The sequence below is a fragment of the Lactuca saligna genome, chromosome 5 (assembly GCF_052625555.1).
Source record: "Lactuca saligna cultivar CGN05327 chromosome 5, ASM5262555v1, whole genome shotgun sequence".
Classification (NCBI taxonomy): domain Eukaryota; kingdom Viridiplantae; phylum Streptophyta; class Magnoliopsida; order Asterales; family Asteraceae; genus Lactuca; species Lactuca saligna.
This window is the reverse complement of record NC_136421.1, coordinates 204,035,703-204,179,881: the sequence shown is the minus strand read 5'-3', so window position 1 is coordinate 204,179,881 and position 144,179 is coordinate 204,035,703. Positions and strand designations below refer to the sequence as shown.

The 144,179-nt window shown below is 40.6% G+C and overlaps 1 protein-coding gene across 1 annotated transcript; it reads left to right on the top strand.

Annotated features, from left to right (window-relative positions):
* Window positions 1-18,007: 18,007 nt before the first annotated feature.
* LOC145046153 (uncharacterized) lies at window positions 18,008-18,754 on the top strand. Its single transcript, XM_078994453.1, has 2 exons — window positions 18,008-18,322; window positions 18,398-18,754. The coding sequence occupies exons 1-2, from the start codon at window positions 18,008-18,010 to the stop codon at window positions 18,752-18,754; spliced, it is 672 nt and encodes a 223-aa protein (XP_078850579.1).
* The last annotated feature ends 125,425 nt before the right edge of the window (window positions 18,755-144,179 follow it).

The window sequence follows — 144,179 nt, the reverse complement described above, 5'->3', positions numbered from 1 at the left end:
ACTAGTGAGGTGTCCCTAGAAGCATGCTGCTACATGTAGACCGAAGCCTTCAAGACTCTGAGTGAAGCCTTAATGATTCGATCCATACCAATCATTTCTTCCCAATCAGGCTGCTAAATTCACTCAGATCATGAGCTGCCTTATTCTTCTCATATGAGTCAAGAGTTTTCTGCTTTCTCATACTTATATAGTAGAGGTACTTTCGGTTCTTTAACCACCTCCTCTACTTTCTCCTTTACGTTTCGTTCCACCAACGTAACCCTTGAGACTCTCAGCATTACCACTGAGGTTTATAATTACACAAAATCTGTGTTTATAATCTTAGATACGTACACCACATGCTAAGTGAGACCCAAAATCCAACACGAATAATGAATTGACGGTGAATATTTACTATTCAAGCTCTTACTTTTTACCCTACGAAATGTCATTTTATTTTTGAGTGATATTTATGAAATTGTTCAACATCAATGCATTTCTACCCAAAAGAACCAATTTTTTTTTTTTTTTTTTTTTTTTTTTTTTTTTTTTTTTTTTTTGAGATTTAAAATTAATATCCTATCACTGCATACTATTTCCTACCTACTTATTCAACAGACCACATTGCTCTCACAAGTACTTCGCCCAACTTTTGGTCTTATTTTGAGTATCGATATTCGATTGAAGGTAACCTACCCTGTAAAGCCATATTTGAAAATAAGCCTTTCAATGTTTCTTGTCAAACATTTGATCGTATTTTATCGAGGTACCACACAAGCACTTCAAGTCTATCTTGACTTTGAAGGAAGAGATTCGTGCCCAGAATCTTCTGCTTCGTGTCTTGATAAGACATCACTCACATCTCAAACACACTTTTTCTTTATTTCTTTTCTTTTGGCACACTCTTGCACGAGAATCCACACGATTTTCCCAAGTCTGGTTCTATTTTCTAATGGCAATTTTCCGGATCTCTAATTCGGAGAGAAATGATGAGTCATCAACGGATTTGAAAAGAATTCCCAATTGGAGAGGCAGTATCTGGATAAGAATTTAATGCTAGTCATGGGGTAAAATTTGGGCGCGTGAATTTGAAACGTCAAGAATCACTTACGCCGCCTGATAGCTTTTTGGGGAATAGTAGTCAATCCCCGCTTTTTATGGCGACTTTTTAGAGATTCAGTCATCATCATCCCAAATTTTTCTCTCTCCATGAAACGGTATAAAAGGTTTTTTGTCTTCAAGGGGTATCTTTACCACTTCCAAATTCTCTCAGAGTATACCGGAAATTTATCTTTCTCTACTATTCATCATCTTCTTGTGAGCCAATAATGGCGGGTTCTTCATCAGTTCAAGATCAAACAGCTTGCTCCTCACTACTGAAGATCAAGCCTAGTTAGAATCTCATTATCGATCTTGATCCTCATCTCTATGATGCCTACATGCTCCAGGTGGTTGAATGCATTAAATATTCACCATTCGTCATGGCATTGATGAAAGCTAAAACAGTGCCAATGTCCCTACTATCTCAAGTCTACACTACAACAATGTACGACAAAAAACAAGAGAGGATTTTCTTCAAGATATTTACTCACAAGACCTCTGTGTCTAAGGTCAGGTTTTCTTCTTTGCTAGGGATTGCTTATGAAGATACAATGGCGAACCCTGATTCGATTACTTTTCCACCTCTTTTCTCAATAATCTATGATCTTGGCTACATGGATATTTTGACCACAATCACCAAGTTCAAAAAGTCATGCCTTCCTCCTTAATGGAATGGTCTTTTTACTCTTCTTGTCAAAAGTTTTGCTGAAATAGTTGCAGGTTATGACGGGTCTAGAAAAGGTTTTCTGGTTCTATTCTATGGGCTTTTCACTCGTATGAATCTGGATTTTGGTTCTATCCTGCGGTTACAACTTGTACAGAGTTTGAACTCTTCTTCTTCACGTTACTATGAGGTTTCTTGTGCACATTTTTGGTCGATTGTCACTCGTTCGGCCATGGAAAAGTTTAATGTTTCTGTAATGGCGGACTTGTTAATGTCCTCGATTGCCACGCTTCTGTAACAGCTCAAATTTTCAAATAAATTTTTCATTTAAAACAAAACATCATTATTCGACAAAAGGGTTTATTCCAAGTTTATTTCAAAAGTATAAATAATAAATCTCCAGGATCTTCAACAGTGGCAGTGTGTACGTGTCACGCCGGCGCCTTCCCACGGTCATCACTAGTACCTGAAAAACATAAAAACAACTAGTAAGCATAAATGCTTAGTGAGTTCCCCAGTATACGACTTACCCACATACGCCTTCCGGCCCGGACCTTTCGGTCCACATAACATTGCCTTCCGGCCCGTAACATAATCGCCTTCCGGCCCGTTACATATCGCCTTCCGGCCCTTATTAATTTGCCTTCCGGCCCATAGTATTTTGCCTTCCGGCCCATAGTAGTATAAAACATATCACCTGTAACATAACGCACATAACACATAAGTCATACATCATACCGTTCTTTCTATCACATTAAGTCTCGCCTTCCGGCCCATATAAGCATACATCACATATAAGCATTCATCACATATAAAGCATCTACCTCTCTAGACATAGCATAAATATAACACATACGACCTTCCGGTCTCGCAGTCAAACCCATCCGGGTGAAGTATAGTGAGAAGACTCACCTCGTAGTATGCAAGCTATAAACCCTTCGAGCTACTCGCACTCGATCCGCTAATCCGCAGGTTCCCTATAACACCACATACCTTTATTAATGATCTTATCAAACAAGACAACTGACCCTACTAAGTTACATACAGGTCAACGGTCAATCTTGACCGGACTCGTCGAGTAAAAAGGGCAACTCGGCGAGTATAGACACCCTGGCTCCACTCGCCGAGTTTGAAGAACGACTCGACGAGTCCTAGTAGATCTTCAAGCTACTCGCCGAGTCTGAAGAACAACTCGGCGAGTCCTAGTGAATCTTCAAGCCACTCGCCGAGTCTGAAGAACAACTCGGCGAGTCCTAGTGAAACTTCAAGCTACTCGCCGAGTCTGATCATTGGACTCGGCGAGTCCTCGCCATGCAGTCAATCCGCTGCCTCCTGTATTTCGCATGATTTCGAAGTATATAGATATGGGGCTTCCTGGACTTTCACATATACTATTACAGGGGTTTTTAAACACTTATAACAACAGGATAATCTAACAATTCCTTAAATGGGTTTCCTAAACCCTAGATTCGCATACAACGTAAAAGCTACAGATTTTGATCCGAAGATTACCTGGAAACGTGTTCCCTGTGCCCCAAACTTCTAGTACTCGATTCCTTTGATCACCACCTTGCCCCTCCTTGTCTAACAATCTCTTCAAGCTTCCTCTAGCCCTCACTCTTGCTCCAGATGCCCACAAACTCCCAAGGTATCTTCAATCGGCCAAAAGACGCGACATGACGGCCATAAGATCATTATATACGATTCAGAAATGAAACGGCTAGGGTTCAGCGGAATCAGCGTCGACTCGCCGAGTCCCTATTTGGACTCGTCGAGTCCAGTCGCGTATCTGCGACTGCGACCAAGACCATGGCCCTACTCGGCGAGTCATGCACCAACTCGCCGAGTCCCCTCCTAAATGTGCCCCAAAAATAATTTAAAGAAATACCTGAAATTTCGGGCTGTTACAACTCTCCCCCACTAGAACTAGACTTCGCCCTCGAAGTCTCATTCTGCGAATAACTCCGGATGTTGCTCCCGCATTTCTCTTTCCGGCTCCCAAGTCATCTCCGATCCCTTCCGATGTTGCCACTGAACCAACACCAGAGGTATCTCCTTGTTCCGTAGAACCTTGATCTTCCGATCCCTGATAGCTACCGGTCTTTCGGCGTAATTCAGGCTCGCATCCACCTGAATATCTTCTAACGGAACCACTGCTGCCTGATCGGCTATACACTTCCTCAACTGTGATACGTGGAAGGTATTGTGAATCTGACTCAGCTCCACTGGCAACTCCAACCGATAAGCTACCCGCCTTACCCTTGCAATTACCCGAAATGGACCTATGAACCGGGGCCCCAATTTGCCCCTCTTCCTGAACCGAATTACCCCTTTCCAAGGAGAAACCTTTAGGAGAACGAAGTCGCCGACCTGGAATTCGAGCTCGGACCGGCGTCTGTCCGCATAACTCTTCTGTCGGCTCTGGGCGGTCAATAACCTCTGCCTCACTCGTTGAATCTGTTCGGTCGTCTGAAGTACAATCTCTGTACTGCCCATCACTCTCTGTCCCACTTCTCCCCAGCAAATGGGAGTTCGACACCTCCTACCATACAACAACTCAAAAGGTGGCATACCAATGCTCGAATGATGGCTGTTGTTGTAGGAAAACTCAGCCAACGGCAGATGCGCATCCCAGCTACCCCCGAAGTCTAACACACACGCTCTAAGCATGTCTTCCAATGTCTGAATCGTCCGCTCGCTCTGACCGTCGGTCTGGGGATGGTATGCGGTACTAAAATGCAGCTTAGTACCCAACTCCTCATGGAATTTCTTCCAGAACCTGGAAGTGAAACGTACATCGCGGTCCGAAACAATCGAGGTCGGCACTCCATGCCGAGATACTATCTCTCTCACGTATAACTCTGCCAACTTCTCTGCTGATGAACTTTCGCTAATGGCAAGGAAGTGTGCACTCTTTGTTAGCCTATCCACAATCACCCAAATCGCATCGACTCCCCTGGCAGTTTTCGGCAATTTGGTGATGAAATCCATCGTGATCTGATCCCACTTCCACTCAGGAATCTCCAAGGGTTGCAACTTACCGTGCGGTCTCTGGTGCTCGGCCTTAACCCTACGGCAGGTCAAACACCTCTCAACGAACCAGGCAACGTCTCTCTTCATACAAGGCCACTAGTACTCCTTTTTCAAATCCAGATACATTTTCGTAGCACCGGGATGGATCGAGAATTTCGATCTGTGTGCCTCCTCCATCAAAGTAACACGCGTACCGCCCACGAATGGCACCCAGATCCGACCCTGAAATGTCAGAAGTCCCCGCCCATCCGTAACGAACTCTGAAATCAACCCGACGACCCGCTCCTGTTTCTGCATCTCAGACTTCACAACCTCGGCCTGTGCCCCACGAATAGCATCTAATACCGGAGTCATCACCGTCAATCTCAAACATACGTCCCGCAACGGAGTACTCTCCGCCCTACGACTCAATGCATCAGCTACCACATTAGCCTTGCCTGGGTGGTATAGGATCTCACAGTCATAATCCTTAACCACGTCTAACCATCTCCTCTGATGCATGTTTAGGTTGGGTTGATCCATCAAATACTTCAAACTCTTATGGTCCGTGTATATGGTACAACGAACCCCGTACAGGTAGTGACGCCAAATTTTGAGGGCGAACACTACTGCCCCCAACTCTAAGTCATGCGTGGGATATCTCGCTTCGTGAGGCTTCAGCTGCCTCAATGCATAGGCTATCACATGGCCCCTCTGCATCAACACTGCACCCAGTCCTGAAATCGATGCGTCGCAATATACGACAAAGTCCTCCATCCCTTCCGGAAGAGCTAACACTGGTGCTTCGCACAGTCTCTGACGAAGTGTCTCGAAGGAAGTCTGCTGTTCGGGTCCCCATGAAAATGTAACACCCTTTCGGGTCAATTTGGTAAGCGGCACCGCGATCTTGGAGAAGTCCCTAATGAACCTTCGATAGTACCCCGCCAACCCAAGGAAACTCCTGATCTCCGAAGGTGACTTCGGTGCCTCCCAACTCATCACCGCTTCCACCTTGGCCGGATCGACCAATATTCCTGCCTGATTTACAACGTGCCCCAGAAATTGAACCTCCCGTAACCAGAAGTCACATTTGGAGAATTTTGCATATAGCTTCTCCGACCTCAGTACCTCAAGGACCTCCCTCAAATGTCCCTCATGCTGCTCCCTAGACCGCGAATACACCAGAATGTCGTCGATGAACACAATCACAGACCGATCCAGCATCGGCCTGCATACCCTGTTCATGAGATCCATGAACACTGCTGGGGCATTGGTGAGCCCAAAAGGCATCACCACGAACTCGTAATGCCCATACCGCGTCCTAAAGGCTGTCTTCTGGACGTCCTCATCCCGCACTCTTACCTGATGGTACCCTGATCTCAAATCAATCTTGGAAAACCAAGATGCCCCTTGCAACTGATCGAATAGATCATCGATCCTCGGTAACGGATAGCGGTACTTGACTGTCACCTTATTCAGCTCCCGGTAATCGATACACATCCGGTGTGAACCATCCTTCTTCTTGACGAACAGAATCGGTGCTCCCTACGGCGAGCTACTCGGCCGAATAAATCCCTTCCCCAACAACTCTTGGAGTTGCGAGGACAATTCTTGCATCTCTGGAGGTGCAAGACGATAAGGCACCTTTGCAATAGGCGCAGCCCCTGGAACTAGATCGATACCAAACTCCACTTGCCTCGTAGGAGGTATTCCCGACAAATCCTCGGGAAAAACATCTGGGAACTCGCGCACCACTAGAACCTCCTTCAATGTCTTCGGTCTCTCGGAACTCTCCCGCGTATCCATCACATACGCCACAAAACCGTTACATCCCCGCTGTAGGCATTGTCTCACCCTAGCGGCCGAACAAAAAGCTGATCCCGAACGGGTACCCTCGCCGTATACCGTAAGAACTCCCCCACTAGGGTCTCGTATAGTCACCAGTTGACGCTCGCAGTCGATAACAGCGCTGAATCGGCTCAACCAGTCCATGCCTACAATGACACAGACATCCCCCATCGCAATAGGAATGAGGTCAATCAGAAACGCGACCCCGAAGATCTCTAGCACACATCCCCTAAGAACCTCCGTAGCACAAATCACCCTCTCAGCCGCAATAGAAACGCTCAAAGGCCGACTTAACGGCTCACGACTAATGCCGATGTGCTGACTAAAAGCTAACGATAAAAACGATCTACTCGCACCCGAATCAAATAATACTAGAGCAGGCATAGAGTTCACAAGGAAAGTACCTACACATACATTAACATAAGCATAACATTTCGACCTTTAATTAAATACATGAATGATAACATACCTGCCACAACATCGGGCGCAGCGCGGACCTCCTCCGCAGTCAGCTGAAAGGCTCTCCCGCGAGCCCTTGGGGCCTCGACCTTCGCCGGTCGGGTCTCAGTAGTCCGGGTAGTAGGTGTAGCTCCCTGACGAAGTTGCGGACACTCGGCCTTCCGATGGCCTGTCTGGTTGCAGTGAAAGCAAACCATAAACCCCTTAGGGCAATCCCTGGCAATATGTCCCTCCTTGCCACACTTGTAGCAACCACCAGCTCGACACGCCCCCTCGTGACTCTTGCCGCACTTCGCGCAAGTGCGACCCTTCGAACCTCCCATCCTCGAATCAGCGAACTTAGTCCGCTTGGCTACTGGCTGAGACTGGGCCGGTCGTCGATCCACCTGTCGAGACTCAGCCTCCTCCCTCGCTTGAGTCTCCAACTCGATCTCGCGCTTCCTGGCGTTCGCCTGAAGCTCAGTGAAAGTACGATAGGTGGAGTTTGACACAAACTCCCTGATCTCCCTCTTCAAAACACCCAAATAGCGGCTCATCCGCGACTGCTCCGTAGATACCAGCTCGGGGCAGAACATTGCCCTCTCATGAAACTTCCGTGTGATCACTGCCACGGAATCAGTACCCTGCTTAAGGGTCAAGAACTCCTGAATCAATCGCTCCCTCTCTACCGGGGGAACGTACTCGTCCCTGAACATCTCCGTAAACCTCTCCCATGTCACCGCCGTAATCTCTGCCTGAGTGAAGTTTGCCGTCACGAACTTCCACCAATCCTTCGCTCCCAGACGGAGTTGGTTCAAGGCGAATCGTACCCTTAAGTGCTCCGGGCATGAGCAAGTATAGAAGCACCCCTCGATGTCGGCGATCCACCTCATAGCTGCAATCGAATCCTGAGTCCCATCAAATTCAGGGGGTTTCGTGTTGCTGAATTCCCTGAATAGTAATGAATCACCCCCTTGCGGCCTGGCAGCAGCCACAACTGCGGTAGCGGCAGCAACTGCAGCTTCAGTAAGTGCGGCGTACCGCTCCTCAAACTCCTCCATCAGCGTGGTCTTAATAGACCCAAACATCTCCGGGATCTCAGCCCGGACCGCCGCAGCTACCTCTTCCTGAATAATCTGACGAATCTCCTCGTCACTCGCACCGCTCGAACTCGCCCCATTGCGTGTGATAACCATGATGTCTCTGAAATACAACATAAAATCATCAAAGACTCCATCAAGTACAATTGTACTCGATACGCGCCCTACCCAGTCTTCGATTTCCAGGGATTCTTACTTGAGTCTTCCACCGATCCGGTGCCTTCGGTAGTACGGGCCCAATACTACCGACCACACCGTATCAGTATTCGTCCCAAATCTTCCTCCCCAAATCCCGAATAATGAGTACTCTACCTCTAGTATGCACTATCTACTTGCACGCTACCAAATATCTCATATAAGCAATCTCCCTAGACTAAGGCATCACAAAACAGGCAATTGTAGTCCTATCATGTATACCTAGTCTTCTAGCATGCATAACAATTCATAATTCAGTGCATAACATAACATCGTAAGGTATTCTGGGGATCTTTACCGTTCGGACGCTGGCTGCACGTACACACTGTTCCATCCTTGTTTTACCGCCTTACCATTTATAAAATGTTGTGTCCCTATTATTTAAAAAGGTTTTTCCTCAAATCCCCGGTCTGAGTTCAGTTGCACCCAAAAGTACACCCGAATCCCTCAAACCTGGGCTCTGATACCAATTGTAACAGCTCAAATTTTCAAATAAAATTTTCATTTAAAACAAAACATCATTATTCGACAAAAGGGTTTATTCCAAGTTTATTTCAAAAGTATAAATAATAAATCTCCAGGATCTTCAACAGTGGCAGTGTGTACGTGTCACGCCGGCGCCTTCCCACGGTCATCACTAGTACCTGAAAAACATAAAAACAACTAGTAAGCATAAATGCTTAGTGAGTTCCCCAGTATACGACTTACCCACATACGCCTTCCGGCCCGGACCTTTCGGTCCACATAACATTGCCTTCCGGCCCGTAACATAATCGCCTTCCGGCCCGTTACATATCGCCTTCCGGCCCTTATTAATTTGCCTTCCGGCCCATAGTATTTTGCCTTCCGGCCCATAGTAGTATAAAACATATCACCTGTAACATAACGCACATAACACATAAGTCATACATCATACCGTTCTTTCTATCACATTAAGTCTCGCCTTCCGGCCCGTATAAGCATACATCACATATAAGCATTCATCACATATAAAGCATCTACCTCTCTAGACATAGCATAAATATAACACATACGACCTTCCGGTCTCGCAGTCAAACCCATCCGGGTGAAGTATAGTGAGAAGACTCACCTCGTAGTATGCAAGCTATAAACCCTTCGAGCTACTCGCACTCGATCCGCTAATCCGCAGGTTCCCTATAACACCACATACCTTTATTAATGATCTTATCAAACAAGACAACTGACCCTACTAAGTTACATACAGGTCAACGGTCAATCTTGACCGGACTCGTCGAGTAAAAAGGGCAACTCGGCGAGTATAGACACCCTGGCTCCACTCGCCGAGTCTGAAGAACGACTCGACGAGTCCTAGTAGATCTTCAAGCTACTCGCCGAGTCTGAAGAACAACTCGGCGAGTCCTAGTGAATCTTCAAGCCACTCACCGAGTCTGAAGAACAACTCGGCGAGTCCTAGTGAAACTTCAAGCTACTCGCCGAGTCTGATCATTGGACTCGGCGAGTCCTCGCCATGCAGTCAATCCGCTGCCTCCTGTATTTCGCATGATTTCGAAGTATATAGATATGGGGCTTCCTGGACTTTCACATATACTATTACAGGGGTTTTTAAACACTTATAACAACAGGATAATCTAACAATTCCTTAAATGGGTTTCCTAAACCCTAGATTCGCATACAACGTAAAAGCTACAGATTTTGATCCGAAGATTACCTGGAAACGTGTTCCCTGTGCCCCAAACTTCCAGTACTCGATTCCTTTGATCACCACCTTGCCCCTCCTTGTCTAACAATCTCTTCAAGCTTCCTCTAGCCCTCACTCTTGCTCCAGATGCCCACAAACTCCCAAGGTATCTTCAATCGGCCAAAAGACGCGACATGACGGCCATAAGATCATTATATACGATTCAGAAATGAAACGGCTAGGGTTCAGCTGAATCAGCGTCGACTCGCCGAGTCCCTATTTGGACTCGTCGAGTCCAGTCGCGTATCTGCGACTGCGACCAAGACCATGGCCCTACTCGGTGAGTCATGCACCAACTCGCCGAGTCCCCTCCTAAATGTGCCCCAAAAATAATTTAAAGAAATACCTGAAATTTCGGGCTGTTACAGCTTCATACAACGAAGATCATCGTGGCTGATCCTTCGAGATTTTCCTATGTGGGTTCAATTCCTGAATCCATGTATGGATCTGTTCCTGCTTCAAGCTCGATTATTACTGCCTACAAGAAAATTCCTCCATCTGGTCCAAGGGTTTATACTCCGGAGATGCAGCAATCACTTGATGATGCTGATAAACCAGCAAAACAGGGTAAACACAGTGACCCAAAGAAAGCTACTAAGGAAGGTCCATCCTCTAAGTCTGCTACTTCGAAGAAGAGGAATTCTGAGAAAGCTGCAACACTTGTTTAGAAAAAATGCATGGTTAAGAAGGCAACAAGGAAACCAGTCACTCCATCAACCAGTGATTCTGATTACAATCCTTTTGATCATCCCCGTGATGACTCCGATGATGATGGGACTGAGGAAGTTCATTATGATGCTGAGTGAGGTCATTCGCCTCCTCCTTCTCCTACTTATGAGGTACCATTAAATGATTCGGTTCCATCTCCTCCTCCATCTCCTCAGACTTCGGTTCCAGTTACTATTGCCCCATGTCCACCACCTGTATCTACTACTTCACCAGTTAATGCTCCCATTCCATCGTCAATCTTTTCCTATGCAACAGCCGAACCTCATGTCAATGTATCTGATACGGGGTCACCTACCTTTCAAAACGAACCTCCATTGTCATCATCACCATCAACCGAGTCAGACACTGTCTTGGGCGGAGAAGATCTCAACTTTGAATCCACATATTACAGTCCCTATCGCGTCCAGAGCGATGACGATGATGATGCTCCTGTGAGAAAGTGACATCTGAAAGATTTGAATGATAAGCTTGATACCATTATTGCCTCATCCTCTACTTCTTCATCGGGTTATTCTGAGGCTGCTGTTAAAGCCATTTTGGAAACGCTGCTCAAACGACATGAATCTTCGATTCAGAATGTGAAAGACGTTGTTGATGCTTCTACTCTATCGAGCAAGAAGGCTGCCGATGAAGTTAAATCTTTGGTTAATGATGCGATGATTTTTCTAGAATCTCTTCAAGGGGTAGCCGAAACTAACTCCGAAAAGGTAAATACTACAATTGAGTCTCTTTCCAAGAATTTTCAGGATGAACAAGCAAAGTTCGACCAAGTTCGTTCTGGTTTACAAGCCGATCAAGCATCTTTTCAGTCATCGGTTGCTTCTCCTCTTGACAAACTCCAAGAACAGTTGGCGTTTGAAAATAGAGTGATGGATGAACTTGCCTGTCAGAATACGATGATCAAGACTCAGAATGTTCAGTTGAATCAAGCATGAAGGGATATTGATGAGCTTAAGTCTGAGCGAACTGTTATGAAAAGTTGTGTTTCTGATGTCCACGATCTTCTTTCCAATATTTTGGATGCTCATGAATTGGTCCTTACAATCACTATTCTGCGGAATCTTGTTGAAAAACTATGTCCCGGTCTTGCTTTGTTGAGCCGACTGGTGGGTGTTCTGGAGTCGGTTGTTACTCCGCAACAAAGGGGAGATAAAAATGAAGAGCAACAGAAATAATCTCATCAGCAATCACCGAAATCAAAAGAACCGAAGGGTAATGAAGCTTCAGGTTCTGGTAAAAACGACAAAGGTAAAGGGATCATGGAAGAAGTAGAAGAAGAAGAGAATGATGACGTTGCTCTCAAAAGAAGAAATCAAGACAGAGAGCTGGATGAAAACTCTCGTATTGCTAAAGAAGCTGAAGAGAGGGAGCGAAAGCAAATGGAGGCTCACGACCTATTGGAAAGTCGCAAACTACTTTTTCGTTTATGGATTGGAGGGAATGATAAAAGAAGCTATAGATTCTCCAAGCACGCATTGTCTTGAACCAGTCATTTCGTTTGACTACGAGAATTCTAAAGACTCCCAATTTGATATGCCCATCACAAGGAAATCTTTTGTTTGTCACTGTTTTGTTCCAACAATCGCTATTCCCTCACCAGATCCGATAGCAGACAAGGATTTGGTTGATTACTACATGGAATTTGCTCAGCCTCAGCGTCTAACTTGGAGTGCTTAAAAGATTACAACTGTGAAGGTTATGAAGCCGACTTCTTTTAGGAAATTCATCAACATGAAGTTCTAAGTAACAAGATCATCAGAGAGTTCGGTTCATTTCATTTCTTTAGCTCATCTTCCAAATATGAATCCACATGATTGGATCTTGCTAAACAACATCCTGCTTACCAGTCAGGAACAATATGAATCGATCATTCATCATATCAAGCGAATGATCGCATGTTATAATCATGAAGTCGCTTTGATGGATCAATAGTTCTCTTCTGTTTTGCGAAAAAAACCATCTATTAAACCGATTGGGAAAGCTCAAAATCCAAACAAAATGAAGCTGGGAGTGATTGATTCGAAGTACCGAATGGTGATGTTCACAAGGAAAGAAGGAGAAAAGTTTGTGTTTGCCCTCAATAATAGCTTCCACATCCTATTTAGGACATATCATTGATTTGGTGAACAGGTGTAAGCAAAATAGCGATGCTGACAAGAAGTACTTCACAGACATGCTTCGGTGGTATATCACTTTCCGACAAACAATTTTGGCTATTGTACCAAAGGTGTTCAAAATGGTCAAGAAGTCTTCTGTTGCAAAACCGAATTGAAGTCTCGCCCTTTAATGACGTAAAGGGGGAGATTGTTGGGACAGTATTTGTTGCATCTAGGGCTCGTTCCTTGGCCCAGTTTTGTTACCGATTTGGGCATCCAACTGTGTTTGTTTTATTTAGGGTTTTAGTATTTAAATGTGCATGCATGTATTCTTTGTAACCACCGCTTTCATTTATTATTCTCAGTATTGTACTACAAACCCTAGTATGCCTCTATAGTGGAAGTTCTTCGTCGAGCTCTACTGCGGGGTGGCTATTCATGAATCATTAAGCTATATTTTGATTCTGTCATGTATTGACAATATTTATTTGTTTGTCTTATTGTTTAACCTGTTGAATATCTAATCGATCTAAGTGTTTTCAACTCATCACAAAGCTTAGTGGGTTCTTCAAAATACCATACCACATATAACCATAGATTATCGTGCACATACATATAGTTGCCATGGGCTCCCCCCATAGTCAATACCTGGAATGCCATGGGCTTTCTCCCAATGGTCTGACATCTAATTGGTATGGGCTCCCTCCGGGGTCTTCCATGCAAGTATCACAGAGACAACTAGCATACCACATAATACGTAACAAACCAACATTCTTGCCTTCTACCCATGGATATAGTGAGAAGACTCACCTCGAATGCAGAAGCTCACTAAAAGAAATCCCTAACTGCTTCCCCGAAGACATCCCCGAGCTGTCAGATCAAAATAACACCTAATTAGCAATTGGCTTCCATTCTAAAGCCCACCAACTATACTTGCGGTAAAATGATCATTTTACCCTTGACCCAGCATGAACCCAAAACTAAGGCCAAATCCAAAAGGTCCACAAAGACCTACTAATGGCCTAATTTTCAAAATTAGGCCCAACCCCATATGATCCTTATCGAAAGCCCATAATTTCCTTAGCTACAATTCAGATTACCTCAAGTTCCCCTTTAGGATAAACTTGGTCAAGGATAAAATTCGAAAGTCAAGATCAACAATCCATGTTTACCCAACACACCGAGTTGTCCTTTAATTCGCTATGTTTCTCCACCCACTTTGAAGCAGGGAAAACTAAACCAACACGCGGAGTTGACCAACAAACTCGTCGAGTTCGCCCCAGACCCAACATCTTAATACATTAAGCTGTCTTCATCGAATCCAAGAGCTCCAAAGCTCAGATCTGACTAAACTAAGATCTAGAAGGGTAAAGTTTCCAACTTTACCCCTAGGAACCACCAAAATGGGTCCAAACCCAAATGCTAGACTTAAAAAGAGTGAGGGCTTAACCATTAAGCACTTAATCTCCAAAGACAAAACCCCAAAATGCATATTTGACAACCTAGAGCTGGAAAACCATGTAAAGTTGTCAAATTTACATTCATGCATGCCTAGGAAAATCCCAAATGCTCAAGAGGGGCTTAATGAATGCATTTAGCTCTTAAATCCATCAAGTTGGCACCTTTATGCTAAGAGAGTCCATGAAAACCCCAGATCTAAAAGACTAATGCTTTGGGATGTCCTAATCCTAACATCCATCGAACGTATCGATAAAACATAACAATTTAACCCAAAAGATAGATATAAGAATCTATCAATTAATATAAGAACTTGATACTCAAACTCCTTGCAAAATGGGTAGAGGTTCTAGATCCAATACTTCCTTCTCCAAGCATAGATACTTAAAGATCTTGTAGCCCCTTCACAATGCAAAAAATGAAAACCAAACTTCCTTCCAGGGCTCAAATGCTTAACAATGGAGGCTACAACTCGATTTAGGGTTTTGACTACATTGGAGGCTAATAAGGAGGTCAGCCAAAGGGCTTTAAGGCCTTTAAATAGGGTGCAACACCCTAAAAATTAGGGTTTCCTTCCTAGCTGCCAACACGTAGAGTTGACCAAAAAACTCGCCGTGTTGGTTGATTTAAATTCACGACCAAAAAGCATCTTGACACGCCATGTTGAGGCACCTCAACATGCGGTGTCCCAAGGAGAAATTTACACAACTTGGCAATAACCTCATATAAGATATTAAGCGTTACAACCGAAACGCCATTTGATTCCAAAACACTAACCAAATACCCGAAATATCCAAATTACTTTATCCATCTGTAACTGGGTCCAAAACTCAATTCCTCAGGGATCCAAAGCCTCCTATTACCCAATTTTCGATCACCATCCCTAACATGGGAACAATTCGAAACAAGGCGTTTCTAATTGGTGATAAAAATATATACAAATAAAGTTGAAGAGAAATTGGGAGAGAGCTAGAAATGCTAGTTTGATTGAGAAGCCATTTTATAATCCAAAGGAATAAAAGTGGAAAGAGTAGAAACATAATCATCTCCTTTGCCTAACAGACCTATGTTATTTCCTAGTTCAGTTTTTGAAATTCGATTGAACTAAAATCAAACACACTACCCACGATCAAAACGAACCACATATCTTCCATAGCTTTCCGAATTTAAGTTATTTCTTAGACTATTTCCTTTGCATGATGATATTAAGTTTAAATCAAACCCACCATGATGAACACGGTGGAGCAAATGATGTCGTCTCTTTACACGCCGATCTTGATTGACAGGAAAGAAGTGATGTGTTGGTCATAGATTTGGGTTTTAGTTTGTTGATTATTCATTTGGGTTCGCTTGGTTTTGAATATCGACAGAGAGAGAGAGAGAGAGAGAGAGAGAGAGAGAGAGAGAGAGAGAGAGAGAGAGAGAGAGAGAAAGAGAGAGAGAGAGAGAAAGAGGGTGTGGGTGTGGAGCAACTATGCTTTCTTTTTACTTTCTTTTATCCTTTCATTTAAATTTATATATAATTTTTTTAAAAAAAGATAAAAGAAATTCAGAAGGGAATAAAAGTCATTTTATAGGATTAAGGAGCATCTATGCAAATTTTGGAGACCACATAGACCATTCGTATCAAAAATATTAGTAGGGATTGATTTTGTGACATTTGATAAACCACAAAGATTATTTATATAATTTTGCCAATTTTTTTATTTTATACTTGATCACGTACAGTCAGATATTTTGGTTGTTTTATAACTTACACTTACAAATAAAAAAACAAATAATCGGAATATACATGGGAATATACTTACTAAATCAAGAGGTTGAGATTATGCATGTTTAATGCTAACATAACAATGTTAAGTGAGTTTTGTTCTAATGATATCGTATAAAATTATTGTTATTTATGAAGTTATACTACTAATGTTGAAAAACACTTCTAAATTTAAAAACCAGTTTATATATATTTGAGTTTAATTTAGTAGTTTACAGACGTTAAAAAATAGTTAGTATTCTTCTTGCAGATTGCGGTTGTTGATATTGCATATGTTTTCCACATATTATAGAAATTTTGTTTCTTAGAAGATAAAAAAAACCGAAATTTTCTTATTAAAAAAATGTATTTATATATGTTCTAATTATATTTAAAACAATAATTACTTGTGTAAAAATAAAATGGAAAGATATTGGGTTCATTCAAGGGAAAATGACTTGTTAAGGTAACTAACTATTTCAGTTGTCCATATATAGGTAATATTTTTACTTGTGTAAAAATAAAACCGAAACTAACTTGTTTTATTTGTTCACATTTAGGTAATATGACCAGCTATGACATGCTTTCACCTGCTTTTCCCGGTAGCATCAATTAACCTTAGTTAAAGTGAAATACATGGATTCTTACGTGGACATTACACCCGTTTCTCATTTAATTAGGGTTCACCAAGTTCATTTTGTCATAAATCACATCCTAATTAGTATAGATTCATCAAATTAAAGATTAGAGTTTTGAGTTGAAGCAACGTGTTGAAGTCGACTGTAAGATGGCGTCCCCATCATCTACAGGTAAGTATCTAACCGTAGATGTTCATTACAGGGGACTATTTTCCCCAAATCCATTGAAATACTTAGATCACAAAACAATAATAGTGTGTGATGTTGATTTTGGAGGATTTGCATATTAAGAGTTTCTTTTTTGGCTTAGGGATTTAACTAAAGGAAGTTGTAATGATGTGTATTACTGTAGTTGAAAGGAAACCTTAGCTAACGGTATTATAAGAATCGACAGTGATGTTGATTATTGGGAGTTTGTTGAAGCTACTTATACTCCTGAAGTTGAGTTGCATGTCTACATTGACCACCAAAAATAACTAATCCTTGATTGGGCTGACAATAATGTGTTATCATATGGTAAGGAGTATGATTTGGATGACAAGGAAGAAGAGGATGACAATGATGAAGATGATAAATTGGATGATATTATGGCATATGAACATGAAGTTGATGAAGAAGTCCATACCTTTAGCAAAACTATTAGTGATGATTTTTTAAACAAACTTTCAGGTATTGGTAACCTCAGTGATGATGATGAACCTAATGATGAGATAGATGATAAGGTTGTATTCCCTGTCCATGATGAGCAACAAGAATAGGATAAGATGGTGCTAGTAATAGGTATGAAGTTTGCTAACCCAATGCAATTGAAGCTATTTGTAACCAATTATGCAGTGAAGAATGGGTATGATTTATGGTATGAAAAAAGTTATCATAATAGGTTACTGACGAAATGTTGCAAAGGTAAGAAGAATAAGAAGAATAAAGGTTATCCCTTTAGGTTGTGGGCAACCTGGATGACCAATGAAAGGTCATTCCAGATTAAATCTTTAATTTATAACCATCATTTCTCAAGAGTCTTCAAATTTGGGTCCATTGTTAGCTATAAATTAATAGGGAATCATTTCATGAATGAGATACTCCAGAAACTAAAGATGAGTGTGAGGAAATTAACGACTCAAGTTAACAAGAAATTTAATTTGATTGCAAGTGTGGATAGTGAAGAAATGCTAGGAGGTATGCATTTAAGGAGATAGAGGGTACTTTAAAGGAACACTATGCTAAAACTTGGAGCTATGGAGAGGATCTAAGAAGGACTAACCCTGGATCAATAGTGAAGATGGATGTCGATGTGATGCCTGATGGAACCACTTACTTCTCAAAGTTCTATGTATGTTTAAAGGGTGTGAAGGATGGATGGATTCAAGGTTGTAGGAGGGTAATTGGACTAGATGGCTGCTTCTTAAAAGGAATTTGTAGAGGTCAGTTGCTTGCATCTATAGGTAGGGATGAAAACAACCATATCTACCCTCTTGATTGGTCTGTGGTTGCAGTGGAGAGTAAAGAAACATGGAAGTGGTTTGTTGACCTTCTCCTTGATGACATTGAAATGGGAAATGGGCATGGATTGAAATTAATATCAGACCAACACAAAGTAATGATTTTATCTACTGTCTTTATTTAATACCTAATTTATATGAAGCTTATGTTTTGTTTATAATGCTTATAGGGATTACTTGAGGTTGTCAAGGAAAGGGTGCCTGCAGTAGAACATAGACAATGTGCCAGGCACATATGTGCTAACTTTTTGAAAAAAGCTAAGGGACAACAGTTCAGTAAACTTTTCTGGTATGTTGCTGCTTCTACTACCCAAGCTAAATTTGAGCAACATATTAATGAAATAAGGAAGCTAGAACCACTTCCATATGATCATCTGATGGAGAGGGACCCTAAAACTTGGAGTCTAGCATTCTTTGAGATTGATAGGGCATGTGATGCATATGAAAATGGTGTATCTGAGAGTTTTAACTCAGTCATTGATGATGCTAGGAAGAGACCTCTAATCATTATGTTAGAGGAAATTTGAATTTATGTCATGGAGAGATTTTGTATACAGAAAAGTAAGGGAAGTTATTGGGGAGACGTACATATATGTCCTTCCATTAGACAAAAATTATCTAAGATTAAGTCCCTTCAAAGGTTAGTGGTTGTACCATATGGTTATCAATTGTTTATACTTATATATATATATATATATATATATATATATATATATATATATATATATGTGTGTGTGTGTGTGTGTATGTCATTCAATTGTTTATACTTACATTTATATGTGTGTGTCGATAGATTTTGGAGAGTTGTACCATCTGGTTATCAAGAATTTGAAGTGAGGCTTGGATATGATGCATATTGTAACAACGCAATTTTCAAACAAAATTTTCATTTCAAATAAAGTGATTTTATTCAAACTAAATATAATTATTCCAAGTTTTTATGTCAAATACAAATCATAAAAATTCCCAAGATCTCAAAATATCAAATAGTGTGTATACATCACGCCGGCGCCTTCCCACGATCCTCGCTAGTACCTGAAACACATACATAACAACTGTAAGCATAAATGCTTAGTGAGTTCCCCAGTATACTACTTACACATATACGCCTTTCCAGGCCCTGACCTTCCGGTCCACAACACAACGCCTTCTGGCCCGTAACATAATCGCCTTCCGGCCCATAACGTATTGCCTTCCGGCCCATAACATATTGCCTTCCGGCCCATAACATATTGCCTTCCGGCCCATAACACATTGCCTTCCGGCCCATATAAACATACACAACACATAATACATTTATCTTACCACATATAGCACATATATCACATATCATATCCGACCTTCCGGTCACACAGTCAAACCCTTCCGGGTACAGTATAGTGAGAAGACTTACCTCGTGGATACTGAAAGCTAGCAACTCCTGAAACCACTCGTACTCGATTCGCCGAGCTACAAACTCCCTATAACATCATATATCTCTTATTAACACTTTTATCTTCCAAGTTAACTGATTCTAAGAAATCACATGTAGGTCAACTCTGTCAACGGTCAACGGTCAACGGTCAACTTGACCAGACTCGGCGAGTCTAGACGTCCTCAACAATTCTCTGAAGTTCCCTTTCTACTTGTCGAGTATCCCTCTTGACTCGACGAGTTCCTCGTGGAAGAATCGCAGGGCCACCCCGACTCCACTCGCCGAGTCTGAAGAACAGCTCAACGAGTCCCAGTTATTCTCCAATCTACTCGCCGAGTCTGTTCATTGAACTCGGCGAGTCCATGCCATGCAGTCGATCAAACTGCTTCCTAAGATCAGAATTGTCCCGACCATTCATAGGTCTGGTCCTCCTAAGCTGGTCCATCACGTAAGGCCTTCATTTAGGTGCTCATGCTACACCCCAAGACTTATAATTTACATTTTGACTTAAGGCATAAGGATTCCAATCCAAAACCTCTCTTAATTCCCGAATGCATAGGCATGGGACATTCTGGACCTCTAAAGGTCCTAATACAGGGTTATAATCGTTTGGGGGACTAGGGTAACATTCAATCTATCCACAAAAAGGGTTCCATAAACCCTAATCCTCTAAACACATCACCATAGCAGAGCATACTCGAATTCTTACCTGGATGATGTACTCTCTGTGTCCCCAATCCTCAGAACGTGACTCCCTTGCTGTTCCTTTAGCCAAACCCTTCTCTTCCTTGCACAACAACTCCTTCACAATCACCAATGGCCTTTAACCTTGCTCTAGATGCACACAATCGATTTAGGGTTCTTCTCAGAAGGCTAAAACGAACAATGACGGCCTGTAAGCCCTTTTTATACGTCCCAAAACTGAACAGCTAGGGTTTCCGCTGAACAGCGCAGACTCGCCGAGTCCATATCTGGACTCGTCGAGTCCAGTCGCGAACCCGCGACCAAGTCTGCGGTCCTACTCGGCGAGTCTGGCTCCAACTCGCCGAGTCCCCTCTTAAAACACCCCAAAAACGTAATTATAACAATACCTGAAATTCTGAGCTGTTACACATATTATGTAGACCTTGGTAAGAAGACATGTGCATGTAGAGCTTGGCAATTAACTGGTTACCCTTGTGTGTATGCATATGTTGCCATTTCAAACCTCGATAGGGATCCCGAGGATTATGTATCACCATGGTTGACCGCAACAATGTTTGGTAATGCATATATGTACATCATTAAGCCATTCAATGGTAGTGATATGTGGCCTGATGTTCATTACATCATGCCATTGCCTCCCAAAAAGAGAAGGATGCGAGGAAGACCATCAACAAAAAGGAAAAGGGATCAAATTGAAAGAAACTAAAGGGCAATAAGCATATAATATCAAAAAGGGATATGGTCATGAGATGCATCATATGTAGGCAAACAGGGCATAATAAAACCAAATGTCCTCAAAAACCAATTGGGGATTCATCTAATCCATAGCCAAACTCAAATAAAAAACCAAGGTTAAAAAAATAAGCCAAAAAAGAAGGTACATGTTCTTCTTTATATTTGATTACAATATAACAATTTGTAATGCTAACATTTAAATTATTTCATAACAATTAAAGTGAAGGTTGAATTGCTCAAGATGTTGATGTAGCAAGTGATGGTGATAGTGAAGTTCAAATGGAGCCTGATAGTGAGGTGGAGTCTTATGAAGTTTATTTTGAAGAGGATAGTCATAGATATGAAGATGTAGACCAACCTGAGGTTGCAGCTGAAGCTCAAGGGCATGATGAAGGTGTAGTTGGAGGGATTGAAGAAAAGGTAGAAGTTGAATTACAGGTTGAAGCACTGGTTGAAGTTGAAGTTCAAGATGGTGAAGACCAGGCTACAGTTGCTGTTTAATGACAAGGTGAAGGTCAAGAAGGTGAAGAACTTGCTGCACTTCAAGATCCAGTGGAAGAGGATCATACGAAAGAAGCACCAGCACTTCAAATTCTATAGGGAATGAGAAGATGGAAATCTTTAGAAAGAATCACGAAAATTCAGATAAGAAAGAAGTGGGAAGGGAAAGAGGGGAGTAGTGGTGAAAATCCAATGGAATTGGAATAGAATTTGGCATCATTGACTGGGAATCTTTTGTTTAGTTATATGTGTAGCTTTTGGACTTTTGTTTAGTCATATGTGTTTTGGAATCTTGTGTGTACCTTTTGGCGGTATTGCATGTGTAATCGTGTTAAAACTAACGTATGGCACATCTTTTGTAAACAATGTTTCCTGGGAATCCAATGTTTGCTTTAATTACATACCAATGTTTGATTATATTACATTCCCATGTTTGATTATATTACATTCCCATGTTTCATTATATACCATTAAAGTGTTTAATTATATACTGTTCCAGTGTTTATATTTCATTCTAATACAAAAGCTCCATTCATTACATCAGAAGCAAAAACAGATAACACAAGTTTGTTGCTTTAATTACATACATAAGCATACACAAGAACATGTGGACTACATCATTCTAATACTAATCAAGTTTCAATCATGAACTACATCATCCAACGATTATACATCATGAACAACATCATTCAACCCTAATACATCAAATCAACATTTTCACATATAATACAAATAACAAAATCAGTTCCATTTTGTGAGTAAACAAATTCCACTTCACTTTGTCCAATTCTCATCTATTAACCAAATTGGTATTGTTTTCTTGTTCAATCTTCATCCTACATATGCTAATTTCATTCTCCAAAGTGCAAATTTTCAAGGTTAGATTACAGCTTTCTTCTAGTTTCCTCCTGTAAGAACTTCTTCCATCTGTTCTCCCTTCATCCTCATCCAGCCATTGCCAGAATTTACAGCTCGGACTTTTTCCATTCTTGAACAAAAAAAATGTTAAATTGAAGGATGAAGAAGAAGAAAGTTGCAACATATTCAACAATATTGATTTACCATCGAGTTTTGACAAACTCTAAATTTTCTTCCAGGGTTGTTAGGAGTTCTTGAAATCTTCACACAAGATGGTAAGCCGCAATCACATGGATGATCAGCTTGAAATTTATCTTGTTGTTTTGAAGAATAAGATGAGGAAGAAGAATCCATTGTCGATCAATCTAGGGTTTAGATATAGGGGTGTAATCGTATGATACAACTCTTATAGTGTAATCGAATGACGATAATATATGCACAATGCCATGTAGGTGCAACGTATTCAAGTCATATGCTAGATAGATGCCACATAAGCAAAAACAGGTGATATCCGGTGATATTACCTAGATGTGAACAAAAAAACAAGTTAGTTTCATTAATATGTACAAAAAAAAGAACATTACCTATATATGGATAACTGAAATAGTTAGTTACCTTAATAAGTCATTTTCCCTTCATTCAACGAATCTGTTTCAATTTATACAAAAAAAACTTTTTTTGACATGTTACTAAACTATTTCACCCATGTATTTTGTGATATATAGTGTATGTTATAAAAATCACAAAGAAGAACAACAATTTTTCCAAACAAACAAGGTTCATGTTGGAAAGAGTGTCCAATGTGATTAACTATTGGTAATATTTTTAATAATAACAGGGTTTTTTTGTGTTCTCCTCAAGACGTAAGTTGAGTAGAACAAATAAATAAGACATTAATTTATTAATTATTATGATTAATAATTAATTAGAAACTAACTGAAAAATATTTTGATAATTAACTAATAGTTTAATTAATTAAAGGGTTGAATATTTATTAATCGATAGTTGGTTAATCAGGAATATTCCAGAATCCTTATGGAATGAGGGTTAGATGAAAATCACTCCATCCTACATGGGAAAATGAGTGAATTTCGTGGTTAGGCTCTCGTACCACGTGGGAAAGAGTACAAAACCTAGGAATGGATTCAATCCTATAAATAGAGCCTTAGGGATTTCATTCTTCCTTGCATCTTGGCTTGACATTTTGCCAACCCTTCTTCCTCCCCTTCTTAGGGACAATTTCTAACCCTCATAGGGTTCGTGAAATTGAACTTTCTCCTAGTTATTTTTATTCCACTCTTTGGTGTCATTGGGTACGATACCATTAGAGGGATTCTGGTTTGGATCCTCTCATCCAAGCAAATTCATAAAGCATCAAGATATCAAGCATGGAGATCAAGGACTACATAAGATGTATGTTTTTCTTCTTCATATTTTTGTTTTTTAATGTATATGTAATTAACATGAAACCATAGATCCATAGGTTGCATGTACACTTAGGTATTTCATAGTTTGATTTTTCGCACTTAAATTGCTTCCTCGCACTTAATTAGAATTAGTAATAGACAACAAAATTTAAAGAGTTTTAAATTTACCCTTTAAATATATTAGAACTGTATCTACTATATATATATATATACACACACACACACACATATATATATATATATATATATATATAAGATACTTACAATATGTGTCCTCACATGTTTAAATATTGACATTGTTAGTCTTATTGTGAATAGGCCTGCCCATTGTGATGTAGGCGTTTAAGGAGGTCTCTATGATTCCTAATGAGGTCGGTTTTTAATATGCTTCACGCTTACCACCCTCATCACCCTATTGCATTTTGAGAATGGAGTTATCGAAAGGGTTTAAAAGTGATAATGGTCAATCTAAAAGTATTCTAAATACAAACATAAAACAAAATCCCGTTTTATTAATAGAACGTGAGTCTCATATTATCCATTAAAAGTTCACAATCTCTTTATATTTTGTTGGTGTAGCTCATGTGGCTAACTGACACATCAATCTAGCATATAGTTGAGAATGATATGGAACTCGCGAATCTCAAGTGTAACTTGAGTTGTGGAGTATGAAATTTCGCAGGGTTAATTCACAATCTATTTAATGTGAATCTTATGTTATCCATGAAAGTTACACATTCTCTTTATAACTTGTTGATATAGCTCATGTGGTTAACAGACACGTCAATTTGAGAGCATAGGTAGAGAATGATGTGGAAATCATGAATCTCAAGCGTAACTTGAACCGAAAACCATGCGATTTTGTATAGTAGATTCACCGTTTGTTCAGTGATCCGCAATGACCCCGTCATTGAATTTTAGATGAACATAATCCGTGATTAACATGTCATTGATAGTCAATAAATATCAAAGATCTTGAAATTTTGTAGTGATCGAAATTGGCAAAGTGATTTGCCTACCTAAATAACTTTATGGTGTCATTATGACATCCCTTTACACATCATGGAGCCAAATATGGATCCTAGCATTATAAAATAATTTTATTTAGGGTGATTATTTTCTAAGGATAAGTAAAACAAACTATAATGGAATTTGATATTGAATGATATCTATAACCTTATCCACTAAAATCTACTACTATAAAACTTTTAAACGATTAGATATGAGGATGATCAATCTTATCTAAATTCGTAGTTTGGGAATAGTTCTCATAAACGAAAAGAAATATCATATCTTTGATAAAGCTCTTCCTAGGTTACTCTAAATACTACATTCTAAACTATTAGAAAGAGCAGTTATCAAGTGTACATTCTAAACTGATATTTTGAAGTAAAATGGAAATTCCTTGTGATAGGAGTTGACTAGGGTTAGTCGACTAGCTGACATATCTATATAATTAGTTCATTCTGATTTTGATATGAACAACTTGGAATATCCATAAAGGAGGTATGTAGCGTGTTGAGATTTCCTTTTGAAACTAGCATGGCCAGTCATAGAAACTCAAACTTCAAAACACCCCCATATTTTTACTATCATGAATAGAAGTGTCAATGTCACACCCCGAAAACCGAAGGCGGAAACATTTCCGGGGTTGACTCCACGTAGACTATCAAATCCAATGTACATAGTAAGTAAAGTAAATCAACCATTACATTACATATATGAAAGTTTTACATTTGTTTCAAAAGCATAAGTTATACAAGTGATACATAGTATATATGAACAATACAAAATGAGTCTTCTGAGAACTCCGTCTTCACACAAAAAGGATCCTCGGGTACCTGTCTAACATGGACCTGAGAATACACGCGGTTTGAAAATCAGCATAAAGCTGGTGAGTTCATAAGCGGTTAGTTTTTCTGAAAATGTACGAGTTCCTTTGTTTTCCTGAAAAGTGGTTATCCAAGAAAATCCCATATTTTCTTATGTAAAGTTAGTTTCCAAATCCGAAAGTAAAGTAAACGATGTCTAATTAAAACATGATTGTTCTTCTGAAATGTGATTCAATTGTTTAACTTGTTACACTTCTCTAATTTCGTACTACTATTACTCAGGAAGAACCCCATGTTCTCCTGACTGTGTGTGTGTGAACTGCTACTAGTGTCTAACTATGTTCGGTGTCCTTCCCAGGAAAACCCCATGTTTCCCTGACTGTGTGTATATCTTTACCGGTTTTGTTTATGTTCAGTGTTCTCCCCAGGAAAACCCCATGTTTCCCTGACTGTGTGTGTGTGTCTTTACTGGTTATGGTTATGTTCAATGTTCTCCCCAAGAAAACCCCATGTTTCCCTGACTATGTGTGTGTGTGCCTTTACTGGTTATGGTTATGTTCAGTGTTCTTCCCAGGAAAACCCCATGTTTTCCTGACTGTGTGTGTATCTGCAATCCCTAAATGTACATTAGCTTTACTACGTACATAAAGCTAGTAAATGAGTCTGAAACGTTAATAATCTAGATTGCGAGTCCTTAACCATACTTAGACTGGATATGACTCAGACCATGGTCAGTATCCTTTTTATGACTTTTGTCACCCTTGAACCATTCGGTTCGGCTGTAGCTAGCAGCCAGGTGTGGGATTGTCAGTCCTGTATAGATCTATACACTCAAGCCACGCTCTCCTACGAACGGAGATTCTGGTTACAGGGTTAGTCCCCCACTATCTCGTGCCATGGAAGTTTTACAAGGACGTGTCTCCAATCATTAAGATTACTCTTTACTTTTCGACTAGGAAAGTAGTATTTACAACTGACTATATTCTATGTACCTGTCCTTTACACTCGAGCCTAGGTGTTTTATTAAGGACATTACACTCGAGCCTAGGTGTTATTTAATGATGGTTGTCCTTTTACACTCGACCCTAGGTGTATTATTAAGGACATTACACTCGAACCTAGGTGTTATTTAATGATTATGGTCCTTTACACTCGATCCTAGGTGTATTATTAAGGACATTACAGTGATTTGTGTGTTATGATGGTATTTATCTATCACACTCGAGCCTAGGTGTATTGTTAAGGACATATAGATGTTTCATGTTTTCTAATGGAGTCTGTCTTTTACAATCGAACCTTAGTGTTTTATTACAGACATTACAATGGTTTGTGTATTCTATCAGTTTAAATGTGAACAATCAAATGCAAAGTACACAATATAACAGTGTATAATAAGAATTGAAAATTGGGTTAAAAACAAACAACTCTGCAAGTTAAAACAGTTTGTTTAAAAGGTTTTCAATTCTTAAATTGTACCATTATGAAACCATTCAACTGAAATCATGTGATTGAGTACAATTTATTCTTGTACTTTTGCTTGTATTCCCCCCTGAAAACATTGAAAAATCATTGAAAAAAAAAAGGGTAGGGGTATGAACTCACCGGATGCGGAAATGTGTCGATTTCGGATGCTAAACGTCGAATCGTGGCCTGATAGCACGCGAGGTTCCTATGTAAAATGAAATGGCATACAAATATGTCTAATTAGATTTACAATCTCTAATTAGATATGAAGATACACTCCAACGAACGAAAACACCTCAAAACGGGTGTTTGGAGTGACCCGGGTGACATCTACGGACGGGAATTGAAGCGTGGGACTTGGGATTTGAGTTTACTCCCCAATAGTAAACTTCCTAATTGAGTTTACGGCCTAAACACCCATTCCCCATGAGTTTACGGCCATAAACTCATAGAGGGGTGGTTTATGGTGTTTAATGGCTCACAAATGGGTATGGACACTTGGAAATGCTTGGAATAATTTTAACTAAGGCTTGGATTGAATTAAAATCATCAAATACAACACTTAAGGGAGTTTACGGCCTAGGCGTGGGATCTTTGGCCGTAAACTCTTAAATCCCCTTGATTTAGTGTTTTTAAGGTGTTAAAATTAATCACATGTGATTCTATAAATTCCCACAAGCCTAGAAATGAGTTTGGGGCACCAATTGACACCATTTTATGAGTTTACGGCCATGAGACATGTTCTATGGCCGTAAACTCTCATATGTGGGGTTTTGATGTTTTTAAAGCCCTAAAACTATTTTTGGTTGGTCCTTTGATTTATTTCAAGGCTTTTGGTGGTGTTGGATGGCTTTCTAACACCTTATAATTGAATCTATACCCATTTATAAGGAGTTTACGGCCCAAGCATATGCCTTGGCCGTAAACTCACATAAATGCCCCAAAAATTATGTTTAAGGTGTCCAAATGCTAAAACCAATATTCTATAATTCATATCTAAGCCTTGTTTGTGATTTGGAAGGGTTTAAGGGCATGATAACCCCATTTATATGAGTTTACGGCCCAAGCACATGCCTTGGCCGTAAACTCCTTCAAGCCTCACAAAATCCATGTTTTAAATGTTTAGAGTCCAAATCTTGAAGCCATTTAGCCATATCTAAGTCCCAAACTTGTCAAGGAGGGGTTTAAGGGCTCAAAACCCTTCATTTTTGGTGTTTACGGCCTAGGCACCTTCCTGGGCCGTAAACTCACATGTCATGTCCCATTTCATGATTTAATCTCGAATTTGGAAGTTAAATAAGCTATACAATGAGGTTAGGAAGTTACCTTAAGGATTTGAGACCTTAAAATTGAGTTTTGGACTCTAAATCTTGGATTTTAGGAGAGAGGTTAGAGAGAGAGTAGAGAGAGAAGGAAAAAGCTTCAAATGAAAGGTTTAACACGTTTATATTGTTCCCAAAACTTGGACGCGGTGGAATTCTACCCGATACCGGCATTAGACGGGGCTTTTGGTCGCACCCGGCCAATTTGCCGTAACCCGATATGGTTGGTTCTAAAAATGTTCCGATCATTAATATGAGATGTTAGAATGAGTTCTAAGGGTATTAAGACACTTATTAAGTCATAAAATAAAATTCACATTAACGACTAAATAAAAGGTCGGAAATGGAAACGAAATCGGAAACGGCGATTGGATGATCGAAACGAGTCGCAAAATGGGTTACAATTAAGGATATGAATTTCGGGTTGTTACATTATCCCCCCGTTAGAGGGAATTTCGTCCCGGAATTCAAAGATTCGAACACAGATCACGAAGTGGAAAGATATATGAGAATGAATTTACTGCATTCGGGTCTCCGCTTAACATTCTAGTGAACCCTCACTGTCAGGATGTGGCTTTGTTACGCATGATTAATCTCTCAATCTACGATCTCAATTGATTCATACATGAAAATTTGGATTTTTATTTCCTCAAAGGAATTTACTAGGGTTTCATCAGGTCGGCAAGCCTTACGAATAAAGATGCGGAATACCAGATGATTGCTACTGAGTCCTTAAGATAGCTCGGAGAGGGCTATGGAATCGATTCCTAACGAAGATCTCGAAGGGTCTAAGGTTCCACAAGTTATGTTTTCCGCACTTCCCAAGATGTACTATGTCTTTCCAGGGTAAAACCTTCAACAAGTGGGTACACTTTCACATGTCAGAGTAACTAAAGGTCCAATGGTTCTAAGGGGAACTTTTACGTGAGTCTATGATCGTAGCCAACGGGACCCAAAGATCGACAGCTTCCATGGGTGCTCCCGATGTTGACTAATTCTTTATTGCCTTAGCTTTTGAAAGGATCTACGAGTATGACTGCTTTGCTTATCTACATGAACAAGAGAATGGTTCGACCGAAGGGCGTCACTACCTCCTCGTAGTGATCGTATCATGCCCTGATTGTTGACTTGCACACATCGTGCTTACTGAGGTTTGGTTACGAGGAAATTCCCGGGATTAGGTCGATGCGAGACTAGACTACGTGTTCGGAAAGAATTCTCAAGAATTCTTTAGAAACAACATCGGGAAAGGATCGTAGACTTCTCGTTTCTCGATGATCACTTGGACGAGAGATACATGGGCAGACTTTTTAAGCTTTGATGTACGAAGATCATGGGAGTCAAGTCAGAGGAAGATTAGAACAAATGGCTTTCTCGAATCTAGGAAAGACAGTATGAATGAGGATCAGTCATTACATGTTAAGGGTGGCATCAAAGCATTTCATAAAAAGTTTACCAATAGATCGAATGGAAAAGAATAATCACTCGGATTGAGAAAACAATCTACGAATACGACACAAGCGTTCTCGTTTCTATGTGATAACCATCTCGAAGACATACATTTCCAGTTACTCGTAAACGACGGGGTTAGAAAAATGTTCAAATGGATGGTTAACGAATTTCTTTCGGTGCTAGAATCGAAAAGAATCATAGGCATATAAATTTAACGAGGGAAAATATACCTGTGACAATGGTGGGATTGGTCGCTGTCTCTTCTTGTCCTATCGTTAGAACTCTTCCAATGTTACCAAGTTTTACAGTCTTAGGACAGTTTCGCTTGAGATGTCCCACTTCTCCACAACCATAGCAGGCCCGACCGATGTCCGCTCCGGAAGTTTGACTCGTTGATTGAGTTGGCGTCTTACAGTTCTTCGCCATGTGACCCTTTATGCCACATTTGTTGCAAATTACCTCTATACATGGACCGGACGAAAGATGATGATAGTTGCACTTGCCACAACTAGGAAGGGTTCCAACATACCTATTAATAGATTTTCGGGTTGAGGACCCATCAACAGAAACAGTTGCAGAGGAAGTGACAGCGTGAATTGCCACCGTTTGCTGTCTCCTTGAAGACTCGTGTGATGTTTGGCTTTTCTCTTTCTTCCCAAGTTTTCTTTTCTCGCCACTCCTCACCGTCGGTTCAGTAGTGGTAACTGCCTCTTCAAGGTCATCACTGTGATCGATTAGGATTTGTGCTAAACATTTGGTGCTGTCGTACTTATCCGGCCTCGCAGCTATGACATTTCCTTTCGTTGGCTGAGTCAGTATCCAGATAAATCTCTCTATCTTTTTACTTTCCGGGGTAACCATTCCCGGACAAAGTAGTGCCAAGTCGTCAAACTTGGAAGTATAAGCAGTAATGTCGGAACCTTTCATCTTCAGGTTCCACAGTTCATGTTCTAACTTCTGCATTTCTCCTCGATAGCTGTACTCAGCCAGCAGAAGTTCCTTCATGGCTTCCCAACCCATGGCGTTGGCTACAGGTAAGGTTAGGGATTTGACTCGGCCATTCCACCAAGTCAAGGCTTTGTCAAGAAAGGTGCAGGCGGCAAACTTCACCTTGTCTGAATCTAAACAAGCGCAGATTTCAAAGATAGATTCGATCTTCTCGAACCATCGGGTAAGGGAAATGACACCTCCAGTGCCATCAAAAGACGTGGGTTTGGCGTTCATGAAATCCTTATAGGAACCCTCTTTCCGGCGTCCCTGGCTATCTTCTGGGTTTTGGGATTGAGGACCACCTCCTGAACCACTAGGGTTGATTTGTGACATGGCTGCCACCATTGCAGCTGTCATGACTGTCTGGAGTGATGCTAGGTCAAACTGAGGAGGAGGTGATGGCGGAGGAGGATTGTCGTTGTTCTTCGAGCTGGGTCTCTTTCTCGGAGGCATCTTGATCTAAAAAGATCAAGAAAGAGAGGATCATAAGTCCTCTGAATTGAATCAAGGAATATGGAATAGGGAATATCTCATCAAGACAAATATAGCATCATACTAAGCGATAAAGTAGGAAAGAGTTATCAAGTCAAAACATTTTATCGCTAGAGGAATGTTCAAGTAACATCGCATATACGAGGATATTCTACGAAGGATTGGCTCGAGAAATACTGCCATAGTATTTCATGGTTCACTGTAGCGACGATTCGTTGTTTGAGATATTAGGTAATTTTTAGGCATGCTGCGTACTACAGTCACTCCCAAACACATGTTGGCCGTGTCTCGAATGAATATAGTTGGCCAGGCTATATTGATCCTAGACACGACTACATAACTGCCCAGGTTTAACCGCAGTGTACAACATCCATTTACTTATGTTTTGTTCTACTTGTAGTTACGGATTTCGGCGGGTCGGTATACTTGTATACTTTTGAAAATACTTATAGTTTTGAAGATACTATCAATTCAAAGCACTGAGGCCCTTTAATGTTTATAGTTTTATACCATGTAAGGTTTGGTATACTTCATTCACTATAAACAAGGGCTCTGATACCAATCTGTCACACCCCGAAAACCGAAGGCGGAAACATTTCTGGGGTTGACTCCACGTAGAGTATCAAATCCAATGTACATAGTAAGTAAAGTAAATCAACCATTACATTACATATATGAAAGTTTTACATTTGTTTCAAAAGCATAAGTTATACAAGTGATACATAGTATATATGAACAATACAAAATGAGTCTTCTGAGAACTCCGTCTTCACACAAAAAGGATCCTCGGGTACCTGTCTAACATGGACCTGAGAATACAAGCGGTTTCAAAATCAGCATAAAGCTGGTGAGTTCATAAGCAATTAGTTTTTCTGAAAATGTACGAGTTCCTTTGTTTTCCTGAAAAGTGGTTATCCAAGAAAATCCCATATTTTCTTATGTAAAGTTAGTTTCCAAATCCGAAAGTAAAGTAAACGATGTCTAATTAAAACATGATTGTTCTTCTGAAATGTGATTCAATTGTTTAACTTGTTACACTTCTCTAATTTCGTACTACTATTACTCAGGAAGAACCCCATGTTCTCCTGACTGTGTGTGTGTGAACTGCTACTAGTGTCTTACTATGTTCGGTGTCCTTCCCAGGAAAACCCCATGTTTCCCTGACTGTGTGTATATCTTTACCGGTTTTGTTTATGTTCAGTGTTCTCCCCAGGAAAACCCCATGTTTCCCTGACTGTGTGTGTGTGTGTGTCTTTACTGGTTATGGTTATGTTCAGTGTTCTCCCCAGGAAAACCCCATGTTTCCCTGACTGTGTGTGTGTGTGCCTTTACTGGTTATGGTTATGTTCAGTGTTCTTCCCAGGAAAACCCCATGTTTTCCTGACTGTGTGTGTATCTGCAATCCCTAAATGTACATTAGCTTTACTACGTACATAAAGCTAGTAAATGAGTCTGAAACGTTAATAATCTAGATTGCGAGTCCTTAACCATACTTAGACTGGATATAACTCGGACCATGGTCAGTATCCTTTTTATGACTTTTGTCACCCTTGAACCATTCGGCTCGGCTGTAGCTAGCAGCCAGGTGTGGGATTGTCAGTCCTGTATAGATCTATACACTCAAGCCACGCTCTCCTACGAACGGAGATTCTGGTTACAGGGTTAGTCCCCCACTATCTCGTGCCATGGAAGTGTTACAAGGACGTGTCTCCAATCATTAAGATTACTCTTTACTTTTCGACTAGGAAAGTAGTATTTACAACTGACTATATTCTACGTACCTGTCCTTTACACTCGAGCCTAGGTGTTTTATTAAGGACATTACACTCGAGCCTAGGTGTTATTTAATGATGGCTGTCCTTTTACACTCGACCCTAGGTGTATTATTAAGGACATTACACTCGAACCTAGGTGTTATTTAATGATTATGGTCCTTTACACTCGATCCTAGGTGTATTATTAAGGACATTACAGTGATTTGTGTGTTATGATGGTATTTATCTATCACACTCGAGCCTAGGTGTATTGTTAAGGACATATAGATGTTTCATGTTTTCTAATGGAGTCTATCTTTTACACTTGAACCTTAGTGTTTTATTACAGACATTACAATGGTTTGTGTATTCTATCAGTTTAAATGTGAACAATCAAATGCAAAGTACACAATATAACAATGTATAATAAGAATTGAAAATCGGGTTAAAAACAAACAACTCTGCAAGTTAAAACAGTTTGTTTAAAAGGTTTTCAATTCTTAAATTGTACCATTATGAAACCATTCAACTGAAATCATGTGATTAAGTACAAGTTATTCTTGTATGTTTGCTTGTATTCCCCCCCTGAAACATTGAAAAATCATTGAAAAAAAAGGGTAGGGGTATGAACTCACCGGACGCGGAAATGTGTCGATTTCGGATGCTAAACGTCGAATCGAGGCCTGATAGCACACAAGGTTCCTATGTAAAATGAAATGGCATACAAACATATCTAATTAGATTTACAATCTCTAATTAGATATGAAGATACACTCCAACGAACGAAAACACCTCAAAACGGGTGTTTGGAGTGACCCGGGTGACATCTACAGACGGGAATTGAAGCGTGGGACTTGGGATTTGAGTTTACTCCCCAATAGTAAACTTCCTAATTGAGTTTACGGCCTAAACACCCATTCCCCATGAGTTTACGGCCGTAAACTCATAGAGGGGTGGTTTATGGTGTTTAATGGCTCACAAATGGGTATGGACACTTGGAAATGCTTGGAATAATTTTAACTAAGGCTTGGATTGAATTAAAATCATCAAATACAACACTTAAGGGAGTTTACGGCCTAGGCGTGGGATCTTTGGCCGTAAACTCTCAAATCCCCTTGATTTAGTGTTTTTAAGGTGTTAAAATTAATCACATGTGATTCTATAAATTCCCACAAGCCTAGAAATGAGTTTGGGGCACCAATTGACACCATTTTATGAGTTTACGGCCATGAGACATGTTCTATGGCCGTAAACTCTCATATGTGGGGTTTTGATGTTTTTAAAGCCCTAAAACTATTTTTGGTTGGTCCTTTGATTTATTTCAAGGCTTTTGGTGGTGTTGGATGGCTTTCTAACACCTTATAATTGAATTTATACCCATTTATAAGGAGTTTACGGCCCAAGCATATGCCTTGGCCGTAAACTCACATAAATCCCCCAAAAATTATGTTTAAGGTGTCCAAATGCTAAAACCAATATTCTATAATTCATATCTAAGCCTTGTTTGTGATTTGGAAGGGTTTAAGGGCATGATAACCCCATTTATATGAGTTTACGGCCCAAGCACATGCCTTGGCCGTAAACTCCTTCAAGCCTCACAAAATCCATGTTTTAAATGTTTAGAGTCCAAATCTTGAAGCCATTTAGCCATATCTAAGTCCCAAACTTGTCAAGGAGGGGTTTAAGGGCTCAAAACCCTTCATTTTTGGTGTTTACGGCCTAGGCACCTTCCTGGGCCGTAAACTCACATGTCATGTCCCATTTCATGATTTAATCTCGAATTTGGAAGTTAAATAAGCTATACAATGAGGTTAGGAAGTTACCTTAAGGATTTGAGGCCTTAAAATTGAGTTTTGGACTCTAAATCTTGGATTTTAGGAGAGAGGTTAGAGAGAGAGAAGGAAAAAGCGTCAAATGAAAGTTTTAACACGTTTATATAGTTCCCAAAACTTGGACGCGGTGGAATTCTACTCGATACCGGCATTAGACGGGGATTTTGGTCGCACCCGGCCAATTTGCCGTAACCCGATATGGTTGGTTCTAAAAATGTTTCGATCATTAATATGAGACGTTAGAATGAGTTCTAAGGGTATTAAGACACTTATTAAGTCATAAAATAAAATTCACATTAACGACTAAATAAAAGGTCGGAAATGGAAACGAAATCGGAAACGGCGATTGGATGATCGGAACGAGTCGCAAAATGGGTTACAATTAAGGATATGAATTTCGGGTTGTTACAGTCAAGAAGAAGAAAACCAATTGCCCATGGGTTAAAAGAAGATTAGTGTTTGTATACCTAATCTTGGCCCAAATACCAAGGACAAGGGAAGGCTTATTCTAAGACATGTCCTGTTAGCAATTCGTTTCCATAGCAAGGTAGGACTAAGAAATCATACATTCCATATATATATATATATATATATATATATATATATATATATATATATATATATATATATATATATATATATATATATATATATATATATCTGAAGTGTAAGCCCCTACTACTATCCATAGGATCAAAAGACAACTAGTTCTCCTATATGTAACATCCATAAAATTCATGAAAATTTAAAACTTTTTAATTCATTGAAAAACACCATTCAGTTACAAATTGTATTCAAAATAGTTTCATATCAGAGTATCCCAGAAATCAAAATCATAAAATGCAAGGAGGTGCATGATCAAGCCTTCGCCTTCCAGTGATCATCCGATCTACCTGAAACAAAATCCTAAACTTTAAGCCCTAAGCATAGTGAGTTTGAACAAAATATGAACGCCATACAAATAGAACAATATCATAACAAACCGCATGCATATAGAGTTTGCAGTATGACTAGACCACCCTCATCGGGCCTTCATCCTATCTGGCCTACTCTCAGAACCTTCAGCATCACTGGTTCGCCCTTCCAGGCCTTTAGCTTGTCTGGACCATTCTTTGGGCCTTCGGCCTGACTGATACACCCCGATGGGACTGCAGTCTATCCGGACCGCCTTGGGTCTGTTCGCCTTCAACACAAAGCAGGACAATATCAACCCAACCGCAAACATATAATCAACACAGATACACACACACACACACACAGATATATATATATATATATATATATATATATATATATATATACGCAACACTATAAATTTTCAAAACAATTTTTTTTCCTTTTTAAAACACATAAAACTCATAAATAACATTTCATAAAAACCATAAGTGTCTCAAATGTCAACATCATCCACAAATAATAGTCAAATCCTAGAATCCTTAACATAACCTCGAACAAGTGTTTACAATCATGTCGACGACTTCTCGCGGCCCTGAGAAGTACCTGAAACACATATCGCGCAACACGGTAAGCACAAAGCTTAGTGAGTTCCCCAAAATACCACATACACAAATAATATTAATCCTCTCATGGCTATAACTCGGCATGGAGGCTCCCGTCTCATGCTTCTCGGTGTGGACCCTCCATTCATGTGTCTCCGTGAGGGCCCTCCGGTCTCACAGCTCGGTTTGAACCCTTTGGTCATGTCTCAGTGGAAACCCTCCGGTCCCACAACTCGGGTTAGACCCTCCAGTCCGATCTCAGTAAAACACATAATATAACATATATATCACACATACAAAATGCGTAATATCATATAACTCAAATAAGAACAGAAGACCCTCCAGTCACACATAGATACCACTTATGGTAAGTATAGTGGGAAATCTCACCTCGTAAGCAAGCATGTAATAACCTCATACACAAATATCGAACTAGCCTTCGCCTAACACATAGGATAATCAACTCTAAGTAACACTCTATTCACAACTCTAAATAAACAAAGGGTCATTCTCTCTCTCTCTCTCTCTCTCTAACTCTTGGAATGGGTAAAAGACCATTATACCCCTCCATTGTCTCCATAATCCCTATCTTGACCAAACATTAAACTTAACATTAGTCAACACTCAAGTCAATAGTCTTTGTTGACCTAACTTGCCGAGTGCATCTATGTGAATCGTCGATTCCCCTTGCTTCTTATGAAATGTCACGAATATCGAATTTAACTCGTTGAGTTGTCTCGTCAACTCGCCGAGTTACCCATGTCCAGACTCATCGTGGAAAACCTTAGCCGACTCGTCGAGTCAGCTCATTAACTCGACGAGTTCTTTCTGTCTATATTCTCATTTAGACGTTTTAAGGCATATCTACCACTCCAAACCCTAGATCTAGGCTCCCAAGGCTCGATTTTCATGTCAAGTTTTGATCTTTACGTTCATGCATTGCATAGTTTGCTCCAAAATGCCAATACAACTCTAACAAGGGTGTTTAAGCACAATTACTCTTATATGGTTGAATAAAGATGGAACCTTTAGACTCTCTGGACCTTACAAGGTCCAAATATGAAGTCTAGATGTCCTAATAGACTACATGCACTCATTGTCCTAACAAAAGGTGGTAAATACCCTAACTTCCATACTCAAGAGATCCAAATAATAATATGAGAAAGATGTAAGCTTTTTACCTTCCACAGAAACTCCAAGTGAAAGAATGCTAGATCCCACAGCCTTTCCTTGTTCCTTGCTTGTATCTCACTCCTTTCCTTCTAATAGATCCACGAAGACACTTAATATTAGCTCTCTCTCTCTCTCTCTCTCTCTCTCTCTCTCTCTCTCTCGTAGCTTAATGTCCGATTAGGGTTTCACACAGGGGGAGTTGGGAAGCTAGTGAGGCGGAAATAAGGATATAAGTTTCCTTAAATAGGCCCTACACCCAAGGATTTAGGGTTTCATCTCGCAGCGCCTACTCGGCGAGTCAGCTCTCTGACTCGTCGAGTCGGTTTTTAGACCCACATGGTTAATCAGTCTTTATGCGACGAGTTGAGGCACCAACTCGTGGAGTTGCTCAATAGATCTCAAAATAAATAAATAAAAGGATAATATGTATATATATATATCAAACATTGGATAGCATGTACAAACTGTCAAACCGATCTAACAAATCACTAATCATAGCATCATCCTATATAGCAGGATACCAACCTAATAGGTCACTACACATATCATCATGCAATAACCAGGATAACAATCCAAAATGGGCCAACATTGGTGCCTTTGACCCTGTTAGTATAGTAAGGACAACTCACCTCGCATTGCCAAAACACTCAGACGATCCCTGATCGGTGACTGTGAGATCCCGAACCTATCATCAAGACAACAACCCCAATAATAGTTGATTCCATGAATACCCTCTAGCTGCAGATCCGCTAGTAGTTACCAAAATGATAGTCATCATCATCTAGCCAATGAACCATATAATGAGTCCAAAATAGGGTAAAAGACCATTTTACTCTTCCTTAGTTTTGGGCCAATGCCAAGGACCAAACTAGATGACTAAAAGGTCAAATATCAAAATGAACTCCTTAAGTCCGATTATGGCCCAATCTTCCAAATTGGGCCTAATGGCCTCCACCCAAGAAGATCTAATAAGCTAAAAACACAAACCATAAAATCCCAAACGATCCATCACAAGCCAAAGCAAGCCAAACCCAATTCTTGATCCAAAGGCCTAAACCACTTCAAGCCCACACTTGGCCCAATTTTCCAAATTGGCCTAACTCCTTATTGGGTCTTGTCCAAAGGTTCAATCCTCTAGTCAGCCTAAAACACATGTATCAAATTAGTCCATTAGGGACCAACTATCTGATGGGTTTTGTACAAACAATCCTATGTGTGCATGCAACCCTAGATTTGGATCTATGTTTTCACTATTAGATATACAACTTTATGAACACATGAATAAAACCCTAAAGTATGTTGTTATTTTCTAAATTCACATATAAGGTTAGATTACATACCTCTTGTTGTTATATTGTAATAACAACTTAAGTCTTCAAACCCTAAGTCTTGAAAGCAAGCACCACAAGTGTAGTGCCTCTAATGGCTGATAAACACCACAAGCAATTGGAGAGGCTATAGAGAGAGAATAGGAGAGGTAGAAATCGGCCTAGGGATCTCTTAGGAACAATTGGGATGATTTCTCAAGGCCAAGGGGTCTTTATATAGGGTTAGGATTAGGGTTTCAGTCCTTATCCTTATCTAGTTACTTGCCCACCAAACAACCATAAGATAAGCCTTGAAAAGCCCTTATCCCGTGGACCTTGGACGATTTCAAGGATATCCTTATCCTTGAATTCGTCCATACTTTAACAAGGATAACCATTGCCCTACTTTGCAACTATCACATAATTACAATTCAGCCCCTCTAGTTTAATTAATTACATTTGATCACAAAATTAATTGCTAATTAATTATTGACCAATATTAATTAAAAAAATATGATTTCTCCTTCAATATGTTATTCTTATAACATGTTAATCCATCATAATAACCTCTTTCTCTATTTATTTCTCCATTGAAGTTGCTTTGGTAAAGGCAACCCAAAAGGACCATGCATAACCGGGTTAAGGATTTACCAAATATGGTTACGGGCTTAGACACTAATCCAACAGTCTCCCACTTGGATAAGTCTAGTAACCACAAATATAACATACAACTCGATCAACAATTGTAGCTTTCAAAGATATTACCATACTCTGATCTTATAAAGTAATCTGTCCTTTTGATAAGGTATCATACAGTCGTCTGTTTAGATATTGTGCGGACAATTCCATGGAACTTATGGTCTAGCATTTAGTTTCTCGATCTCAGATTCATTTGACATAGAACTTAATTGAACACATCAATTCAGTCCTGACCGGGCCCAGCACATAAGTCAAATCAAATCATCGAGCGGCCGTAATATCGCTTTTAGCCTCTTAGGATAGAAGTAACAGATAAACTTCGACTTATATGCATTTACTATTTAATAATCAACTATACACAATAATGCATTTTATGACATCAATTTACTGATGCGGTTTCGCATTATCAATGTACAACCAATTAGTAAACAATAAACCATATATCTTGGTTTTAAGACCATATGATATTATCGTCTTGCGATCAGTTTTTGTCATATTCCATAAAATGATTCCAGCAAGCGCGGGTTTATTCGAATGCTCAAAACTTGTTCGTAAGCACTCATGAATGTTTCAGAAAACCTTTGCTATGTCTAATACCTTATAGACACTCTACATACCAATTCATGACAATCTTCATTCATACCTCATAGCGAAGCACTTCCCGAGCCAGGACTTAACCTCCTGCAGAGTCGGGATGTCGTTTCCTATGAGTAGTATGTCATCAACATACAAAACGAGGAAGCTAACTATACTCCCACTGGCCTTGACATATACACATGATTCATCTTCGCTTCGTACAAATCCAAACTCTTTGACTTTCTCATCAAAGCAAAGATTCCATCTGTGAGATGCTTGCTTAAGTCCATAAATGGACTTCTCAAGCTTGCACACTCTATTGGGATACTTTGTATCGACAAAACCCTCTGGCTGAGACATGTAAACATCCTCAGCCAACTTCCCATTAAGGAAAGCGGTCTTGACATCCATCTGCCAAATCTCATAATCATGAAATGCAGCAATGGATAGCATTACCCTAATAGATTTTATCTTGGCAACTGGTGAGAAGCTCTCATCATAGTCAACTTCGGGAGTTTGAGTAAACCCCTTCGCCACCAATCGCACTTTATACGTATGCACATTCCCATCCATGTCGGTCTTCTTCTTGAAGATCCATTTGCACCCAACCGTCCTACGTCCGGGCACATTGTCAACCAAATTCCAAACTTGATTGTCATACATAGACTGAATCTCGCTGTCCATCACCTCTTTCCATTTAGCAGACTCCGGGCTTGCCATGGCTTCCTTATAGCTGTTAGGTTCTTCTAGATTTACTAGTGTATTATCACTAATATACATGTCCCCTTCGGTAGTAATATGAAAACCATACAACTAGGGTTGAACTCTAACTCTTTCAGAATGTCTAAGAGGTAAGGATTGGTCAATTGGTTCAACCAGAGTTTCCTCCTCGGGTTGAGTGCCAGCGTTAGAGGTTCCTTCATCGGTTGATTCTAGAATCTCTTTGAGATTGATTTGCCTCCCACTATCTCCTTGGCTTATGAGTTCCCGCTCTCGGAAAACCCCTCTTCTCGCAACGAAGACAACATTATCACTCGGTCTATAGAAAAGATATCCAAAGGATGTCTACGGGTAGCCGATGAATATACATCGCTCACTACGAGGATCGAGCTTATCATGAGTATCTCGTCTTACGAAAACTTCACAACCCCAAACCTTGATATGTGTGAACGAGGGAACTTTCCCTGTCCACATCTCGTGAGGTGTTTTGGTAACCTTCTTTGTAGGGACTTGGTTAAGGATATGGGCGGCAGTCTCTAAGGCATACCCCCAGAATGCGATAGGTAGTGAAGCACGACTCATCATAGAACGAACCATGTCTAACAGGGTTCGATTACGCCTTTCTGCCACACCATTCAATTGTGGTGTCCTAGGTGACATCAATTGCGAAACTATTCCGCATTCCTTGAGATCGTCGTGGAATTCAAGACTTAGGTACTCTCCTCCTTGATCGGATTGAAGCATCTTGATTTTCCTGCCCAATTGATTCTCCACTTCTTGCTTGAATTCTTTGAACTTTTCAAACGTTTCTGAATTGTGCTTGATTAAGTAAATATACCCATATCTACTATAGTCATCGGTAAAAGTCACATAGAAGCGGTTTCCATCTTTTGTGGTGGATCTAAAGGGTCCACATACATCGGTATGTATGAGATCCAACAAACCCTCACCCCTCTCACAAGTGTCAGCGAAGGGTGACTTGGTAATCTTTACAAGTAAACAAGATTCGCACGTGTCATCTTCCCTAAGGTCGAATGACTCCAACACTCCATCCTTTTGGAGTTGGGCTATGCGCTTCTTGTTACCATGTCCTAGACGATAATGCCACAAAGATTCTTTATCCATACTATTTGTAAGAATCCATACACTACACATCATTTCCTAGGTTATCTACAACCATAACAGTTTCATAAATTCCATTACAAGGCATTGCTTCAAAATATAAAACACCATTTAGATAAGCATAAATAGAACCATTCTCATTATTAAATGAATATCTAAATCCTTGTTTAAACAAACCATGAAAATAAATGATGTTTCTTGCCATATCTGGCGAGTAGCAACAATTATTTAAATCTAAACCTAATCCATTACTAAGCACTAAAGAATACACTCCAATCTTGGTGACAGGCGACGATCTTCTGTTTCCCATGATTAGATTTATCCTTCCATGCTCCACATCCCTATTTCTTCTTAGCCCCTGCAAATCAGAACAAATGTGGTAACCACATCCTGTATCAAGAACCCAAGAAATAGCATGAGATGAATCATTAGATTTAATAGTTTATATACTTGCATAAGATGGCTTGATCTTTCCATCCTTGATGGCTGGAAGATATTCCAGACAGCTTCTCTTCCAATGCCCTATTTTGTGGCAATGATGGCACTTTGCCTCCTTTGGGTTAGATTTGGGCTTAGCAAGATCAACCTTGGTCCCACTAGAAGAGGAACCATCTTGGGAATTTCCCTTGTGGTGGCTCTTTGACGGAGCCTTCCTCTTCTTGCCCCTTCTTTGCCTAATTGCCAAAATAATAGCAGCAGGAGGATTAGGAGTTGGTGCAATAGACTTGTCCTTTAGCTTGCTCTCAGCAGTCCTTAGGAGCCCTTGGAGTTTGCTTAGGGTGACCTCTTCCTTGTTCATGTGGTAGGTCATCCTAAATTGGTTGTAGCACGAGGGAAAGGATTGAAGAACAATGTCGATAGCCAAATCTTCCCTAAAGTTGACATTCAACTTGCAAAGACAATCAACATACCTTTGCATCTTTTGCAAGTGCACGGTTAGAGACTCTCCACTTCCCATTTTAGCAGTGATCATGTTTGTAATGATTTCATAACGCTCTTGTCTCGCGCTTTGGTGATATCTCTCCATCAAGTCTATATGCATCTCGTAGGGATACATGTCCTCATATGATTTTTGGAATTCGGAGTTCATTTTGGCTATCATGATGCAATGGACTTTGGTTGCATCACGCTCATGGGTCTTAAAGACAGCCATCTCTTCGGGAGTAGCAGTTTCATAATTGATCTTCTCAAGCTTCTCATCAAGAACATACTCTTTGTCCTTGTAACGCGCGATAGTGCGAATGTATCTTATCCATTCGCTAAAGTTTGATCCATCGAAAGTCACTTTTTGACAAAGGCTCATTAGCGTGAATGAGCTAGCAGCAGCGTTGTTTGTGTTAGACATCTACAAATAGAAAGAACAAGGTTTGATTAGAATTGAATCCCTAATTAAACACCCAAAATGAAAAATTAGGGCTAGGATCCAACAACATTATTTACATATTAGAAAAGGGATGCCGTAATCTAACACGCAAATAATTTGGAGGTAAGTGAATGACGATTCACTAATTCTTCATCATGAAAAACATAGGCTTAAGTTTTAAATGTATTGAGAATTCCTAGATTTTCTTGGAGATTCATCGAACCTTTCAATGGCATGTTTAAATCCTGATATGCCCTTCTCGTTTGTGACTGGGATGCCGAGGATCACAAAGTCGGTGTGAATAACTATGAAAATATACTTAGTGCCTTCATTGTTACAATCACCTATTCAATGTGTCGGTAAACCACACACGCTCCATCGAACTATGACAAACAATGAATCACCCCTTACCATCTTCGCTTAGAACCAATTAGTGTGCCGGTAAACCACACACGCTCCACTAACTTCTTAGCAAGGGTGCAAAGTGTAATTTCAAGGGATTGCATCAATTTCACTTTTGCCAAAAGTAACTAGGATTGGGAATTTTTAAAAAATGTTTAGTTACTTTATTTATATTCATTATACTTACTAATGAAGAGAGGATTGCCCTATCCTATCCGTTCGGCTAACGACCCTCCACCAGTCAAGCAAGCAGTGGGTGTGAGTGTACACCCATTAAGCGCCATTTTATAGGGTGTATTTTAAACATTTCAAAATACTAGTGTTTTAATCTTCAATTTAAAAATTTTGAAATTTAATACCATTCAAATTAAAATTTTAAACATTAAAACTCTTGATTTAATGATTATCTCTAATTAAACTGTTAATTCAAATTATTAAATCATAAGGGATTATTAAATCTTAAAGGATAATTACCAATTAATAAATCAAATTATCCTAATCCCTTTTATTCCTCTAATTTTCGAAAATAATGGAAGGGGATAATTCAAAATCTTTAATTACCATATTTAACAATTAAGAGATAATTACAAGATATGGGATTATCCAAATCCCTCAAATTTAGGATCTTATCTTGGGGAAGGAGGCAAATCTCAAAATCCAAGGGCTTGCAAACCCTAGATCTTGAAATCTTGAGTTAAAAGGAAGGGATTCAAAAAACCCTTCAAGATTTTCGCAAATTAGGGTTAGGAAACGCTAATCTCGAAATATTTAGCCTCCTAGGGTTTATTGGCTATAAACCCTAATTTGTCAAGTTCATACAATTGAATAATACTAATTGAAAACAAGTTAACCAAAGTCTCTGATACCACTGATGGGTTTTTATACAAACAATCATATGTGTGCATGCAACCCTAGATTTGGATCTATGTTTTCACTATTAGCTATACAACTTTATGAACACATGATAAACCCTAAAGTATGTTGCTATTTTCGAAATTCACATATAAGGTTAGATTACATACTTCTTGTTGTTATATTGTAATAACAACTTAAATCTTTAAACCCGAAGTCTTGAAAGCAAGCACCACACGTGTAGTGCCTCTAATGGCTCAAAAACACCACAAGCAATTGGAGAGGCTATAGAGAGAGAAGAGGAGAGGTAGAAATCGGACTAGGGATCTCTTAGGAACAAGTGGGATGATTTCTCAAGGCCTAGGGGTCTTTATATAGGGTTAGGATTAGGGTTTCAGTACTTATCCTTATTTAGTTACTTGCCCACCAAGCAACCATAAGATAAGCCTTGAAAAGCCCTTATCCCTTGCACCTTGGACGATTTTAAGGATATACTTATCCTTGAATTCATCCATCCTTTAACAAGGATAACCATTTCCCTACTTTGCAACTATCACATAATTACAATTCAGCCCCTGTAGTTTAATTATTTACACTTGATCACAAAATTAATTCGTAATTAATTATGGACCAATATTAATTAAACAAATACAATTTCTCCTTTAATATATTATTCTTATAACATATTAATAAATCATAATAACCTCTTTCTCTATTTATTTCATCATTCAAGTTGCTTTGGTGAAGGCAACCCAAAAGGACCATGCATAATCGGGTCAAGTATTTACCAAGTATGGTTACGGGCTTAATCACTAATCCAACAGTATCAAATACCAAAAGATGGCCCAATACTCGAACCTAAAGTCCGAAAATCAAACAGGGGATGTACACAGGGCGAAACCCTTCGGTACACTAGGCGTACCTTGCTTTGCATTGACCCACATGTGATGGTATTCATGTAGTGGTTAATTGGCATCATGAAGAGTCTTTCAGAAACTGAGGACTGGGTGGGTTCGGGAACCTAGGGAAGTATAGGATGAGAGTTGCAGAGAGCAGTAGCAGTAGAAGGGACTTGGTAAAGTCGAAGCAATCCTTGAGAAAAGTACAAATATATGTGGAAGGTAGTATGGGCCCATACCACTAAAAACAGTGGATCCATACTCGAGTCAAGGAGGGTTGAGATAGAACCAAGGAGTTTATAGTATGTGAGACTTTCTGAGGTTACGTATGATCTTGACGATTATGGGTTTGTTTTAGAATGGTGATGATTACGTGACATGGAGAATGAGGTTCAGGGTCAGGATCAGCTTCGGGATCAGGTGTCGAGCCAGTTGATGAGGGACTACATGAGTTCATTTTTTCTGAGATCACTAAAGACATCCTTGCGGCGATCTCAGTGATTTTCGGGTTGTCACACCCCGAAAACCTGAGGCGGAAATATTTCCGGGGCGGACTCTACGTTGAGTATCAAATCCAATGTATATAGTAAGCAAAGTAAACAGCCATTACATTACATATTAGAATTTACATATGTTCCAAATGTAAAGTATTACAAGTGTTATACATATGTATATATGAACAAAAGTAGAGACGAGTTTTCTGTGTGCTCCGTCTTCTCCAAAAAGATTGTTGGGTACCAGTCTAATACGAACCTGAGAATACAAGCAGTTTGAAAATCAGCATAAAGCTGGTGAGTTCATAAGATGGTTGTTTTGTGAAAATGTACAAGTTTCCTTTGGTTTACCGAAAAGTTTGTTATCCAAGAAAATCCCATATTTTATTAAAAGTAATGTTTGATTAATTGTTAGGTTACACAGTTCTGGTTATGTTTAACTATGATCCCATAAAAGTCCCATACTTTCCTGAATGTTGGTTATCAATGTAAAAGATGTATTTTGTAAAACGTGGTTATGTCCAATGTTTCCCCAGGAAAATCCTATATTTTCCTAAAAGTAAGTTTAGATATTAAATTTTGTCGTAATGATTGATTACCATTCGTACTTATTGTATTAACTAGATATTCTGATATCCTAATGGTGTTTCACTGGAGTGTACCTAAATAAATGTCATTGTATTCATAAATGAAAGAAAATGAACTGTAAAGGGTTAAAATGAAAGAAAATGAATTGTAAAGGGATTGATGAATTACCAGAAAAAAGGAACAAAATAAAGCACCACTTTATAGAAATCAATTGTGATTATGCTTGCAATTTGAACCGCTAATATTTGTGAGGAGGCAAAAATCGAAAGGTGGTCTCATAAAGTCAGTAATGGAATGAAAAAATAAAATTAGAGGCACACCTGAATGAAAAATATGTGAGGGATTTAGGGTTTCCTACGGTTACTCCCTTCACATATCCCACAATCATCATATATAGAGGAGAGAGATGAGAGAAAACCTGGTGGATGGGGAGAAACGAGAAGGTAGAAGTGTCGGTTATGGAGAAACAAACTAAGGGCGTGAATAGTAAAGTTGGATTTAAGAGAGTCTATACCATGTTTTAGAGAGAAATTGAACTAGTTATTTGTCGTTGTTGATCTTCTTCGCCATCATTATTGGCTCGTGAATAAAGATAAAGGGTAGGGTTTAGGGAGATTTGAGAAGAGGCTCTCTTTTTATGGAAGGAGGTAGAAGAAGGGCATAGGCTTAAAAGTTTTGAGCGATTTTGTTTACCCCCTCCCCCCCCCCCCCCCCCCCCAACTATTAAGTTGACTATAAAGGTGGAAGGACGCTGGTTCTTCAAAAAAAATTAAAATGGTTGTAATTTTAGGTAACATAAAAATGTGTGTCCTAAATGCTTCAAATTTTGAGAGAGATGAAATTATTTGTAGGACACATACTTTTACGTATCACAAATCAGTATGTCTTATAGTTCGCGTGTCATTAAAGGCCTATATTCTAGTAGTGTGGATTGAAATGAGTAGCAGTAGTACAAGTTTCTATATTATTTTACCACTTGCTATTTGCTCTATATTTGTTATTTTCCTCCTAGATTGAAGTTTATTTACTTACTTGGAGTTGGATTTCATATATGATTCCTTTTTTGATACCATATTATATAAATTAGTTTGAGTTTATTTACTTACTTTGAGTTGGATTTCATATATGATTCGTTTTTTGATACCATATTATATAAATTAGTTTGAGTTTATTTACTTACTTTGAGATGGATTTCATATATGATTCCTTTTTTTATACCATATTATATAAATTATTTAACATGTATGTACCAATAGTGTTTATTTGTACTTATGAAATATATTTTCTATAAAATCTATAGATAGTTGTTAAATAATAAGATTTTCTGTTGAGAGAAAAACTTGTGGCACACTTGAACAAACATTAGAACAAGTATAGTTGCAGAATTAGTTAATCTCAAAGGATCTAAAAGCTCAACAATAATAAGTTAATATGTTAGATAGTTAGATAGTTAGTTGTAGAAAAGTGTGGAAACATAAATGACAATAGGTAATATATCAAGTAAACACATAAGTTAATTCATAACATGGAATGCATTCAAACCAAGTTAGTGAGTGAGATAAATCTTAGTAATAAAGTAACGAATGACTTGCTCTAAAGAGAAGTATTAATCGGTTATGTTCGAGAGGATTTTATAGAGTAAGAAAGATATGAGATGTGTAAGGAAAACTCGAAGATAATTCAGATTTTGAGATGAGTAAAGTGAGATCTGTATTGATTGATAAAGCGTGGTCTCTATTTATAGAGACTCAAGAAATACAAGTGATTCACTCTCTAAGAGTAGCCATGCAAGGCATACTGGACAATAGAGAGTATTACAGAAAGATATATAAAAGTAAACTTAGTACAGAAAGATGACGGTGGTCATCTAGAAGACTTCGAATGTAGTTACTGATGGAGGCTTGACTGCGGATGCTTATAGACTGCGGTAGGAAAAATTAAGAGGGTCACTTCATGTATCAACAATTTCCCCTAAGTGACCCTCTAATTTTCTTTACTTATCATGTTTAAGAAACTTGATCAGGATCCACCAAAACTTCTTGACATTTTCCAACCAAGTGATCCTCCTTAAAATCTCGAACTTGACTTCGGCAGTTGTAACAGCTCAAATTTTCAAATAAATTTTTCATTTAAAATAAACATCATTATTCGACAAAAGAGTTTATTCCAAGTTTATTGCAAAAATATGAATAACGAATCCTCAAGATCTTCAACAATGGCAGTGTGTACGTGTCACGCCGGCGCCTTCCCACGGTCATCACTAGTACCTGAAAAACATAACACAACTAGTAAGCATAAATGCTTAGTGAGTTCCCCAGTATACAACTTACCCACATACGCCTTCCGGCCCGGACCTTTCGGTCCACATAACATTGCCTTCCGGCCCGTAACATAATCACCTTCCGGCCCATAACATATCGCCTTCCGGCCCATAATAGTATAAAACATAACACATATAACATATCACACATAACACATAAGTCATACATCATACCGTTCTTTCTATCACATAAAGTCTCGCCTTCCGGCCCGTATAAGCATACATCACATATAAAGCATCTACCTCTATAGACATAGCATAAAAATAACACATACGACCTTCCGGTCACGCAGCCAAACCCTTCCGGGTGAAGTACAGTGAGAAGACTCACCTCGTAGTATGCAAGCTATAAACCCTTCGAGCCACTCGCACTCGATCCGCTAATCTGCAGGCTCCCTATAATACCACATACCTTCATTAATGATCTTATCAAACAAGACAACTGACCCTACTAAATTACATACAGGTCAACGGTCAACTTGACCGGACTCGTCGAGTGCAAAGGCAACTCGGCGAGTCTAGACACCCCGACTCCACTCGCCGAGTCTAAAGAACGACTCGGCGAGTCCCAGTAAGTCTTCAAGCTACTCGCCGAGTCTGAAGAACAACTCGGCGAGTCCTAGTGAATCTTCAAGCTACTCGCCGAGTCTGATCATTGGACTCGGCGAGTCCTTGCCATGCAGTCAAACAACTGTCTCCTGTAATTCGCATGATTCCGTAATATATAAATATGGGGCTTCCTGGACCTTTACACATTCTATTACTGGGATTTAAACACTTATAACAACACTATAATCTATCAAATCCTTAAATGGGTTTCCTAAACCCTAGATTCGTGTACAATACCAAAACTACAGAAATGATCCGAGGATTACCTGGAAAACGTGTTCCCTGTGTCCCCAACCTTCAGAGCTCGACCCCTTGATCCTCCTTTGATCACCACCTTGCCTCTCCTTGCCTAACAACCTCTTCAAGCTTCCACTAGCCTTCACCCTTGTTCCAGACGCCCACAGACTTTTTGGTTATCTTCAATCGGCCAAAAGACGAGACATGACGGCCCTAAAGGCATTATATACGATCCATAATCAAAACGGCTAGGGTTTCAGCTGAACAGCGTCGACTCGCCGAGTCCCTAATGGACTCGTCGAGTCCAGTCGCGAATCTGTGACCAAAACCGTGGTCCTACTCGGCGAGTCAGGCACCAACTCGCCGAGTCCCCTCCTAAATATGCCCCAAAAATAATTTAAAGAAATACCTGAAATTCCGGGCTGTTACAACTCTCCCCCACTAGAACTAGACTTCGCCCTCGAAGTCTCACTCTGTGAATAACTCCGGATGTTGCTCCCGCATTTCACTCTCCGGCTCCCAAGTCATCTCCGATCCCTTCCGATGTTGCCACTGAACCAACACCAGAGGTATCTCCTTGTTCCGTAGAACCTTAATCTTCCGATCCCTGATAGCTACTGGTCTCTCGGCGTAATTCAGGCTTGCATCCACCTGAATATCCTCTAACGGAACCACTGCCGCTTCATCGGCTATACACTTCCTCAACTGTGATACGTGAAAGGTATTGTGAATCTGACTCAGCTCCGCTGGCAACTTCAACCGATAAGCTACCCGACCTACCCTTGCAATTACCCGAAATGGACCTATGAACCGGGGCCCCAATTTGCCCCTCTTTCTGAACCGAATCACTCCTTTCCAAGGAGAAACCTTTAGGAGAACGAAGTCGCCAACCTGGAATTCGAGCTCGGACCGGCGCCTGTCCGCACAACTCTTCTGTCGGCTCTGGGCGGTCAATAACCTCTGCCTCACCTGTTGAATCTGTTCGGTCATCTGAAGTACGATCTCTGTACTGCCCATCACTCTCTGTCCCACTTCTCCCCAGCAAATGGGAGTCCGACACCTCCTACCATACAACAACTCAAAAGGTGGCATACCAATGCTCGAATGATGGCTGTTGTTGTAGGAAAACTCAGCCAACGGCAGATGCGCATCCCAGCTACCCCCGAAGTCTAGCACACACGCTCTAAGCATGTCTTCCAATGTCTGAATCGTCCGCTCGCTCTGACCGTCGGTCTGGGGATGGTATGCGGTACTAAAATGCAGTTTAGTACCCAACTCCTCATGGAATTTCTTCCAGAACCTGGAAGTGAAACGTACATCGCGGTCCGAAACAATCGAGGTCGGCACTCCATGTCGAGATACTATCTCTCTCATGTATAACTCTGCCAACTTCTCTGCTGACGAACTTTCGCTAATGGCAAGGAAGTGTGCACTCTTTGTTAGTCTATCCACAATCACCCAAATCGCATCGACTCCCCTGGCAGTTCTCGGCAATTTGGTGATGAAATCCATCGTGATCTGTTCCCACTTCCACTCAGGAATCTCCAAGGGTTGCAACTTACTGTGCGGTCTCTGGTGTTCGGCCTTAACCCTACGGTAGGTCAAACACCTCTCAACGAACCAGGCGACGTCTCTCTTCATGCAAGGCCACCAGTACTCCTTTCTCAAATCCAAATACATTTTCGTAGCACCGGGATGGATCGAGAATTTCGATCTGTGTGCCTCTTCCATCAAAGTAACACGCGTACCGCCCACGAATGGTACCCAGATCCGACCCTGAAACGTCAGAAGTCTCCGTCCATCCATAACGAACTCTGAAATCAACCCGACGACCCGCTCCTGTTTCTGCATCCCAGATTTCACAACCTCGGCCTGTGCCCCACGAATAGCATCTAATATCGGAGTCATCACCGTCAATCTCAAACATACGTCCCGCAATTGAGTGCTCTCCGTCCTACGACTCAATGCGTCGGCTACCACATTAGCCTTGCCTGGGTGGTACAGGATCTCACAGTCATAATCCTTAACCACATCTAACCATCTCCTCTGACGCATATTTAGGTTAGGTTGATCCATCAAATACTTTAAACTCTTATGGTCCGTGTATATGGTACAACGAACCCCGTACAGGTAGTGACGCCAAATTTTTAGGGCGAACACTACCGCCCCCAACTCTAAGTCATGCGTGGGATACCTCGCCTCGTGAGGCTTCAGCTGCCTCGATGCATAGGCTATCACATGGCCCCTCTGCATCAACACTGCACCCAGCCCCGAAATCGATGCGTCGCAATATACGACAAAGTCCTCCATCCCTTCCGGGAGAGCTAATACTGGGGCTTCGCACAGTCTCTGACGAAGTGTCTCGAAGGAAGTCTGCTGCTCGGGTCCCCATGAAAATGTAACACCCTTCCGGGTCAATCTGGTGAGCAGCACCGCGATCTTGGAGAAGTTCCTAATGAACCTCCAATAGTACCCCGCCAACCCAAGGAAACTCCTAATCTCAGAAGGTGACTTCGGTGCCTCCCAACTCATCACTGCTTCCACCTTGGCCGGATCAACCAATATCCCTGCCTGATTTACAACGTGCCCCAGAAATTGGACCTCCCGTAACCAGAAGTCACATTTGGAGAATTTTGCATAAAGCTTCTCCAACCTCAGTACCTCAAGAACCTCCCTCAAATGCCCCTCATGCTGCTCTTTAGACCGCGAATACACCAGAATATCGTCGATAAATACAATCACAGACCGATCCAACATCGGCCTGCATACCCTGTTCATGAGGTCCATGAACACTGCTGGAGCGTTGGTGAGACCAAAAGGCATCATCACGAACTCGTAATGCCCATACCGCGTCCTAAATGTTGTCTTCTGGACGTCCTCATCCCGCACTCTTACCTGATGGTACCCTGATCTCAAATCAATATTGGAAAACCAAGATGCCCCTTGCAACTGATCGAATAGATCATCGATCCTCGGTAACGGATAACGGTTCTTGACTGTCACCTTGTTCAGCTCCCGGTAATCGATACACATCCGGTGTGAACCATCCTTCTTCTTGACGAACAGAATCGGTGCTCCCCACGGCGAGCTACTCGGCCGAATAAATCCCTTTCCCAACAATTCCTGGAGTTGCGAGGACAACTCTTGCATCTCTGGAGGTGCAAGACGGTAAGGCACCTTCGCAATAGGCGCAGCCCCCGGAACTAGATCGATACCAAACTCTACTTGCCTCTCAGGAGGTACTCCCGGCAAATCCTCGGGAAAAACATCTGAAAACTCGCGCACCACTGGCACCTCCTCCACTGTCTTCGGCCTCTCGGCAGTCTCCCGCGTATCCATCACATACGCCACAAAACCGTTACATCCCTACTGTATACATTGCCTTGCCCTAGCGGCCGAACAAAAAGATGATCCCGAACGGGTACCCTCGCCGTATACCGTAAGAATTCCCCCACTAGGGTCTCGTATAGTCACCAGCTGACGCTCGCAGTCGATGACAGCGCTGAATCGGCTCAACCAGTCCATGCCTACGATTGCACAGACGTCCCCCATCGCAATAGGAACTAGGTCAATCGGGAACGCGACCCCGAAGATCTCTAGCACACATCCCCGAAGAACCTCCGTAGCACAAACCACCCTCTCGGCCGCAATAGAAACACTCAAAGGTCGACTTAACGGCTCACGACTAGTGCCGATATGCTGACTAAAGGCTCACGATACAAACGATCTACTCGCACCCGAATCAAATAACACTAGAGCAGGTATAGAGTTCACAAGAAAAGTACCTGCCACAACATCGGGTGCAGTGCGGACCTCCTCCGCAGTCAGCTGAAAGGCTCTTCCGCGAGCCCTCGGGGTCTCGACCTTCGCCGGTCGGGTCTCAGTAGTCCTGGTAGTAGGTGTAGCTCCCTGACGAAGCTGCGGACACTCGGCCTTCCGATGGCCTGTCTGGTTGCAGTGAAAGCAAACCATAAACCCCTTAGGGCAATCCCTGGCAATATGTCCCTCCTTGCCACACTTGTAGCAACCACCAGCTCGACACACCCCCTCGTGACTCTTGCCGCACTTCGCGCAGGTGCGACCCTTCGGACCTCCCATCCTCGAATCAGCGAACCTAGTCCGCTTGGCTGCCGGCTGAGACTGAGCCGGCCGCCGATCCACCTGCCGAGACTCAGCCTCCTCCCTCGCCTGAGTCTCCAACTCGATCTCGCGCTTCCTGGCGTTCGCCTGAAGCTCAGTGAAAGTACGATAGGTGGAGTTTGACACAAACTCCCGGATCTCCCTCTTCAAAACGCCCAAATACCGGCTCATCCGTGACTGCTCCGTAGATACCAGCTCAGGGCAGAACATTGCCCTCTCATGAAACTTCCGCGTGATCACCGCCACGGAATCAGTACCCTGCTTAAGGGTCAAGAACTCCTGAATCAATCGCTCCCTCTCCACCGGGGGAACGTACTCATCCCTGAACATCTCCGTAAACCTCTCCCATGTTACCGCTGAAATCTCCGCCTGAGTGAAGTTCGCCGTCACGAACTTCCACCAATCCTTCGCTCCCAGACGGAGCTGGTTCAAGGCGAACCGTACCCTCAAGTGCTCCGGGCATGAGCAAGTATAGAAACACCCCTCAATGTCGGCGATCCACCTCATAGCCGCAATCGGATCCTGCGTCCCATCGAACTCAGGGGGTTTCGTGTTGCTGAATTCCCTGAATAACAACGAATCACCCCCTTGCGGCCTAGCAGCAGCCACAGCTGCGGTAGCGGCAGCGACTGCAGCTTCAGTAAGTGCGGCGTACCGCTCCTCAAACTCCTCCATCAGGGTGGTCTTAATAGACCCAAACATCTCCGGGATCTCAGCCCGGACCGCCGCAGCTACCTCTTCCTGAATAATCTGACGAATCTCCTCGTCACTCGCACCGCTCGAACTCGCCCCATTGCGTGTGATGACCATGATGTCTCTGAAATACAACATAAAATCATCAGAGACTCCACCAAGTACAATTGTACTCGATATGCGCCCTACTCAGTCTCCGATTTCCAGGGATTCTTACTTGGGTCTTCCACCGATCCAGTGTCTTCGGTAGTACGGGCCCAATACTACCGACCACACCGCATCAGTATTCGTCCCAAATCTTCCTCCCCCAAATCCCGAATAATGAGTACTCTACCTCTAGTATGCACTATCTACTTGCACGCTACCAAATATCTCATATAAACAATCTCCCTAGACTAAGGCATCACAAAACAGGCAATTCTAGTCCTATCATGTATACCTAGTCTTCTAGCATGCATAACAATTCATAATTCAGTGCATAACATAACATTGTAAGGTATTCTGGGGATCTTTACCGTTCAGGCGCTGGCTGATCGTACACACTGCTCCATTCTTGTTTTACCGCCTTACCATTTATGAAATGTTGTGTCCTTATTATTTTAAAAAAGGTTTGTCCTCAAATCCCCGGTCTGAGTTCAGTTGCACCCGAAAGTACACCCGAATCCCTCAAACCAAGGCTCTGATACCAATTGTAACAGCTCAAATTTTCAAATAAATTTTTCATTTAAAATAAAACATCATTATTCGACAAAAGAGTTTATTCCAAGTTTATTGCAAAAATATGAATAACGAATCCTCAAGATCTTCAACAATGGCAGTGTGTACGTGTCACGCCGGCGCCTTCCCACGGTCATCACTAGTACCTGAAAAACATAACACAACTAGTAAGCATAAATGCTTAGTGAGTTCCCCAGTATACAACATACCCACATACGCCTTCCGGCCCGGACCTTTCGGTCCACATAACATTGCCTTCCGGCCCGTAACATAATCGCCTTCCGGCCCATAACATATCGCCTTCCGGCCCATAATAGTATAAAACATAACACATATAACATATCACACATAACACATAAGTCATACATCATACCGTTCTTTCTATCACATAAAGTCTCGCCTTCCGGCCCGTATAAGCATACATCACATATAAAGCATCTACCTCTATAGACATAGCATAAAAATAACACATACGACCTTCCGGTCACGCAGCCAAACCCTTCCGGGTGAAGTACAGTGAGAAGACTCACCTCGTAGTATGCAAGCTATAAACCCTTCGAGCCACTCGCACTCGATCCGCTAATCTGCAGGCTCCCTATAATACCACATACCTTCATTAATGATCTTATCAAACAAGACAACTGACCCTACTAAATTACATACAGGTCAACGGTCAACTTGACCGGACTCGTCGAGTGCAAAGGCAACTCGGCGAGTCTAGACACCCCGACTCCACTCGCCGAGTCTAAAGAACGACTCGGCGAGTCCCAGTAAGTCTTCAAGCTACTCGCCGAGTCTGAAGAACAACTCGGCGAGTCCTAGTGAATCTTCAAGCTACTCGCCGAGTCTGATCATTGGACTCGGCGAGTCCTTGCCATGCAGTCAAACAACTGTCTCCTGTAATTCGCATGATTCCGTAATATATAAATATGGGGCTTCCTGGACCTTTACACATTCTATTACTGGGATTTAAACACTTATAACAACACTATAATCTATCAAATCCTTAAATGGGTTTCCTAAACCCTAGATTCGTGTACAATACCAAAACTACAGAAATGATCCGAGGATTACCTGGAAAACGTGTTCCCTGTGTCCCCAACCTTCAGAGCTCGACCCCTTGATCCTCCTTTGATCACCACCTTGCCTCTCCTTTCCTAACAACCTCTTCAAGCTTCCACTAGCCTTCACCCTTGTTCCAGACGCCCACAGACTTTTTGGTTATCTTCAATCGGCCAAAAGACGAGACATGACGGCCCTAAAGGCATTATATACGATCCATAATCAAAACGGCTAGGGTTTCAGCTGAACAGCGTCGACTCGCCGAGTCCCTAATGGACTCGTCGAGTCCAGTCGCGAATCTGTGACCAAAACCGTGGTCCTACTCGGCGAGTCAGGCACCAACTCGCCGAGTCCCCTCCTAAATATGCCCCAAAAATAATTTAAAGAAATACCTGAAATTCCGGGCTGTTACAACTCTCCCCCACTAGAACTAGACTTCGCCCTCGAAGTCTCACTCTGTGAATAACTCCGGATGTTGCTCCCGCATTTCACTCTCCGGCTCCCAAGTCATCTCCGATCCCTTCCGATGTTGCCACTGAACCAACACCAGAGGTATCTCCTTGTTCCGTAGAACCTTAATCTTCCGATCCCTGATAGCTACTGGTCTCTCGGCGTAATTCAGGCTTGCATCCACCTGAATATCCTCTAACGGAACCACTGCCGCTTCATCGGCTATACACTTCCTCAACTGTGATACGTGAAAGGTATTGTGAATCTGACTCAGCTCCGCTGGCAACTTCAACCGATAAGCTACCCGACCTACCCTTGCAATTACCCGAAATGGACCTATGAACCGGGGCCCCAATTTGCCCCTCTTTCTGAACCGAATCACTCCTTTCCAAGGAGAAACCTTTAGGAGAACGAAGTCGCCAACCTGGAATTCGAGCTCGGACCGGCGCCTGTCCGCACAACTCTTCTGTCGGCTCTGGGCGGTCAATAACCTCTGCCTCACCTGTTGAATCTGTTCGGTCATCTGAAGTACGATCTCTGTACTGCCCATCACTCTCTGTCCCACTTCTCCCCAGCAAATGGGAGTCCGACACCTCCTACCATACAACAACTCAAAAGGTGGCATACCAATGCTCGAATGATGGCTGTTGTTGTAGGAAAACTCAGCCAACGGCAGATGCGCATCCCAGCTACCCCCGAAGTCTAGCACACACGCTCTAAGCATGTCTTCCAATGTCTGAATCGTCCGCTCGCTCTGACCGTCGGTCTGGGGATGGTATGCGGTACTAAAATGCAGTTTAGTACCCAACTCCTCATGGAATTTCTTCCAGAACCTGGAAGTGAAACGTACATCGCGGTCCGAAACAATCGAGGTCGGCACTCCATGTCGAGATACTATCTCTCTCATGTATAACTCTGCCAACTTCTCTGCTGACGAACTTTCGCTAATGGCAAGGAAGTGTGCACTCTTTGTTAGTCTATCCACAATCACCCAAATCGCATCGACTCCCCTGGCAGTTCTCGGCAATTTGGTGATGAAATCCATCGTGATCTGTTCCCACTTCCACTCAGGAATCTCCAAGGGTTGCAACTTACTGTGCGGTCTCTGGTGTTCGGCCTTAACCCTACGGTAGGTCAAACACCTCTCAACGAACCAGGCGACGTCTCTCTTCATGCAAGGCCACCAGTACTCCTTTCTCAAATCCAAATACATTTTCGTAGCACCGGGATGGATCGAGAATTTCGATCTGTGTGCCTCTTCCATCAAAGTAACACGCGTACCGCCCACGAATGGTACCCAGATCCGACCCTGAAACGTCAGAAGTCTCCGTCCATCCATAACGAACTCTGAAATCAACCCGACGACCCGCTCCTGTTTCTGCATCCCAGATTTCACAACCTCGGCCTGTGCCCCACGAATAGCATCTAATATCGGAGTCATCACCGTCAATCTCAAACATACGTCCCGCAATTGAGTGCTCTCCGTCCTACGACTCAATGCGTCGGCTACCACATTAGCCTTGCCTGGGTGGTACAGGATCTCACAGTCATAATCCTTAACCACATCTAACCATCTCCTCTGACGCATATTTAGGTTAGGTTGATCCATCAAATACTTTAAACTCTTATGGTCCGTGTATATGGTACAACGAACCCCGTACAGGTAGTGACGCCAAATTTTTAGGGCGAACACTACCGCCCCCAACTCTAAGTCATGCGTGGGATACCTCGCCTCGTGAGGCTTCAGCTGCCTCGATGCATAGGCTATCACATGGCCCCTCTGCATCAACACTGCACCCAGCCCCGAAATCGATGCGTCGCAATATACGACAAAGTCCTCCATCCCTTCCGGGAGAGCTAATACTGGGGCTTCGCACAGTCTCTGACGAAGTGTCTCGAAGGAAGTCTGCTGCTCGGGTCCCCATGAAAATGTAACACCCTTCCGGGTCAATCTGGTGAGCAGCACCGCGATCTTGGAGAAGTTCCTAATGAACCTCCAATAGTACCCCGCCAACCCAAGGAAACTCCTAATCTCAGAAGGTGACTTCGGTGCCTCCCAACTCATCACTGCTTCCACCTTGGCCGGATCAACCAATATCCCTGCCTGATTTACAACGTGCCCCAGAAATTGGACCTCCCGTAACCAGAAGTCACATTTGGAGAATTTTGCATAAAGCTTCTCCAACCTCAGTACCTCAAGAACCTCCCTCAAATGCCCCTCATGCTGCTCTTTAGACCGCGAATACACCAGAATATCGTCGATAAATACAATCACAGACCGATCCAACATCGGCCTGCATACCCTGTTCATGAGGTCCATGAACACTGCTGGAGCGTTGGTGAGACCAAAAGGCATCATCACGAACTCGTAATGCCCATACCGCGTCCTAAATGTTGTCTTCTGGACGTCCTCATCCCGCACTCTTACCTGATGGTACCCTGATCTCAAATCAATATTGGAAAACCAAGATGCCCCTTGCAACTGATCGAATAGATCATCGATCCTCGGTAACGGATAACGGTTCTTGACTGTCACCTTGTTCAGCTCCCGGTAATCGATACACATCCGGTGTGAACCATCCTTCTTCTTGACGAACAGAATCGGTGCTCCCCACGGCGAGCTACTCGGCCGAATAAATCCCTTTCCCAACAATTCCTGGAGTTGCGAGGACAACTCTTGCATCTCTGGAGGTGCAAGACGGTAAGGCACCTTCGCAATAGGCGCAGCCCCCGGAACTAGATCGATACCAAACTCTACTTGCCTCTCAGGAGGTACTCCCGGAAAATCCTCGGGAAAAACATCTGAAAACTCGCGCACCACTGGCACCTCCTCCACTGTCTTCGGCCTCTCGGCAGTCTCCCGCGTATCCATCACATACGCCACAAAACCGTTACATCCCTACTGTATACATTGCCTTGCCCTAGCGGCCGAACAAAAAGATGATCCCGAACGGGTACCCTCGCCGTATACCGTAAGAACTCCCCCACTAGGGTCTCGTATAGTCACCAGCTGACGCTCGCAGTCGATGACAGCGCTGAATCGGCTCAACCAGTCCATGCCTACGATTGCACAGACGTCCCCCATCGCAATAGGAACTAGGTCAATCGGGAACGCGACCCCGAAGATCTCTAGCACACATCCCCGAAGAACCTCCGTAGCACAAACCACCCTCTCGGCCGCAATAGAAACACTCAAAGGTCGACTTAACGGCTCACGACTAGTGCCGATATGCTGACTAAAGGCTCACGATACAAACGATCTACTCGCACCCGAATCAAATAACACTAGAGCAGGTATAGAGTTCACAAGAAAAGTACCTGCCACAACATCGGGTGCAGTGCGGACCTCCTCCGCAGTCAGCTGAAAGGCTCTTCCGCGAGCCCTCGGGGTCTCGACCTTCGCCGGTCGGGTCTCAGTAGTCCTGGTAGTAGGTGTAGCTCCCTGACGAAGCTGCGGACACTCGGCCTTCCGATGGCCTGTCTGGTTGCAGTGAAAGCAAACCATAAACCCCTTAGGGCAATCCCTGGCAATATGTCCCTCCTTGCCACACTTGTAGCAACCACCAGCTCGACACACCCCCTCGTGACTCTTGCCGCACTTCGCGCAGGTGCGACCCTTCGGACCTCCCATCCTCGAATCAGCGAACCTAGTCCGCTTGGCTGCCGGCTGAGACTGAGCCGGCCGCCGATCCACCTGCCGAGACTCAGCCTCCTCCCTCGCCTGAGTCTCCAACTCGATCTCGCGCTTCCTGGCGTTCGCCTGAAGCTCAGTGAAAGTACGATAGGTGGAGTTTGACACAAACTCCCGGATCTCCCTCTTCAAAACGCCCAAATACCGGCTCATCCGTGACTGCTCCGTAGATACCAGCTCAGGGCAGAACATTGCCCTCTCATGAAACTTCCGCGTGATCACCGCCACGGAATCAGTACCCTGCTTAAGGGTCAAGAACTCCTGAATCAATCGCTCCCTCTCCACCGGGGGAACGTACTCATCCCTGAACATCTCCGTAAACCTCTCCCATGTTACCGCTGAAATCTCCGCCTGAGTGAAGTTCGCCGTCACGAACTTCCACCAATCCTTCGCTCCCAGACGGAGCTGGTTCAAGGCGAACCGTACCCTCAAGTGCTCCGGGCATGAGCAAGTATAGAAACACCCCTCAATGTCGGCGATCCACCTCATAGCCGCAATCGGATCCTGCGTCCCATCGAACTCAGGGGGTTTCGTGTTGCTGAATTCCCTGAATAACAACGAATCACCCCCTTGCGGCCTAGCAGCAGCCACAGCTGCGGTAGCGGCAGCGACTGCAGCTTCAGTAAGTGCGGCGTACCGCTCCTCAAACTCCTCCATCAGGGTGGTCTTAATAGACCCAAACATCTCCGGGATCTCAGCCCGGACCGCCGCAGCTACCTCTTCCTGAATAATCTGACGAATCTCCTCGTCACTCGCACCGCTCGAACTCGCCCCATTGCGTGTGATGACCATGATGTCTCTGAAATACAACATAAAATCATCAGAGACTCCACCAAGTACAATTGTACTCGATATGCGCCCTACTCAGTCTCCGATTTCCAGGGATTCTTACTTGGGTCTTCCACCGATCCAGTGTCTTCGGTAGTACGGGCCCAATACTACCGACCACACCGCATCAGTATTCGTCCCAAATCTTCCTCCCCCAAATCCCGAATAATGAGTACTCTACCTCTAGTATGCACTATCTACTTGCACGCTACCAAATATCTCATATAAACAATCTCCCTAGACTAAGGCATCACAAAACAGGCAATTCTAGTCCTATCATGTATACCTAGTCTTCTAGCATGCATAACAATTCATAATTCAGTGCATAACATAACATTGTAAGGTATTCTGGGGATCTTTACCGTTCAGGCGCTGGCTGATCGTACACACTGCTCCATTCTTGTTTTACCGCCTTACCATTTATGAAATGTTGTGTCCTTATTATTTTAAAAAAGGTTTGTCCTCAAATCCCCGGTCTGAGTTCAGTTGCACCCGAAAGTACACCCGAATCCCTCAAACCAAGGCTCTGATACCAATTGTAACAGCTCAAATTTTCAAATAAATTTTTCATTTAAAATAAAACATCATTATTCGACAAAAGAGTTTATTCCAAGTTTATTGCAAAAATATGAATAACGAATCCTCAAGATCTTCAACAATGGCAGTGTGTACGTGTCACGCCGGCGCCTTCCCACGGTCATCACTAGTACCTGAAAAACATAACACAACTAGTAAGCATAAATGCTTAGTGAGTTCCCCAGTATACAACATACCCACATACGCCTTCCGGCCCGGACCTTTCGGTCCACATAACATTGCCTTCCGGCCCGTAACATAATCGCCTTCCGGCCCATAACATATCGCCTTCCGGCCCATAATAGTATAAAACATAACACATATAACATATCACACATAACACATAAGTCATACATCATACCGTTCTTTCTATCACATAAAGTCTCGCCTTCCGGCCCGTATAAGCATACATCACATATAAAGCATCTACCTCTATAGACATAGCATAAAAATAACACATACGACCTTCCGGTCACGCAGCCAAACCCTTCCGGGTGAAGTACAGTGAGAAGACTCACCTCGTAGTATGCAAGCTATAAACCCTTCGAGCCACTCGCACTCGATCCGCTAATCTGCAGGCTCCCTATAATACCACATACCTTCATTAATGATCTTATCAAACAAGACAACTGACCCTACTAAATTACATACAGGTCAACGGTCAACTTGACCGGACTCGTCGAGTGCAAAGGCAACTCGGCGAGTCTAGACACCCCGACTCCACTCGCCGAGTCTAAAGAACGACTCGGCGAGTCCCAGTAAGTCTTCAAGCTACTCGCCGAGTCTGAAGAACAACTCGGCGAGTCCTAGTGAATCTTCAAGCTACTCGCCGAGTCTGATCATTGGACTCGGCGAGTCCTTGCCATGCAGTCAAACAACTGTCTCCTGTAATTCGCATGATTCCGTAATATATAAATATGGGGCTTCCTGGACCTTTACACATTCTATTACTGGGATTTAAACACTTATAACAACACTATAATCTATCAAATCCTTAAATGGGTTTCCTAAACCCTAGATTCGTGTACAATACCAAAACTACAGAAATGATCCAAGGATTACCTGGAAAACGTGTTCCCTGTGTCCCCAACCTTCAGAGCTCGACCCCTTGATCCTCCTTTGATCACCACCTTGCCTCTCCTTGCCTAACAACCTCTTCAAGCTTCCACTAGCCTTCACCCTTGTTCCAGACGCCCACAGACTTTTTGGTTATCTTCAATCGGCCAAAAGACGAGACATGACGGCCCTAAAGGCATTATATACGATCCAGAATCAAAACGGCTAGGGTTTCAGCTGAACAGCGTCGACTCGCCGAGTCCCTAATGGACTCGTCGAGTCCAGTCGCGAATCTGTGACCAAAACCGTGGTCCTACTCGGCGAGTCAGGCACCAACTCGCCGAGTCCCCTCCTAAATATGCCCCAAAAATAATTTAAAGAAATACCTGAAATTCCGGGCTGTTACAACTCTCCCCCACTAGAACTAGACTTCGCCCTCGAAGTCTCACTCTGTGAATAACTCCGGATGTTGCTCCCGCATTTCACTCTCCGGCTCCCAAGTCATCTCCGATCCCTTCCGATGTTGCCACTGAACCAACACCAGAGGTATCTCCTTGTTCCGTAGAACCTTAATCTTCCGATCCCTGATAGCTACTGGTCTCTCGGCGTAATTCAGGCTTGCATCCACCTGAATATCCTCTAACGGAACCACTGCCGCTTCATCGGCTATACACTTCCTCAACTGTGATACGTGAAAGGTATTGTGAATCTGACTCAGCTCCGCTGGCAACTTCAACCGATAAGCTACCCGACCTACCCTTGCAATTACCCGAAATGGACCTATGAACCGGGGCCCCAATTTGCCCCTCTTTCTGAACCGAATCACTCCTTTCCAAGGAGAAACCTTTAGGAGAACGAAGTCGCCAACCTGGAATTCGAGCTCGGACCGGCGCCTGTCCGCACAACTCTTCTGTCGGCTCTGGGCGGTCAATAACCTCTGCCTCACCTGTTGAATCTGTTCGGTCGTCTGAAGTACGATCTCTGTACTGCCCATCACTCTCTGTCCCACTTCTCCCCAGCAAATGGGAGTCCGACACCTCCTACCATACAACAACTCAAAAGGTGGCATACCAATGCTCGAATGATGGCTGTTGTTGTAGGAAAACTCAGCCAACGGCAGATGCGCATCCCAGCTACCCCCGAAGTCTAGCACACACGCTCTAAGCATGTCTTCCAATGTCTGAATCGTCCGCTCGCTCTGACCGTCGGTCTGGGGATGGTATGCGGTACTAAAATGCAGTTTAGTACCCAACTCCTCATGGAATTTCTTCCAGAACCTGGAAGTGAAACGTACATCGCGGTCCGAAACAATCGAGGTCGGCACTCCATGTCGAGATACTATCTCTCTCATGTATAACTCTGCCAACTTCTCTGCTGACGAACTTTCGCTAATGGCAAGGAAGTGTGCACTCTTTGTTAGTCTATCCACAATCACCCAAATCGCATCGACTCCCCTGGCAGTTCTCGGCAATTTGGTGATGAAATCCATCGTGATCTGTTCCCACTTCCACTCAGGAATCTCCAAGGGTTGCAACTTACTGTGCGGTCTCTGGTGTTCGGCCTTAACCCTACGGTAGGTCAAACACCTCTCAACGAACCAGGCGACGTCTCTCTTCATGCAAGGCCACCAGTACTCCTTTCTCAAATCCAAATACATTTTCGTAGCACCGGGATGGATCGAGAATTTCGATCTGTGTGCCTCTTCCATCAAAGTAACACGCGTACCGCCCACGAATGGTACCCAGATCCGACCCTGAAACGTCAGAAGTCTCCGTCCATCCATAACGAACTCTGAAATCAACCCGACGACCCGCTCCTGTTTCTGCATCCCAGATTTCACAACCTCGGCCTGTGCCCCACGAATAGCATCTAATATCGGAGTCATCACCGTCAATCTCAAACATACGTCCCGCAATTGAGTGCTCTCCGTCCTACGACTCAATGCGTCGGCTACCACATTAGCCTTGCCTGGGTGGTACAGGATCTCACAGTCATAATCCTTAACCACATCTAACCATCTCCTCTGACGCATATTTAGGTTAGGTTGATCCATCAAATACTTTAAACTCTTATGGTCCGTGTATATGGTACAACGAACCCCGTACAGGTAGTGACGCCAAATTTTTAGGGCGAACACTACCGCCCCCAACTCTAAGTCATGCGTGGGATACCTCGCCTCGTGAGGCTTCAGCTGCCTCGATGCATAGGCTATCACATGGCCCCTCTGCATCAACACTGCACCCAGCCCCGAAATCGATGCGTCGCAATATACGACAAAGTCCTCCATCCCTTCCGGGAGAGCTAATACTGGGGCTTCGCACAGTCTCTGACGAAGTGTCTCGAAGGAAGTCTGCTGCTCGGGTCCCCATGAAAATGTAACACCCTTCCGGGTCAATCTGGTGAGCAGCACCGCGATCTTGGAGAAGTTCCTAATGAACCTCCAATAGTACCCCGCCAACCCAAGGAAACTCCTAATCTCAGAAGGTGACTTCGGTGCCTCCCAACTCATCACTGCTTCCACCTTGGCCGGATCAACCAATATCCCTGCCTGATTTACAACGTGCCCCAGAAATTGGACCTCCCGTAACCAGAAGTCACATTTGGAGAATTTTGCATAAAGCTTCTCCAACCTCAGTACCTCAAGAACCTCCCTCAAATGCCCCTCATGCTGCTCTTTAGACCGCGAATACACCAGAATATCGTCGATAAATACAATCACAGACCGATCCAACATCGGCCTGCATACCCTGTTCATGAGGTCCATGAACACTGCTGGAGCGTTGGTGAGACCAAAAGGCATCATCACGAACTCGTAATGCCCATACCGCGTCCTAAATGTTGTCTTCTGGACGTCCTCATCCCGCACTCTTACCTGATGGTACCCTGATCTCAAATCAATATTGGAAAACCAAGATGCCCCTTGCAACTGATCGAATAGATCATGGATCCTCGGTAACGGATAACGGTTCTTGACCGTCACCTTGTTCAGCTCCCGGTAATCGATACACATCCGGTGTGAACCATCCTTCTTCTTGACGAACAGAATCGGTGCTCCCCACGGCGAGCTACTCGGCCGAATAAATCCCTTTCCCAACAATTCCTGGAGTTGCGAGGACAACTCTTGCATCTCTGGAGGTGCAAGACGGTAAGGCACCTTCGCAATAGGCGCAGCCCCCGGAACTAGATCGATACCAAACTCTACTTGCCTCTCAGGAGGTACTCCCGGCAAATCCTCGGGAAAAACATCTGAAAACTCGCGCACCACTGGCACCTCCTCCACTGTCTTCGGCCTCTCGGCAGTCTCCCGCGTATCCATCACATACGCCACAAAACCGTTACATCCCTACTGTATACATTGCCTTGCCCTAGCGGCCGAACAAAAAGATGATCCCGAACGGGTACCCTCGCCGTATACCGTAAGAACTCCCCCACTAGGGTCTCGTATAGTCACCAGCTGACGCTCGCAGTCGATGACAGCGCTGAATCGGCTCAACCAGTCCATGCCTACGATTGCACAGACGTCCCCCATCGCAATAGGAACTAGGTCAATCGGGAACGCGACCCCGAAGATCTCTAGCACACATCCCCGAAGAACCTCCGTAGCACAAACCACCCTCTCGGCCGCAATAGAAACACTCAAAGGTCGACTTAACGGCTCACGACTAGTGCCGATATGCTGACTAAAGGCTCACGATACAAACGATCTACTCGCACCCGAATCAAATAACACTAGAGCAGGTATAGAGTTCACAAGAAAAGTACCTGCCACAACATCGGGTGCAGTGCGGACCTCCTCCGCAGTCAGGTGAAAGGCTCTTCCGCGAGCCCTCGGGGTCTCGACCTTCGCCGGTCGGGTCTCAGTAGTCCTGGTAGTAGGTGTAGCTCCCTGACGAAGCTGCGGACACTCGGCCTTCCGATGGCCTGTCTGGTTGCAGTGAAAGCAAACCATAAACCCCTTAGGGCAATCCCTGGCAATATGTCCCTCCTTGCCACACTTGTAGCAACCACCAGCTCGACACACCCCCTCGTGACTCTTGCCGCACTTCGCGCAGGTGCGACCCTTCGGACCTCCCATCCTCGAATCAGCGAACCTAGTCCGCTTGGCTGCCGGCTGAGACTGAGCCGGCCGCCGATCCACCTGCCGAGACTCAGCCTCCTCCCTCGCCTGAGTCTCCAACTCGATCTCGCGCTTCCTGGCGTTCGCCTGAAGCTCAGTGAAAGTACGATAGGTGGAGTTTGACACAAACTCCCGGATCTACCTCTTCAAAACGCCCAAATACCGGCTCATCCGTGACTGCTCCGTAGATACCAGCTCAGGGCAGAACATTGCCCTCTCATGAAACTTCCGCGTGATCACCGCCACGGAATCAGTACCCTGCTTAAGGGTCAAGAACTCCTGAATCAATCGCTCCCTCTCCACCGGGGGAACGTACTCATCCCTGAACATCTCCGTAAACCTCTCCCATGTTACCGCTGAAATCTCCGCCTGAGTGAAGTTCGCCGTCACGAACTTCCACCAATCCTTCGCTCCCAGACGGAGCTGGTTCAAGGCGAACCGTACCCTCAAGTGCTCCGGGCATGAGCAAGTATAGAAACACCCCTCAATGTCGGCGATCCACCTCATAGCCGCAATCGGATCCTGCGTCCCATCGAACTCAGGGGGTTTCGTGTTGCTGAATTCCCTGAATAACAACGAATCACCCCCTTGCGGCCTAGCAGCAGCCACAGCTGCGGTAGCGGCAGCGACTGCAGCTTCAGTAAGTGCGGCGTACCGCTCCTCAAACTCCTCCATCAGGGTGGTCTTAATAGACCCAAACATCTCCGGGATCTCAGCCCGGACCGCCGCAGCTACCTCTTCCTGAATAATCTGACGAATCTCCTCGTCACTCGCACCGCTCGAACTCGCCCCATTGCGTGTGATGACCATGATGTCTCTGAAATACAACATAAAATCATCAGAGACTCCACCAAGTACAATTGTACTCGATATGCGCCCTACTCAGTCTCCGATTTCCAGGGATTCTTACTTGGGTCTTCCACCGATCCAGTGTCTTCGGTAGTACGGGCCCAATACTACCGACCACACCGCATCAGTATTCGTCCCAAATCTTCCTCCCCCAAATCCCGAATAATGAGTACTCTACCTCTAGTATGCACTATCTACTTGCACGCTACCAAATATCTCATATAAACAATCTCCCTAGACTAAGGCATCACAAAACAGGCAATTCTAGTCCTATCATGTATACCTAGTCTTCTAGCATGCATAACAATTCATAATTCAGTGCATAACATAACATTGTAAGGTATTCTGGGGATCTTTACCGTTCAGGCGCTGGCTGATCGTACACACTGCTCCATTCTTGTTTTACCGCCTTACCATTTATGAAATGTTGTGTCCTTATTATTTTAAAAAAGGTTTGTCCTCAAATCCCCGGTCTGAGTTCAGTTGCACCCGAAAGTACACCCGAATCCCTCAAACCAAGGCTCTGATACCAATTGTAACAGCTCAAATTTTCAAATAAATTTTTCATTTAAAATAAAACATCATTATTCGACAAAAGAGTTTATTCCAAGTTTATTGCAAAAATATGAATAACGAATCCTCAAGATCTTCAACAATGGCAGTGTGTACGTGTCACGCCGGCGCCTTCCCACGGTCATCACTAGTACCTGAAAAACATAACACAACTAGTAAGCATAAATGCTTAGTGAGTTCCCCAGTATACAACTTACCCACATACGCCTTCCGGCCCGGACCTTTCGGTCCACATAACATTGCCTTCCGGCCCGTAACATAATCGCCTTCCGGCCCATAACATATCGCCTTCCGGCCCATAATAGTATAAAACATAACACATATAACATATCACACATAACACATAAGTCATACATCATACCGTTCTTTCTATCACATAAAGTCTCGCCTTCCGGCCCGTATAAGCATACATCACATATAAAGCATCTACCTCTATAGACATAGCATAAAAATAACACATACGACCTTCCGGTCACGCAGCCAAACCCTTCCGGGTGAAGTACAGTGAGAAGACTCACCTCGTAGTATGCAAGCTATAAACCCTTCGAGCCACTCGCACTCGATCCGCTAATCTGCAGGCTCCCTATAATACCACATACCTTCATTAATGATCTTATCAAACAAGACAACTGACCCTACTAAATTACATACAGGTCAACGGTCAACTTGACCGGACTCGTCGAGTGCAAAGGCAACTCGGCGAGTCTAGACACCCCGACTCCACTCGCCGAGTCTAAAGAACGACTCGGCGAGTCCCAGTAAGTCTTCAAGCTACTCGCCGAGTCTGAAGAACAACTCGGCGAGTCCTAGTGAATCTTCAAGCTACTCGCCGAGTCTGATCATTGGACTCGGCGAGTCCTTGCCATGCAGTCAAACAACTGTCTCCTGTAATTCGCATGATTCCGTAATATATAAATATGGGGCTTCCTGGACCTTTACACATTCTATTACTGGGATTTAAACACTTATAACAACACTATAATCTATCAAATCCTTAAATGGGTTTCCTAAACCCTAGATTCGTGTACAATACCAAAACTACAGAAATGATCCAAGGATTACCTGGAAAACGTGTTCCCTGTGTCCCCAACCTTCAGAGCTCGACCCCTTGATCCTCCTTTGATCACCACCTTGCCTCTCCTTGCCTAACAACCTCTTCAAGCTTCCACTAGCCTTCACCCTTGTTCCAGACGCCCACAGACTTTTTGGTTATCTTCAATCGGCCAAAAGACGAGACATGACGGCCCTAAAGGAATTATATACGATCCAGAATCAAAACGGCTAGGGTTTCAGCTGAACAGCGTCGACTCGCCGAGTCCCTAATGGACTCGTCGAGTCCAGTCGCGAATCTGTGACCAAAACCGTGGTCCTACTCGGCGAGTCAGGCACCAACTCGCCGAGTCCCCTCCTAAATATGCCCCAAAAATAATTTAAAGAAATACCTGAAATTCCAGGCTGTTACAGCAGTGGTATGTTTCGATTTTTCAACTGCAATTCGACAGATTTCAAGTTGTTTCATTGTGAGTCGGTTCATGGAGACCATTGGAATGAAGTATTTGACTTGATCGGTCTTCCTTTTGAAGATGACTCCTAGTTCAGGGAAGTTTTTTGTACCTAAGGATCTTTCTTCATAAGCTTCGGTTGGCATCGGTGCGAGATCAAGTGGAGGTAGATCAAACTTTTTGGCAATGACTGGGTGGATATCCACATCGATCTATGTGAAGTCACAATTAGTTTCTTTCAGATAAGTACTTGCCCTTTCAAGTGCTATCTTCATCTTCGGATGCTTTTCACACTTTTTTTGGAACACCTTTTCTATCAGGAATACTTCTTCTGGGTTCGTACAGGGGAAGTTAGCTTGGGTGCAGATATAGTCCTGATTCCTTCTAGTGAGTGTGTATTGCACAAAGTCATCCTTCATGAATTTGCAAGATTTGAAGTTATTGATTGCTGATGGTCTGTCATTGGACCAGATCTTCACAATGGGAGAGGCATGCTTTGCATAGAATCGGTTTAGTCTCTCGAATTCCATTGACAATCTTTTGTGATCAGGAAGGCTACGGTCAAATTGCTAAAATACAATAAAGTATTTAGCATTTGGGGAGATAGGAACATCCAAGTAGCCATCAGGAGGAGGTTCAGTATATGTGAGGTATGGTATGTAGTCATCATCCAGCAGTCTGCGGTGGGGATTGACCCTAGAGTTTATCAAGGATTCATCCATAACAATGTCAAAACCACATTCTCTCTATATGAGCACAGCAAATTTAGCTGCTTTCCAGTAAGCTTTCTTCTGTTTAGTGAAAGGGGGGGGGTCATTTGACCTTGGAGATGACATATACTCAACAAGATTCTTGAAATTAGGTGGAGTTTCAGGTCATTCAGGGGAAGGAATGATTTTTTTTTGCGGTGGAGGAGATTGATGGCTTGGACTCTTGTGATGAGATGGTTGCGGTGAGAGTTTTGGTGAAGGGATTTTCTGAGAGGCACTGTTGGATTGACGTTCTTCTTCATGGTGTTCTTCTTCTCTATACATTTCTTCACTTCCCGCTCTTGAGGAGTTCAGAACCGGAGCCTCCTCAATCCATTGTTTAAGTCCATCAACTTTGGCACACACCTCCTGGAATTGGGCTTTGAGAACATCAGGCCGTTGCTAATTGTCAGGGATGGAGGTGTTAAAGAGTAGCCGATGGATCTCCTTGGTCAGTTGAAGAATTTCACGGCCATGGAAGTTTGAGGATAAAGATCGTTGGAGTCTGTTGATGGTTGCATATAGGACTAAAATAGTGGAATCATATGCAGTGTGAGTCTCAGCTATCAGTTTCTGAGACATACTAGATTGGTCTGTAATGGCTGTCTGCAAGTTGTCTTTGATTCCGGATACCTCAGAGATGAGGTGCTCCACAACAGCCATGAATTCTTTGTGATCCGCTTGACGATTGTTAGCAAGGGCCGAATTCCCATTTCCACCTTGAGAGATATTCTCTCAGCAGCTAGTCGTTCCCTTGTTTCCAGTCGTTTAATCCTTTCGATCAAGGACTGCGGCACATGATTGTTTTCAGATTGCGGGTGAGTAGACTTGACTGCGGCCAGAATTTGGTTAACCTTGGATTGAAGATTTAGGAATTCTTTTCTTGAGATGGCTATCTTTTTCTTCTTCTTCTTCTTCTCTTTAGGCTTAGACGTCGAGTGATAAGAACCACTTGATTCCTCTTCTTCAACATATATCATGAGGTCATCATCCAAAGGGCTGGGCTGATTAACCTCTTGTGGATCAACATCGTCAAAACCGAAGGTGGGAGAAGAGCTAACTTCGATTTCGGTGCGTGCATCTTGTGAGTCTTTGGCAGTTGGAGGTGGAGGAGGTTTTGAAGGAGTCTGATCAGCAGTCACCTGTTGAGCCTTGCGGGTGGTATCAGGCATGTTATCCATTACGGCTTGAACTTTGTAGATAGTAGCTACAGTATTGGCATTGTTGATTGCATCTGCCCAATACTTTGCTACAGTACTGGCATTTCTATTGAAGCTGCTTTATTTGTTGTGCCTTTCTGGCTTGGAACGCCCTACGGAAAGTGGCTTATTTATTGCCTTCAGATTCATTTGATGATTGATACTAACCCCATGAGTCATTTAGAATTATATCGTCAAATCCTTGGTATCGCACTGAGGTGTCCCACGGGTTCACAGATCCTTGCAAATTTGTGCTCACCATGCCTAAACCACCTAGGATTTCCTGAGCTTCTTCGATCTCTTTGACCTAGGGTCAAGTTTTGCCTCGGCTCAGTTCTAGCAAAGGCTAAAGAATCTCCTTGCGGTGGGGAAGTTGTTTAAAGTGTTTGGCTAACAGACAAAAGAATGGAGCGTAAGTCCTCAGGGGAAAAGAAATGAAGACGGGAAGCCCTGGAGACCTTCGGGTGGGAGCCAGATCCATCCTCTTGGGATTGACCTAGAAGGAGTCTCCATGTTGCGGTGAAACAGACTCACTTTCTGAGTCTGAGTGGAATTTGATGGTGGTGTCGAATGGTTGTGCGGGCACCCCCAAGGACTATCGAAGCTTGTTAAGAGGATGAGGTATCATTTCAGTCACATATTTGGTTTGTGGGATGGGTTTTGCTTTTCTTAACGACTGCAATGGGTTGATCATCCTCAACAGAATCACTGCTAGAGGAAGAGGGAGCTTGATGTTTGCTTGGTTCAACATTTGTTATCACTGGTGGAGTGATTTTTCTTTTCTTTGACTGATAGGTTTGTTTAGGAGCATCCTTTTTCTTACGAGTGACTTTTTTCTTGGTGTTGCGGGGGCCTTGACGGGGTGAGGCTAGCTGTTTGCATCTTTGAGACAGTGACAGGTTGGAGAGAGTTGTAGATGATGGGACTGCAGTACTACTTGGGTAAATGATTGCGGATGGGGTTTGAAGAGGTGGGGTAGGAAGGTATGGGGAAATACCTTCCGTAGCCTCAATGTGATATGAGACATCAGCAGTCTCAAGACCGAGGATAGAAAGAATGTGGGTTGGTGGTCTTCTAATTGCTCCAAAAACAGTCTGATTAGATGAGGGATTATACCTTTTAAGATCCTTGGTGACAAAGAAGTTGATATCGTTTCCCATGCTAATTCCTGCATCTGCATGGAGGTCCGAGATGCAGAGAGACCAAAACCTTGCGAAAGTGAGTTCGGTAGGGTTTTCTCTTGGGATTTCTTTTGGAATGTATTGCAAAAAATCATCCCATAGAATCTGACCGTAGTTGACGTTATGGCCTGTGAAAATGCTCCATATGAGTTTTAGTAGCTTGAGTCTCATGTTGTATGTGCCTCTGGTTTTGTCGGATAGACTGCAGATAATGAAATAACAAATGAATTGGTAGACCACAGGTAATTGGTTTTTATTGAGTTCCCCAATTCCTTTGATTTACCTTTTGATAACCCATTTGGTAGAGCGTAGAAAGTATGTCCGTCATCAATGGAGTAAAGATCTTGATGGATGGATGAACAAGAAGGTTAATGGCTGTGAGAAATTTCTCTTTGGTTAGAATGACCAAAGAATCATTGACTAGGTTAAGATGCACTTCTTGAAGATTCTCGAGTGGTCGATAGGCTGAAATAGCACATTTGAAGAGGGTTGAAAGAGGAACAACGTCTGTGAACGAATCGAAGGGTCCAAACAGCAGGTGATTGGACATGCACTTGATCATCAGTTTCGTAGGGGCATTGTATGAGGAATGTTCTTCGAACATAGCCCTGAAGTTGCTTGACGCAATCGTTGGTGTGATTCTTGAGGCAGAGTCTGAACCAGTAGGGTTTACTGATCCAGAGGCTTTGGAGTGTTTCTTGGATGCACCAGATTTCACCATTATTGATGTTTGAAGAAGCTTTGAAGAAAGGAAAACAGAGAGCAAGAGAAAGGTTTATGGTTTAGAGAGCGTAAAATTTTCTTTGGGAAGAAGAAAGGGGTTTTATAGTGGCTTAAGGGAGCGAGAAAAGATTTTACCCTAAGTGAATTTGGTTAAAACGTTTGGGTGTTTATTTCGAATTAAGAGCGTTAATTATCAGCGACAGATTAAGATAAATATTAAATTTGTATTTTGAGATTTACCAAAAAGAGGTTTGCATTTAATGAAATGTCAAATTTATGATCACATCTGGAGAACGTATTTTGACACTTTGTTTGGACACTTTGTTTGGTCAGCGGTCAGAAGAGTGTGGTTGATTTGTGACTGGTCCGAGGTTGGTAAGATTTGACACGTGAGATGTTGGATTTAGAAAAAGTATGTCTCGAAGAAGATGTTGCACATGTAGATACTTTGGACCTTTTCTTGGGATTTGGTAAAATGCCTTTCCATTTGCTGAAATTTTGATGTGAGTTTAAAATTGTTGGAGTGGGTAAAATACCCTTCCATTTTGGATCATTTGAGGAATAGATTTGAAAACAATTGTTTTGAAAAGACCTTTCTTTCTTTTGGGTTTTGTCAGATTATTTAAGAATGGATGTTGAAACTGCACATTCATTTTTGTGTAGTTTCTTGATGGGAGAGTTTTTCGAAAAATAGTGAGCAAAAACAAACTTTTCTGGACTCTTAGATTTTGGAAATCTGGTATGTATTTTGTTTTTAGAAAAGATTTGTCAATTTGTTCCTCGAGATCGAATATCCTCTTTGAAAGCCCTTTTTGCTAAGGTTTTTGGAGATCCGCAGTCATTAGTGTTCAACTGGGGCTTCCTGGAAGCCTTTGAAATTTTTTTACACCGAGGGCTTAACTCATCAGAACTTGAAAATCCAGGGTTTTGAGAACATTGTCCTACTTCAAAGTTTTCCGTGGGTAGTTCATGGTGAATTGGTTGAAGAGTCATGCAACCTTTGATTGTGGACATAGGTAAGGAAGACTTAGCTGCCGTAGCATAAGTCTGAGTTGTGATAGAAATGGATTTTTAGTGAAAATCATGGCTGCGGTGAGAGGCAATGTGGTATGAGGAAAAAGGTGGAAAGTCCTGTGAGACTTCGGGACTTTCTATGACAATTTCTTCATCAACAACAGATGAGGTTTGAGAATTTTGATTGAGTGTGCCATAGATAAGAGGTTGATCACATGTGTGATCCGAAACCTCAGGCACAATTTCCTCAATGACACAATTATTACTTAGATTATGGAGTCTACCGAAGTGTGTTCTGATATCTTCGGGAAAAGTCTTTTCATTGACTGGAAAATGAAATTCTCGATCCGGAGGGACATAAAGTCGATCTTTGTTAAATCGGGGTGAGGAACCCTCTGCGGTAGGATATCCATTGGACCAGCCCTAATTGTAGTATTGTCCACAGTTCCATTATTAATTAAATTTTCAATAGCTTCACTTTCATTAAACACTTTTTCTATTAAGAGATTTAAACGTACAATCTCACTATGAGCTAAATCTCTTTGGTTCAAAGCTATTTCTAATTGTGTTTCACTCAACATTCTTGGATCTTTTTCTAACTCTAAATCTTTTTCTAACATAGCCATTTTGAGTCTTTTGTTGTCCAGTCGTCCTCTCACATGAAACATCTCTTGGGACGCTATGTTCTTCTCATCTAAGGCTTTGTTGTAGTCTGAAAGGACGACAACACATGTGTCATTAAGATTGTCTATGAAAGGTTAACAGTCATGCATGTTATAGTTTAGAGTTTGGATCATGAGTTTTACCTATTCGATGATGCTTAGAGTTCCATCATTTGCAATGTAGCAGTAGTTCATGTCCTAGCTTTGTAGACCCATCATCATCAGCAGTTGATAGCATGCAGATCTTGCCTTTCCCTTTGATGTTGCTGATGTTTTCTTCTTCATCTCCGGATGCCCAAACATGATGGTCTCTTTTGACATGAGCCACATATGCCCTATCCTTTTCCTTTTCTGCTAGTTCTTGAGCCATTCTAAGGTAGAATGCTCCGTCTTTCACTATGTTTGCTTTGCAATCCTTTGCAAAATGATTCTCTTTGTTGCACTGGTGGCATATTACAACATCACTTTTGTCTTCTGAACTGGTACCCGAGTCAGGGGTTTGAATGGACTGCGGTGCCTCCTTTGGTTGAGTGTTTTGAGATTGCGGATGTGGGTATGAACTTTTAGGATAATGAGAGTGATTGTTTTGTGGATTAAAACTACGATTGAAAGGAGGTTTGTTGAATTGTTTATTGTTGCAAAAAAAAAAAGTGAGGTGGTAGTCGGTTGAACTGTTTACTAACTAGAGCAATAGCCTTCTAAAATTATTCTTCATCATCATACTCTGAGTCAGCATCGTATGACTACGGTATAGTATCATACGAGGGATAGTAATACTGGTTGTGAGGAGCTTGTGCTACAAGAGCAAGTGGCCCTCCGAAGTCAGCACCGTCTTTGAGTACAGTGGATTCTTGTGCTTGCAGTTCTCCATATAACTTATAGAGAGATAGGTAATAAAATTTTCTTTCTCCTTGAACTATCATCTTGGCAGTAGTCCAATGTCTTCTTAACCCATTGAGAAATTGAAGGTTTGTTTCATGGTTACTGCAAATGGTGTCATCATTTGATAACTTAGTAACTATCAGATTGATCCTTTTGAAGGAGTCCTCTAAACTTTCACCAGCATGAGCCTTGAAGTTGTTAAATTCATTGAGTGGAATTGTGCACTTCTTATCTTGAGCTTATTCTGAGCCTTCATACAAGTTCTTGAGAACGTCCCAGATCTCTTTTGCTGATTTACAACTTCTGATAATGTCGAAGTTGTCAGGAGCACCTCCACAAGAGATTCATAAAAAGCAACAACATCATTTTCCATTTTATCGAGATCGTCCTTGGTAGGACGGTTCAAGACTGGTTGTCCTCCTCCTAATCTGGCTGTGGCACCATCAGTTTGAATAGGTGTAAGAACAGGAACATGTGGTCCTTCTTCAACAGATCGTCATACATATCTACCAAGTCTCCTTAAGTATCTTTCCATTCTTTCAAACCATTGATGATATTTATTTGCAACCAATATTGGAGCTCAATTTGAGCCACCAACACTGTTGGAAACATTTAGAGAAAGTGCTTGCACCATTTTTGTTTTAAGAAATGAGCTTCAGTGGAATAGAAGGCCCTTTGAAAAATCAGAGTTATGTTTTTCAAAAAGCAACCACTATGACTCCTATACCAATTGTTGAGAGAAAAACTTGAGACACACTTGAATTAGTTAATCTCAAAGGATCTAAAAGCTCAACAATAATAAGTTAATATGTTAGATAGTTAGATAGTTAGTTGCGAAAAGTATGGAACCATAAATGAAAGCAGGTAATATATCAAGTAAACACATAAGTTGATTGATAACATGGAATGCATTCAAACCTAGTTAGTGAGTGAGATCAATCTTAGTGATAAAGTCACGAATGACTTGCTCTAACGAGAAGTATTAATCGGTTATGTTTGAGAGGATTTTAGAGAGTAAGAAAGATATGAGATGTGTAAGGAAAACTTGAAAATAATTTAGATTTAGAGATGAGTAAACAGAGACTTGTATTGATTGATAAAGCATGGTCTCTATTTATAGAGACTCAAGAAATACAAGTGATTCACTCTCTAAGAGTAGCCATGCAAGGCATACTGGATAATAGAGAGTATTACAAAAAGATAGATAAAAGTAACTAAGTACAGAAAGATGATTGCGATCGTCTAGAAGACATCGGGTGTGGCTGCTGATGGAGGCTTGACTACGGTAGGCAAAATTAAGAGGGACACTTCATGTATCAACATTTTCATAGATGGGAGACATTTTAGTAGGCACATATCTTCAAAATTAGAGATCTTTCTCCATTTTGGCCAATCCGTTAATGGAATTAACTTCAAATTTTTTTCTGTATATAATGTCGTCTAATGGGCTTAGGCACTAACATTCATATTCATTATAGGCTATTCAAATCTTATCTTAAAACAAATTTATTATGAAAACTATGTGAATATTTGTGCGTTGCACACGGAAATACTATTATATAGTTAAAACAATAAATCTTACCTAATTATTATTTAAATCTTTTAATTGAAATATCAATGTTAGTAGTAAAGTAAGCCTATAATGACCTATGAGTTTTACTAAAAATTATAGTTTTAAATCATTCTATGTAAACCATTAATTGATAATTTTATAAATTGTTTAAGTTGTGTAAATTATACATCAAACGTATGATGATCTATATATACTGAATAAAAAAAGTATGAAAAAAAAACTACAATGTTTAATAACATAAAGATATTAAAACATCTATTATTATATTTGTATTTTAAAAAAATCATATATAACAAGTAACAAAAAGTATGAAAAAATAAACACTACAACTTTTAATAACATAAAAAACACTAAAACATTTATTATAATATTTATATTAAAAAAACTTATTTAACACTTATAAATCATACAAAATCAATACAAAATAAAATACATTTGATATAAATAAACAATATTATTCAAGGATTCAACGACATAGGTTTCTATTTAATTCTTAATACATTAATCACAAATATTCTTAAACATATTGATATTTTTTGTGAGCAAAACTTACTTATATGCTAGCAATATAAGTTACAAGGTTATATATATATATATATATATATATATATATATATATATATATATATATATATATATATATATATATATATATATATATATATATATATATATATATATAAAAAGCCATTAGTCATTATTAATTAATAACCATAAGTTAAAAACTACTGAATTGTAAGTACTACATATACATAAATTTAAAAATTCTTGAGTTGTAGTGAAAATTTCAAATAAATATTTTGTTTGGAAATATGCAGCTATTATTATTGGTTTAAGTATTGGTGACGTATACCATTAGATAATATTATTATAAATCATTTACAGTTGTTTAAATTATATATCAAACGTATGATCATCTATATATAACAAATAACAAAAAATATGAAAAAAATAAACACTACAACTTTTAACATAAAAATATTAAAACATTTATTGTAACATTTGTATTAAATAAAAAAATATGTATATATAAAGAATAACAAAAAGTATGAAAAAATAAACGATACGAATTTTAATAATATAAAAACACGAAAACATCTAATATATACTGTTTATGTTAAAAAAAAATCTTAGTTTATATTAAAAAATCTTATTTAACACTTACAAATCATACAAACAAAGTATACCAAAATCAATATACATTTGATATATAGATACACTATTATCAAAAAATTCAAAAAATAAAAAATAAAAAATAAAAAAAAATCAACATACATTTGATATATAAAAAGATTATTATCCAAATATTTAACAAAACTAATTTTTTAACTCTTGATATTGGAATCATAAATTTCTTCAATAACATTAATGTTTTTTTGACCAAAAATTAATTATACTATTAATATAAGTTATAAAGTTATAAATGAGATGAAAGTAAAAAGTTGTTAGTCATTATTAATTAATAATCATAAGTTAAAAACTTTTGAATTGTAACTTATAAATGTACACAAATTAGAAAATTCTTAAGTTTTAGTGTGAGTTTCAAATAAAAATAATGTTGAAATTATATCACTTTTATTAGATATAATATAATAGATACATAGACAATAGATAATAGATTCATAAAACATAATTAAAAGCACAAAATAACGAGGATTATTTTAGAAGTAATATCTATTTACGGTTTTTATGTTTTTTTTTTATTACATTTTAATAGAATACATCATCATGTTGTCAAAACAAATTCAATCATATATATTCAAGTGAAATATGCATGAATAATTATATTTTTCAAATTGTATTAGTTACATACCTAAAAACGAAACTCAGTAAAAAAAATATAGGATATTATAAACTAAGAGCATATATCTTCAAACTAATTATACAAAATAAATTTAAATAGATTCGTTTTTTTGTCTTTTGGCTCCAAAATATATAACCATGAACATTTTATTAAAATATAAAAAACGTAAAATGAAGAAGATATGAGTATTAATTAAAATTGAGAAAATTATCTAAATAGATTTTAGGCTTTCAAAATCTTGATTATCATGTTGACATTTATTTTTCTCCAACATATTTCACATTCACCTCCTTTTATTTTGTGTAACCAAACATGAAGTATGATGGGTTTTGAGCAAAAACATCATTCCTATGGTGTACATGCAAACCCTAATAGCTTTTTGATCTAGTTTGTCTAATGAACATGCAATTGAATATCCAAAGTTATAAACCCTAGATCTAGCATACAATTAATCATATTAATATAAAATAGGGTTTAGATCTGACCTTTGATTGTTATATAGCAATAACAATCAATCCTTAGCTTCAGAAAGCTTAGTGCCTCAAGTGGTGCACCTCTAATGGAGTCACAAACACCACTAAGCAACTTGGATGAAGAGGGAGGAGGGAGGAGGCTGCCAAAAACGTCTAGAAACCCTAAAGGAACTCTTAGCCATGTTTTTGGGGAATAGAGGCCCTTTATATATATGTAGGATATTAGGGTTTACAACCAGGAAACCCTAATCTGGCTGTTTAAGCCCTAAGTAACCCGTGGACTCCTTAAACATATCCCTTGGATGAATTCTTTATGGGCTTCCCATAGAATTCGTCCAACCTATATTATTTAGGCAATCTATAGCCCAATTGCAATTATTTTATAATTACAAATCCAATCCCCTAAGTTTAATTAATTTCTTTTAGCCACAAAATTAATTATCAATTAATTCTTGACCAATATTAATTAAATAATATGATTTCTCCTTTAATATATTATTCTTATAATATATTAATAAATCACAATTAAACATTTCTCTCCTTAATTCATCCTACATATTGCTATGGTGAACGCAACCCAAAAGGATCATGCTCATAATCGGGTTAAGTACATACCAAATTAGTTGTGGACTTAGACACTAATCCAACAAAGTAAACTTCTATATAAGAAAAAAATTCAATTAATTAGATTAAATTGAAAATATGAGAATTTCAAATATATATATGAGTCAAAATAGATAATTATAGTAATCCATACTTATTTGAATAACCTATTTTATAAGATTTATAAAGATTTAAAAGAACAACTTTTTTTTAGAACGACGGAATATTTTATTAAAAAACTAGCAAGAATCTAAAAAGAAATCATGACAATAACAAAGTGGCACAAACTATATTATTATGAAGCCAAAAGCTCCAACTAATATTGGATTTACTATATCTATTAGAAATCCAAAAGAACTATCTATAAACAATATCATTGAAAAGCATGGATTTGAAAGAAAAACTTATCATTTGTTATATATCTTTAATACACTATAAATTAAAAAAAATATTAATAAATAAATAAAATAAATAAATAAAAAATAAAGCTTTAGAATTTATCTTTCCCACTAAAAACGTGGAAAACGTTTAGTTATATAATCCATCAACTACATATTTTTCTCATTATATGTGCTTTCAAATACTTTTTAAAGTGTGGTCAATTGAACACGAAACTAATTTTTTTAAGAGTAAATGCGAATGTATATATTCATTAATTATGAGTTTCTCTTCAATATAAAAAATTATAAAAAATAACAAAGTACTTTTTTTTTTACAAATGTGGACAGGTATAATTATAATAGTTATATAGTTAAATTTTAACCATAACAACAAATGTCTTTTTATATTTATATAAATACTTATTTCTCATTTAAGACAACGTTGATTATAGACGGCTCGACTCTATGCTATTTACTCAAAGTATTAAAGTACAAATACTTTGAAAAAAAAAAGTTTTTTTTTATTAAACTTAATTGCACAATGCTTATTTATATTCAAAGATATTGATTAGGCTATCCGATAAGACCATGTGGTATGAACAATTTTTTGCTCACGTTATGGCTGAGGTGGCGGCTATAACCCCGTCTTAAGGCAATGAACACCACCCACGCCTTCTCGTTAAGGTGTGTTGTGGTGTAATACGTTGTAACGGTGGCGAGATGCAACACAAATTGTGATTGGTTCTCTTTCTTTCTTCCCTCTGCTTTTCTTTTGTTTTGGCTTCAGATCAATGTCGTTATGGTTGAAAATACCAGCCCCTCTTAAAATCCTAGGAGAAGAAGATGATGTGACAACCAATGTGAATGTGTATCGTTGTGACTCATACCCAATGCTCTAAGAGAGACTTTCGTCACGTAAGGATCTACGTGGCAAGCAAAACCCATGTGTGAGCACCGAACATATGTCTTATGGAGTAAACGGTTTTATGGTCTTTGGTCTTTACTAAGGAATTTGAAGCAAACGTTAGACCATTGGATTAATTAATTACGTTCCAATCATGGGGATAGTAAGATTTTACAGTAGGAGTTGAATGGGAGAGTTAAGGGTTGTATGATAGTAGAAAAAATAAAATTTTCGAAAATTTTCCATTGTAGCGGAGTTAAGGGTTGCCGGTGCCACTGTAGACCACCCCTAGGTCCAATTGTATTATATATTATCCATAGCAAACAAATAAAATTAATTACCTTATTTCAATAATAAACGATGACTTATTTAGCATAAAAAAATTGCTTGTTATTTTTTAATATAAAGTTTTTATTTATATACGTGTGATTATTGGTTTTTTGTTTCAAACAAAAAGGTCGTGTTAAAATTTGGATTTGTTTAATACACATTTTCTCTAAATATATTATTATCTTTAGTAGAAAGTTGTTTTTTAAGATTTTAATTTAAGTTGCATAATTAATTAATTTAATTAATTTAAATTTGTATAATATTTAAATATATATGTTAAAATAAATTAAAAAATCAAAAAGATACTGATGATGTGGAGTGGTGATCATTTCTAAAACTTTATGGTGTGGTAGTAAGGATGTTGTGAATATGATGTGGCGTTAATATGGCATCACTTTTATAGTAAACATATAGTGAGATACACCTTAGTCTTATGCATTTGTTGTTGGAATCCTAAGTCGTGTAGGACTTGGAGTCCAAGTAAACTTGAAGCATAAACAAGTTGGTTTAAGTCTCCTAGTCTTATTCTACAAGTCGGTAGTTTAGGATTATATATAAATTGTTTTAGATCGAGTTATGGTCATTGAAGAACATTGTAAACATCGTGAGATTTGAGTGAGTTTCTCATATTAATCAAAGAGTCAGTTTGATTACTTGTGTTTCTATTATCTTGATTTGGTATCAGAGCTTGAGTCAAGAAGTTGTGAGATCAAATTTCTTACCTGTTGACAAGCTAGGTCAACATAGCTGATGCAGGGGGCGACGGAGAACCTGCTCCGGTGACTGTGAAAGAAACCGGATCGTCTTCAATTCAATGTCCGATGCTCAATTCCACAAATTACATAGTTTGGTCCCTGCGTATGAAGGTTGTCTTGAGAATTCATAAAGCATGGAGTGTAATTGACCCTGGAACAGAATAGAATGAAGAGAAAAACTATCTGGCAATGGGGCTTTTGTAGCAGGCAATCCCTGAATCCTTGATTATGCAGATCGGTGATGTGGATTCCGCAAAAGCTCTCTAGGATGTGATTAAAGCTCATCATGTTGGGGTCGATCTTATGAAAGAAGCTCGCCTACAAACCCTAATCGCCGAGTTCGATCGACTCAAGATGTCAGAGTCGGAGTCAATTGACGTGTACGTCGGAAAATTGTACGGTATCGCCTCGAAATCAACAGCCCTCGGAGAAACCATTGATGAATCCAAGTTGGTGAAGAAGTTTTTGAAAACTGTTACCCGATCGAAATTCATCCAAATCGTTGCCTCTCTTGAACAAGTCATGGAGCTGAAGACGGTAGGATTTGAAGATGTTGTCGGAAGGCTCAAGGCTTAGGAAGAGAGAATTTGGGAGGAGGATACAAGTGAGGCAGAACAGTCAAGGCTAATGTTTGCGAAGAAGACGACTGGTTCTCATAATGGAACGAAAGGAAACTGGAAGGGAACGAGCGGATCAAATGGGTACTATCAGATAAATGGGTCAATTGGTTCAAATGGACATGGGTCAAGTGATTTAACCCAATGCAAATCCAAACGACCCAATAATACTAGCCGAAATTCAAATAAACCCAACAACACTAATAAGGATCGTTCAAAAATTATCTATTACCGGAACTTAATATAGGGAAAATGTGCTATACTTTTTCAAGGCAAAAAGGGTCAACATAGGTTGATGACGGAGATATACTACATACCGGAACTCAATAACAATACTATTAGTCTTGGACAAGCAACCGAAGTCGGGTGTGATATTTGAACTCCAAACCGCCTTTATAAAATAAAATTACAAATTGGAGTTCATATTTTCCTTTCATTCGAGACTAAGCGATACATGGCGATGACAGGCAAGACTTAGGCACATCAATTTCGAGTCAATGATAAATATGTCCAAAAGAGGTCTAGTCAAAGGGTTACCCCAATTTGATCATGAGAACCAATTGTGCGAGTCTTGCTTGGTGGGCAAGCAAACAAGAAAGTCATTCCCAACTATGACAACATACAAAGCAATACAACCATTAGAACTAGTTCACGGTGATTTATATGGTCCGATCACACCAGCAACCAAAGGTCAAAATAGGTATATTTTTACACTAACTGTTGATTTTTCACGATTTATGTGGATTTATCTCATAAAAGAGAAGAGTGAGGCATTTACACACTTCAAAAAATTCAAAGCTTTGGTGGAGAACGAAATAGGAAAGCCTTTGAAAGTGTTTAGAAGTGATCGAGTAGGTGAGTTTACTTCTCTGTTTAACTCTTTTTGTGATCAAAACGGAGTCAAACATCACCTTACTGCCCCATATTCTCCATAACAAAACGGAATTGTGGAACGAAGAAACTGAAAACTAATGGACATGATACGAAGTATAATGAAGGCAATGCATGTTCCAAACTACTTATGGGGAGAAGCGGTAAATCACTCTACAAATCTAATTAATCGAGTTTACACAAGATTCCTTGGTAATACAACTCCATACGAAAGTTGTATAAAAGAAAACCGAATTTAGAAAATGTGCGTATATTTGGGTGTCTAACATATGCAAAAGTTGAACCGGTTAATCTAAAGAAGTTGGATGCAAGATCAAGACCACTAGTGCATGTTGGTTTCGAACTGGGTACAAAAGCTTATCGATTATCCGGTAACACAAAAAATAATCATGAGCCAAGACGTTATTTTTGATGAAACCAAAGGGTGGGATTGGATTAAAGAAGCAGGAACCAACAATGAAGAACCGAGCTCATTCATAATACCACGGGACAATCCGAGAGATGAGGCGAACAACAACCAAGGAAACGGTGTAAACAATGATCCAATTGAACCAATTGAATCTGATCGTGAAATTGGAGACGGAGCGGAAGTACAAGATAATGAACAACCAAGTACGGTAAATAATAATGTTCAACAAGGTGCTGCAAATCAAAGACCCTCAAGAACAAGAGTACTTCCAAGACGATTTCAAGATTATGATCTTGATCTTGATAATCTCAAAGAACTCCTTCTAACCACCAATGATGAGCCAGTATCGGTTGAAGAAGCGAAGAAAAAACCAGAATGGATCAAAGCCTTGTATGCGGAAATTAATTCGATAAACAAGAATAATACTTGGACTCTCGTGAACAAGCCTATGGGGGTGAAGCCAACTGGACTCAAGTGGGTGCTCAAATTAAAGAAAAATGTTAGGTGGAACAATTAATAAATACAAATCAAGGTTAGTTGCTAAAGGTTACGTGCAACAACCCAGTATTGATTTTCAAGAAGTATTTGCCCCAGTAGCTCGAATAGAAACCATTCAGTTTCTTATAGCCTTAGCCCCTACTCATGGGTGGGAGCTTCACCACTTGGATGTTAAAACGACATTCTTACATGGAGAATTAAAATAAATTATTTACGTGTCGCAACTGGAAGGCTATATAAAGAAAGGTAACGAATATAAAGTATATCGCCTTATGAAAGCACTATATATTCTATAACAAGCACCTTGAGCATGGAACATGAAGCTTGATGGGATTTTGAAGAGTATGAAATTTCAAAAGTGCATGAAAGAACCATCGGTATACCGGAAAAGTGAAGGATCTAACTTGCTAATTTTAGAAAATTTTGTTGATGATTTGTTTGTTACATGTACAAATTTGAGCATAATCAAGAGGTTCAAACTAGAGATGTCCAAGAACTTTGAGATTTCGGATCTTGGAAAATTGACTTATTACCTTGGCATTGAAGTTAAGCAAGAAGAATCGGTGATTACAATAAACCAAGAAGCATATGCTCAACCCATTCTAAAAGAAGTTGGCTTACAAGATTGCAATCCGACCCACATTCCAATCGAACTAGGAATGAAACTATCAAAGGCTGAAGATGAACCCGAAATCGACCCGACACAATATCTAAAGGTGGTAGGATGTCTTAGATATCTCTTTCAAACAAGACTTGATATGGCATATGCAGCTGGAGTTGTCAGCCGATACATGAAAAATCCAAGAGAATCACATGGTGTTGCAATGAAACACATTTTAAGGTTCTTATGAGGAACAACAGGATATGGAATCAAGTACGAGAGGATGGGACAAAGTTGACTTATTGGTTATAGTTATAGTGGTCACATTTTCTACTACGGGTCATCACCGATAACGTGGTGTTCACAAAAGCAAGATACCGTTGCTTTATCATCTTGTGAGGCGGAGTTCATGGTAGCCACGAAAACCGCATGTCAAGCAATATGGCTTCAAGATTTGCTCAGAGAAATCATGAACAAAGTGCAAGAGAAAGTGATTCTTAAAGTTGATAACAAGTCGGCTATCGAACTAACGAAGAATCTCATTTTTCATGGAAGGAGTAAACACATTCATACGAGGTTCCACTTTATTCGCAATGGTGTAAAAAACGAACACGTGGAGGTGGAGTACATTCCTTGTGAAGAACAAAAGGTGGATATTCTTACATAACTGCTAGCTCAAACCAAGTTCAAGGAAATACGAAGCTTGATCGGGATTGAAGAATTCTCTAGAAGGACTTAGAGATTCAGGGGTGATTGTTGGAATCCTAAGTCGTATAGGACTTGGAGTCCTAGTAAACTTGAAGCTTAAACAAGTTGGTTTAAGTCTCCTAGTCATATTCTACAAGTCATTAGTTTAGGATTATATATATATATATATATATATATATATATATATATATATATATATATATATATATATATATATATATATATGGTTTTAGATCGAGTTATGGTCATTGAAGAACATTCTAACACCATGAGTTTTGAGTGAGTTTCTCATATTAATCAAAGACTCAGTTTGATTACTTGTGTTTATATTATCTTGATTTGTAACTCACTGTTGTTAGTTGGTTATAATACCTAGTTTTATCATGAAAAAAATGATCCACAAGTGTTGTGAATAACTTTTTTCTATCAACTTTCAAAATCCTTTTTTTGTATTTAAGGATCATCCTAATTGTACCTACAATTGAATCCGACACGAACTCAAGATGAGATAGACAAGTTTGAGTAAGAGATGCTACTCGTTTAATCATACAGGTTAATACAACACAACACCTAACTAAAATGGATATGCTTATGATTGAAATTTTTTACTCGCAAATGATTTGTTAATAATTCTTTAATTAAATTCGATAGACCCAAAATCAAACCAAATATAAAAAGAGAAACTTTGAGTTAATCCATTTTAATATGAAAATGACTTATCCATCTAAGTCAAAACTTTATTATTATTTTTTCTTTTCGCTCATACTTTATATTCTCACTTAGCTAATCTCTCTTCCTCATGACCTCAACCACTTCCTTATGGTTTATACCCTCAACCCACTCATTATGGTTTATGGAGTCAGTTCCAACTCCAAAGACCTTGATTATGTGGAAACCTCACAAGAGAATTTTTATCTAATTTCAAATTGTAAAGTCTAGAAATCAAGAATTTAAGGAAGACTCATCAAATCTAGATATCAACCTAGAAAGAAGATATTCTTCTATTACCCAACTTTTCGTAGAAGACATACTGATACCTTTTGTAGGAAAATTGTCAAAAGATTAGCATATATTGTATTGAACACCTATTGTTTTAAGATTTGAAATGATCTACCAAACACCCCATCCCTCTTATTATTATTATCGGGAATTGATTTGATAACCAAGGAAAAGTGGTGGATTATGTTTCTAAGTTCATAACTATTTCTGGAATGTACTTGAGCCGGTTGGCATGGTCCATTTGGGTTGCATGGCATCATGGCACTTAGATAGACTAAATGAGAGAAAGGGCACTTATGGTTTATGAATATATTATAAGTTCTAATATATTAAAATATTATTTAATTAGTATTGATAAAGAATTAATTTAGAATTAATTTGGTGATCAAAAGGAGACTAATTAAATATATGGGGTTGATTGTGTAAATCATCCATTCTTTTATAGTGGGCAAATGATCCATGGATTATTGAATTGGGATAAAACCCATAGGGTGCTCCATGGAGGTTAAAACCCATGGATCATCGAGGAAATGAAAATCCATGTCAATTTGGGTTTACATGTGTAACCCTACTTGTGACACCACTATAAAAGGACCCCATGAGCTACCAAAATCGGCACTAAGTGTAGAACATGAGGGCTAGCCTATTTTGAGTGTGTGTGTACTTATCTCAAAGTTATTCCAAGAGTTGTCGTGTTGTGTGAAACACTTGAGGCATCACATTTGGGGTACTAGTCTCACAAAGTTCTTAAGGAATCCAAGCAACAAGAAAGATATGTTCTCATACGATCTTTTATGTTTCAAGTTCCCCATGCCATGCTAGTTAGGTTAAGAACCTTGGAAAATCAAATTTGCATGTATCTTAGTAAAACATAGATCCCAGGTTTCTAGGGTTGTATATACACCTTAGGAGTGTTAGAATGCTCAAAACCCTTCAGTATTTTCAGAGCCTAGGCTTGTTTTATTGATACTTGATGCAAATTGTTGGGAAAACTCAAAATTCTGCATTTTTCCTGAGTAAAATTGTCGAGTCCATGTGTTTAATCATCCTACTCATCGAGTAGGTTCATACACTCGACGAGTAGGAGGCCCAAAATGAAGTTTTCCGAGTTTTACTGCTGGAAATGGACTAGAATCATTACCCTTAATTATTTTGGACTTATAAAACTTGTTTTTGATGTGGTAATGATTATGCTAATCCATTTACAATGGTAATTATCAAAATTTCATGTTTTATATGTGCTTTTATGATTCTTGAAATTGTTGCTATGAATGTTCATAAACTTATGATTTTAGTAGATCACAGGAACTATTTGCAAATAGTTTTTTAGTTTAATTCTTGATCTTGATGCGTTTTAATGGAATCGATAATTTTTCCTCAAATTATGAATTACAAAAAGTCTTTCTTTTAAAGTCCATTAAAGAACACAAAAGTTACATAAAATGAAGAGTCTTCATTTTAATAAACCATTAAATTATAAGTTATGAAGTTGAAAAGTTTTGAAGAGTTACAAAACTTGCCCTCAAGTTTTGGAATATGTAATGCCATTTTAAAAAACTTTAGTTCCAAACCCTAGAATTTTAAACGTTAAAATTCAACCCTTATACTTTATAATATTATAAGTTGATTATATATATATATATATATATATATATATATATATATATATATATATATATATATATAGATAAGAACAAGTTGTTTTACCGTTAGTAGGCCTCATTCACGAAGCCGGACTATAAGGGGGGGGGGGTATAAGGTTGTTGCCTATAAAATGGCAGCTTAATGGGTGTCCACTCTCACCCACCGCTTCCTTGACTGGTGGAGGCTCGTTAGCTAAATGGGGAGGACAATGACTTAATCCTCATTAAAAGTATAATGATTATAAAGTAACTAAATGTTTTATAAATTCTCAATCTTAGTTAGTTTAGGAAAATGTGATTTTGGTGCAAACCCATGAAATTACACTTTACACCTTGCTTAAGTCGTTAGTCGAGCGTGTGTGGTTAACCGGCACACTAACCAAGATTTAACAAGGTTGGAAAAGGGTGACTTTAGGGTTCTCATAAATAGGTGGAGCGCGTATGGTTAACCGACACATCAGTTAGGTGATAAACATTAAGAGTACCAAGTAATTTTCATGGTTATTCACACATTGTTTTGTGATCCTCGGTATCCCAGTAACAAAATTTGAAGGGAACATTCGAGATTGAAACATTTCATTGAAAAGTTCAATGAATCTCAAAATAATCTAGGAGTTTCAAAACTACTTAAACCCTAATAGTACATTTCATTTTTCATGGTGGAAATTGGTGAATCATCATTCACCTACTTTCAAATATTTTATAGCTTAGATTACGGCATCCTTATTCTATGTTATAAAATATTGTGTTGGGTCCTAGCCTTAATATTACATTTGGGTGTATTATTAAGGATTATATATATATCATTTGAACTTGTCTTTCTTCGTTTTCAGATGTCTTCCAACAATGCTACTTCTGGCTCAAACCCTACTGGCCAAAAGTAGGAAGTTACACTCAGCAAACTTTAAGGATTTGGTTAAGACCGTTGAAAGTGGTCTCAAGGGTAAATCGGTTGTCACTAATCCTACTCCTAACTCCGCCCTTGTCTTGGCAATCGGGAAAAGTATAGGGAAGAAGCGGAAACCCCATCGAAGGGTACTAAGGGAAAGTCTCTTGATGGCTCCTCTTCGAGTGGAACCAAAAGTGGTTCAGTCACTCCTTCTTCCAACCCAAAGGAAGCTGAATGCTTCTATTGTCATGGTAAGGGAAACTGGAAGCGAAACTTCCGAAAGTACTTGCAAGATGTTAAGGATGGGAAAGTGAAACCCAACCGTGCAGGTATTTACACTATATTGTCTAATAACTCACCATATTCTGAGTCTTAGGGTCCTTGATACAGGTTATGGTATTCACATATGTTCTGACTTGCAGGGACTAAGAAGAAGTGAGAATGTGGAGCATAGGAAGATAAATTTGATCATAAATATAGGAAAGCTTCACCTATCACCAAGATTGGCATTTATTCTTTGTTACTCGTTTGAAATGGCGAGAAATATTATTTCCTTTCTTGGTTTGTACAAACAAGGGTTTACCTTTTTCGTTTGATAATGAATGTGGTGGTATTAATGCCTTTTATAATAATGATCTTTATTTTAAAGTATTACCTTGTGATGGTGTATATGAAATTTTTTTGGTTGTTAATAACCTAGGAAATAATGTTTTGTGTATTGATTCTTCCACTAACTTGGATAAAGCATCATTATGGCATTGTCGTCTTGGACATGTTAGCAAGAAACGCATAGGCCAACTCCAAAAGGATGGAGTCTTGGAGTTATTTGACCTAAAGTCGGATGACAGTTGTGAATTTTGTTTGCTCGGGAAAATGACAAAGTCATGCTTTACTGGTACTTGTGCTAGGGGTGAGGGTTTTGTTGGATCTCATACATACTGATGTGTGTGGACCCTTCAGAACTGCCACAAGGGATGCTAAATGCTTCTATGTGACTTTTATTAATGATTTTAGCAGATATGGATATGTCTACTTAATCAAGCATAAGTCAGAAACCTTTAAAAAATTCAAGGAGTTTAAACAGGAAGTGGAGAATCAGTTGGGCAGGAACATTAAGATGCTTCAATCCGATTGAGGTGGTGAGTATCTTAGTATAGAGTTCCTTGACTATCTTAAGGAATGTGGGATTTTCTAATAATTGACACCTCCCAGAACACCACAACATAATGGTGTAGCTGAGAGGCATAATCGAACCCAGTTGGAAATGGTTCATTTCATGATGAGTCATGCTTTGCTACCAATCTCATTTTGGGGGTATGCCTTAGAGACTACTACTCATATTCTTAATCTAGTCCCTACCAAAAAGGTTGCCAAAACACCTCACGAGATGTGGATTGGGAAAGTTCCCAATTTGGACCACATCAAGATTTGGGGTTGCGAGGCTTTCGTGAGGCGTGAGACTCACGATTAGCTCGAACCACGAAGTAAGAGGTGTATTTTCATTGGCTACCCATAGAAATCCTTTGGTTACCTCTTCTACATACCCAATGATAATGTGATCATTGTAGCAAGGAGAGGAATCTTTCACGAGAAAGAGTTCATAAGCCAAGGAAACACTGGGAGGGAAATTGACCTTGAAGAAATTCAAGATTCAAGTGGTGAAGGAACCTCAAACCCTAACATTCAACCTGAGGAGGAAACTCCTGCTGATCCGACTGACAAGTCTTTACCTATGAGGCATTCCACGAGAGATAGGAATGTACCTTATCATTAATATGGTTTCCATATTACTGCAGAAGGTGATACATGTATCAGTCATAATACAATGGTAAGTCTGGATGAACCTAACAGCTACACGAAAGCCATGGTAGCACCGGAGTTTGCTAAATGGAAAGAGGCTATAGACAGCGAGATACAATCCATGCATGACAATCAAGTTTGGAACTTGATTGACAACGTACCAGGTCGTAAGACAGTCGGGTGGAAATGGATCTTCAAGAATAAGACCGACATGGATGGTAATGTACACACTTATAAGGTAATATTGGTTGCAAAGGGATTTTCTTAAACTTCGGGAGTTGATTATGAAGAGACCTTTTCACCAGTAGAAAAGATTATTAGTGTTATGTTAGCTATTGCTACATTTCATGATAATGAAATATGGAAAATGGATGTCAAAACCACTTTCCTTAATGGAAGGTTGGCTGAGGATGTTTACATGAGTCAGCCAGAGGGTTTTGTCAGTACAGAGTACCCTAATACAATGTGTAAGCTTGAGAAATCCATATACGGATTGAAACAAGCACCTTGCAGATAGAATCTTTGTTTCGATAAGAAAGTCAAAGAGTTTGGCTTTTCTAAGAGCAAAGATGAATCTTCTGTATATGTTAAGGCTAGTGGGAGTATAGTTAGCTTTTTGGTATTGTATGTGGATAACATACTACTCATAGGAAATGAGATCCCAACTCTGCAAGAAGTGAAGTCCTGGCTTGGAAGTGTTTCGCTACGAAGGACCTTAGAGAAGCTGCCTATATCCTAGGGATAATGATTTTGAGAGATAGGAGTAAGAGATAAGGTGCTCAATAGGTTCAGCATGTAGGATTCCAAGAAAGGAGAGTTACCTATCCAGAGTAATGCTATATTAAGTAAGACTTAGAGCCCAAGTACAGAGACTGAGCTAGCTGAGATGAGTCGAGTACCGTATGCTTCCACTATAGGCTCGATCATTTATGCAATGAATTGTACTCGTCCTAACGTGCCCTTCACTTTGAGCATGGTCAGCAGATATCAGGGGAACCCTGGAAAGGCTCATTGGACTGCGGTAAAGAACATTCTCAAGTACCTGCAGAGGACTAAGGATTGGGTCCTTACCCTCGGTGGGAGTGATGACTTGAGAGTATTATGGTATAGTGATGCTAGCTTCCAGATTGGTAGGGATAATTTCCACTCTCAGTCAGGCTAGGTCTTTACCTTAAACGAAGGAGCGATTACTTGGAAAAAGTTCCAAGTAGGAGACTTTGGATGATTCAACTTGCGAATCAGAGTATATAGAAGCAAGTGAGGCAGCAAATGAAGCAATATGGCTGAAGAAATTCATTGGAGACCTTGGAGTTGTACCAGCTATAAAGGAACCTATGGAGATTTTCTGTGATAGTGAAAGTGTAGTGGCCTTATCCAAGGAACCAAGGGATCACGGAAGATCCAGACACATCAATAGAAAATACCATTTCATTAGACATCGAATAGAAGGAATCCTCGCGGCAAAGAGGGTATCATCGGATGAGAACCCAGCAGATCCCTTCATGAAGAGAGTGGGTAGGGTTAAGCATCTTCAACATGCAAGACACATAGGGATACAGGATGATATTAGTTTTAGAAATTAGATAGTTTTTGAAAATTTTAAAGTGTAATTGACATTTGATGATAAATAAAAGTTTTTGTTTATTTATAAGTAAAGAGTTGCTATCTTCTATCAATTGTTTACTATCATTTCATTTTGCATGTTTTGACTTCCAAAATAATTATGTTATGGTATATCATAGTATTCAAATTCTCCATAGTCGGCCATATCTTGGTAGTAGGTATGAATCAAGACTATCATAAAGTTGGTTTGTAGATGTCTAAGGTGTTGGACATAGCAAGAGTTGCTACAACATTCCAGAGTGCTCATATGTTCTTAGTATTGGATTCAACCCACGCTCACTTGTATCACTTCATGGAATTTATCTCGAGTGATTGTGAGAGGGTAATATAATATAAGTCTTCAAACCTAGAGATATGAGTTGTTGACAATGAGTTGGTTATACATTGATTGCACAAAAACACATTGGTAACTCGATGTTATAAAACGTGCCTTTATGTACGACCCAACAAGTAGTAGAACTAGCATATGAGTCGAAGTATATCTATTCCTTCTAGTATTAGAAGCGATATCTAGGCCCTCGATGATTTTGTTTTTGACCTACGTACCGTGCCCAGTCAGAACTAAATTGATGTATTCAATTAAATTCCATGTCAAACAAATTGGAAATTGGGAAACAAACTGTTGTACAATAAGTACAACATTGTTCCATTTATTTGTATGGCTGATATCTTGAAAGTAAAGGATTATATGATCACTTATCTTAAATGGCGTATCATCATCATCCCATTTCCGCGAGACTTTGAAAGAGTTATGATTGATGATCGAGTCCTGAAGTCATTCTTGCAGTTATAGTTATTAGACTTATCCAAGTGGGAAACTATTGGATTAGGTTTCTAAGTTCATAACTATTTATGAAATGTACTTTATCCGATTGACATGGTCCATTTGGGTTGCATGACATCATGACACTTGGATAGACTAAACGAGAGAAAGGACTGTTATGGTGTATTAATATATTATAAGTTCTTTTATATTAATTATATTATTTAACTAGTATTGATCTAGAATTAATTTAGTGATCAAAAGGAGGCTAATTAAATATATGGGGTTGATTGTGTAAATCATCCATTATTTTATAGTGGGGTAATGATCCATGGATTATTGAAATGGGCCAAAACCCATATGGTGCTCCATGGATAGTCCATGGAGGTTAAAACCCACGGATCATGGAGGAAATGAAAAGGCATGTCAATTAGGGTTTACATGTGTAACCCTACTTGTGACACCATTATAAAAGGACCCCATGAGCTACCAAAATCAGCACTAAGTGTAGAACAAGAGGGCTAGTCGATTTTGAGTGTGTGTGTACTTCTCCCAAAGTAATTCCAAGAGTTGTGGTGTTATGTGAAACACTCAAGGCATCACACTTGGGGTGCTAGGCTCACAAAGTTCTTAAGGAATCCAAGCATTAAGAAAGGTATGTTTTCCTACTAGCTTTTATGTTTCAAGTTCCCCATGTCATGCTAGATAGGTTAAGAACCTTGGAAAAATCAAATTTGCATGTATCTTAGTAAAACATAGATCCAAGGATTCTATGGTTGCATATACACCTTAGGAGTGTTAGAATGCTCAAAACCCTTCAAAAAGGGTATTTATCTCAAATAAGAATCTACATATCTACTTAGAAAACATTGTATGATAGGTTGCAAATAAACTACTCATACCCAAACCAACCACTTTCTTCAAAGCCACGACTTTATTCCACTTGATCCAACACATATTACATCTTGATAAATCTTTCCACCCCAAAGAATTGACAACATAATATCTTCACCGATTTTAGGATCAGATCTAGAGATTGGAAAAAAGAAAAGTAGTAGACTCCCAGATTTCCCAAAATTGATTTCACGATAGTAGTGTGACCTTCCATAGAAAGAGTCTTCACTTTACACATACATAATTTAATAAGAAAAATGTTACTAATAAATTTCCGACCCATGAATTAGATGTATTATACCCAACCATGAAACCAAGATACATACTAGAGAAGGAGATATTTTGCATCCCCTATGTTTAGAAAATTCATCTAACATCTAGTTTATGGTACGTTGTTGATCCCTTAATCCTTTTTAAGTTATTTTGGAAATAAGGTTTTTGGGTAGATCGGGATGTGACTACTTGATGTTTGTAATTCGATCCATGTTATTACGTAGCAACGCGACCTTATGTTTGCTCTACGCAAAGTCGTCACAACGTAAAAACTAGGTCCTAAGCCTTGATCCTTATTTAAGGAATGAGATGTTTAGTTTCAGATTATTCTTAAAATCCTTCTCTAGAGAATATCCATTGCAAACCGTAGCCCTTATCTCTTATGATCTTGAGCATTTTTGGCCTTGTTTTGTGTTTTTGAAGAAGAAGTTTGAAGCTCGTGTGGAAAGAAGAGTGATTGAAGAAAGATCCAGCCATGTACGCATCTATTGACCTCTATAATTCATTAATCTTGGAGATTTATGTGATTATATGCTTAAATCTAATTTTTGTCTTTTTTATAGACCTTTGTTTGAGATTCTTGGGGATTTTGGCACGCTCCAGCTCCCAAGCATAAGTTTTGGGTCTTCTGGAGCCATTAAAGTGTAAAAATCAAGTTACTGCTTTTCCTTTTGTGCCATGCAAATCCACGGGTATATTTTTAGCCAAATCTAGATGTAGAGTTACATTTAGGTTGTTTTGATGCATACAAATGGAAAAGTTTGAAACTTTATCCATTAAGTCAATATTTTATTGAATTTTGGAAGTCTTGAGACTTGGTCTTAAAATATTAAGACCTTAGTGAAAAGTTGGCTAAATCATCGAGAACCATAACATGATATTATGGATGTCGTGAAGCGATTCACGATGGCCTAGTTACATTTGCGATGCGACTAAGGAGAGGATTGTGACGTGTTGACCATTAACCATTGACTTTGACCAACTTTAACTTTTTGTTAAATCTTGTGGAATGAGCTATAGTCTGAGGCCCGAACTCTGTTTGTTATGTAGGTGGTTGTGAGTCTGATCGTTGTGTGTTCTAGTGTGTAGCTGTGTTTTCATTAGTTTTTAGTTCAAGTGAGTTTTCTCACTATACTATATAGGACACTAGGTGTCAATTTTTGACAGATTATCTTTATGACCTTCTGTATTAAAGACTATATAGCGACTATAACACATATAAAAAAGACTATGGGGGATCATATCACTTGTATGATAGACTATAGGAGGGACCATAACATTTGTATGAAAAATTCTAAGGGAAATAACAAGAAAGATTGGAGGGGACTGTAGCAACGAAAGGGATTATATTGCTATGGGCGCATAACATTCACATTGTTTATGTGGTATTTTGGGGAACTCATTAAGCTTTGTGCTCATTGCATTCATTGATATATATTGGAGACTTCTACACATTTGATTTCACTTTTTTTATTACTTTGATTTCTGTAATGGTTTGTCAAACATAAATAAATGGTTTTTGTTAAATGTGACTTGAGCATTTGGATCATGTTCATGGAGCTTTTGCAGCACTTGGAACTCAATGGAGCACTTGGAGTTCACGGAGCATGGGACAAAGGAATGGGTTATCTGAGAAAAGAATGAGTCATCTGACAAAGGAATACATCAAGTGCCAATGAAACTGATCATACAGAAGGGAGTTTAGAGAAACAAGGGAACCTTTCCCATATGTTGAAGTGAGGGTCCAAGAAGGATATTTTCGGGCTAAGGGAATTCCTTCTTGCGCCATTATGCTCCCTCTTGAGCCATGAGGGGTTCCTCATGCACCATGAGGATCCCTCTTGCACCATGGGATACTCTTGTTGATCCATGGAGTATGCTCTTGCGCCATGCATGGCCTTCTTGCACCATATATGTTCTTGTTGCGCCAAGGTGGTGTTGTTGCTCTAGTATTGATTCTCTTGTGCCATACTTGAAGCCTGTTACACCATCCATACACTTGTTGCACCATCATGGTGAAAAATGGACCATCTTGGTCCTTGATGAGCCAAGTATGCTATAAATTCCTCTATGAGGCTGCATATCATTCAAGGATTCTCACAAGTTGGTATTTCTCAAGGATTACACCATGTTGTGCCACCATGATGGATGTTAGGTCATTAGTGTTCATGATGCGCCATTTATACAACATGATGATCTAGTATGGTATAAGGTGCTCCATCATGTATGTTGTTGATGCTCATGGGTTGTATGACATGGAAGAATATTCTACAATATGTTGCATGGGGGATTGTGATTGGTTGTCACCTTCCATGGGTGTATGGGCCAATGGGCTTGGCCCATTAGAGTTTTAGGTATGATCCATAAAGTACAAATAGGGATGCATGTAGAGTCATTTGAAGTAGCTTGTGACTTTTATCTTGTATCCTTAGAGAGTAGGACAAATCTCTGGTGAATTGTACTTGTATCCTCTATTTTAGAACTTTGAATAAAGAATACTTCCCTACTGCCCGTGGACGTAGGTCACCTTGAACGAACCACGTAAAGATAGTGTTTTTGTGTGCTTATAGTTTTGCTTATTATTCACATTACTTCCTAACAAGGGTCATCAAAACTTGGAAAGTCTCATCATATTTGTAACACTTGGTTCCTGGTACACATTTAATTACAATTTATTCATTTTTGAAGAGCTACTAGATGAGTAGGAGGCCCGAGACTTGTCAAGGAGAAATGAGATTGTACGCGGGATTTAATTCGCCTACTCAATGAGTAGGGTTATTAGGATGAAACCCTAATTTCTGGGTTTTGCACCCTATTTAAGCATCTTAATCCCCCACTTTATGGCCTCATTTCCAGTCTCCAAGTCCTAAACCCTAATCCATGAAACCCTAGAGCCTTGTGTGAGCTTGTAAGACATTTTTGAGTGAACTTTGTGTGATTTGAATCTTGTAGAAGAAGAAGAAGCTATAAGATTCCAGGAGAAGATTATAGATCCATAAGCACCATCTCATCATCTTCTTTTTCTAGTAAGAAATCCTCAAGCTTTCTTAGTATCTTTCTAGATCTCCTTCTTATCATTTCATGGATTTTTTGGTCCAAGAAACCTAGTCGTTGGGATATGGGCGTTCCAAGTGATCTACCTATCATATTTGTGGTCTAGAAGGGGTTTCATGGTATAAAGGTGCAAACTTTATGACCATGGAAACCCAATGCAAGCTTTAAGGTTTTATTATGGCTTCTTATGCCCAAAAGGCCATGCATGGAAGGAAAGTTAGGAGCTTTACGTGTTCTTGATTTCTAAGGCCTAGATCTTTGTTAGTATGTTTTAGTTTATGGTATTATGGCTATTGGACCAAGATGTATATCCTAGAGCACTAGGGTTTTAGCTAAACCCTTTAAGAAGGAAAAATAAAGGGTAAAGCTGGAAACTTTACGCTTAAAAGGGCATTTCCAGTATGTAGATGGAGTAAGGAGTTTGGATCTGAAGGACATGAGCTTAATATATTAAGATAGCTCAATCAGACTGGGGAACTCGGCGAGTTAAGAGAGGAACTTGACGAGTTGACTCATTTTGTCCTGATTCAGTTTAAGGTAGAACTCGATGAGTTGACTCATTTAATCTATAGACTCGACGAGTTGATAAGTTAACTCGGCAAGTGGAGTCGATTCAGAACATTGACTTTGACCAGGGGTAAATGGTTATTTTACCCTTAGAAGGATTATCAGTTTTTGACTTAGTGATTATTGTGATGATGATAGTCGGAGAGTTGTTGGAGAAAACATTAGAGATTACTCACTCGAGGTTTCAGCAGTCTCATTTGTGAGATGAGTTTTGCTCTAGTAGGAACGGGTCGAAGGCACCAAGGCCCGCCTGTTTACGTATGATATTATGTTCCAGATTAAGGTTCGATGCCGGGCGGGGCCTGATGTAGGTTTATATGTTTTTTTTTGTTGGATTTTGTTCTGATGTCGGGACGGTACCCATAGAATGTTTGTATGCTTGGTGTCCTTATGATTCTTGCATGTGTATGTATTTGTATGTTTCCGGACTAGAGAACGATGCTGGGGCGGTTCCCGAGGAATGTTTGTATGTTTCCGAATTTTGGTCTGATGTCGGGCAAGGTCATAGGAATGTTTATATGTCTATAGTTAAGTGATTATGCTTATGTTATGTGTATTAAAAGTTATGCTCATATCTATGCCGAGTTTTGTTCGATTTTGGGCAAGGCCTGATGCCGGACTTGCCGATGTCGGGAAGTGCCTGATGTAGCGAAGAGGGGCCCAATGTTTTTTATATGCAATTATGTGATTATATGTATGGTATGTGGTAGTTTGGGGAGACTCACTAAGCGTCGTGCTTATAATTTTCAGTTTTGGTTTCAGGGACTTCCGATAGTAAGGGGGGAGCTCGGAATGACTGTATGGCACACACCCTAGATTTTAGCCTGGGAGGATCCACTATGTTATTCTAGATTTGTGATATAGTGTTTTGACATGATATTTTGAGATATTACACTTATGTTTGATGAGATGATTATATTACTATGTTTTTGTTATAAATAAAAAATGAAATTTTTTGACTGTATTTTTGGGATGTTTCAATATTTGTTCTGAGTCTTGTCAAGTATCATCTGTTTTCCCTAACAAGTGGTATCAGATCTGCGGTTGGTGTTCTGTTGATTGAAGATGGCATCTCTCATGTTCGATTTGGAGAAATTCAATGGTTTAAATGATTTCAATTTTTGGAAGGTGAAGATGAAGGTTCTTTTAGTTCAACGAGGATGTGCAACGGTACTGGAAGGAGAAGGAAAACTGCAAAAGGAAATGGCAACTCAAATATCCGAGGAGATAAATTGGCGAGTTGCCTAGGGTCTTTCCTGGTTTTCTAAGCATTGAAGGAACTCGACGAGTTGGGTTAACATGTGATGTTGACCTTGACTGTTGGTTTTGACTTTGACCTTTGACTTTAGGCAAGTTAGTCCCAAGGGGTGCTTGGAGTAAACCAAATTAAAATAAAGGATATTATGGGATTAGAGTAAGGCCCATAACGAATTGGTACTAAATTTGGAAATTTGGGCCATTGATGGATTTATGGACATTGGAGTGTTAGGAGTTTGTTTTGGGCTTAGGCCACAGTTTTGGATCATACTGATCCAGGGGTAGAATGGTCATTTTACCCCATGCATGATTTAAGGATTATAGTATGGAACTCAATTGCTAATTAGGTATACTGACTGGTATGGACAGCTCCGGAAGTCGGCGGGGCAGCAGTTAAGGATATCATTTGGGAACCTTATGCATTTGAGGTGAGTCGCCTCACCATAGAAATGATGGTTTTAAAAGCAAAAGAACATCCTATGTGCTCATGCAAAGCCCTAAAGCTCAGATCTAGGCTTCTTTATTGTACATTGAATTAATCCAAGACTTGTAACCCTATATCTAACATTTATAATTCGAAATTAACACTATAAGAACTTATCTAAGTGATTACCTCTTTCAATTTGCTTGAAATCCTTTGAATCTTCTTGATCTTGAGCTTAGAGTCACAATTGTAACTCCTCTAATGGTTCACAAACACCACACAAGAAAAAAGGCTATTATGAGAGAGGAGGAAGAACACTAAAAATCAGCCCTAGGGTTTCTCTTGGAGTCAATGTACCAAAAATTGCAACCAAGGGCATGTATTTATACTGTAGGCTACTAGGGTTTCAGCCTAAACCCTAATGGACATCTTAGTCACCAAGCAGCCCATGGAACCTTCTGGAATGGAGCCTTTGGACGAAAATATGATGGATTCCCATCATCATTTCGTTCCCCTTTAGTCCATTAGGTTTCCTAGTCCAAAACTCAACTATCAGACATTTGACAGTTTATGCCACTTTATTCAATTAATCTGTTTTAGTCACCAAATTAATTCCCAATTAATTTATGACTAATATTAATCAAATAATATGATTTCTACTTTAATGTATTATTCTTATAATATTTTAATAAATCATAATATCTTCTCTCTCTCATAAATAACCTTGTCAAGTTGCTTTGGTGAATGCAACCCAAAAGGACCATGCACAACCGAGTCAAGTACATACCAAATATAGTTACGGGCTTAGACACTAATCCAATAGTCTCCTACTTGGATAAGTCTAGTAACTATGTCTCACATATGACTTCAGGATCCGATTAGCAATCGTAGCTCTTATACGCCGTTGTCAACTCTGATCAGTAACTTGCCCTTCAGATAAGGGATCATATAATCCTCTATTCTAGATATCCTGCTTACAATACTTATTGTTCAGCACTTTGTTTCACGATCTCTGATTTGCTCGACATAGAACTTAGTTGATCACATTAACTTTTTTCTGACCGTGCCCGACACATAAGTCAAACCAAATCATCGAGTGGCCAAGTTATCACCTTTATTCTCTTAGAATAAAAGGAACAAATTAACTTCAACTCATATGCATCTACTATTTACTAATTAAATCATGCACACCAATATGTTTTATAACATCAAGTTACTAATGTGTTTACACATCATCAATGCATAACCAATCAACAAACAATAACCATATCTCTAGGTTTTAAGACTATTAGATATTATTGCTTTGCGATCACTCGAGATAAAAATTTCATGAAGTGATACCAGCAAACACGGGTTTATTCCAATGCTCAAATCACAATTCATAAGCACTCATGAACTTTGCAACTAACTATTGCTATGTCTAACACCTTTTAGACAATCTACAAACACATTCATGACAGTCTTCTAATAAAATGGTATTTTTTTCGATATGCCTAGATCTACCGTGATCCCTTGGTTCCTTGGTTAAGGCAACCGCTCCTTCATTATCACAGAAAATTTCCATGGGATCCTTATGGATGAAACAACTCCAAGGTCTCTAATGAAGTTATTCAACCATATTGCCTCTTTTGACGCCTCACTGGATGCAATGTACTCTGATTCACACGTAGAATCAACCACAGTCTCCTGCTTGGAACTTTTCCAAGTTACCGTTCCTACGTTAAGGGTAAAAACCCAGCCTGACTGCAAACGGTAATTATCCCGATCCGTTTGGAAACTAGCGTCACTGTACCCTGGTACCCTTAAGTCATCACTGCCACCGAGGACTAGAACCCATTCCTTGGTCCTTCGAGGGTACTTAAGAATATTCTTAACTGCAGTCCAATGCGCTTTACTAGGGTTTCCCTGATATCTGATGACCATTCTCAAAGCGAAGGCCACATCATAGCGTACATGGTCGAGTCAACTGCGGAAGCGTAAGGTACTTGGCTCATATCAGCTATCTTTGCCTCTGTAATTGGGGTTTGAGTTTTACTCAACTTGGTATTGCTTTGGATTGGCAACTCCCCTTTCTTGGAATTTTCCATACTAAAACGCTTTAGTACCTTATCCAAGTATGTGTCCTGACTGAGTCCTATCAGTCTCTTACTTCTATTTCTTACTATCCTTATTCCTAGAGTATACGAAGCCTCTCCGAGATCCTTCATAGCGAAACACTTCCCAAGCCAGGACTTGACCTCCTTCAGGGTTGGGACGTCGTTTCCTATGAGTAGTATGTCATCAACATACAATATGAGGAACCTCACTATACTTCCATTGGACTTGACATTAACACATGACTCATCTTCGCTTCGTAGAAAGCCAAACTTATTGACCTTTTCGTCAAAACAAAGATTCCATCAGCGAGACGCTTGCTTCAATCCATAAATGGATTTCCCAAGCTTACACACTCTATTTGGATGCTTCGCATTGACAAAACCCTCTGGATGATTCATGTAAACATCCTCAACTAATTTTTCATTAAGAAAAGCAGTTTTCACGTCCATCTACCATATTTCATAATCATGAAACGCAACAATTGTGAGCATCACCCTAATAGACTTGATCTTGGCAAATCTCATCATAGTCAACTTTAGGAGTTTGAGTAAAGCCATTCACGACCAATCGCGCTTTATAAGTGTGCACATTCCCATCTATGTGTGTCCTCTTCTTGAAGATCGACTTGCACCCGAATGTCTTACGACCCAGCACATTGTCAACCAAATTCCAAACTTGGTTGTCATATATGGACTGAATCTCGCTGTCCATTCCCTCTTTCCACTTAGCAGACTCCGGGCCTGCCATGGCTTCCTTGTAGCTACTAGGTTCGTCTAAATTTACTAGTGTACTATCACTAATAAATGTATCCCCTTCAGTAGTAATATGGAATCCATACAACTGGGGTGGAACACTAGCCCTACTGGAACATCTAAGAGGTAAGGACTCGTCAGCAGGTTCAACAAGAGTCTCCACCTCAGTTTGAGTGCCAATGGTTGAAGTTCCTTCATCGATTTACTATTGAATCTCTTCAAGATTAATTTTCCTCCCACTTTCCTCTTGGCTTATGAGCTCTCTTTCTCGGAAAACCCATCTTCTCGCAATGAAGACAACATTGTCACTCGGTCAGTAGAAGAGATAGACAAAGGACTACCGTGGATAGCCAATGAAATAACACTTCTCACTACGAGGTTCGAGCTTCTCATGAGTCTCTAATCTTACAAAAGCCTCGCAACCCCAAACCTTGATATGTGCCAACGAGGGACCTTTCCCTGTCCATATCTCGTGAGGTGTTTTGGCAACCTTCTTGGTGGGAACTAGGTTAAGGATATGGGCGACAGTCTCCAAGGCATACCCCCAGAAAGCTATTGGTAACGCAGTCCGACTCATCATAGAATGAACCATGTCCAACATGGTCCAATTACGTCTCTCAGGCACACCATTCAATTGTGGCGTTCTCGGAGGCATGAATTGCAAAACATTTTCGCATTCATTTAGATAGTCGTGAAACTCAAGACTTAGGTACTCTACTCCTCGTTCTGACCAAAGCATCTTTATTTTCCTACCCAGCTGTTTCTCCACTTCATTCCTAAATCCTTTGAACTTTTCAAAGGTTTTCGACTTATGCTTGAATAAGTAGATATATCCATATCTTCTATAATCTTCCATAAAATTCACGTAGAAGAGGCAAGGATCCCTTGTAGTGGATCTAAAGGGCCCATACAAATCGGTGTGTATGAGATCCAATAGACCCACACCCCTTTCAAAAGTGCCAGTAAAGGGTGACTTGGTCATCTTCCTATGTAAACAAGATTCACACACTTCATCGTCCCTAAGGTCGAATGACTCCAACACTCCATCCTTTTGGAGTTGGGTAATGCGTTTCTTGTTAACATGACTAAGGTGACAATGCCACAAGCATGCTTTGTCTAGACTATTAGACGAATCAATAATAAACACATCATTTCCGAAGTTGTCTACAACCAAGATAGATTCATATAATCCATTACAAGGAAATGCATTGAAATAAAAAAGACCATTCAAATAAACATTAATAGCCATTACTATTATCAAATGAATATCTGAAACCCTGTCTATATAATCCATGGAAAGAAATGATGCTCTTTTCCATATCTAGCGAATAACAACAATTATTTAAATCTAATCCTAACCCATTATTCAACACTAAAAAATAAACTCCGACTCTGGTCAAGGCGACGATCTTCTATTTCCCATAATCAAGTTTATTTTCCCATGCTCCACCTCCCTACTTCTTCTCAGGCCCTGCAAATGAGAACAAAAGTGGAAACCACATCGTGTATCAACAGCCCATGAAGTAGCAGGTGATGAGTTGTTAGATTTAATAGAATAAATACCTGCAAAGTTGGGCTTTATCTTCCCATCCTTAATGTCCTGCAAATATTTAGAGCAGCTACATTTCCAGTGTCCTTTTTCGTGGCAATAGAAGCACTCTACTTCCTTAGGGTCAGAGGAGGGTTTAACATAACCTGCTTTGGTCCCACTAGAGGATGAACCATCACGGGACATTACCTTTTGGTGGCTCTTTGAAGGAGCCTTCATCTTCTTTCCCTTCCTTTGGCCAATTGCCAACACAGGAGCAGCCACACCAGGGGATGATGCAACCGATTTTTCCTTGAGGTTGCTCTCAGCAGTCCTCAACAATCCTTGAAGCTTACTCAAGGATACCTCTTCCTTATTCATGTGGTATGTCATTCTGAACTGGTTGTAGTAGGAAGGCAAGGAGTGGAGGATGATGTTGATAGCCAAATCCTCATCAAACTTATCATTAAGTTTGACAAGACGATCAACATACCTCTGCATTTTCTGCAAATGACAGGTTAGGGATTCTCCACTCCCTATCTTAGCGGTGATCATGTTAGTAATGATTTCATAGCGTTCTTTCCTCAAGATTTTGTGGTACATGTCCAACAAATCTTGATGCATTTCATACGGATACATGTCCTCATAGAGCTTTTGGAGTTCAAGGTTCATGGTGGACAACATGTTGCAATGAACTTTAATAGCATCACGCTCGTAGGCCTCAAAGGCAGCCAACTCTTTAGGAGTAGCAACATCTAGGATGATCTTTTCAAGTTTCTCATTGAGGACATATTCTTTGTTTTCGTAGGGAGTGATCATGAGAATGTACGTCATCCACTTGTTAAAATTTGACCCATCAAATGTCACCTTTTGACACGAGTTCATCAACGAGAATGACCCCGAAGCGTTGTTGTAGTTGTTGTTGTTAGCAGACATCTGAAAAAGAAAGGAACAAAGTTTGATTATAAATGAATCCCCAATTAAACATCCAAATTAAAAATTAGGGTTAGGATCCAACAACATTATTCACAACTTAGAAAAGGGATGTCGTAATCTAAATGCAAATAATTTGAAGGTAAGTGAATGACGATTCACTAATTTCCAACACGAAAAACGAAAAGAAATTAAGTTTTAAATGTATTTGAAAACTCTTAGATTCCTTTGAGATTCATTGAACTTTTCAATGACATGCTTAAATCTCGATATGCCCTTCAAGTTTGTGACTGGGATACCGAGGATCAGAAACAAGGTGTGAATAACCATGTGAATCGACATGGTGCACTCAATGTCTCTATCACCTAATCAATTTGCCGGTAAACCTAATCAATGATCCATTGATCTATGACAAACATCGAGCCACCGTTTACTATCAATGTCAATCTCAAATTCATGTGTCGGTTAACCACACACGCTCCACTAACGTTTGACAAGGGTACAAAGTGTAATTCCATGGAGTACCATCATTTTTCACATTTTACCCTAAAGTGACTAAGATTGGGAATTTCTAAAACAATGTAGTTACTTTGTATTAATCATTATACTTTTAACAAGGAGAGGATTGCCCTATCTTAACCATTCGGCTAACGACCATCCACCAATCAAGGAAGCGGTGGGTAAGAGTGGATACCCATTAAACGGCCATTTTATAGTCCATAACCTTATACCCCCTTATAGATCGGCTTTGTGAATGAGGCCTACTAATGGTAAGACTAGCTTTTTAAGTTATACATATATATTAATTAATCTTGTAATAATATAATAGTATAGGGTTGAATTTTAAACTTGTAAAATTCTAAGGGTTTGAAATTTAAATCATTCAAAATTAAACTTTTAATCATAAAATTTAAATTTGAAGATAATTACCAAATAATTTAAATAATCCATATTTAACATATAAAGAAACTATTACTCAAAAGATTTGAAATTATATTTTGTTTTGGTAAGGATAATCATTTAAATACAATAAAACTCAGATTTTACTATTAAAAAACGTTTTTGGCATCTATCATATAGTAAAACAGCAAGAAATCCCGAGATATGCTCTGTCTGACTCCCGAACTCGCCGAGTCAGTTCTTGGACTCACCAAGTTGGGCAGACTCGCCGAGTTGGGTCGAGTAGAGGCCAGAAAAACGATTTTCAGCAAAAACTCAACAGTTACATCACATACAACAAAAACCAATCAAGGCTTTGATACCACTGATAGTTTTAAAGCAAAAGAACCTCCTATGTGCTCATGCAAAACCCTAAAGCTTGGATCTAGGCTTCTCTATTGTACATGTAATTAATCCAATAATTGTAACCCTAGATCTAGCATGTATAATTCGAAATTAACACTATAAGAATGTATCTAAGTGATTACCTCTTTTAATTGGCTTGAAATCCTTTGAATCTTCTTGATCTTGAGCTTAAAGTCACAATTGTAACTCCTCTAATGGTTCACAAACACCACACAAGCAAGAAAGCTATTATGAGAGAGGAGGAAGAACACTAAAAATCAGCGCTAGGTTTTCTCTTGGAGTCAAGGTACCGAAAATTGCAACCAAGGGCCTCTATTTATTATGTAGGCTGCTAGGGTTTCAGTCTAAACCCTAATGGACAACTTAGTCACCAAGCAGCCCATGGAACCTTCTGGAATGGGGCCTTTAGATGAAAATATGATGGATCCCCATCATAATTTCATTCCCCTTTAGTCCATTAGGTTTCCCAGCCCAAAATTCGACTATCACACATTTGACAGTTTATGTCCCTTTATTCAATTAATCTCTTTTAGTCACAAAACTAATTCCCAATTATATTATGGCTAATATTAATCAAATAATATGATTTCTCCTTTAATATATTATTCTTATAGTATATTAATAAATCATAATATCTTCACTCTCTCCTAAATAACCTTGTCAAGTTGCTTTGCTGAAGGAAACCCAAAATGACCATGCACAACCGGGTCAAGTACATACCAAATATAGTTACGGGCTTAGACACTAGTCCAACAACAAATGGGTCGAAGTCACCAAGGCCATCCCATTTTGTGAAATGTGGTACACTAGTTTATGTAGTGATATGTTGAATAATAGTTGGTTATATGTTATGTGATATGCTAGTTGTCTTTGTGATACCTGCATTGAAGACACCGGGGGAGCCTGTGATGTTTGGATGTAAGACCATGTGGGGGAGCCCATGGCTTTTCAGGTAAAGGAAATGCGAGGAGCCCATGGGATTCTAGGTAAACACCATGGGGGAGCCCATGACACTCGGATGTCAGATCATGTGGGGGAGCCCATGGCTTTCCAACTAAAGACCATGGGGGAGTCCATGGCACTCGAATATCAAACCATGTGGGGGAGCCCATGGCTTTCCAACTAAAGACTATGGGGGGAGCCTATGGCACCTAGGTGTAAGACCATGTGGAGGAGCCAATGACATCCTGGAGTAAGACCCTGGAGCGTGTCCAGGGCATCCCTATATGTGTATATGCATGGTTTTTGTGATTGATATGGTTTATGTAGCTGATATAGCTAATATAGATTATATAGTTATATGGATTGTATGGGGTATGCTCTAGAGAACTCACTAAACTTCCTGATTATAGTTTTGTTTATGGTTTCGGGTATCATCTGTTTGGAAAGGAAGGGCATGGCTTGATCGTAGCACACACACTCGTATTTTCCGCATTATGTGATTTTGGGAAGTAACTCTGATAAATGTTTTAATTAACCAATGTTTTTGAATGGTTGGATTAAGTAACAATTGTATTTGACTATAATAAAAATGAAAATTTTAACCTTGATTTTTGGTCATTACAAGTTGGTATCAAAGCTTTGGTTTGAGGGATTTGGGCATACTTTCGGGTGTGTCTAAACTCAAACTGAGGATTTGTAAAGGTCTAAAAAGAAAAATATTTTTTAGGAAAGAATTTTTAAGACAAGAAGGGTGTGGTGCGCAATCAACCGAGCTCAAGTAAGTTTCCCTAGAATACCCATATATGTTATCTTTTATGCTTGATTTATGAATCAGAGAATCGCATGCTAGTTAGGGCTAGGAGAGATGGCTTTATATGCTGTATGAGCTAGTAGACTTGCATGCTAGTGTGGAGTAGTAAGCGATAGATTGGCCTGATATGTGATGCTTGTAGCCTTGGGGATACTAGATTCCATGCTGGAACGAGAAGGATTATTGGTATTGGTAACTCCTAAGTGTATTTTTTGAAATTTGTATACAGTTAACATCTTATAGCCTTAGAATGACTAATTTGGCCTTATTTTCTATTCCTTGTATGGTTGTGGACCTAGGTTAGAGTCTCTTATTCGAGAGTCTATTAGATCTTATTATGTGACATCCACATTTTCACGGCCAGAAAAGACCGATTTTGTTTATGCTTTATTAAAGTCAGAGTACCTCTTTTAATAGAAGTGTTGCGAAATTTGTTCCTAGTAAAACATGATAAATACATTATCAAAGCATTTCCAAAGAAAACTATTTTTATTCATTTTAAAATATTTGGGATGTTATCGTTAATATAAAAACATAAGCATAAACAGAACTTACATTCATTATCACTAGTGATTTATATCTCTTTAATCTCTCAGTGTAATGTGACTTCATATCAACACCTATGATATAAATAAACTGAGTGGGTCAGTTGAGAAACCTAGTGAGTACATAGTGTAACAACGCAAATTTTCAAACAAAATTTTCATTTCAAATAAAGTGATTTTATTCAAACTAAATATAATTATTCCAAGTTTTTATGTCAAATACAAATCATAAAATTCCCAAGATCTCAAAACATCGAACAGTGTGTATACATCACGCCGGTGCCTTCCCACGGTCCTCGCTAGTACCTGAAACAGATACATAACAACTGTAAGCATAAATGCTTAGTGAGTTCCCCAGTATACTACTTACACATATACGCCTTTCCAGGCCCTGACCTTCCGGTCCACAACACCACGCCTTCCCGCCCATAAAATAATCGCCTTCCGGCCCATAACATATTGCCTTCCGGCCCATAACATATTGCCTTCCGGCCCATAACACATTGCCTTCCGGCCCATATAAACATACACAACACATAATACATTTATCTTACCTCATATAGCACATATATCACATATCATATCCGACCTTCCGGTCACACAGTCAAACCCTTCCGGGTACAGTATAGTGAGAAGACTCACCTCGTGGATACTGAAAACTAGCAACTCCTGAAACCACTCGTACTCGATTCGCCGAGCTACAAACTCCCTATAACATCATATAACTCTTATTAACACTTTTATCTTCCAAGTTAACTGACTCTAAAAATCACATGTAGGTCAACTCTGTCAACGGTCAACGGTCAACTTGACCGGACTCGGCGAGTCTAGACGTCCTCAACAATTCTCTGAAGTTCCCTTTCTACTCATCGAGTATCCCTCTTGACTCGACGAGTTCCTCATGGAAGAATCGCGGGGCCACCCCGACTCCACTCGCCGAGTCTGAAGAACAGCTCGACGAGTCCCAGTTATTCTCTAATCTACTCGCCGAGTCTGTTCATTGAACTCGGCGAGTCCATGCCATGCAGTCGATCAAACTGCTTCCTAAGATCAGAATTGTCCCGACCATTCATAGGTTTGGTCCTCCTAAGCTGGTCCATCACGTAAGGCCTTCATTTAGGTGCTCATGCTACACCCCAAGACTTATAATTTACATTTTGACTTAAGGCATAAGGATTCCAATCCAAAACCTCTCTTAATTCCCGAATGCACAGGCATGGGACATTCTGGACCTCTAAAGGTCCTAATACAGGGTTATAATCGTTTGGGGGACTAGGGTAACATTCAATCTATCCACAAAAAGGGTTCCATAAACCCTAATCCTCTAAACACATCACCATAGCAGAGCATACTCGAATTCTTACCTGGATGATGTACTCTCTGTGCCCCAATCCTCAGAACGTGACTCCCTTGCTGTTCCTTTAGCCAAACCCTTCTCTTCCTTGCACAACAACTCCTTCACAATAACCAATGGCCTTTAACCTTGCTCTAGATGCAAACAATCTATTTAGGGTTCTTCTCAGAAGGCTAAAACGAACAATGACGGCCTATAAGCCCTTTTTATACGTCCCAAAACTGAACGGCTAGGGTTTTTGCTGAACAGCGCAGACTCACCGAGTCCATATCTGGACTCGTCGAATCCAGTCGCGAACCCGCGACCAAGTCTGCGGTCCTACTCGGCGAGTCTGGCTCCAACTCGCCAAGTCCCCTCTTAACACACCCCAAAAATGTAATTATAACAATACCTGAAATTCCGGGCTGTTACAACTCTCCCCCACTAGGACTAGACTTCGCCCTCGAAGTCTCACTCTGAAAATAACTCCGGATGCTGCTCCCGCATCTCACGCTCCGGCTCCCAAGTCATCTCCGATCCTTTTCGGTGTTGCCACTGAACCAACACCAGAGGTACCTCCTTGTTCCTTAGGGCCTTGATCTTCCGATCCCTGATGGCCACTGGTCTCTCGGCGTAATTCAGGCTCACATCCACCTGAATATCCTCTAATGGAACCACTGCCAATTCATCGGCTATACACTTCCTCAACTGCAATACATGAAAAGTATTGTGGATCTGTCCCAACTCTGCTGGCAACTCCAACCGATAGGCTACCCGACCTACCCTTGCAATCACACGAAATGGACCTATAAACTGGGGCCCCAACTTGCCCCTCTTCCTAAACCGGATCACTCCTTTCCAAGGAGAAACCTTCAGGAGAACGAAGTCGCCAACCTGAAATTCAAGCTCGGATCGGCGTCTGTCCGCATAACTCTTCTGTCGGCTCTGGGCGGTCAATAACCTCTGTCTAACCTGCTGAATCTGCTCTGTCGTCTGAAGTACGATCTCTGTATTGCCCATCACTCTCTGTCCCACCTCCCCCCAGCAAATGGGGGTCCGACACCTCCTACCATACAACAACTCAAAAGGTGGCATACCAATGCTCGAATGATGGCTGTTGTTGTAGGAAAACTCTGCCAAGGGTAAATACGCATCCCAGCTACCCCCGAAGTCTAACACACACGCTCGAAGCATGTCCTCCAATGTCTGAATCGTCCGCTCGCTCTGACCGTTGGTCTGGGGATGGTATGCGGTACTAAAATGCAGCTTAGTACCCAGCTCCTCATGGAATTTCTTCCAGAACCTGGAAGTGAAGTGCACATCACGGTCCGAAACAATCGAGATCGGCACTCCATGCCGAGATACTACTTCTCTCACATATAACTCCGCCAACTTCTCCACTGATGAACTCTCGCTGATGGCAAGGAAGTGTGCACTCTTCGTCAACCTATCCACAATCACCCAAATTGCATCGACTCCTCTGAGTGTTCTCGACAATTTGGTGATGAAATCCATAGTAATCTGTTCCCACTTCCACTCAGGAATCTCCAATGGCTGTAACTTGCCGTGTGGTCTCTGGTGCTCGGCCTTAACTCTACGGCAGGTCAAGCACCTCTCAACGAACCAGGCGACGTCTCTCTTCATACAGGGCCACCAGTATTCCTTCCTCAAATCCAAATACATCTTTGTAGCACCGGGATGAATCGAGAATCTCGATCTATGAGCCTCTTCCATCAAAGTGATATGCGTACCGCCCACGAACGGTACCCAAATCCGACCCTGAAACGTCAGAAATCCTCGTCCATCCTTAACGAACTCCGAAATTAACCCAACGACCCGCTCTTTCTTCTGCATCTCAGATCTCACAGCCTCGGCCTGTGCCCCACGAATAGCATCCAATACCGGAGTCATCACCGTCAGTCTCAAACATACATCTCGCAATGGAGTGCTCTCCGCCCTGCGGCTCAATGCATCGGCTACTACATTAGCCTTGCCCGGGTGGTACAGGATTTCACAATCATAATCCTTGACCACATCCAACCACCTCCTCTGACGCATATTTAGGTTGGGTTGATCCATCAAATACTTCAAACTCTTATGGTCCGTGTATATTGTACATCGAACCGCAAACAGGTAGTGACGCCAAATCTTGAGGGCGAACACTACTGCCCCCAACTCTAAATCATGCGTGGGATATCTCGCCTCATGAGGCTTTAGCTGCCTCGATGCATAAGCTATCACATGACCTCTCTGCATCAACACTGCACCCAGTCCCGAAATCGATGCGTCGCAATATACAACAAAATCTTCCATCCCTTCCGGGAGAGCTAATATCGGGGTTTCGCACAGTCTCTGGCGAAGTGTCTCAAAGGAAGTCTGCTGCTCGGGTCCCCATGAGAATGCAACACCCTTCCGGGTCAATCTGGTGAGCGGCACTGCGATCTTGGAGAAGTCCCTAATAAACCTCCGATAGTACCCCGCCAACCCAAGGAAACTCCTGATCTCAGAAGGTGACTTCGGTACCTCCCAACTCATCGCAGCCTCAACCTTGGCCGGATCGACCAATATCCCTGCCTGATTAACAACATGTCCAAGAAATTGGACCTCCCGCAACCAGAAGTCAATTTGGAGAACTTTGCATATAGCTTCTCCGACCTCAGTAACTCAAGGACCTCCCGCAAATGTCCCTCATGCTGCTCTCTAGATCGCAAATACACTAGGATGTCGTTGATAAATACAATCACTGACCGATCCAACATCGGCCTGCATACCCTGTTCATGAGGTCCATGAACACCGCCGGGGCATTGGTGAGCCCGAAAGGCATCACCACAAACTCGTAATGCCCATATCGCGTCCTAAATGTTGTCTTCTAGACGTCCTCATCCCGCACTCTTACCTGATGGTACCCTGACCTCAGATCAATCTTGGAAAACCAAGATGCCCCTTGCAACTGATCGAATAAATCATCGATCCTCGGTAACGGATAACGGTTCTTGACCGTCACTTTGTTCAACTCCCGGTAATCAATGCACATCCGGTGTGAACCATCCTTCTTCTTGACGAACAGAATAGGTGCTCCCCATGGCGAGCTGCTCGGCCGAATAAATCCCTTCCCCAGCAACTCCTGGAGTTGCGAGGACAACTCTTGCATCTCTGGAGGTGCAAGACGATAAGGCACCTTAGCAATAGGCGCAGCCCCCGGAATCAGGTCGATACCAAACTCAACTTGCCTCGTAGGAGGTACTCCCGGCAGCTCCTCGGGAAAAACATCTGGAAACTCACGCACCACTGGGACCTCCTCCACTGACCTCGGTCTCTCGGAAGCCTCCCGCGTATCCATCACATACGCCACAAAACCCTTACAACCCTGCTGTAGACACTGCCTCGCCCTAGCGGCCGAACAAAAAGCTGATCCCGAACGGGTACCCTCGCCGTACACCGTAAGAACTCCCCCACTAGGGTCTCGTATATTCACCAGCTGACGCTCACAGTCGATGACAGTGCTGAATCAACTCAACCAGTCCATGCCCACGATGACACAGACATCACCCATCGCAATAGGAATTAGGTCAATCGGAAACTCAACCCCGAAAATCTCTAGTACGCACCCCCAAAGAACCTCCGTGGCACAAACCACCCTCTCGGCCGCTATAGAAACGCTCATAGGCCGACTTAACGGCTCACGACTAATGCTAATATGCTGACTAAAAGCTAAAGATACAAAGGACCTACTCGCACCCGAGTCAAATAACACTAGAGCAGGCATAGAGTTCACAAGAAAAGTACCTACACATATATTAACATAAGCATAACATTTCGACTTTAAATAAATACGTGAATTACAGCATACCTGCCACAACATCGGGCGCAGCGCGGACCTCCTCCGCAGTCAGCTGAAAGGCTCTCCCGCGAGCCCTCGGGGCCTCGACCTTCGCCGGTCGAGTCTCAGTAGTCCTGGTAGTAGGTGTAGATCCCTGACGAAGCTGAGGGCACTCGGCCTTCCGATGGCCTGTCTGGTTGCAATGAAAACAAACCATAAACCCCTTAGGACAATCCCTGGCAATGTGTCTTTCCTTGCCACACTTGTAGCAACCACCAGCTCGACACGCCCCATCGTGACCCTTGTCGCACTTTCCGCAAGTGCGGCCCTTCGGGCCTCCCGTCCTCAAATCGGCGGACTTGGTCCGCTTGGCTGCCGGCTGAGACTGAGCCGGCCGCCGGTCCACCTGCCGAGACTCGGCCTCCTCCCTGGCCTGGGTCTCCAACTCGATCTCGCGCTTCCTGGCATTCGCCTGAAGCTCAGTAAAAGTACGATAGGTGGAGTTCGACACAAACTCCCGGATATCCCTCCTCAAAACACCCAAGTACCGGCTCATCCGCGACTGCTCTGTAGACACCAGCTCGGGGCAGAACATCGCCCTCTCATGAAACCTCCGCGTGACCACCGCAACCGAATCAGTACCCTGCTTAAGGGTCAAGAACTCCTGAATCAATCGTTCCCTCTCCACTGGGGGAACGTACTCGTCCCTGAACATGGTGGTAAACCTCTCCCATGTCACTGCTGTAATCTCCGCCAAAGTGAAGTTCGCCGTCACGAACTTCCACCAATCCTTCGCTCCCAGACAGATCTGGTTCAAAGCGAACCGTACCCTCAGGTGCTCCGGGCATGAGCAAGTGTAGAAGCACCCTTCAATATCGGCGATCCACCTCATCGCAGCAATCGGATCCTGCGTCCCATCGAACTCAGGGGGTTTCGTGTTGCTGAATTCCCGGAATTGCAACGAGTCGCCCCCTTGTGGCCTGGCAGCGGCCACGGCTGCGGTAGCGGCAGTGGCTGCGGCTTCAGTCAGTGCGGCGTACTGCTCTTCGAACGTCTCCATCAGGGTGGTCTTAATAGACCCAAACATCTCCGGGATCTCAGACCGGATCGCTGCAGCTACCTCCTCCTGAATCATCTGACGAATATCCTCGTCGCTCACACTGCTTGAACTCGTCCCGTGGCGTGTGGTAACCATGATGTCTCTGAAATACAACCTACAATTATCAGAGACTCTATCAAGTACAATTGCACTCGATAACGCAACCCTACTCAGTCTCCGATATCCAGGGATTCTTACTTGGGTCTCCCACCGACCCGGTGTCTTCGGTAGTACGGGCCCAATACTACCGACCACACCGTATCAGCATTCGTCCCAAATCTTCCTCCCCAAACCCCGAATAGTGAGTACTCTACTTTTGATATACACTATCTACCTGCAGGCTATCAAGTATCTCATATCGACAAACTCCCTAGACTAAGGCATCACAAATCAGGTCACTCTAGTCCTATCATGAATACCTAGTCTTCTAGCATGCATAGTAATTAATATCATAATTCATCTCATAACATAACATTGTAAGGTATTCTGGGGATCTTTACCGTTCGGGCGCTAACTAATCGTACACACTGCTTCTTTCTTGTTTACCACACTATCATTTATAAAAGTTTATGCTTTTATTTTTAAAATTTTCCTCAAATCCTCGGTTCGAGTTCAGTTACACCCAAAGGTGCACCCGAATCCCTCAAACCAAGGCTCTGATACCAATTGTAACAACGCAAATTTTCAAACAAAATTTTCATTTCAAATAAAGTGATTTTATTCAAACTAAATATAATTATTCCAAGTTTTTATGTCAAATACAAATCATAAAATTCCCAAGATCTCAAAACATCGAACAGTGTGTATACATCACACCGGCGCCTTCCCACGGTCCTCGCTAGTACCTGAAACAGATACATAACAACTGTAAGCATAAATGCTTAGTGAGTTCCCCAGTATACTACTTACACATATACGCCTTTCCAGGCCCTGACCTTCCGGTCCACAACACCACGCCTTCCGGCCCATAACATAATCGCCTTCCGGCCCATAACATATTGCCTTTCGGCCCATAACATATTGCCTTCCGGCCCATAACATATTGCCTTCCGGCCCATAACACATTGCCTTCCGGCCCATATAAACATACACAGCACATAATACATTTATCTTACCGCATATAGCACATATATCACATATCATATCCGACCTTCCGGTCACACAGTCAAACCCTTCCGGGTACAGTATAGTGAGAAGACTCACCTCGTGGATACTGAAACCTAGCAACTCCTGAAACCACTCGTACTCGATTCGCCGAGCTACAAACTCCCTATAACATCATATATCTCTTATTAACACTTTTATCTTCCAAGTTAACTGACTCTAAGAAATCACATGTAGGTCAACTCTGTCAACGGTCAACGGTCAACGGTCAACTTGACCGGACTCGGCGAGTGCCATGGCGACTCGGCGAGTCTAGATGTCCTCAACAATTCTCTAAAGTTCCCTTTCTACTCGTCGAGTATCCCTCTTGACTCGACAAGTTCCTCGTGGAAGAATCGCGGGGCCACCCCGACTCCACTCGCCGAGTCTGAAGAACAGCTCGACGAGTCCCAGTTATTCTCCAATCTACTCGCCGAGTCTGTTCATTGAACTCGGCGAGTCCATGCCATGCAGTCGATCAAACTGCTTCCTAAGATCAGAATTGTCCCGACCATTCATAGGTTTGGTCGTCCTAAGTTGGTCCATCACGTAAGGCCTTCATTTAGGTGCTCATGCTACACCCCAAGACTTATAATTTACATTTTGACTTAAGGCATAAGGATTCCAATCCAAAACCTCTCTTAATTCCCAAATGCACAGGCATGGGACATTCTGGACCTCTAAAGGTCCTAATACAGGGTTATAATCGTTTGGGGGACTAGGGTAACATTCAATCTATCCACAAAAAGGGTTCCATAAACCCTAATCCTCTAAACACATCACCATAGCAGAGCATACTCGAATTCTTACCTGGATGATGTACTCTCTGTGTCCCCAATCCTCAGAACGTGACTCCCTTGCTGTTCCGTTAGCCAAACCCTTCTCTTCCTTGCACAACAACTCCTTCACAATAACCAATGGCCTTTAACCTTGCTCTAGATGCACACAATCAATTTAGGGTTCTTCTCAGAAGGCTAAAACGAACAATGACGGCCTATAAGCCCTTTTTATACGTCCCAAAACTGAACGGCTAGGGTTTTTGCTGAACAGCGCAGACTCACCGAGTCCATATCTGGACTCGTCGAGTCCAGTCGCGAACCCGCGACCAAGTCTGCGGTCCTACTCGGCAAGTCTGGCTCCAACTCGCCGAGTCCCCTCTTAAAACACCCCAAAAACGTAATTATAACAATACCTGAAATTCTGGGCTATTACACATAGGGTTTCAACCCATAATAAATACGTATATAAACTTTATCAAACGAAACAAACCCAATTACCCGTTCTCGTTATCCTCACTTTACGTCCCTAAAACATACAACACCAGGGACCTAATCTAAGGACTTTCATCGGGGTGACAACATATGCTTCGTGGGTTCCTCATCAATTCATGTCAAATAAGGCAACCATGTGGGGGATGGAGTACTGCTGGTGAGCACAACGTTCAAATAAACACACAGTTCAAATAAACACCTACAAGATGCGAGTCTGCTAGCGTTCCACTGGACTGTCTAGAATAGTCCATCAATGTCATCTATAATCTGCGAGATGACTGGATCATCAATAACATCCATATTTAGGCCTCTCATTATTTTATTATGTCACACAACAAGTATTACACCTACCCATGTTTTACTCTACACATTTTATAGATATAAAATACATATACAGTTTAAATCATTTGAAACATGTATAAAATCATTCATCCAGCATAGACAACAAGTATTTAGATAATATGCACACATAGCATGTAATTTATATATAATACTTCATATCCATGTGTAAGATGAAAGTGACTATGCACTCACCTGATAAGGTGGTGACTATGAATTCAGACAACGCTTCGTTACTCTTAGAACAATTTCCCTCGATAAAACCTAGTATCATTACCACTAGGGTTTAGTTTAATATTCACTGAGAGTAATTAATAGTCTAGTTATTATTACTGTTATATAAATGTTAAACAATAATTATATAACCCATAATAATAGCCCAAGTATTTGTTATAAGTTCCTAATAACGTTATTATAATTAAATAAAAGCTATATTAAAAATAGCGTAGGCGTAGCTCACTTACAATGGGTTTTTCTCAAAACCAGGCATCGTTGGAGCAATGTTCCCAAATCGAAAGGCTCTTCTTCTCAAAGCCGTCGGGCACGTCGTGGCTTCTGCCTCGTGCTAGGGAGGTTCCCTAGGCTTTTCGGGGGGTTTCAGGGGGTTTCGGGGCTAGAGAGAAGTTATAGAGAGAGGGGGGGTGTGAGGATTGAAGAGGGCTTCACCTCTTATTTATAGGAGGCTGGAGGGTCACTCACATCGTGAGTTTTAAGGTGCTCACATTGTGAGCCAGGCTGGCTACAGCCAGGCACAGCTTAGTGCTGACACATGGCATCGCACACAGGGTGAAAATCAGCCAATTTTCAAAACTTCATAACTTTCGCATACAAACTCCGTTTTCGACGTTCTTTATATCCACGTGTAGGTAAAAACAAGATCTAAAATTTTCATTTAGACTCTGTAGGCTAATTCTTGGCTGATATTAAATTTAATACTACGAGGAGATTATACTGTTAAATGACCGCGAAGAATTCATAACTCCTTCATACAAACTCCATTTTCATCTGTCTTTTTACCGTTGCATTCCTATTAATGAGATCTTCAACTCTTATTTAGGTCGCGTAAGCCAAAAAGCGCTTGAACTAGAATTCGAGTTTTGGGTCGTGCACTACTAAGCCAAATCTTATAAAAATCATAACTTCCTCATACGAAATCAGATTTGGGCGTTCTTTTTATGGACGCTCTCAGGTTAACATATTCTACGACTTTCATTTAGATCACTAAGGCTAAAAGTGGCTCTATCGGATCATAACTTCTTCGTTATAACTCTGATTTCAGCGTTCTTTATATGTACAAAACCCTTGAGACATATTCTACAACTTGGTTAAGATTATTTATTATAAATAATCTTTTGTCAAAAAGTCATTTTCGACCCCCTATTATCTCTAAATGGACTAGCCTGGATCTACGAGCGTTACATGTTCAGTGTATAATTTGCATGCATAAGGTAGCCGGCAGCGAGAGTGGATGTGGATAGCATGAGTAGTGGTTTGTGGACTGATGATCCTATTACAATACTTTGGATTGGAGTGCTACTGCATGAATACGACTTGCTTTGTGCTTTGTGGAACTCTTGAATGATGGGAGTCAACTATTAAGTTAATATGACGATATTCAGGAGGTGGATGGCTGGTATCATGAGGAGTTCTTCAACAACGGATGGCAGGGCGGGGTTGGGAACCTAGGAAAGCCTAGGATACGCTCTAGTGAGTTTAGTGGGGCGGTTCGATGAGGTAGGGAGCCTAGGAGGCGGTTCAATGGATAGCGTTTTGATTTTTAGTAGACATCTTAGTACGTTAGTGGAGTGGGTGCATTAGAGGATTTGAGATGATTCTGGAGGAAAGTATAGATAGGTGTGGAAGGTAGTATTGGGCCCATACAACTGAAAACATAGGATCCATACTCGAATAAGTGAAAGTCTCATAGAATCTAAGAAGCCTGGGGGAAAGGAATTCTTGATTATGCTACGATTATGAGAATATTTTCCTTGTGGGTTGAGGATGGGCACGCATAACGAAGGACCAGAGTTTCCTCCCAGCTCTGATGGTGAGCCAATTATGGGCAGGACTGTAAAGGATTTTGAGTTCACATTGTGCTAGGGAGATGGAAAATTTTTTCCGCACTAATGCCTACCACTTAAGAGCTAGGGTTCGGTTCGTCTTGGATCTGTTGTATCGGGCAACAAGGAGTTCTTGGAATTGATGTTGTGACCCATGGCACTTTCAGAATTGGAGACTATGTTGGTAGGAGTTTATGGTCCAGATTAGGGTAGAGATTGCTCTAGCTATGGGAGTTCAGCCATTGACAATTGAGCTGGTGAGCGAGTTAGGGTGTGAGACCCTAAATGATATGGATCCTAGAGCCCGAAGGTGGAAGATAGATTTGGAGTACGTCGAGAAGGGAGGTTCAGGTCATGAGAATTTAATAGAGGTACTCAGGAAGAGGCCCAAGACTTGGAGCAACATTTGAAAGGCCTGTAGGGCCAGAGTTAGTGCAGTACATGCAGGAATTTGTTCGATGGAATTTGTCGTCCCAGGGTCGGGGTTGCTATCGGTGTAGCAGGGTTGGTCACGATTGCAGGAATTACCGACAGGGGGCAAGCCCGCTATATTTTCGTTGTGATCAGGTGGGCGATAAGGAGGTCGATTGTCTAATGATCAAGGAGGACCGGTGAGTGCACCTGCTCTGACTATTTTGAGTGTCACCGACGGACAAGAGGGTAGGGTGTGACATCCCCAAAATCTCGGCCAAAAAAGACCGATTTTCATTTACGCTTTAAAATAATTTCAGAGTAAATCATTTTGATTTGAAAGAGTTGCGGAATTTTTTCCCAAAAACAAAACATGATAAAATAATATTTACCAAAGCATTTCATAAAAGAAATGTATTTTCATTATATAATCAAAACTCGGGATGTCATGGTCCGATACAAACCATAAGGCACAAACGATAACATTACAAGTCATTCAACAAATATATACATATAGAGACTTGTAAACAAAACAACTTGATGATTCATCCATCTTATGCCCTTGCGCCACTTCCTAAAATACAAATAAAACTGAGTGAGTCAGGCTTGGGACCCTGGTGAGCATATAGGGTTTTCAACCCACAATAAATAAATTATATTTAATTTCACCAACCCACAATAACACGATTACCCACGCCCGTTATCCTCACTTTACGTCCCTAAAACAACATCTATCTCAAGGGACCTAATCTAGGATTTTCATCGGGACGGACATTACTGCTAAGGGGTTTCCTCAACAATAGATATCCTAAAGGGAACCATGATATGGATATAGTACACTGGTGAACACATCGTTCACAACACCTACAGGTTATGAACCTGCTAGCGTTCCACAAGACTGTCTAGAAGGGTCTGTGGTCGTCATCCATATTCCGCTAGATGACTAGCTCAACAACAACAACATCAAGGCCACTCATCTATTTATCACATATCAACTATCTACCCATGTCTACCCAACATATTAGTAGATAAAAATATATATATTTTTATACATAGTTTAAAACTTGTATAGCATGTTCAATCAATACATATTCCACATAACAGATGAGGCACACACATAACACATATTTCATAGAGAATAAATCGAATCTATGAGATAGAAGAAAGTGAATATACATTCACGCATATAACAACCAAATATACACATAACACGTATTTCGTATAAAATACTTCATAATTATGCGTTAGAAGAACATAACTACACATTCACTTGATCAGAAGATGATCGGACAACACTACGACTTGCAGAAGTAGTAATCCTTAGTATATCTGCAAGATCTTCAGAAAAACCGGGCTTCTCGCGAGCAGAGCTTCAGCTCGGGAATTACACTTCTTGGGATCTTCGGGGCTCGGGAATAATACTGGGGCTTCGGGGTATAAATGGAACGCAAACCGAGGAGAAAACTAGAGAGAAAGGAGAGAAATTTATAAAAGAAAGGAGCTGCCCTCGCATGCCTTTTATAGGAGGCTGAGGCCTCGCAGTACGCTGGGCATACTGTTTTACGTGGGGCGTACGCCTCCGATATCATCATTGCATGCGTCTTCCGAAGAACTCGAGTGCGAGGCTTGTCATGCTTCGCTGTATGCTGGGCATATAGCCCTACACTGGGTGTAACCCGGATAAGTTCGGTGACTCCCCTTCGGATAATATCGAATTTATTAATTAAATTAAAATTTTAATTATTTAATAAACTTCGATAATTCATATCATCTTCATACGAACTCCGCTTTCGACGTTCTTTATATCCATGCGTAGGAGAGACCATACTCTACAACTTTCGTTTAGACTCCATCGGCTAATTTTGAATTTATTTTTATTATTTATTTTTAGTAGGTCGGGATAGGAAAACTCTGTTATAAAATCATAACTTCTTCATCCGACGTTCGTTTTCGTTTGCCTTTTCACCACTGCGCTAATATCAACGAGATCTTCGATTCTCGTTTAGATTGTTTCAACCAACAATCACTCGATCTCGAATCGAGTATTCGGGCTGCATACTGCTAAGTCGAAACTTCAAAAAATCTTAACTTCCTCATACGAAGTCAGATTTAGGGGTTCTTTTTATGTACGCTCTCAGTTTAATGAAGACTACGACATTCATTTAGATTACTAAGGCTTAATATCGCTCTAACGTACATTTCACTTTTTACGTCATTCAACGTTGTCGGTTCTGTCGCAAAACTTCGATAGGTCATAACTTCTTCGTTATAACTCTGATTTCGGCATTCTTTATATATTCAGAAACCTCATTTCAACTGCTACAACTTTATCCATAGATATCAGCTTTATCTAACATTTCATTTTGAAACTTATTTTTTTGTTCTTAGTTAAATTAAGACACACAATTAAGCGCATAACACATAATACACAAATAATACACTTCTATTATTTTAAAACGGGTTACAAAGGTTAACCTACACTATTATATCAACATTAATGACAAGCCCAAAAACACAGGCGTTAGAATTCTCTCCAACTTAGAATGATTCCGTCCCCGGAATCACACATCAACAAACAAATGCGGATAGCGACCCATCATGTCATTCTCCGTCTCCCAGGTGAGATTCGGCCCATTCGTGTGTTTCCATCGGACAAGCACTAAGTCGGCCATCTTGCGTCGCAATTTCTTAGTCTTTCGGTCAACGATTGCCTCTGGTTCTTCAATCAACCTTTTGTAGTCATCGATTCTCAACTCCGAAAGTGGAATCATGTCAGGAACTTCTCCCGTGAACTTCCTCAAATAACACACATGGAAAGTGTTATGAATTCCATTCAGTTCTTCTGGTAGTTCGAGCTTGTAAGCTTGGTTCCCAATCCTTTGAAGAACTTTAAATGGTCCAATAAACCTTGGACTTAATTTTCCCCTTTTACGAAATCTTATAAGTCCCTTCCATGGCAAGACTTTAAGCAAAACCGAATCTCCAACTTCAAAAGTCATCGGTCTTCGCTTGCTGTCAACATAGCTCTTTTGATGATCCTGAGCTTCTAACATTCTTTCCCTAATTATTTTCAACTTTTCGGCAGTTTGATGAACCATCTTCGGTCCCATAAACTGCTTTTCCCCAGCCTCAAGCCAACAAGACGGCGTACAACACTTCTGTCCGTACAAAGCTTGATAAGGTGCCATCTTTATGCTCGAGTGGAAACTATTATTGTATGAAAATTCTACCAAAGGTAAATGTTCATCCCAGTTACCTGGGAATTCCAGAGTACATGCTCTCAACATATCTTCAAGTGTTTGTATCGTCCGTTCACTCTGACCATCAGTCTGCGGATGGTAAGTCGTACTTAAACAGAACTTGGTGTCCATTTCCTCTTGTAGAATTTTCCAAAACCTCGAGGTGAAACGGCTATCACGATACGATACAATCGTTAACGGAACACCGTGAAGCCTCACAATTTCCTTCACGTAAGAATTAGCAAGATTTTCCATAGACCATTTCTCATTGGCTGCTATGAAATGCGCACTCTTAGTGAATCGATCAACGACCACCCAAATCATGTCGTGACCATTCCTTGTTTTGAGCAGTTTAGTGACAAAATCCATAGCAATGTCTTCCCACTTACCCATAGGCACAGGCAATGGTTCTAAACTCCCATACGGTTTCTGATGTTGTGTCTTGAATCTCGCACAAGTCACACACTCAGCCACATACTTTGCAACATCAAGCTTCATCGTCGGCCACCAATAGTAGGGTTTCAGGTCCCTATACATTTTAGTGCTACCGGGATAAATCGAGTACATGGTCTTGTGAGCATCTTCCATCAGAAGATCTCTGACTCCTCCTGTCTTAGGTATCCAAATCCGATCTTGGAACACCTTCAGTCCATGACTGTTTATACCGAACACCAACGTTTTGCCCAAACGTTCCTCCTTTCGGTCATTCTTCTAAGAATCTTCCTCTTGAGTTTTCTTTATACATTCCACAATAGTTGAGATAACTTCAATTCTCAACGCTCTTGACCTTTTTCTTTCAAGATTGACTTTCCGACTGAGAGCATAAGTAGCAACATTTGCTTTACCAAGGTGGTAAAGTATCTCATAGTCGTAGTCCTTAAGTAATTCTAACCAACGTCGTTGCCTTATATTCAATTCCTTCTGACCGAAGAGATATTGGAGACTCTTATGATCAGTGATCAGTGACAAGTTTTCACTTTGTGCCATAGAGGTAATGCCTCCATATTTTCAGAGCGAAAACTACTGCTGCCAACTCCTAATCATGAGTTGGGTAGTTCCTTTCATGCTCTTTCAATTGTCGAGATGCATATGCGATCACCTTATCTCTTTGGGTCAAAACACAACCCAATCCAACACCAGAAGCATCGCTATAAATAGCGAAGTCTTCAACTCCTTCGGGTAGAGAAAGTATCGGTGCCTCGCATAGTTTCTTCTTTAGCTTCTTGAACACTTCTTTATGCATATCACTCCACGCATAAGTAGCTCTATTGTGGGTCAAAGCTGTTAATGGACAAGGGATGGAAAAAAAGCCTTGGATAAACCTTCGGTAATATCTGGCTAATCCTAAAAAGCTTCGGATCTCCGTGGGACTTTTTGGTTGTTCCCACTTCATCACGGCCTCAATCTTTGTTGGATCAACCATTATCCCTTCTTGGTTGACCAAGTGACCCAAGAATTGGACTTCTCGAATCCAAAAATCACATTTGGAGAACTTTGCATACAGCTTCTACTTCCTCAAAACTTCTAACACTTCTCGCAAGTGTCTTCCATGCTCCTCTTGGCTTTTCGAATAAATTAGAATGTCATTTATGAACACTATCACAGATTTATCGAGGAACAAATTACAAACCCTGTTCATTAAATCCATGAATGTTGCTGGAGCATTGGTTAGTCCAAACGACATAACCAAAAACTCGTAGTGCCCATATCGTGTTTTGAATGCAGTCTTCTCTATATCATGTTCTCTTACTTTCAGCTGATGATATCCTGACCTAAGATCGATCTTTGAGAAATAGCTTGAACCTTGAAGTTGATCGAACAAGTCATCAATCCTAGGCAACAAATATCTATTCTTTATTATTGCCTTATTCAGCTCTCGGTAATCAATGCACATTCTCATACTTCCATCTTTCTTCTTCACGAATAACACCGGAGCTCCCCAGGGTGATGAACTAGGTCTAAGGAAACCTTTGTCCAATAACTCCTAAAGTTGCATCATCAGCTCCTTCATCTTCGTCGGTGCTAATCGATAAGGTGCTTTTTCTATTGGCGTCGTCCCTGGTAACAAGTCTATTCTAAACTCCACTTGTCTATCAGGCGGTAATCTGGGAAGATCTTCGGGAAATACTTCCAGATAATCACATACAACATGAATGCTTTGCATCGCCTTTTTCTCCTTCTTAGCATCAATCACGAATGCTAGATATGATGCACATCCTTTAGCCAAACACTTTCTGGCTTTCATCAATGAAATGATTCCAGAATCTACTCTGCGTTTAGCTCCATACACCATAAACTACTCTTTCCCAGGCGGGTTTACTTTGACTATCTTCTTCTTGCACAATATTTCGGCGTCATTGGCGCTAAGCCAATCCATTCCAAGTATGATGTCGAAACCGTTTAGTTCAATAGGCAATAACTCCTCGTGGAATTTATTCCCATTCAAGTCAATTAAGATGTTTTTCATACGATGGTTAACAGGTACAAACTTGCCACTAGCCACTTCGACTAATAAGGCATTATCTAGTCTATCAACAGGCAAAGCTAGTTTGCTACCAAATTCATGCTAAATAAAGGAGTAGTTGGCTCCAGAATCAAATAAAATTTGGGCAGACAATTTTTTATGAGAAAGGTCCTGAAGCGACATCAGCTTCATCTTTAGCAGCTTCTAGTGTCATCTGGAATGCTATCGCCTTCGGCTTTGGCGGGATGTTGGGTCTAGCTGCCTCCTTCTTCTTCGAGCAGTCCCTCAACAGGTGTCCCTCCTCACCACAACTATAACAAACTTTCTTAGAGAAGGTGCATTCATTGGCATAGTGCCCTGACTTTGCACATTTGTAGCATGTGGCCACTACCTCACATTTTCCATGATGCTTCTTCTTACATTTGTCGCACCACTTGGCTTCGCCTCCACCTCCCCTCGAACCAGACTTTGAGAACTTACTTTTCTTGTTGGACCCTGAAGTTCCATCGAACTTCCTCTTTTCACCAATCTCTATCCTCTCCAGACCCTTTTCCTTCTACTGGGCCTCCACATTCTTAGCTGCTCGAATAGCTGTTTTCAGAGTAGTTGCCATCTTGACTGTCGGGCCAAAGTCGGGAGGCAGTCCATTAGCGAACCTCTCAATCTTGGAGTGTTCCGTTGGCACTAGGTACGGAAATAACTTCATTTTCTCAGTGAACGCAGTAGCATAGTCATCTATGCTCATCCTCCCCTTCTTTAAGTTTTGGAACTCATTGTTCAGATCAATCATATCTATCTCTGAACAATATTATACCCTTAACTGTTCCAAGAACTCCTCCCATGATATTTTCAGGGCTTCCCCTCGTGGCATAGTATCTGCCAACAACTTACACCAACTCAAGACTCTAGTCTTCAGCTGTCTAACTGCGAAAACAGTCTTCTGTTTGTTGCTACAGTCGCAACTTTCAAATACCATCTCCATTTCAGAGATCCAATCCATTATCTCAACAGGCTTTGGGCTTCCAGAAAGACTTGGCGGCTTGGCGCCCAAGAAATTCTTGTACATTTGCCCATCCTTGTTGTTTCTCCTTTCTGGGTCGTTCCTTCGTTCTCCTTGAGTCCCAACTTGAGTCATAATGCGACTATTGTTCCCTTCCTCCAATTGCTCGGGAATCAATTCAGGTTCCTCAATAGGTATGATAGGTTCATCCCTATTATCATGCAACATCTGTCGCATCTCATCCTTTTGTTCGGCTAACATATCCCGAATCATGGCTTGCACCCCAGCCATCGTTATTGGTTCTGGTGCTGCTGCTATAATAGGTGCTTGCTTAATTGCTGGCGGTTGATTCCTGTTTTCATCCGCGTTTCCAACGCCACTTCTGGTTCTTACCATTTTTAATCTACACACCGAATAAGGTAAATTAGATCCTCATTCACGATAGATATTCAAATCATCCTTATTACTCCGAAACGTTTACATGTTAGTTCTAATACCGTAGACATACGCTTAGAATCCTACACACATAAGGTTTCCAGATCCGGTCGGCAACAGACCATAGATCCTAACAAATAATATCATATATGACAACATATAACATTTAGCACATAAAAGTATTTTAGGCAACTTTCCTAAAATAAACTAGTGCTCGTGTCTAAAATTTAACAGATAAACATCTCATAATCTCCACTTAGCATTCTAAGTTTAAGTCTAAAAACCCTAAAAATTCCTAGTTCGCTTAAACTAATGCTCTGATACCAACTGTGACATCCCCAAAATCTCGGCCAGAAAAGACTGATTTTCATTTATGCTTTTAAAATAATTTCAAACTAAATCCTTTTGATTTGAAAGAGTTGCGGAATTTGTTCCCAAAAACAAAACATGATAAAATAATATTTACCAAAGCATTTCATAAAAGAAATGTATTTTCATTATATAATCAAAACTCGGGATGTCATGTTCCGATACACACCATAAGGCATAAACGATAACATTACAAGTCATTCAACAAATATATACGTATACAGACTTGTAAACAAAACAACTTGATGATTCATCCATCTTATGCCCTTGCGCCACTTCCTGTAATACAAATAAAACTGAGTGGGTCAGGCTTGGGAGCCTGGTGAGCATATAGGGTTTTCAACCCACAATAAATAAATTATATTTAATTTCACCAACCAACAATAACCTGATTACCCATTCCCGTTATTCTCACTTTACGTCCCTAAAACAACATCTATCTCAAGGGACCTAATCTAGGATTTTCATCGGGACAGACACTACTGCTAAGGGGTTTCCTCAACAATAGATATCCTAAACGCAACCATGAGGGGGATAGAGTACACCGGTGAACACATCGTTCACAGCACCTACAAGTTATGAACCTGCTAGCATTCCACAAGACTGTCTAGAAGAGTCTATGGTCGTCATCCATACTCCGCTAGATGACTAGGTCAACAACAACAACATCGAGGCCTCTCATCTGTTTATCACACTTCAACTATCTACTCATGTTCTACCCAGCATATTAGTAGATAAATATATATATATATATATATATATATATATATATATATATATATATATATATATATGTTTTTATACATAGTTTAAAAACCTATAACAAACGAGGCACACACATAACACATATTTCATAGAGAATAAATCGGATCTATGAGATAGAAGAAAGTGAATATACATTCACACATATAACAACCAAATATACACATAACATGTATTTCGTATAAAATACTTCATAATTATACATTAGAAGAAGGTACCTACACACTCACTTGATCATAAGATGATCGGACAACACTACGACTTGCAGAAGTAGTAATCCTTAGTAGATCTGGAAGATCTTCACAAAAATCGGGCTTCTCGCGAGCAGAGCTTCGCCTCGGGAATTGCACTTCTCAGGATCTTCGGGGCTTTGGAACTTGCTTCGGGGCTCGGGAATAATACCAGGGCTTCGAGTATAAATGGCATGCAAACCGAGGCAAAAACTAGAGAGAAATGAGAGAAATTTGTAAAAGAAAGGAGCTTCCCTCGCATGCCTTTTATAAGAGGCTGAGGCCTCGCAGTACGCTGGGCGTACTGCTTTTCGCGGGGCGTGCGCCTCCAAAATCATCATTGCATGCGTCAACAGAAGAACTCGAGTGCGAGGCGTGTCATGCTTCGCTGTACGCTGGGCGTACAACCCTACGTTGTGCGTTACCCGGATAAGTCCAGTGACTCCCCTTCGGATAATATCGGATTTATTAATTAAGTTTAAATTTTAATTATTTAATAAATTTCGAAAATTCATATCTTCTTCATACCAACTCCGTTTTCGAAGTTCTTTATATCCATGCGTAGGTGAGACCATACTCTACAACTTTCATTTAGACTCCGTCGGCTAATCTTGAATTTATTTTTATTATTTGTTTTTAGTAGGCCGGGACAGGAAAAGTTCGTTATAAAATCATAACTTCTTCATCTGACATTCGTTTTCGTTTTCCTTTTCACCAATGCGCTAATATCAACGAGATCTTCGATTCTCATTTACATTGTTTCAACCAACAATCACTCGATCTCGAATCGAGTATTCGGGCTACATACTGCTAAGTCGAAACTTCAGAAAATCATGACTTCCTCATACGAAGTCAGATTTGGACATTCTTTTTATGTACGCTCTCGGTTTAACGAACTCTTAGACATTCGTTTAGATTACTAAGGATAAATATCGCTCTAACGTACATTTTACTTTTTACGTCATTCAACGTTGCCGGTTCTGTTACAAAACTTCGACAGGTCATAACTTCTTCGTTATAACTCTGATTTCCACATTCTTTATATATTCGGAAACCTCAGTTCAACTACAACAACTTTATCCATAGATATCGGCTTTATCTAACATTTCATTTTGATGCTTATTTTTTTTATTCTTAATTAAATTAAGACACACAATTAAGCACATAACACATAATACACGAATAATACACTTATATTATTTCAAAACGGGTTACAAAGGTTAACCTAGACTATTATATCAACATCAATGACAAGCCCAGAAACACAGGCGTTACATAGGGCAAGATCCCCAACAGAGAAGGGCCACACTTTGCCGAATCAGAGAGGAGAGATTGGAACCTCAGCAAGCAAGGGTGTGGGGTATGTACCTTTTTGCTTTTTCCAGGCTTACCTGTATATAGTTGTTGTTAACATGCATCAGCATGAGTAAGCATATCGTGGGGTTGTTATCTCTATTCGTGGTCGAGTTATATATATATATATATATATATATATATATATATATATATATATATATATATATTCATGAAGAGTTATATGCCATTTGCATACCGTGGACCTTTGGTGGAGTAGCACGAGGTCGTCTTGAGTGTAGTCGGGGTTGGTTCAAGGGCTTGCAAAAAAGAATTATGACTAGGTTTCAGTAGCCTTAGGAAGTATACTAGGAAGGGCTTTCGGGGTTGCCGAGGGAGGAGAGAGTTGTTTCTGATGCTTTAGTTGGAGCATCCATCCTTTGGACTTCGAGATCTATGTGTGATATTAGTTTAAGCATCAGTAGTCATTGATGTTGTCGGGATCTATGAAGTGTTAGCTGGTTTTCAGGAGTTGTGTTGTTTTAGGAAGAGTTACTTATGGTGTACTAGCTTTGGTAGGCACCGATCTTGACAAGATTGATCATTGGAATGTAAGAAGGATTGGAAATCCTTTCATTTTCATGTGTCAGGCAGGCTTAATTGAATCTAAGTGGGGGAGAACCGCCCATGTATCCAGGACATAAGCAAGGGTGAAACTAGTCTGCGTTTTATATCCCCATCGGGGGAAAAGGAAGGTGGCCCTAGTGGCTATCTAAATGTACGATTCTACAGGTTGGGAGTTTGGGAAACTCCACAACATTTGGATCACGTCTTCCTGACGACAGATAGCAGGCTTTGGGGAAGGGAAGAAAGATAGGTTCTAGTTAGTACTTGAATCCAATTTATGATGTTAAACTGTGTGAGCATTCAAAGTTGAGAGGGGTACGGTTTGGTAAATGAGTGATAGGTCCATGGGTAGCAACCTGATAGTAGGAGAAGTGATGTAAGACTGCGGGGGATTCGTAGCATTCACTAGCATCCATATAGTGTGGGAATTGTTGTAAGACTGCACGGGAGCAGTAGCATTCACTATCATCTGGATAGTAAGGGAAGTGATGTAAGACTCTGGGGGAGCTGTAGTATTCACTAGCAGCAGGATAGTATGAAAAGTTTTGTAAGACTGCGGGGTAGCCGTAGCATTCGCTAGCAGTTGGATAGTAAGGAAAATGATGTAAGATTGAGGGGGAGCCGTAGCATTCACTAGAAGTCGGATAGTATGGGAAGTGTTGTAAGCTTGCGGTGGAGTCGTTACATTCACTAGCATCCAGGTAGTAGGGGAAGTGATGTAAGACTATGGGGGAGCCGTAGCATTCATTGGCAGTCGGAAAGTGTTGTAAGACTGTGGGGGAGCCGTAACATTCACTAACAGCCGGATAGGATTGGAAGTGTCATCAGACTACAGAATAGTCGTAGCATTCAAGGATTCTTTCAGATGATTTAGGCTAGGGTAGGCTAGCTCGCAAGATTGTGGGGAGTCCACAACTTAATTAGAATAAGGACTGGAGGTGTTTGTTCGATGAGTTATCCGTGGGCGACCCCGGATGGTTATGGGAATTTAGGATGGAACTGGTAGAGACTGTTGAGTCAAGGTTTGGATCCTGATTAGTAGGATCATGTGGACATTAGTATGTAACACGGTAGGGCTACAACTGGGTAGTCCTGATATTTGATCTCTTGGGAGCCTGGTGTTTGGACAGGTGTGAGACTTGTAGTCTCAGGGAATCGGCTAAGGGTATTTATTTATCGGTCAAGTAAGGGATGTCAGAAGTTATGGTGCATTACGAAAATGTAGATTCGTGGATCTCGAGGTAGTAGAGGAATATTGATTCGGGACATGGGTAGATGAGATCCGTGAGTATGGATTAGACTAAGAGGTTTGTTTTAGATTCGGGAGTATGGATCAGGTAAAGAGATAAACTTGCTATCAGTCCGGGAGTGTGGATTAAGACTAAGTTAATTGTCCCTAGTCCGAGAGTATGGATTGGGCACAGTTATAGATCTGGGAGTATGGATCAGATATGGATTAAGACTAAGCTAATTATCCTTAGTCCGGGAGTAGGGATTGGGCACAAGTGTTGATCCGGGAGTATGGATCAGATCAAGATTAAGGTATAGTTAAATGTCCCTATTCCGGGAGTATGGATTGGGTACAATTATTGATCCGGGAGTATGGATCAGATCAGGAGGTTAGTTTTAGATCCGTGAGTATGGATCAAGGGAAAAGGTTAGTTTTATATCCGTGAGTATGGATCAGGTGAAAAAGTTAGTTTTAGATTCGTGAGTATAGATCGGGTGAAGAGGATAGTTTTAGATCCGTGAGTAGGGATCAGGTAAAGAGGAAAATTTTAGATACGAGAGTTTAGATTGTGTCGTTGTGAGGATTGATGGGGTGGGATAAGAGTTGCCTTTATATGGTGAAATCGTAAAGGTTTGAATGTTCTATTTATATAAATATATGATATACAATTGTGGGATGAAAACCCTATATGCTCAATAGGCTCCCAAGCATGACCCACTTAGTTTTCTTTGTATCACAGGTATCAATACGAATGCATACTTCACTAAGAGATTAAAGGAGTTGTAAATCACTAGTGTAAATGAATGTATGTTCTGTTTATGCTTATGTGTCTGTATCGAAACATGACATCTCGAGATTTTGTTATATAATGAAAATACATTTCTGTAAGAAATGCTTTAAGAAATTCTTATCATATTTTGTTTTGGGAACAAATTCCTCAACCGTTTTCTTTGAAAGATTACTCTGGTTTTTAAAACAAAGCATAATAAAATTGGTCTTTTCTGGCTGTGAAATTGGGGATGTCACATTAAATATATATGAAATGCAGCCCAGAAAATCCTGTATTTTTTTTCCGTAAAATAAAAGTAATGTATAAATGTATTCATCCTAGAAAATCCGATATTTTCTGCTTTTAAGAGTATTATAATCATGAATTTCCAAAAAAAACCGAGTGTCGATGAATGTATGGTTTTAATTAGGTCAAGATTTGTATAAGTATACCGAAATCTTTGACAGGGTCAGTCTCTATGTGAGTCGTTACAACCATGGTTGATAATGATTAGTTCGCATGTCTTGGTGTTTTAAGGCACCGGTTTGATTAAGGTAAGGGTTTTCACCCTAGACTGGCCTAGTCTAGGTGTAGCGAACAACTAAGGCGTGGGGGTGTCACCCCTGTATAGATTTATACACAAACTCCCGGTCTCGCTCCAGGAGACTCTGGTTATAACTACAGGCTACGATCATACACTCAAAGGTGTCAATCGACAAGTCTCACTAGATCATCAATTTGCTTACGAGTACTGTATCACACAATGTATAAGGTTTACGTATATGTTTTAAGTTTTCAAATCCAAAGTATGTAAGTGATTGTATGAAGTCCAACAGATATGTAAGGGACATTTAAGGCCCACTAAACATATGATTTTTAATCCAAGCCCAATTAGCATGTGGATGGACCACTAAGGCCCAATAAACATGTAAAATGGTAATTCAGGCCCACTAGATATGTAAACAAACCACCAAGGCCCAATAAACATGTTATCCATAGCTTACGCCCAAATTAACATGCTAATGGACCACAAAGGCCCAATTAACAAGATATGAAAATGTAGGCTCAATATACACTTAAATGGATCCCTAAGGTCCATTGGCCATTGAACGAGGGTATTGAGCCCAATAAACATGTTATTGATGTATTTCGTCTATTGTTATTATTTTGTTGTTACTTTTAGCTTGAGGTTTACCAAGATAACAAAATTATCTAATTTTTGTGATAGAGACATTTTTTTGGCCCATTAGACTGAAAATATACAATTTTAGTCACCTTTTTGGAAAATTTCACACTTCAAAACCCTTAAGGTTAAAAGTTTTCATTTTATGGGCTTAAATCTAATAAAATGACATTTGTGGCCCATTTTGGCTAAAAACTTCTTTTTCGGCCCAAAAATCATAAATATTAACATTTGTGGTTATAACTACAGGCTACGATCATACACTCAAAGGTGTCAACCGACAAGTCTCACTAGATCATCAATTTGGTAACGAGTACTTGTATCACACCATGTATAAGGTTTAAGTATATGTTTTAAGTTTTCAAATCCAAAGTATATAAGTGATTGTATGAAGTCCAACAGATATGTAAGGGGCATCTAAGGCCCACTAAACATATGATTTTTAATCCAAGCCCAATTAGCATATGGATGGACCACTAAGGCCCAATAAACTTGTAAAATGGTAATTCAAGCCCACTAGATATGTAAATAAACCACCAAGGCCCAATACACATGTTATCCATAGCTTACGCCCAAATTAACGTGTTAATGGACCACAAAGGCCCAATTAACAAGACATGAAAATGTAGGCTCAATATACACTTAAATGGATCCCTAAGGTCCATTGGCCATTGAACGAGGGTATTGAGCCCAATAAACATGTTATTGATGTATTTCGTCTATTGTTATTATTTTGTTGTTACTTTTAGCTCGAGGTTTACCAAGATAACAAAATTATCTAATTTTTGTGATAGAGATATTTTTTTGGCCCATTAGACTGAAAATATACAACTTTAGTCACCTTTTTGGAAAATTTCACACTTCAAAACCCTTAAGGTTAAAAGTTTTCATTTTATGAGATTACTTCTAATAAAATGACATTTGTGGCCCATTTTGGCTAAAAACTTCTTTTTTGGCCCAAATGATTAAATATTGTTATTTTCGGCCCATTTCTATAAGAAATTACATTTTTAGACCATTTTTGAAAAGGATAGCATCTTCGGCCCACATTTTGTAACAATAGCATTTTAGGCCCAAATTCAAATAAAATGCTATTTTCAGCCCGTAAAAGCACAAGTTTACACTTTTGTCTCAAATTTGTGTTAAATGACTATTTAATCCTTAAAAATCGAGATTTTTACAAAATAAGCCCAAGAAACCGTACAACCCATATTAAGGCCCATTTTGCAAGAATTTGCACTTTTGGCTGTTGTGAAATTATGATTATCATAAATACTCATGTTTATGCAAATATGAATCTTTGTAGTCCTTATAATACCGTAAATGAGATAAAAGTCTCAACTTTTTGTTTATTTGCCAAAAATGACCACTTTTTAAGATTTTGTTTAGTTTCTTGTGGATCTTCACATGTTTAACCCATTTATCTTCATAGTGACTTGTAAGAAATGTCTTAGTTCACAAATATCATAACTTTTGCTTAGAGGTTTCGACATCTATAGTGTTTCTTCACCTAATCACAACTTAAATCAAGTAAAACACACATAACATGCACATATACATAGATCTAGCACATATCAACATGTATCTTCCCCCAAAACATTGTAAAAACCGAAAAACAAGGGGTATGAACTCACCTTGAGGTTTGGATTTCGGTTTTTGGTGAAGAACTGAGAAGATTTCGGCCCTAACAAGCTCTTTGAGATGGTTTTTTTTTTATCTCTATGAAGTTTAAGAGTGTGAATCATGAAATAATATGTGTTAAGAAAAATATTTTTGATAAAATCTTGAAGTTAAAACATAGATCCAAGTGAGTACTTACCAAACATGATGATCTTGGTGCAAATAAAAAGTTACTTGGAATGCCCACAAGTCACGAAAATATTTGGGAGGGAGGAGGAGTAGTTCTTGACAGTGTTTGGAAGAAATGGAGGTGGCTGGGGGGGGGGGGGGTCGGCCGAGGTGATAAGAAGAAGAGGAAGGAGAGAGAATTAAGGTGATGTTTGCATGGAAAACCACCATGAAAACATGAGGTGTCACAAGAACATAAGTTCTCATTTCCTCCCTTTTTTTGTTTAATTACATGGGTCGAGAATGGGATTAAAAGAATGGAGATGAAACGCTTTTGGGCCCATTCTTGGCTTTTTCAAATTTTTATGTAGCTCAAAAGCCGTTTTTGGCTAATTGGGCCCTTAAGAAGGTTCACGGCCCAAAATGGTAAAAGGAATGAGTTTATGGCCCATTAGGGCTAATTAAATCATTTATGGCCCACCATGGCCCATTTGAGGTAGAATGAATAATCTAAGCCCAAATTCCCAAAATGTTATAGATTGATGAATTGTGTCCAATTAGAGGCCATGTAGGGTCCCTAGGCCCAAAGTAGTCAAGTGGGAGGTTTATTGGTCCATCAGGCCCAATAAAGAATTTTAGTCCACAATGAACTTGAACCGATATTTCTTAGGGTTTTTAGCCCTTAGTTGAACATATGAGATGTATTTAAATATGCATAGAGTATGATATTCTCTTAAGTTACAAGTTATTACACTAGATGAATGTTTACATGAGGATAAAATTTCCTAACTAAAATGCTAGTTGTGACATCATCCCCCCGTTAGAGGGAGTTTCATCCCGAAATTTTTTTCAAAAGATAGTTTCATAAATGGGAGAATAAGTGAGGGTACTTCTGCTTCATCCAGTCTTCATGTTCCTACGTGAATCTCGATCAACGCTTAGCGTTCCATTGAATCTTCACAATTAGAATGCGGCTCTGCTTCGTACGCTTCACTTCTCTATCCATTATCTCGACCTGTTCTCCGACGAACAAGAGATTCTTGTTTATGTCAATTTATTCTAGAGGAATGACAAGAGTTTCATCTGATAAACACTTTTTCAAATTTGAGACGTGGAACACGGGGTGTACATTGCTGAGCTCGGCAGGTAGCTGTAGCTTATAAGCCACTGGACCAATCCAGGCAAGAATCTCGAACGGTCTAATATATCGCGGGTTTAGTTTTCCCTGTTTCCTAAAGCGGATCATCCCTTTCTAGGGAGACACCTTCAATAACACCCAATCCCTGACTTGAAATTCTAAAGGCTTTCATCGTATGTCATCATAGCTCTTCTATCGGTCTCGCGATGCTTGAATTCGAGCTTTGATTTGGGATATCTTTTCATTCATTTCACGAATGATTTCTGGTCCTATGAGAGTGCTGCCTAGTGATTGCCCTTTTGCTAGTCGGGTGTCTCCCACCTCAGCCCAGCATAGATGTGATCTGCATTTACGACCCTAAAGAGCCTCGAAAGGAGCAACCTTGATGCTCATGTGATAATTGTTGTTGTACGAGAATTCAATCACAGGCAAGTAGGTATCCGATGACTTGCCGAAGTCAATCACACAGGCTCGGAGCATGTCATCAAGTGTTTGGATTGTTCGTTCACTTTTACCATCATTTTGAGGGTGGTAAGCAATGCTCATATCTAGCTGTGTTCCCATTGCCTTCTGCAGCGACTGCCAAAATCTTGAGCTAAATATACTATCTCGATCCGAGATAATAGATGTTGGCACCCCATGAAATCTTACGATCTCCCTGATGTAGATTTGCGTCAATATTTCCATCTTGTAAGAGTCCTTTATTGGGAGGAAATGAGAGGATTTAGTCAACCTATCGACAATACCCATATAGCATCCAACCCATCTGTCGTCTTAGGTAATTTGGTTATGAAATCGATAATAATTGTTTCCCATTTCCACTCGGGTATCACTAGATGTTGTAATAATCCTGAGGGCTTTTGATATTCCATTTTAAATTTGGCGTAAGTGAGGCACTTGCCCATGTAAGAGGCTATTTTTGCCTTCATATTTAGCCACCAATAGTGTTGCTTGATATCCGATTACATCTTATCTGAACCTAGATGTATGGAGTATTGTGTCTTGTAGGATTCACTCATGACTACATTTATGAATCCCCTAAGTCTAGGGACCCAGATTCTATTCATGAAATAGTATGCTCCATCCTCTTTGGCTTCCAAACGTTTATCCATCCCATGCAGCATTTCATTTGCGATGTTCTCTGACTTCAACGCATCTGTTTGGGCTTCCTTGATTTGCGAGGTTAGGTGGGATTGGATTGTTATGGTTAGGGTTTTCACCCGGTGACCTGAGTATTCTTTTCTACTTAGGGCATCGGCTACCACGTTAGCCTTGACTAGGTGGAACTCAACCTATCTCCGCTGCCTCATGTTTAATTCTTTCTGATTCAGAACGTGCTTGAGGATATTGTGGTTGGTGAAGATGATGCACTTTTTACCATAAAATTAGTACCTCCAAATATTTAATGCGAATACCACCTCTCCTAACTCGAAATCATGAGTGGTGTTATTCACTTCATGCGTCTTTAGTTGTCTGGATGCATAAGCGATCACCTTTCCATGTTGCATAAGCACACAGCCTAAGCCCTAATTTGAAGCATCGTAGTAGATTACGAAATCTTCGGTTCCATCTGGTAAGGATAGCACTGGTGCACTACATAGGGCTTGCTTCACGGTTTAGAAGACAATCTCTTGTTTTTAAGTCCATTTGAAACCCACGCCTTTTTGTGTCAGTGTGGCGAGGGGTTTTGGCTATATTGGAAAAATTTTGAATGAACCTACACTAGTAGCCTGCGAGACCCAAGAATATTCGGATTTTTGTTGGTGTTGTCGGGATCGCCTAACTTTCAATGGCTTTGATCTTGGAAGGATCTAGATGAATCCCTTCCTTGCTGACAACATGGCCCAAATAGTTTACACAACGAAGCCAAAACTCACACTTGGAGAGTTTCACATACAACCTTTCAACTTGCAGGGTTTCTAAGATTTAACGGAGATGTTGACCATGCTCTTCTTCACTTCGAGAGTATACGAGAATATCATCGATGAAAACGATTACAAAGTTGTCAAGTAATGAGCGGAAAACTTGATTCATGAGGTCCATAAATATGGCGGGAGCATTCGTTAGACTGAAGGGCGTCACGACAAATTTGTTGGATTACTGTCTAAGGCTGTAACTATATTTGGTAAGTATTTGACCCGATTGTGCATGGTCCTTTTAGGTTGCGTTCACCATAGCAACTTGACAGGGTGATTTATATATAGAGAAGAGATATTATTATTATTATTATATTATAAGAATAATATGTTAAAGGAATAATAATATTAATTTGATTAATATAAGTCATATATTAATTAGGAATTAATTTGGTGACTTAAAGAGATTAATTGAAGAAAACGGTATAAATTGTCAAGTGTGTGATAGTTGTATTTTGAGCTAAGAATCCTTATGGATATGGGTTGGACGATTTTAGGGATGTGGATCACCTAGAAATCGTCCAAGGCTTATCTAGGAGGGATATTGGATTGCTTTGAGGCTATGTTATCCAATTAGGGTTTTAGGGTGAAACCCTAGGAGCTCAAAGTATAAATAGACCTTTGGGGTTGTGGAAATCGACACCTTTGTTATTGGAGTAACCCTAAAGACGATTTTCCTCTTCCATACCTCTCTCAAATCATCTTCTTGCTAGTTGGTGTTTGTAAGCCATTAGAGGAGTGACAATTGTGACTCTAAGCTCCAAGAAGAAGAAGGATCAAACAATCAACACAAGGTATTCTTCTAGATCTGTTTTTCATATGCTATGATTTGATTATTTACACTAGATCTATGAATAAATGTCTTGGATACATGCATGTTCAATTAGAGAAACCTAGATCCAAGCAATTAGGATTTGCATGTGCACATAGGAAAGTTCTTATGGCTCAAACCTATCAGTGGTATCTGCGACTAGTTGATTTCTATTGAATTGATGCATTGGTTAATTGCTTGTTGCTTGAAAAATTCGATTTTTAGTCATTTGCCTGATGAACTCGGCGAGTAGCTTCAACTCAGCAAGTCCAAATCTTGACTCGGCGAGTTCCAGCATCGGACAGAGGAAAATTCGGGATTTTGTTGCTGTTTTTGTCTTGGATTGATACCTAAATCGTTTTATTAAGTATAAATCCGAATTTTAACCTAATTTAATGATTATCCTTGACATTATATTAGATAATTTCAAATCTTGTGAATATTAATTATTTATATGATAAAGATGGACTACTTAAGATTAATTGGTAATTATCTAATGACTAAAATTGGATTAGGTCAAAAATAGATAATTATGAAATTAATGGTTAATTTGAATTATTTGTTATTTGATCCCTATTGTTTTAAAAAGTTCAATATTTGTCCTGATAGTTTTTGAAATTTGAATTTGGTGATTAATAGTTTAATTTAGAAGAATTTAAATTTCAACCCCTAGAATTTTGCAAGTTTAAAATTCAACCCTATACTATTATATTATTAAGAGCTTCATAAATATATAAGTAAAATGAAAATGCTAGTCTTACTGTTAGTAGGCCTCATTCACGAAGCCGATCTATAAGGTGGGTATAAGGTTGCTACCTATAAAATGGTGCTTAATGGGAGTACACTCACACCCACCGCTTGTTTGACTGGTAGAGGGTCGTTAGCCGAACGGGTAGGATAGGGCAACTCTATCTCCTCATTAATAAGTATAATGAATCTATAAAGTAACTAAGCTATTTTATAAAATTCCCAATCTTATCTACTTTAGGAAAAGTGAATTGATGCAATCCCATGAAATTGCACTTTGCACCCTTGCTAAGAAGTTAGTGGAGCGTGTGTGGTTTACCGGCACACTAATTGGTTCTAAGCAAAGGTGACAAAGGGTTATTCATTGTTTATCATAGTTCGATGGAACGTGTGTGGTTTACCAGCACATCGAATAGGTGATTGTAATAATGAAGGCTTCATGTAGATTTGCATGGTTATTAACACCCGCTTTGTGGTCCTCAGCATCTCAGTCACAAACTAGAGGGGCATATCGAGATTTAAACATGCCATCGAAAAGTTCAATGAATCTCAAAATCTAGGAATTCTCAATAAAACTTAATGTTATGTTTTCAAGGTGAAGAATTAGTGAATCGTCATTCACTTACCTCCAAATTATTTGCGTGTTGGATTACGGCATCCCTTTTCTAATATGTAAATAATGTTGTTGGGTCCTAGCTCTAATTTTTCATTTTGGGTGTTTAATTAGGGATCCAATTCTAATCAAACTTTGTCCTTTCTAACTCAAGATGTCGAACACAAAGAACGCTGTTGCTAACTCATTCACGTTAATGAGTCTTTGCCAAAAGGTGACCTTCGATGGTACGAACTTTAGCGAATGGATAAGATACATTAACACCATTGTACGCTACGAGGACAAAGAGTATGTCCTTGACGAAAATCTCGAGAAGGTCAACCCGGAAATCGCTACTCCCGAAGAGATGGCTGTCTTTGAGACACACGAACGTGATGCAACGAAGTTCCATTGCATCATGATAGCCACTATGAACCAAGAATTCCAAAAGTCCTATGAGGACATGTATCCATATGAAATGCATCAAGACTTGATGGAGAGGTACCACCAAAGCGCGAGGCAAGAGCACTACGAGATCACCGCCAAGATGGTAAGTGGAGAATCGTTAACCGTGCACTTCCAAAAGATGGAAAGATATGTTGATCGTCTTCGCAAGTTAAATGTTAACTTTGGGGAGGATTTGGCTATTGATATTGTTCTTCACTCCTTGCCTTCATGCTACAACCAATTTTGGATGACCTACCACATGAACAAGGAAGAGGTCACCCTATGCAAACTCCAAGGACTCCTAAGGATTGCTGAGAGCAACCTTAAGGACAAGTCTGTTGCACCAACTCCCGCACCAACCGTTGCTCCTGTTTTGGCTGTAGGGCAAGGAAGGGGCAAGAAGAGGAAGTCTTCGTCAAAGAGCTACCGCAAAATAAAGGCCCAAGATGGTTCATCTTCTAGTGGGACCAAGGTTGATCCTACTAAGCCCAACCCTAACCCGAAGGAGGCAGAGTGCCATCATTGCCACAAAAATAGGGCATTGGAAGAGAAGCTGCCCGAAATATCTGCAAGCCATCAAGGATGGAAATATCAAGCCATCTTTTGTAGGTATATACACAATTAAATCTAATGATTCATCTCATACAATTTCTTGGGTTCTTGATACAGGATGTGGTTACCACATTTGTTCTGATTTGCAGGGACTAAGAAGAGATAGAGATGTGAAGCGAGGATGAATAAATCTAATCATGGGAAATAGAAGATCGTCGCCTGTCACCAAGATTGGATTGTATTCTTTAGTGCTTAATAATAGATTAGGTTTAGATTTAAATAATTGTTGCTACTTGCTAGATATGGCAAGAAACATCATTTCATTTCATGGTTTGTTTAGACAAGGATTTAGATATTTGTTTAATAATATGAATGGTTCTATTTATGCTTATCTAAATGGTGTTTTATACTTTGAAGAAACCCCTTGTAATGGAATTTATGAAACTGTTATGGTTGTAGATAACCTAGGAAATGATGTGTTGTGTATAGATTCTTCCAACAGTATGGATAAAGCATCTTTGTGGCATTGTCGTCTTGGATATGTCAACAAGAAGCGCATAGCCCAATTCCAAAAGGATGGAGTGTTGGAGTCATTCGACCTTAGGGAAGATGACATGTGTGAATCTTGTTTACTTGGAAAGATGACCAAGTCACCCTTCTCTGGCACTTGTGATAGGGGTGAGGGTTTATTGGATCTCATACATACCGATGTATGTGGGCCCTTTAGATCTACCACAAAGGATGGGAACCGCTTCTATGTGACTTTTACCGATGATTATAGTAGATATGGGTATATCTCTTTAATCAAGCACATGTCAGAAATGTTTGAAAAGCTCAAAGAATTCAAACATGAAGTGGAGAATCAATTGGGCAGGAAAATCAAGATGCTTCGATCCGATCGAGGAGGAGAGTACCTAAGTCTTGAATTCGGCGAC

Bases quoted from the DNA above. Each gene is read 5' to 3' on its own strand.
- LOC145046153 (XM_078994453.1), top strand. From the start codon at position 18,008: ATGGATGTCGATGTGATGCCTGATGGAACCACTTACTTCTCAAAGTTC. The intron at 18,323-18,397 runs GTAATGATTTTA...TAATGCTTATAG, and splicing joins TAATATCAGACCAACACAAA to GGATTACTTGAGGTTGTCAA.